This window comes from Phyllobates terribilis, unplaced genomic scaffold (genome assembly GCF_046119375.1).
Source record: "Phyllobates terribilis strain yellow unplaced genomic scaffold, ASM4611937v1 Scaffold_4__5_contigs__length_816908805, whole genome shotgun sequence".
Taxonomy (NCBI): domain Eukaryota; kingdom Metazoa; phylum Chordata; class Amphibia; order Anura; family Dendrobatidae; genus Phyllobates; species Phyllobates terribilis.
In genome coordinates this window covers 683,294,246-683,438,424 of record NW_027362764.1, presented here as the reverse complement: position 1 = coordinate 683,438,424, position 144,179 = coordinate 683,294,246, and the positions used below count along the sequence as shown (strand labels likewise).

Here is a 144,179-nt window from a genome sequence, read left to right as displayed (position 1 = left end):
TACTCCACCTCCTCCTTGTTGGCGCTGTAGCCGTGTTTGCGTGGGGTGTCCATCAACCAGCCATCCTCCACTCCATCCATCTGGACCATCGAGCGCTGCACGGCACTCATCCGTGAACAAAACAGTTTTGAAATCAGTCTTCATGTAATGTTTGGCCCACTGGAGCCGTTTCTGCTTGTGTGAAGTGGATAGAGGAGGTCGACAGGATGGCGCATGCACAGCTGCAAACCTCTGAAGGACCCTGCATCTTGTTGTTCGGGGGACGTTGGAGGCACAAGCAGCTTCAAAAACTTGTCTGCTGCTATGACAAGGCTTTTTTGCCGCTGCTCTTTCAACTATGACGTAATTGCCTGTAGGAAAGAGTCCTCAATTTGCCCTTATCAGCACGCACACATGTGTACTGTGAATCAGCTACATACTTCTTGATTGCCAAGACACTTCATCCTGATCATCGCACAATGTTGATTGTAGTCATGCCTTGACCTAAACACTCCACAATTTGTTGCTTCTCAGCAGCCGACACATCCTTTTCTTTCCCATTTTGGCAGAAAATGTAGGCTGCTTAATAATGTGAGAGAGCCTTCTTAAGTAGTCTTGCCTTTCATTGGACACACCTGCCAAACTAATTAGCACAGGTGTCTGCAATTGCTTACAGTGATATAAAGAGCCCTGACACACATCACCATCAATGAGTTTAACTGACAAACAAACAAATTCTTCCCTTATCACTCCTAAACACTTTTTGCATAATAATTTGGAACGCAGTGTACATGTGCTTTTCCACAAAACACCAATGGTTCACGTAGTGAATCTTACAGTTCTAACTTGCCAACCGTGGTCTGTATGGAGTTGTTCAATAAAGGGCCCAAAATTAAGATAACATAGATGGGAGAGGTCTCTATGAATAGGAATTCCTAAGTATTTGATACCATGTGAGGGCCAGGCAAAGGGAAAGTTGGACTGGATGGAATCCTATATGGATTTGGGGAGGGAGACATCGAGGGCCTCAGACTTCGCTGCATTGATTTTAAAATTGTACCATGTAACAAAGTGATCTATTTCAGCCATAACAGCATGGATGGATATATGTGATTGAGTGATATATACTAGGACATCATCAGCAAATAGAGAGCACTTGTACTCGGTGCCTCCCACCTCAATCCACCTAATATTGGGGTTATGGCGAATTGATGAGAGCAGGTGCTCCGTCACTAGGATGTATAAGAGAGGGGACAGAGGACATCACTGCCTTGTCCCATTGGTGATTGTGAAAGGTGATGAAAATGTTCTGACGCACCCCCTGGGCCTTGGGACACCCGGAGCCGGACCCTTTTTGGTGGATGCTGGTGGTTGTAGTCTTCGTGGCGGCGACCCGGTTCTGTGGTTCAGGGCGGTCAAACCAGTGGCGGAACTATTTATGTGGTTTTGATGTTTAAATGTCCGACTACGCCACCCGTGGATTGCGGTCAGAGTGAACCGCCGCTACAGGGCAGACCGCTGAGGCTGGTGTTGTGGGTGCAGCAGAGCGTAGCATAACTCCCCAAGGGAGGAGTATAGCCTCAGGGCAGTGTATGCGGAGGATGGGGGTGATGGTGCAGGGCAGCAGCAGTAACGACACGGAGTCAGTGATGCAGTTCAGGGCCTTTACTCACAGTTCTTATTATCCAGACCACGTCTGCAGGTAACGGCTGCCCACGTCGTACTGTGCTCACCAGGTGAGGGGCTCAGACAACTCCCAGATAACTTTGGAGCACTTCACAGGACCCCCTTTGTGTGTCCTTTGTCTGGCCTTTCTTACCAACGCTTCTGTCCGGCTGCCTCGGGCCTCCTCTTGGTAAACTTGGCGCCAGTTTCCCTGACCCTATGTGGTGCCTTCCTAGCGGGTGTAGCGAGGGGCTGCGCCACATAAAATGTCAGAGCCTCCGGTTTCTAGCTGAGGGTCGTTTCCTGCCTCCACTAGTTCGGGGACCGGTCTCCCCCTTTGGCCTGACCCCTCCACGCAGGTGGATTCGGGCGTGCGGTGGCGACTCGCCCGTCCGCACCCCTGGGATCCCTTCATTCCTCGTTCCTGGAGCCTTCTCCGCTCCTCTTCCTTCCTTCTCCCTCTTCCAGGCCTGGGCCTCTGTTACTAGGCCCGCCTCCGGAGCAGAGCTCATGCAGAGCCCCTGCTCCCTGCCACTTCTGCTCAGACTTCTCTGCACTGAACTAAGATGGTGCCCACCTTTTATACTCCCTTCTCAATGCACCCAGGAACTGCTTCCTCCCTGCTCCTGCACTACAGGGTTCCCCTTCCTCAGTGTTCCCTCCCCCCACTCCAGCCAGGGACAGGGACTGTCGTGCCCATCTCAGGGGTATATTGGTTGCCCTGCCCCACAGCAATGTGGTGTAATGCATGCAGGTGTCGGGTCCTGATCCACACTCCATCCTTACCTGAGAGTGAGATATCACACCTCTGGGTGAGGTGCAATACGTCTGTAGCAACCGAGCCCTCAGGGTGCTACAGTTCCATTTATCTTCAACCTAGGTGACGTATTGCGATACAGGGCCGTGATTTTGGCTATAAAAGGGTCCCCTAGACCCCTACCCCAAGCTTTTTAAGAGAATCATATATGGGGTGCCAGGAGACTCTATGGAATGCTTTCTCAGCATCCAACGAGAGTATCTAATTACAAATTTTTAACTGCATCTAGCCCAGGAAATACTTTGTGCCTAGTAGCAGTGTCTGCTAGTCAGCGGATTATCCCGGCTGTTAAGCAAGCTGCACCACCTGTAGTTTAGACACTTAATTTTTTCAAAGGAAATGCTTCGGGACCATGGGATACTTAGTGAAGAGCATCAGGAGGCACCCCAAGGCATAGGGGCTGGGACTGGCAGTAGGATGTCTTGCGGTGGACAGCCGAGCTCGATCCTTATAAAAGCTTTTTAACTGCAGCAGCTTTAGTGGACGCTACTGGAGCTGATATTACCGCGGCTGCTGGCATGAGACTTGCCCTCCAATAGACCCTTGTAAATGGATTTAAAGTGTATTCATTCAAATTAGAGAGACAATTTAAATTAAAAAGCTTAGAGCTGCCTCCACCACAGGGGGGCTCGCTCGACCCACCAGCGGACAGGCACCAGTATTGGGAGAGGGGGGCTGGCCGTCAGGGTTCACCGCGGCTCTGGCACAAACCCGGCGACACGGAGGTGGCACGGGCAGGAGCTGACTGGCCGTGTCGGCTTCTCACTTTTTGGATTTTAGAAGGGCATGACATGCCTATATCTGTGTCTCCCCCTCCTTTTACTTCTCCACCTCTTTTATCTTCGCATGACTATATGTACTTGTCACTTTTCCATGTGTTAGTTATGTCTTCTGAGCAGTTTGTCAGCTTTTGGACACCTTTGAAGGTGTTTTCTATGTGTTTCTATGTGTTTTTGTTTGCCTGCCGTTGGTTTTAACGGTGTTCGAAGGTGTTCGACGAACAGTTCGACGAACAGTTCGGCGAACACACGGGTGTTCGACGAACCGAACCGAACTCGAACACTACGGGGGTGGCTCAACACTAGTCAAAATCCATGCCTGTAGAAATTCAGAGACATTTGAGAGCTTCTCTGATAAGTTTGCTTTATCCAATGAGGAGAGGAATCAATTATTTAAAATATGGATTCCTGTGACTTTGTCCAGACGTTTACATTTAATGCCCTGTGAAAATGACTTTCCTAATGGATGGGAAAATGATTCGGACAGATTAAGATATTTGATTTATTGTGTCACAAAGGATTTTCCCAACATAGAAGATCTGCAGAAACTAAGGATTGGTAGGAAGGAATGTACATATACATTCATGTCCATATTTGAACGGTTGTACAAAGCTCTCATCAAAAATGGAAAAGTACAACATATGATAACAACTTTTGTACAAAAATTCAAATTCCTAAATTCAGTTTCCCAAGTTATGGCATCACAAAAAAATTCATTATTTGAATGTGCGCAGATGCTGGATTTTGTTAGAAGACATGAGAATCGTGAAAAGAAAATAAATCAAGCTAAATTTATAAAACCAGGAAAGTTAAAATCTTACCAAAAGCCAATATCAAACTCTCCTAGACTGAGTCATCCCCATAGTGAACTCTATCATATACGCAGAAGATTTCATATATGTTATAAGCCATATCAGCCAGTGCAAAGATCCATCTCTCCACAGAATGAGTTAATTCTCAGTCAGAACTGTGATTCTCTAAAAAGGAAAATGGCTGAACCTAATGGACAGAGACAGGTGAGACGACCAACTCACAGTGACGTCATGGAATGTGGACAGAAGAACAGGCAGTTCTCTGAGGTTTTGAAGGATAGAAAAATGTCTTTCCTAAATTGGGCGTTCCTGGAGATATTTGAGAGAGACAGAAGATTTGGTTTAGGGAGTGGCTAAGGAAAAACTGTAATTATAATGTTGTATCAAAATGTAATACAATGTCTCAATATTTATTTATAATCTTACACAGTAAAATTGTAGTTACATAGTTTCTAATAGTTCATATATATATATATATATATATATATATATATATATACACTTGTCTAAGTAGAGATTGCGTATAATTGTATTTATATACACATTTATAAAATATATATATATATATATTAATTAATAAATTAGAACTTCATATATATAAATTTAAGTAGCAATATTTTGAATTACATTAGAACCAACCAATATATGTATAAGATATTTAAATAATTCTGTTTCTGTATGAATTTGATATTTAATTTTATTTTCTTATATTTCCTTAGAGTTTTCATTCCAAAGCAGGATTTGATCAAAGAACTCTAAAATGGATTTATTTCTTTATTCACACAGGAAGTGAAAAAATTGCATGATTTTATGTGTATAACATTTTAAAATAATAACAATATATCTAGTTGAACTATAATATATATGTAATACTTATTGATTCTTTTGTGTTGCTAATATTTTCTGTGCATGAAGTGTTCGTACAAATTAAAGTAGCTTTACAGCATGACGTGTGACAGCTGTGGCCTTTGAACTTTGAGCTAATAGTATAGGATCCCATTCATTCTATTTTCAACTGATGTAACTTAAGACCGGGCAGCCAGTGAAAAAAGAATCTAAGACAAGAGTTTTTTCAAGTGTCTGAAATTCCAGTGACTTACTCTCATATTATATAATATGTACTTGGGGAATATTCAAAGAAATAGAATCATAGAATCATAGAATGGTAGAGTTGGAAGGGACCTCCTGGGTCATCTGGTCCAACCCCCTGCTCAAAGCAGGATTCACTAGATCATCTCAGACAGATGTCTGTCCAGCCTCTGTTTGAAGAGTCCATTGAAGGGGAACTCACCACCTCTCGTGACAGCCTGTTCCACTCATTAATGACCCTAACTGTCAAAAAGTTTTTTCTAATATCTAATCTGTGTCTCCTCCCATTTAGTTTCATCCCATTGCTTCTAGTCTTTCCTTGTGCAAATGAGAATAAAGGTGATCCTTCTACAATGTGACAGCCCTTGACATATTTGTAGACAGCTATTAAGTCTCCTCTCAGTCTTCTTTTTTGCAAGCTAAACATTCCCAAATCCTGCAACCGTTCCTCATAGGACATGGTTTGCAGACCAGTCACCATTCTGGTCGCTCTTCTCTGAACTTGCTCCAGTTTGTCTATGTCTTTTTTAAAATGTGGTGCCCAAAACTGTACACATTATTCCAGATGAGGTCTGACCAAAGAGGAGTAAAGACCAATAATGACTTCACGTGATCTAGACTGTATGCTTCTGTTAATACATCCCAGAATTGTATTTGCCTTTTTTGCTGCTGCATCACACTGTTGACTCATGTTTAGTCTATGATCTATTAGTATACCTAAGTCTTTTTCACATGTACTGTTGCTTAGCTCTATTCCTCCCATTCTGTATATGCTTTTTTCATTTTTTATTGCCCAGATGTAGTACTTTGCATTTTTCCCTGTTAAAAACCATTCTGTTGGTTGCTGCCCACTGCTCCAGTTTATTTAGGTCTTTTTGAATCCTCTCTCTCTCTTCTCTAGTATTAGCTATCCCTCCTAGCTTTGTGTCATCAGCAAATTTAATCAGTTTACCCTCAATTCCTTCATCTAAATCATTGATAAAGATGTTGAACAATACAGGTCCCAGGACGGAGCCCTGTGGTACCCCACTTGAGACATTCATCCAGCTGGATGTGAAGCCATTTACAACCACCCTTTGAGTCCGATCACTAAGCCAGTTATGAATCCACCTAACAGTTGCCTGGTCCATTGCATACTTGGTCATTTTTTCAATAAGGATGGTGTGAGATACTTTGTCAAATGCTTTGCTGAAGTCAAGATATACTATATCTACAGAATTTCCCTGATCCACCCAGTCAGTGATTCTGTCATAGAAGAAAATTAAGTTAGTCTGACATGACTTGTTAGTTACAAACCCATGCTGACTCTGGTTAATCACTTCATTCTTATCCATGTACTTACATACATGTTGTTTAATAATTTGTTCAAAGATCTTTCCTGGTATAGAAGTCAGACTCACCGGCCTATAGTTCCCTGGGTCCACCTTCTTCCCCTTTTTGAAGATAGGAACAACATTTGCTCTTCTCCAGTCTTCTGGGACTTCTCCTGTTCTCCAAGAATTTTCAAAGATTATGGAGAGTGGTTCTAAAATTTCTTCTACGATCTCCTTCAGTACTCTGGGGTGTAATTCATCTGGACCTGGAGACTTGAACTCATTTATGTTAGCTAAATATTCCCTCACAATCTTTCTGTTTACAGATAACTTGGATTCCTCTATTCCTTTAAAAGGACAGTGGAGATCAGTTGATGTTACATTTTATTTCTGAGAGAAAACAGATGCAAAATAAGAATTAAAACGTTCGGCCTTCTCAACATCCTCTCTTACCATTTCTCCATTTTCATCCTGTAAAAATCCTATAGCATCTTTGACTTTTCTTTTACTTTTGACATACCCCCAAAATCCTTTTTTATTGCATTTGACATCTTTTGCAAGCCTTAATTCATTGTCAGCTTTAGCTAACCTGATACGTGCCCTACTGGATCTGCAGACTGCATTATAATCTTCTTTAGATATGCCTCACTCTTTCCATTTAATAAACATTTCTTTCTTTCTTTTTAGCATGTGTTTAAGTTCTGTGTTCATCCATCCTGGTTTCCTTAAATGCTTCCCATTCTTCCTACTTTTCGGGATTGTTAACGATTGTGCTTTGAGAATCTCATTTTTAAAAATTTCCCATCCTTCCTGGACATTTTTGTCCTTAAGGACATCCAGCCATTGGATCCCTCCTATTCTCTTTCTGAGTCTCTTAAAATCTGCCTTTCTAAAATCTAACCTTGAAGTTTGAGTCTTCACATGTCTTCCTCCTCTAGTTATCCAAAATTCTATAATAGCATGATCGCTGCCTCCTAGGGTCCCAGCCACCTTTACCTCCTCAACCATTTCCTCCCTGTTTATAAGGATTAGATCCAAAGTAGCAGATCCACTTGTTTTCTCCCCTACCTTTTGGAAGATAAAGTTCTCAGCAAGAGAGGATAAGAATTTGCTTGACCTGTTAGTTTACTTGACAGAGATTCCCAACAAATGTCTGGATAGTTGAAATCTCCCATGACCACTACGTCATATTTTTTGGAGAACTTGGTCATTTGATACATAAAGAGTTCATCCATATCTTCAGCTTGCCCAGGTGGCCTGTAGTAAATGCCTACAATGGTGTCCTTTCCGTTGTTCTCTCCTTGTATTCTTACCCAAACAGTTTCCACAGAACTCCCAGTCTCTGAAGCTTCAATCTCTGTGCAGATATACGCTTTTCTAACATACAATGCAACACCTCCTCCTCGTTTATCAAGTCTGTTTCTTGCAAATAAGTTGTATCCTTTTAGCCTTTTATTCCAATCATGTGTATCGTCCCACCAAGTTTCAGTGATTCCAATGACATCATATTACTTTTCCTGCGTTAGTAGTTCCAATTCTCCTTGTTTGTTGCCCATGCTTTGTGCATTTGTATAAAAACATTTTAGTTTGTGATTGGTTTCTCTTCCTCCCATATTTTTATTATTTAAATTGTTTTGTCTTTGTTCTTCCTTTCCACTTCCAGTAGCAGAGATCTCAATAGTATTTGTCAGCTGTATGGCTTTTTCTGGCCTTTTGCTTCCCTTCCCACATTGTTCTAGTTTAAAGCTCTTCTGATGAGTGTAGCAAGGCGACTTCCAAATACATGTTTTCCAGTCTTCGTAAGGTGCACCCCATCTCTAGCAAGTAGTCCATCGTATAGGTAATTCATTCCGTGATCCAGAAATCCAAATCCTTGTTGACGGCACCATCGACGTAGCCAGTTGTTCACCTGTAGAATCTTATTCCACCTCATTGTTCCATGGCCATCCACTGGGAGGATGGATGAGAAGACCACCTGCGCTCCCAATTCTTTCACTTTCTTGCCTAAGTCTTCAAAGTCACTGCAGATGGTTTCCAGGTCCTTTCTTGCGGTGTCATTTGTCCCCACATGTAGTAGCAGGAATGGGTAGTGATCTGTAGGTCTGAAGAATCTTGATATCCTGTCAGACACATCTTTAATTTTTGCTCCTGGAAGACAGCACATTTCTCTTCAGGTTATGTCTGGTCTGCAGATAGCGGCCTCTGTTCCTCTTAACAGGGAATCCCCCATGACCACCACTCTCCGTTTTTTCTTCACAACATTCTTCTTTTTCCATCCAGGAGGATTCTGAGGGCTTACAAGTCTATTCATTGCTGGCAAAGTCTTATTTTGCTGTATTTCTTCATGGTTCTCCTGCGTGAGAGCCTGGTACTGGTTCTTGAGCAGTATGGGTGCTGACTGCCTCTCGATCCTCCTGCTTCTGTGGGTCACATGCTTCCATTCCTCTGTATCGTCAGGTGCAGTTCAAATTTCTTCTCTTTCTGAATCATGAAGAGATAATTCTGCTCTGTCTAAGAACTCTTCACCTTCCTTAATGATTTTCAAGGTAGTTAACCTCTCTTCTAGATTTCGCAACTTCTCCTCCAACAGGGACACAAGCTTGCATTTCTGGCATGTGAAGTTTGGCTTTTCCACTGGCAAGTCTGTGAACATGTAGCAGGATGTCCTCTTTTCAGCTCCAACAGCCAAAATCCAGTGTTCTTTGAGCTCGCGGAGACTCTTCACTTACCCCAAAATGGAGTGGGAATATGCAAATTATCTCCTCAGGACTCCTCCCCTGGTTTACCGATGTCCTCTTTTCAGCTCCAACAGCCAAAATCCAGTGTTCTTTGAGCTCGCGGAGACTCTTCACTTACCCCAAAATGCAGTGGGAATATGCAAATTATCTCCTCAGGACTCCTCCCCTGGTTTACCAATGTCCTCTTTTCAGCTCCAACAGCCAAAATCCAGTGTTCTTTGAGCTCGCGGAGACTCTTCACTTACCCCAAAATGCAGTGGGAATATGCAAATTATCTCCTCAGGAATCCTCCCCTGGTTTACCGATGTCCTCTTTTCAGCTCCAACAGCCAAAATCCAGTGTTCTTTGAGCTCGCGGAGACTCTTCACTTACCCCAAAATGCAGTGGGAATATGCAAATTATCTCCTCAGGACTCCTCCCCTGGTTTACCGATGTCCTCTTTTCAGCTCCAACAGCCAAAATCCAGTGTTCTTTGAGCTCGCGGAGACTCTTCACTTACCCCAAAATGCAGTGGGAATATGCAAATTATCTCCTCAGGACTCCTCCCCTGGTTTACCAATGTCCTCTTTTCAGCTCCAACAGCCAAAATCCAGTGTTCTTTGAGCTCGCAGAGACTCTTCACTTACCCCAAAATGCAGTGGGAATATGCAAATTATCTCCTCAGGACTCCTCCCCTGGTTTACCGATGTCCTCTTTTCAGCTCCAACAGCCAAAATCCAGTGTTCTTTGAGCTCGCGGAGACTCTTCACTTACCCCAAAATGCAGTGGGAATATGCAAATTATCTCCTCAGGACTCCTCCCCTGGTTTACCGATGTCCTCTTTTCAGCTCCAACAGCCAAAATCCAGTATATAAATATAAAGATATTCAATTGATATGGCAATGCGCATTAATAAATTGGGATACAACAATTTTGGGTTAAATATATATATATATCTAAAACTTCATATGTGGAATGTTTGAGTTGAACAGATCTGTGAATGTCAGAGTGAAGGTGACAGATGAGTAAATCAGCAGCTGCTAAGTGTGATTGATGTGACAGAGGCCTCGTATGTTTGTATGTTTGAAAAAAAAAATGTTTCTTTATGTGAAGGCACAAAAATATATTTAATTCTGAGGAAATTATAATACATAATTAGGTATTACAGTGCCTACAAGTAGTATTCAACCCCCTGCAGATTTAGGTGGTTGACACATGCGGAATTAACTTGGCATTGTGACATTTGTACTGTAGATCAGCCTGGAAGTGGGAAATGCACTGCAGCAACTTTTTTTTTGTTTTTTTGTTTTTTTAAAACGTTAAAAGTTAATTCAGAGTGTCATTTATTATTCAACCCCTCAAACCACAAGAATTCTGTTTGTTCCCCCTAAAGTATTAAGAAGTAGTTCAGGCACCAAGAATAATGAGCTTCACATGTGTGGATTAAAGATCTCTTTTGCCAGCCTTTTCTGACTATTTAAGACCCTCCCCAAACTTGTGAACAGCACTCAGACATGGTCAACATGGGAAAGACAAAAGAGCATTCCAAGGCCATCAGAGACAAGATCGTGGAGGGTCACAAGGCTGGCAAGGGGTACAAAACCCTTTCCAAGGAGTTGGGCCTACCTGTCTCCACTGTTGGGAGCATCATCCGTAAGTGGAAGGCTTATGGAACTACTGTTAGCCTTCCACGGCCTGGACAGCCTTTGAAAGTGTCCTCCCGTGACGAGGCCAGGCTTGTCCGAAGAGTCAAGGCTAACCCGAGGACAACAAGGAAGGAGCTCCGGGAAGATCTCATGGCAGTGGGGACATTGGTTTCAGTCAATACCATAAGTAACGTACGCCACCGCAATGGTCTCCGTTCCAGACGAGCCCGTAAGGTACCTTTACTTTCAAAGCGTCATGTCAAGGCTCGTCTACAGTTTGCTCATGATCACTTGGAGGACTCTGAGACAGACTGGTTCAAGGTTCTATGGTCTGATGAGACCAAGATCGAGATCTTTGGTGCCAACCACACACGTGACGTTTGGAGACTGGATGGCACTGCATATGACCCCAAGAATACCATCCCTACAGTCAAGCATGGTGGTGGCAGCATCATGCTGTGGGGCTGTTTCTCTGCCAAGGGGCCGGGCCATCTGGTCCGCATCCATGGGAAGATGGATAGCACGGCCTACCTGGAGATTTTGGCCAAGAACCTCCGCTCCTCCATCAAGGATCTTAAGATGGATCGTAATTTCATCTTCCAACAAGACAACGACCCAAAGCACACAGCCAAGAAAACCAAGGCCTGGTTCAAGAGGGAAAAAGTCAAGGTGTTAGAGAGGCCTAGTCAGTCTCCTGACCTTAACCCAATGGAAAACTTGTGGAAGGAGCTCAAGAATAAAGTCCACATGAGACACCCAAAGAACCTAGATAACTTGGAGAAGATCTGCATGGAGGAGTGGGCCAAGATAACTCCACAGACCTGTGCCGGCCTGATCAGGTCTTATAAAAGACGATTATTAGCTGTAATTGCAAACAAGGGTTATTCCACAAAATATTAAACATAGGGGTTGAATAATAATTGACCCACACTTTTATGTTTAAAATTTAATAAAATTCAACTGAGCAACATAACTTTTTGGTTTGTAAGATTTATGCTTCTGTTCATAAAACCTACTCTCGTTTGCAGTTTGAAGGCTCTAACTTATTTGCATCTTATCAAACCAGCTAAATCTGCAGGGGGTTGAATACTACTTGTAGGCACTGTATCTACATATATATATTTCTATATTTCTTTAATAATTATTATTTCTTGATTTAACTAATAGTGGATAAGGGCAACCACACATCAAAATGGTTTACAAAGCAAATTTATATTTAGAATAATTTTCCACATGATAATATTCTTGAATAACTATAATATTATTTTTAATGGTTACCTAAATAGGTACGCACCTCTCTTTAGTCAAATCTATGCTACTCATCGATATGAAATTTATGCACAATATTTCTAGAAGAATAATTATTTTTAATTTGGTTCTGATATATACATAAATTTTATAAAATAATATTTTTGGTATGAAGGGGGAAAATGTGTTTTTGATCCTGAATACATAATCACTTTTGATCAATACTTATTTTCCACACATTTTAATAAAGAAGAAATAATAATAAGGTACTATGGTATAATTAAGAAGGGTGTTACATGCAAAGTTGCATAATTTAATATTTTTTGGTGGTACAAGGTTATGACAAATATGAAATCATCCAGATAATGGAGATATAAGGGTATTTTTTATGGAGAATATAATTACTCTGCATTTGTCATTAAAATTTAAAGGCCTTATTTTTATTTTTATTCTTATTTTTACTCTTAATTTTATTTTTCATTTTTAAAATTTTATTCTTACTTTATACTTCTTATTTTTCTATTTTTTCATTTTTTAATTCTCATTTGATTTTATTTGAGTTCAATATCTCAATTGAGAAAACACATTAATATTTAATAAAGTAATGTCTAATACAAGAGTATTGCTTCATTAAATATATATTGCTAAAGAAAAAATTGTTTACATTTTCTGAGTAAACACAACAATTCATTCATTCATTTATTCATTCATTCATTCATTCATACATTCATATATTTATTCATTTTGGTTCAGGAGTATACATTCTTTGATATTATTGGTTTAATAAAGATATAAAAACTTGTTTTTTCAAAATACACTGATACCTATGGGTTGGAAAAGGTAATTACACCTATGACATAAAAATGTTCTATCATATGGAGAACTTGATTGATAATGAATTATTATCTATTATTGTTTGTTATTCCAAACATAATTTATTTTAATATTTTGATAATAATTAGATGGATATTACTGATTGCTATGGTACGCTGTGATATTATAGGTTAGGAAAAACTGCCAGATTTGGTATCAGATTAGGGAATGAAGACTTCAATCAAGACATCGCAATTATGAATTCTATTTTAATAAAGACTTTTAATTTTTATAAATCAAAGAGATTCTCAAAAGTTACAAGAAGAAGCAACTGATATCCGGACGTCTCAGAAGGTAACAGGTGTGACTGCTGAGTGTTAAAATAGACTGTGTCCATTACATACAATACAATTCACACCACTGATCACCAGGACAGCAGAGGACGATGATCCTATATGTACTGTGTTGTGTTTAAGTTTCATCACGTTCCAGTGGTTTCTTATCACCTGCAACGCTTCAATGAAAGCTGGTGAACAGGTAATACCTGGCATATGTGTCCTGTATATAAAGGACTGAGTACTGGTTATGGTGCTATATAAAGCAGGAAAGTGTCAAGTTAACCCTTGCTTTACTGACCAAAGACGTCACATCTGTTCCAAAAGTGACACGAGACCAGTGCGGACACACGGAAGATTTCAAAGACGATCCAACGTAAGTCCAGGTGACACTGCACAGATATTAAAGCTACATTTCATCCATGGACTTTGTTTTCTTATCAACTGACACACATGATCTTTCTAATAAAGAGTACAGTTTATGGACTGAACAATAATGAACACAATTATGGACTGTACAATATCTACATGCTGTAATTTATTTCAAAGGAGTTTTCATCTAAAGACTGTGTTATAAAAGAACCAAGAAGAAGACGAGACGACGACCCGATGACATCAGATGATGACGATTGAACCCGCGATTGCTTCAATTTAGATATAGGGAAGTATAATTATACATATTAAATGAATATTAGTCACGGCTTACCATAACATGAATTCACATTATTATATAACAATAATCCGATATTGATACTATTATTACTATTATTATTATGGAAATTTAATGATATTGCCAAGGAAGAAGGAAAGAAAAAATGATTGATGAATGTATCTTCTTTTGAGAAATTTCAGTTAAAGTCCTTTTATTCTCAAAAAAGGGGGAAATGTTAAATGGTTAATTATGGAAATTCATTTGGAATGTTAATCGATAATCATTTTTCTGAGTTCTATGCCTCAGCCATCGTGTCTCGTTGACATGCGCTATTTTTGTGTGTATTTTTGGTTCACTACCATATGTAGAACAGGTGTCCATACGACTGGCTATAAAAGCCGATGGTACAGAAAGGGGGGGCTCTCTTGCTGTGCCCACCCCATAAGACACAGAATCTTCATGCTGAGAAGCAGATGACATGTAGGCCTGGACACATGCTGGACAAAGACATGATTTACCAGCCAGGATCCAAGGAAAGATGGGTGAATCTCAACAATTAAGCTAATTATGGACAAATGGACAATTACTTTATAACTAATTATTGTATGTACCTGCTGCAATCTGATTCTTTTTAATGGACAATCCAAGAATAAATAGATACATTTTTTTATAAGAATATCGTGATATTGATACTTTGAGAAGTCCTCAGTAGAAAAAAATAATACAGGAAGAGTATTATTTTACAGTCTCCCATCCAAGTACTAACCAGGCCCGACCCTGCTTAGCTTCCAAGATCAGATGAGATCGGACGTGTTCAGGGTGGTGTGGCCGTAGGCAGAGACAAGCCTCTCACTTGCTGCTTTTCTACTTTGACGTCTGGCTGCCGGCTGCCCTTTCCAGTGCTCAGCAAGACCAGGTCCTTTTGTGCTTTCCCTTCTCTTCAATTTTTTTGCTGGCTTCCTTAAAAGGTCTTGTAGACACAACGCCCCACTCAGAGCCGCTGAGCTCACTGATCGGCTGCAGCGCTGTCGACGGAACGTCAGCTTCACGGCCAATGCCACAGGCCGGGAGCAGAGGCGAGACTCACCGGTAGACCCGGGTAGGGTGAGTAGAGCGCGGTTAGTTGCTTTCTAATAGGCTGCAGCCGGGGTTTAACTTTTAATGAAAGGGAACAATCCCTTTGACTGTCTGCAGCGCGCCACACCTAGGAAGCGCACTCTCACACACAAGCCAGCATGCACACGTGCTCGCACGTGACAACACCCCCTATCTGCCCCTACAACCTCTCCGTCACCATGCGTCAGACTCTCCTGCCTGTTTTATGATTTCAGGGCCCTAGCAGGAATCACCACCCCCTCCCCAATTCCTTCCGCACCTTCCTTGCCTTCCTTGCACTGAGGTTAGCTCTTTGTCAGCCGTCTGGCTTGGTTACACAAGCTTCTTTGCAGAGAAACATGTTACTTCTGCTGGCCCTCGCTAGGCGACCGGCATCCAAAACCTTCCCTGGGCACCTGCTGAAAGCCTGGCCCCTTCACGGCCCCGGGTGCTTTTAACGCCATCATTTCCACACGGCGAGCTGCGGAGTCAATAAGCACTCCTAGCCGTGGAAAGGAGCTCGGTGTCAGGCCTGCGTGAAGGCGGCGGGGTAGCGTAATTAGCTGCCTACTGGCTCAGAGGCCTTGGGGCTTCCATCATCTAAGTTACTTTGGGTCGGTGTCCGGCAAGGCGCCGTTCCATGCTAGCCGAGCTGGGCAGTAGGTAAAAACATCATCAAAATAGTCTACAGCACCCGGTATTCCCAGGAGGTCTCCCATCCAAGTACTGTCTGAGCCCAGCCCTGCTTTGCTTCTGAGATCAGATGAGATCAGGCGTATCCAAGTTGGTATGGCCAGTAGAAGCTGCTCGATCCATCGCCCGGCCAGCCTTTCTCAGGATCGCTTGGTGGCGAGCAATCTGGCCGTGACGGGGCGGGCTCCGAAGGGTCCATGCAAAGTCTGTGCCGTCCCTACAGGTGTGGTTTGTTTAGCAGTGATTCACCCGCCGCATCAGGTGTCTTCAAAAATGGCTCGGCGCAGGGTCTCCTGCAGGCTAAACCCTTCATCGCGGTAATATGACAGAAAGAGCAAGCTGGACCCATAACTTGGGGGCGGAGCGAGACGTCCAGGGGTGAATGAAGGAAGAGGGTGAGATGGTTGCCAGTGACTTTGAGCTGCTCTTCAGGGGGGAGGGTCGTGTTGCCTGCAAACGTCTTCTGCTTGGGGTTACCGGTGGTTGCCTCCAGCCACGGGGGAGACGCTGGTCCTGGTGAAAAGGAGCCTAGCATTAAAAGTAAAGAAGCAACAATGCTGGAGGCCCACGGTGATCAGAAGGATGCTGGTATTTTGCAGAGATGAAATAGCGCAAGAGAGAAAGCAAATGAAAAAAAGAAAAGAGAATGAATGTGTGCACTTGTGAAAGGGAATGGAAAAAAGGCATAGAAGAGAGTGCCCCCTGCTGGTGGAAGGAAGGAAAAAGCAAAAGCTTACAGCACCTGGTATTCCCAGGTGGTCTCCCATCCAAGTACTAACCAGGCCCAACCCTGCTTAGCTTTCGAGACCAGACAAGATTGGGCGTGTTCAGGGTGGTGTGGCCATAGGCAGAGACTAGCCTCTCATTTGCTGCTTTTCTACTTTGACGTCTGGCTGCCGGCTGCCCTTTCCAGTGCTCAGCAAGACCAGGTCCTTTTGTGCTTTCCCTTCTCTTCAATTTTTTTGCTGGCTTCCTTAAAAGGTCTTGTATACACAACGCCCCACTCAGAGCCGCTAAGCTCACTGATCGGCTGCAGCGCTGTCGACGGAACGTCAGCTTCACGGCCAATGCCACAGGCCGGGAGCAGAGGCGAGACTCACCGGTAGACCCGGGTAGGGTGAGTAGAGCGCGGTTAGTTGCTTTCTAATAGGCTGCAGCCGGGGATTAACTTTTAATGAAAGGGAACAATCCTTTTGACTGTCTGCAGCGCGCCACACCTAGGAAGCGCACTCTCACACACAAGCCAGCATGCACACGTGCTCGCACGTGACAACACCCCCTATCTGCCCCTACAACCTCTCCGTCACCATGTGTGTCACCCTGGCCTGGATGCCACAAAATGTATTAAAGCTGTGTCTGAGAGCAAGGGGTAGGTTCTCTTATCAGGGGAACATTAGCATGCAATGCCTCCTGTCTCAGGCCAGTAGGGGGAGCAGGCTGCCCCTATAAAAGCTGGTGCTGGGGGCAGGGTTAGAGAGAACTGGATTGCCTGTCTCAGCTCTGAGACGTGTCCCAGAGTGGAGCAGGGACAGAAAGTTGATTGCTCCTAAGAGGAAGTGTGGCAGGAGGAGAGCCACAAGCCAGAGACAAGAGGCGAAGAGAGCCTGTCTTGGCAGAGAAAAGACTTAATTTTACCAGACTTTGGTGTCTGAGGCTGGAAGGATTCCACATCCCCCAGCAGAGAACCAGTCCGCAAGGGACTGTACATTCCTTGGCCTAAGAAGCCTGGAGGCCCTGCCACAACCGAAGGGACCAGTAAAGCCGTACAAGGCTGGGACCAGAAAGGAACCCACGTCGCAGGCCATACAGGCGAGAATACACGGAAAGCTCGGAAACGTGGGCTGTTACCCTATCAGGAGGAGATAGCCAGAAGGAGCGCAGAAAGCACGGTAGGCCTACACCCTCACCCTGACCAGGGCCAATTTCCCCGTTGCTTTCAGACGTCCAGGTCCCCTCCTAGCCGGGACTGTTTATGGGTCAGTTTACCTGTTGTAGTAAAGACCCTGGACTGCAACTTGTTGTCTGTGTGCTCCTTGCTCCTCCCGCACTATCAGCACTGGGATTCTCACTACCATCACTCCCACCATCCATTATACTGCCCTGGGGCCGCACTCTCCCCGTGGGGAGTCACACTACCCTAGCTGCACACCTCATCAGCCCCAGCGGTCTGCATGCAGCGGCGGTTCCTAATAACCGCAATCCACGCGTGGCGTAGTCGGACATTATCAGCAGAACGTAGCAGACTACCATTGGCCTGACCACCCTGAGCGACGGAACCGGGTCACCACTACTACCCCCATCGTTTCCCTATTGCCCAGATCCGAGTGCCCCACGGCCCAGGGGGCGAGTCAGCTTTGGCGTAGTCGGCAGGATTTCGTGCCCACAACCACCGGGTACTGCGTGCCTGAAAAAGACTTTTGTAAACTTACCTGTGGCGAAGTTTCCCGCCATCCGGAGCCGATTCCCACCATCGGACGCCATCTTGGACCGTTTCCCGCCGTCTTCTGCCTTCTTCCCGCCATCCGCAGCTGCTTCCCGCCATCGGACGCCATCTTCAGGACGCCGCGCGGGAAGAAGAGGGGCGTGGACGTCAAAACCGTGCGAGATCCGAAGCTCCGCCCCACGCTCCGACGCTGCGCAAGGTCCTGGAAGGGAGAGAGAGTGACGCTGACGTCATCAGGACGCGACGCCAGGTCCTCGTCCATAGCAGCAGCAGCGGAGCCGCGGCCTACAGAAGAGGATCGCCGGAAGGTAGGCCACGCTTAACTAGGGGGGAGGAAGATGTCAGACACAGAGGCGCCCACTACCACCAACGCAGCTGCAGCAGCAGTGATGCCCTTTTCCCTGCCCTACATCCCTGGAGCGGCCTGGCTGCCCAAATACTCAGGGGAGCCCCATGCCCTAACTGACTTTAAGGAAAGGCTATACAGTTTCTTCCAGGTTTACCCCCTGACAGAGGAGCAGAAGGTCAGCATATTGACAGGGCAGTTAACTGGCGCAGCCCAAAGGGAGGTAAAATCATGGCCCACTGAGGAGAAAAGGACTGTGAAGGGTATCCTGGCCCGGCTTCGGGGAACCTTTGATACACGTACCTCCGCTGAGATTAAAATGAGGTTCTATGGATGTAGGCAGCGGGCACAGGACAGCATCAGAGACTATGCCCTAAATCTACAGGAAGCCTTGAGGGCTATTCAACAAACTGACCCTGGCAGTGTGCAGGAAACCGATAAGCTGCTAACAGAACAATTCATAGAAGGTCTGCTGTCTAGCGCCCACAGGGCCCAACTGCGCCTCATGTTCTTTCAGAACCCCGACCTGACCTTTGCCCAATTTATGGACAGGGCCATAAGGGTGCTCCGTGAATCTGCAACCAGTGGCGCTATAAACCCCCGACGCCCTGCTATCACCTACCACCAGGAGGCGGCTCCCTCCTCTATGGACTCCGTGGAGGCTGATGCACAGGCCCTGAACCAAGCCCCGTCGAAAGGCCTGCACCACCAAGTCCAGGAGCTAACCAGGAGCATCGCGGCGTTGACCAGAACCGTCTAGGCGTTGCAAGTGGACCCGTTAAGACCCATCGAGCTGGCTTCAAGTCCGGAGGATGTCCCGTGGCGTCGACAGAGGAGGATCCCGTCGTTCCGAGGGAGGCCCACAGACCGCTACGCAGAGGATGGACAGCCCATTTGCCGTCGATGCAACCAGCCCGGACACATTTCCAGGTACTGTAATTTAAACGGGTCCAACCTGGGGCAGAGGGCCGACCCCCAGGCATAAGATCACCAGGCCCTTATAATTGGCGTGATAAGTACGTTGGGGGGCACCCGGTTTTACCCGTGGTGCTGGACGGTATCCCCATGAGCGCCTTGCTGGATACTGGGTCGCAAGTAACCACAATCCCTTATGTACTTTTTAAGCAGTATTGGACTGACTCTGATATCACACGGTATCCAGACAGTAACTTGAGCATCATCGCCAGTAATGGCTTACCCGTGCCGCAGATGGGGTTCAAGGAGATGACCATTAAAATTGGTAAAGTTGAACTGCCGGCACAGGGAGTGATTATTGTGGACATTGACCGTCATGAAAGTCACCCTAAAATAACTGTGGGTACTAACATAATTGAAAATTGTCTTTCAGAGGTAATTGTAATTCTACAACAGGTGGCGGTGAATGCTAGTTCCAGCCAACAGAGGGTCCTCAACAAGGAGATAAAAGCCCTGATGAGACGGCAGCAGGTAGAACTGTCTGGTGGTGAGATCGGTAGCGTAAGACTGAGTGACCCATTCCCCATTTCCATGCCTCCCAAAAGTGAAATGATGATCTGGTGTCGGACTGCAATCGGGTTGAGAGGTAGAGACTACCAAGCCATGGTAGAACCCGTGTACTCAGACAGCAGGCCCACCATTTTGACAGCCCGGGGGGTGGTTGATGTCCGTCATGGGAGGGTGCCCGTCCGCATCCTCAACATTGGGGAGAGGGAAGTACACTTACCCAGGTACGCTACACTCGCCAAACTGTTTGTTGTCGAACACCAAGCTATCAGGGCCGTGGAACCCTTGCCTCCATCTCCTCAGGCGGAGGGTAATGGCTCCCAGAAACAAAAGGAGGACTGGTGCCAGAAACTCCATGTGGGTGCTGACTCCACTCCCCTGCACCAAAAACAAGGAGTCTACCGGGTGGTACAGGAGTACGAGAGAGTCTTTAGTTAGCACCCGCTGGACTTCGGCAGAGTAAAGGGGATAGAACACCACATCCCGACAGGGAGCCACCCACCAATAAAAGAGAGACACAGGCCTGTACCCCCTGCACATTATCAGAACGCCAAGGGCATGCTAAGAGAGATGAAGGAAGCTGGGGTCATTAGAGATAGCTGTAGCCCCTGGGCAGCCCCCTTGGTTCTGGTGAAAAAGAAAGACGGCACCATGAGAATGTGCGTGGACTATAGACAAATCAACCGTATCACCCACAAAGACGCATACCCGCTGCCTAGAATAGAGGAGTCTTTAGCCACACTAAAATCTGCTAACTTCTTTTCTACTTTGGACCTTACTAGCGGGTACTGGCAGGTTCCTGTGGCAGAGGCTGACAAGGAGAAGACCGCCTTCACCACCCCGATGGGACTGAGCGAGTTCAACTGTATGCCTTTCGGGCTCTGCAACGCACCAGGGACCTTCCAGCGGCTGATGGAATGCTGTCTAGGGCACCGAAACTTCGAGACGGTCCTCCTTTACCTGGACGACGTGATCGTCTATTCGAAGACCTACGAGGACCATCTAAAGCACCTGGCCGAGGTGTTCGAAGCCCTGGCAGGCTATGGCCTGAAGGTGAAACCATGGAAGTGTCACCTGCTGAAACCAAAGGTCCAGTACCTAGGGCACGTGGTAAGCGCGGAAGGAGTGGCCCCCGACCCTGACAAAGTCACGGCAATCAAGAGCTGGCCAAGCCCCTCGAACATCAAAGAGGTGAGACAGTTTCTCGGGTTGGTAGGCTACTACCGAAGGTTCATCCCCGGGTTCACTAAGATGGCAGCTCCTATGCAGGACCTCCTGATCGGACAGTCTAAGTCCCGAAGTCAAAAGCCACCCTTCAAGTGGGATAAACCGGAAGAGGAGTCCTTCCGCCAGCTAAAGATGGCCCTCACGGGGGATGAGATCCTGGCTTACCCTGATTACGGCCAGCCTTTCATTCTCCACACAGATGCCAGTAATGTGGGACTGGGAGCCGTACTGTCCCAAAACCAACAGGGCAGAGAACGGGTGATCGCATACGCCAGTCGGAAGCTGAGGCCCACCGAGAGGAACCCGGAGAATTACAGCTCCTTCAAGCTAGAATTCTTGGCGGCGGTGTGGGCCGTGACGGAACGCTCCAAGCATTACCTGGCCTCCGCAAAGTTCACCGTGTACACGGACAACAACCCGTTGACACACCTGGACAATGCAAGACTGGGTGCCCTGGAATAGCGGTGGATGGCCCGTCTCTCCAACTATGACTTCGTGATCAAGTACCGGGCAGGCAAAACCAACGCCAACGCGGGCGCCCTATCAAGAATGCCTCACTTACCTGAAGGTGACGAAGACCCAGAAGAGCTGGAGGAGGTAGAACTCCCCGCGTTTCACCGGTATGGAGCCGCTCAACACTCTCACCGCGTGAAGGAGGAGGATCTAACAACTGTGATGATGAATCCCCTACCTCACCACAGCTGGGCTGAGACCCAAGATAGTGACCCTGCAGTCCGACTGGTGAAAGATCTGCTGACCCGGGAAGACGCCCGCCTAGATCTAGATGCCCCAGAGGAAGCCAAGCAGCTATGGAAGGAGAAGAGCAAGCTATTCCTCTACGAAGGCAAGTTGTGCAAAAGGATTGTCAATAGAGATGAGCGTTGTTCTACTCGATCTGTTCGCCATTCTCAAATTCGAGCTGTTTTGGGCGGTGTTCGAGCCGTTCGGCGAACACGAACAATTTGAGAAAAATTCGGCTGTTCGAGGTTATGTTCGATAACTGTTCGTGCACCAAAATCATAACTGGATTTTTTCTCAGTAATGATGAAAATTAATGTTAATACGCAGTTTGAGTGTACAACGGGGTGGGGGGAGGGGCAGGGGATGGATCTCTGCAGGAACAATGAAGATCTCCATTTTTTTTTCTCTTTCCCGCATTTACAGTGGGGAGGTGCAATCTGTCAGCCTATCAGCAGCGCACACACGGAGCGAAGTGCTTTTTTTCACACAAGCAAGGGCATGTGTCATTGGCAGTGTATGTCACATGTCCTTGCCCTATAAGACCAAGCCATTTTCCCCGTTGCCACCATTTTCTCACTGCTGCAGCTGAGTGTTAGACGGCACCGCTGTTGCTGTGTGCGCTATACCTTGTTAATTTCAAGCCAATTTTTGCACAAATATACAGATAGCTTGGGAGTAGGGAATAGTTGTGATTGCAGTCCTTTTAAGGACTAGGTTACAGCATTTCCTACGACTTTTATCAGGCAGGTCTGTGCTCTTAAATAGATAGGTTGTGGGAGTAAAGACTAGAGATGAGCGGTGTTCGACTAGAACTGTTCGCCAATCTCAAATTCGAGCTGTTTTGGGCGGTGTTCGAGTTGTTCGACGAACCCGAACGATTTGCAAAAAATTCGGCTGTTCGAGGTTATGTTCGATAACTGTTCGTGCACCAAAAGCGTGTCCTGCATGTCTGGTGCTATTTAGAGCACCAATCATGCAGGGATTGTCTGCCACTCACTGTAATGCCACAGCCATGGTGGTTGTGGCATTGCAGTGATTGCCCAAATCGATGGGAACAGTGCCAACAGTGAAACATGAAAAGCCGGCAATTCAGCAGCGGCATACACCGGTACCCGACAATTTAGAACCAAAAGAATAGAGCTTCACACATAGATTAGATAGATATAAACATGTCAGCCACATATATACGAAGTACAGTGAAAGTGCTGCTTACTGTACTTGTCATTTAGCGTAAAGGATTTATCAAAAAAAATAATAGTGTTTTCATGCACCGTCTCTTTAAAAAAGCCGGCCGGCAATTCAGCAGCGGTACCCGACAATTTAGAATAGAAGGAATAGAGAATCACACATAGATTAGATAGATAGAAACATGTCAGTCACATATATATGAAGTACAGTGACAGTGTTGATTACTGTACTTGTCATTTAGTGTAAAGGATTTATCAAAAAAAATAATAGTGTTTTCATGCACCGTCTCTTTAAAAAAGCCGGCCGGCAATTCATCATCTGTACCCAACAATTTAGAATAGAAGGAATAGAGAATCACACATAGATTAGATAGATAGAAACATGTCAGTCACATATATATGAAGTACAGTGACAGTGTTGCTTACTGTACTTGTCATTTAGTGTAAAGGATTTATTAAAAAAAATAATAGTGTTTTCATGCACCGTCTCTTTAAGAAAGCCGGCCGGCAATTCAGCATCTGTACCCGACAATTTATAACAGACAGAATAGAGCTTCACACATAGATTAGATAGATAGAAACATGTCAGTCACATATATTTGAAGTACAGTGATAGTGTTGGTTACTGTACTTGTCATTTAGTATTAAAATAAAGGATTTATTATTAAAAAAATTGGCGTGGGGTTCCCCTTAATTTTAGGCTCTAGCGGAGGTTAAGCAGACAGCTGGGGCAGATGTTTGAAGCCTGGGAAGGGGGTAATACCCACGGAGCTTCCCAGGCTACTAATATCAGCCCCCAGCTGAATACATAGCCTTTACTAGCTATTAAAATGGGGAACCCCCCAAAAAAAATGATGTGGGGTCCCCCCTAATTTAATAGCTAGCAAAGGCTAGGCAGACAGATAGGGGGCTGATATTAATAGCCCAGGAAGGGAGCCATGAATATTGGCCCCCTCCCAGGCTAGAAACACCAGCCGTCAGCCGCCCCAGAAATGGCGCATTCATAGGATGCGCCAATTCTGGCACTTAGCCTCGCTCTTCCACGCTGCCCTGGTGCGGTGGCAGGGGGTAATAGGGCTGGGGTTGATGTCAGCTTATAATGCCAGCTGACATCAAGCCCAGGTTAGTAATGGAGAGGCGTCTATAAGACACCCCCATTACTAACCCCATAGTCAAAGTTAAAAAAAACAGAAACACCCAGAATAAAGTCCTTTAATTGAAATAAACACACAATTCTTTACTGTTCTAAATTAAACCATACTGACCATCACGCCCATTCCAGCTGAAGCCAACGATCTCCTGTAATAAAAATAAAATAATAAAGCAACCTCATCCTTACCTTTCCATGGTTCCCACGACAGCTTCAGCTCTGCTACATCGAGATGACAGGCTGGTCCGCAGCAGAACGCCGCCATCCAGCCTGTCATCCCGCAGACACTGAGAAGAGCAGGCTTGCTTGCGCTCCACATTGTCTCTCTGTGACGGCATAAAGGATTTAGTAAAGCTGTCTCTCAGCTTCTAGGGGAGAAAATGGAAAAAGGAACGGCGCAGATCTAAGTGCAGTATATTTTAGGATTTGTAAATAAGGGTGAGGTAACTGAAAACTGCTCACCTTTAGGTAATCTTGAGGTTAAACGTTTAGTAGTGGTGGACTCTTGTGGCTTGCAGCACGCTTTACCGGAAGGATCAGGTCCTCATGTTGGAAGATCCTGTTTGCTCAGTAGATCGGTTCGATAAATTCCGGTTTGTATATCGCGGCGCTTCCAAATAGGGCCCAGTGGATATTTTCATTCAGGATTTATTGATTAGAATATAAAATAGCAATGTACAACGCGTTTCTACTCATTACAGAGTCTTCATCAGGTACAATTTCGTAGTCATGCTTATGGAAAGTCTCTTCATTATATAAAGCACTGATCAGGTTCATCAGGGTCATGAATGTGGGATTCATACCTAATGAAATAGATCTAGACACTAAAAAGAAGATAAATACATTGTTTTTCATGTTCGAAAAAACAATGAAGATGGAAATTAGACACCAGCTCGACGCGGAATTTTTAAATATATGTTTAGATAAAAGTATTATCCCTAGGGGACTGGAGATTCATTTTGACAGTTCCTTTCCGGAAGATCCGGATTTCACAAAGGACTGGAGAAAGATTATACAGTCATGGCCAAAAGTATTGAGAATGAGACAAATAGTAATTTTTCCAAAGTTTACTGCTTCATTTTTTGTAATGGCAATTTGCATATACTCCTGAATGTCAAAGAGTGATCAGCTTAACAGCAATTACTGTACTTGCAAAGTCAATATTTGCCCAGAAAATGAACTTTAACCCCCAAAACACATTTCAACATCATTGCAGTCCTGCCTTAAAAGGAGCAGCTAACATCGTTTTAGTGATTTATCCATTAACACAGGTGTGGGTATTGATGAGGACAGGACTGGCGATCAATCAGTCATGATTAAGTAAGAATGACATCACTGGACACTTTAAAAGGAGGATGGTTCTTGGTATCATTGTTTCTCTTCAGTTAACCATGGTTATCTCTAAAGAAACACGTGCAGCCATCATTGCACTGCGCAAAAATGGCCTAACAGTAAGAGTATCGCAGCTACAAAGATTGCACCTCAGTCAACAATCTATCGCATCATCAAGAACTTCAGGGAGAGAGCTTCCATTGTTGTCAAAAAGGCTCCAGGGCACCCAAGAAAGACCAGCAAGCGCCAGGACCGTATCTTAAAACTGTTTCAGCTGCGGGATCGGACTACCAGCAGTGCCGAGCTTGCTCAGGAATGGCAGCAGGCTGGTGTGAGTGCTTCTGCACGCACTGTGAGGCGGAGACTCTTTGAGCAAGGGCTGGTTTCAAGGAGGGCAGCAAAGAAGCCACTTCTCTCCAGAAAAAAACATCAGGGACCGACTGATATTCTGAAAAAGGTACAGGGAGTGGACTGCTGAGGACTGGGGAAAAGTCATTTTGTCTGATAAATCCCCTTTTCGATTGTTTGGGACATCTGGAAAACAGCTTATTCGGAGAAGAAGAGGTGAGTGCTACCACCAGTCTTGTCTCATGCCAACTGTAAAGCATCCTGAAACCATTCATGTGTGGGGTTGCTTCTGAGCCAAGGGAATCGGCTCACTCACAGTCTTGCCTAAAAACACAGCCATGAATAAAGAATGGTACCAGAATGTCCTCCAAGAGCATCTTCTCCCAACCGTCCAAGAGCAGTTTGGCGCCCAACAATGCCTTTTCCAGCATGATGGAGCACCTTGCCATAAAGCAAAGGTGATAACTAAATGGCTCATGGAACAAAACATAGAGATTTTGGGTCCATGGCCTGGAAACTCCCCAGATCTTAATCCCATTGAGAACTTGTGGTCAATCATCAAGAGACGGGTGGACAAACAAAAACCAACAAATTCTGGCAAAATGCAAGAATTGATTATGCAAGAATGGACTGCTATCAGTCAGGATTTGGTCCAAAAGTTGATTGAGAGCATGCCAGGGAGAATTACAGAGGTCTTGAAGAAGAAGGGGCAACACTGCAAATATTGACTTGCTGCATTAACTCATTCTAACTGTCAATATAACCTATTAGTACTCATAATATGATTGCAATTATATTTCTGTATGTGATATAAACATCAGACAAACACTAATAAAAACCAGAGGCCAGCAGATCATGTGAAAAAATAATTTTGGTGTCATTCTCAAAACTTTTGGCCATGACTGTAGACAATTGTTTTTACAAATTAATGTCTTTATTGATAAAGAAAAGGAAAATGCTTGCAAAAAATGCTTCTGAAAACTGTGAAAAATTGCTGACAGAACTGAATGAATTCAATCATTCCTCCTACTTTAACATAGTAAATTCTGATATAAATGGGAATCTGCAGAGATTTGAGAACGGTCTTATCGAACATAAAACCAAAAAACTTAGGAGAGACATGTATCCCAACAATAACAATAAAAATAATCTTAGAAATAATATGGAAGCAAATTTTAAGCAAAATACAGTCGAAAATACAAATTTACGTTAAACTAATAAAGAGAAACAATTACATCAAAACACCAAAGAGAACATCACAAATGTAAACATGTTTTCAAAAAAACAGAGAGAAACTATAGACACTATTTGTACGTTTTACAATTCAAAGCATGCAAGGAATAGACAAACCTTAAATAAATATTGGGTAAATGAATCAACTCCCAATCACAATCGGATTCCAAGGAAAAATAATGCAAGCTCCTCAACTATTAAACAGTCACATTGCCAGTCTACACCTAGTAGTGGGAAAAATTTCCAACATACAGAGAAAATAAAATCTCCCTGCAACATAATTCCCACTGCTAATATCTCTCCCATTCACATAGAAGTCAATGCGGAAGTGCATAATCTTCCGGCACCCAACCCGGGTCTCCCATCCTTAAAACTATTAACAAATAAAACAACTACGACTGCTAACACATGGGTTAATCCCTGTTCAATAGAAAGCAGGGACATCGAAGAAATTACTGAATGTGAGGATCTTCTAAATATAACAAATCTAGCAAATTTAACAACACATAGTGTAGAGGACAGCTCTCAACCTTTTATAACTGTCATCCAAGCACCGTCATACTCCCCTTCATTTACAGCCTCACATATTTCTTTTTTAGAGATTGGACCCCTCCAACCCCCACCTCTATTAGAAACACTGCTTCCTCCGATAATAAGCCTCACCTCTATGGCTCCCATCATGCTACCTCCTTCACAACAGCAGATAACCCAATTTTTTCCCTTGATTCCATCTCAAACCAACAAAAAAAGAAAAGGCGGCCCAGAGGCACGAGAGCAGGTAGGAAACACCCTAAAAAAATCATTACCAAATCCTACCTCCTTAAATCTGATAGAAAAAGAAAAAATAGCCCAAACATAAAAATAAAAAGTAATAAGAAACACATAAAAAATAAAAAAGTAATGAAAAGAGATAGGAAAGAAAACTCTGATAAAATAAAAATTTTTAATTTATCTAAATACACACTAAACGAAAACGAACAAACTCTGCTTGAAAAAGGACTGAACTTCTGCCCTGACCAACGTGCAAATAATTTTGATCTGTATATTGACCTAAATCAGTTCATAAGACGTCTTACCCTTTCCAGACATTTTGCGATAAAAGAAAAAATAAAAGAAAAAACTTTTGAACCTACGGAAATACCTAAAAACCCTAAAAATAATTCTAAGTCTGAAAATAAACATGATGAAAATATACATCTTGTAGTTAAAAATAGATCTAATTTTAATCCTATCCATCATAGAGGAAGCTACATTGAGACCTTCCTCTCATTGGTAGGGGACGAATTCCGCAAAATAAATAAAAAAACAGTTTTTTAAAAAATCTTCAAAAAAGAATAATAAAAAACACCATGTGAAAGAAAACCTGAAAACAAGAGCTAACATCACAAAAAAAGAAAAATGTGCCATAAAAACCTTAAAAAATAATAATACAATTGTCATTAGAGAAGCAGATAAAGGGGGGGGATAATAATTCAAGATCGAGAAGTGTACCTCAAAGAAGCACATAGAATACTATCAGATGAAAAATATTATAGTAAACTTAATATAGATCCTTCAAAAACCATTTCTAAAGAATATCATCTAATCATAAATACTGCTTATGAAAAAGGAATTATAGATAAAAGAGAAAAGCAGTTTCTCACAAATAAAGAATACTCCCTAGCTTTTTTTTATCATTTACCTAAAATTCATAAGGATCCAATTAATCCACCAGGTCGCCCCATTATAGCTGGTATAAACTCACTCACCAGCTATCTTTCCCATTATATCGATCTCCATCTACAAAACATAGTGAAAAAACTCCCATCGTATCTACGTGATTCTACCCAACTGATAGAAGAATTACAGGATATATATTGGGAAGAAGGATATTGGTTCATATCCTTAGATGTAACAGCACTATATTCAAACATAGACCACCAATTGGGGATATCAGCAACTCGATATTACTTAGAAACATATACCAATATGCCGCAAGCACAAATACAATTCATTCTTTTAGGCCTTGAATTCATCTTAAAGAGAAATATATTTGAATTCCAAGACCAGTTATATGTCCAGAAGCTCGGTACAGCAATGGGGACTCGAGTCGCGCCTAGTTTCGCTAATTTATTCATGGGACGTTTCGAGTCCCTATCAGCTCTGACAAAAGCCATGTATACAGAAAATATTATCCTGTACCGTAGATATATCGATGATCTAGTTATCCTGTGGAAAGGAGACCAAAAAATGGCGGAACAACTTATTTATGAACTAAACCAAAACGAGTGGGGTATCAATTTCACTTTTAATATGAGTATAAATAAAATCAATTTTTTAGATTTGGAAATCAGTTTAAAAAAAAACTCATTAATAACAAAAACATACTTTAAAGTAGTAGATTCAAATGGATATTTAGAGTTCAATAGTGCACATTTTCACAAATGGAAAAAAAACATCCCTTATAGCCAGTTTTTACGTATAAGAAAAAATAACACACAACTAGAGGACTATAATATACAAGCAAAAGTCCTTATAGACCGGTTTAAAACAAAAAAGTACCCCAAAAAACTAATTTCAGCAGCATATGAAACCAACAGAAAAAAGACACAAAAGGATTGCCTTTTGGCAATGAAAAATAAGTCAAATAAGACAGAAAAAATTAAGGAAAAGAGCAAGGAACACAAATTAGAAACAGATACCACCTTAAAATTCCCTAATGACAGTACAAGGTTCACAAAAAATCCTTTACAACCTAATAAATGGAGATTTAACTTCATCACAGCCTATAATAAGGAAAATTTAAATGTCAGAAAAATACTCAGTAAATATTGGTATATTCTGCAACAAGATCCTCTTCTAAGAGAATCCCTACCTGAAAGACCAGGGATCACCTTTAGAAGAGGAAAAACCATCAGGAATTTGATAGCTCCAAGTCGACTTAAAAACATCCCCACTTTATCTGAGCGAAAAAGATTCAATACAACTAAATCAGTGGGAGTATACAAATGCAGAAAGAAACTTTGCAACTGTTGCAGATGTATATCACACGGCTGCAAAGAGATTATTTGTCATAGTACAGGTGAAAAATTTCCAATTCGCCAGTATCTCACCTGTCAAACAGATTACTTTATATATGTTATAATTTGCAAATGCGGTTTACAATACGTCGGTCGTACCATAAGAAAAGTGCAAAACCGCCTTAGTGGACACCGTCACAATGCCAAAATAGGGCTTTTAACACATAGCCTATCACGCCATCTACTGCAGAATCACGGGGGGAAATTTGAAGTTCAAATAACCCCCGTAGAATCCATACCAGTTTTCACCCGGAATAGAATTCAAACATTGAATAGAAAGGAATCCTTCTGGATTTATCGCATGCGGTGTCTACAGCCAGAGGGATTAAATGACAGAATTGAATATATTTGATAGAAAAACAAAGTTGAACAGGCAGAACCACACTGAGTTCACTTTACATTAGAGGACCTTGAATATATTAACAATAAACATATATTTATTAGTCATTAAATAGAGAAATAATAACCACACTGAAGGTCAGTAAGAACAACATAATATTATTATGAATCAGATTTTCCTCTTAAATACAATCTGTCAATAGTGAGCGATAGTGTTACTGGATCTACATGCAGGGGAGAAAAACATTCTTTTAAACATTTTAACCATAAATAGGTTTTTATTTCTTCTTAATCATTTAACAAAGTATTTAGTGTCTTTTTTTTTTTTTTTTTTTGTTGTTGTTGTTGCATTTTTATTGTAGTTGTTGTTGTATTTTTATTTGATTTTACTCTAGTAGAGACAACCTTAGATTGCATGATTAACTAATCACATGCATAAATCAACTCAATTAACATGATTAATTAACTGGGCGGTCCATGACCCTGATGAACCTGATCAGTGCTTTATATAATGAAGAGACTTTCCATAAGCATGACTACGAAATTGTACCTGATGAAGACGCTGTAATGAGTAGAAACGCGTTGTACATTGCTATTTTATATTCTAATCAATAAATCCTGAATGAAAATATCCACTGGGCCCTATTTGGAAGCGCCGCGATATACAAACCGGAATTTATCGAACCGATCTACTGTGATGGCATAAAGATGAGCCGAGGTCATGTCCAATGAACTCGGCTCACCTCATGCACGTCACTTACAGCGTGGGAAAATTCTCACGCTGAAGCGCTGAGTGCAGGAGAATTTTCCCACGCTGTCAGTGAGGTGCATGAGGTGAGCTGAGTTCTTTGGACATGAGCTCACCTCATGCACGTCACTGACAGCGTGGGACAATTCTCCTGCACTCAGCACTTCAGCGTGAGAATTTTCCCACGCTGTCAGTGACGTGCATGAGGTGAGCTGAGTTCATTGGACATGAACTCGGCTCATCTGGATGCCGTCACAGCGAGACACTGAGGAGCGCAAGCATGCCTGCTCTTCTCAGTGTCTGCGGCATGACAGGCTGGATGGCAGCGTTCTGCTGCGGTCCAGCCTGTCATCTCGATGTAGCAGAGCTGAAGCTGTCGTGGGAACCATGGAAAGGTAAGGATGAGGTTGGTTTATTATTTTTCTTTTATTGCAGGAGATCGTTGGCTTCAGCTGGAATGGGCGTGATGGTAAGTATAGTTTAATTTAGAACAATAAAGAATTGTGTGTTTATTTCAATTAAAGGACTTTATTCTGGGTGTTGTGTTTTTTTTAAATACTTTACTAGAAATTCATGGCGGTCATGTCTAATACTGGCGTGACCCCATGAATTTTGGGCTTGGGGCCAGCTGATAATACCAAGCTGGCCCTAACCCCTTTATTACCCAGTGAGCCACCGCACCAGGGCCCTGGATGAGTTGGGTACAGCGCCAGAAGAAGGCGCTTCTATGAACGCGCCATTTTCCGGGGTGGCTGCGGACTGCAATTTGCAGCGGGGGGGCCCAGAAAGCTTGGGCCTCCCTGCGCTGCAGATTCCAGCCCCCAGCTGCCTAGTTGTACCTGGCTGGACACAAAAATAGGGCGAAGCCCCACGTATTTTTTTTTTAATTATTTCATGAAATTCATGAAATAATTAAGAAAAAAAGGCCTTCCGTATATTGTTGTGTCCGGCCAGGTACAAATAGTCAGCTGGTGGTTGGGGGCAGCCCGTTCCTGCCTGCTGTACCTGGCTGGACACAAATATAGTGCGAAGCCCCACTTCAATTTTTTTTAATTATTTCATGAAATTCATGAAATAATTAAGAAAAAAAGGCCTTCCCTATATTGTTGTGTCCGGCCAGGTACAAATAGTCAGCTGGTGGTTGGGGGCAGCCTGTTCCTGCCTGCTGTACCTGGCTGGACACAAATATAGTGCGAAGCCCCACTTCAATTTTTTTTAATTATTTCATGAAATTCATGAAATAATTAAGAAAAAAAGGGCTTCCCTATATTGTTGTGTCCGGCCAGGTACAAATAGGCAGCTGGTGGTTGGGGGCAGCCCATTCCTGCCTGCTGTACCTGGCTGGACACAAATATAGTGCGAAGCCCCACTTCAATTTTTTTAAATTATTTCAGGAAATTCATGAAATAATAAAAAAAAAATTGACGTGGGGCTTCGCACTATATTTGTGTCCAGTCAGGTGCAGCAGGCAGGAACGGGCTGCCCCCAACCACCAGCTGCCTATTTGTACCTGGCCGGACACAACAATATAGGGAAGCCCTTTTTTTCTTAATTATTTCATGAAATAATTTAAAGAAAATTGACGTGGGGCCCTGATGCGGTGGCTCACTGGGTAATAAAGGGGTTAGGGCCAGCTTGGCATTATCAGCTGGCCCTAAGCCCAAAATTCATGGGGTCATGCCAATATTAGACATGACCACCATGAATTTCTAGTAAAGTATTTAAAAAAAACACAACACCCAGAAAAAAGTCCTTTAATTGAAATAAACACACAATTCTTTATTGTTCTAAATTAAACCATACTTACCATCACACCCATTCCAGCTGAAGCCAACGATCTCCTGAAATAAAAGAAAAATAATAAAGCAACATCATCCTTACCTTTCCGTGGTTCCCATGACAGCTTCAGCTCTGCTACATCGAGATGACAGGATGGACCGCAGCAGAACGCTGCCATCCAGCCTGTCATCCCGCAGACACTGAGAAGCGCAGGCTTGCTTGCGCTCCACAGTGTCTCTCTGTGAGGGCATCCAGATGAGCCGAGTTAATGTCCAATGAACTCGGCTCACCTCATGCACGTCACTGACAGCGTGGGAAAATTCTCCTGCACTCAGCGCTTCAGCGTGGGAGAATTCTCACACTGAAGCGCTGAGTGCAGGAGAATTCTCCCACGCTGTCAGTGACGTGCAGGAGGTGAGCTGAGTTCATTGGACATGAGCTCACCTTATGCACGTCACTGACAGCGTGGGAAAATTCTCCTGCACTCAGCGCTTCAGCGTGGGAGAATTCTCACGCTGAAGCGCTGAGTGCAGGAGAATTCTCCCACGCTGTCAGTGACGTGCAGGAGGTGAGCTGAGTTCATTGGACATGAGCTCACCTTATGCACGTCACTGACAGCGTGGGAAAATTATCCTGCACTCAGCGCTTCAGCGTGGGAGAATTCTCACGCTGAAGCGCTGAGTGCAGCAGAATTCTCCCACGCTGTCAGTGACGTGCAGCAGGTGAGCTGAGTTCATTGGACATGAGCTCACCTTATGCACGTCACTGACAGCGTGGGAGAATTCTCCTGCACTCAGCGCTCCAGCGTGAGAATTTTCCCACGCTGTCAGTGACGTGCATGAGGTGCGCCGAGTTCATTGGACATGAACTCGTCTCATCTTTATGCCGTCACAGCCAGACACTGCAGAGCGCAAGCATGCCTGCGCTTCTCAGTGTCTGCGGGATGACAGGCTGGATGGCGGCGTTCTGCTGCGGTCCAGCCTGTCATCTCGATGTAGCAGAGCTGAAGCTGTCGCGGGAACCATGGAAAGGTAAGGATGATGTTGCTTTATTATTTTTCTTTTATTGCAGAAGATCGTTGGCTTCAGCTGGAATGGGCGTGATGGTAAGTATGGTTTAATTTAGAACAATAAAGGATTGTGTCTTTATTTCAATTAAAGGACTTTATTCTGGGTGTTTGTGTTTTCTTTTAACTTTGACTATGGGGTTAGTAATGGGGGTGTCTTATAGACGCCTCTCCATTACTAACCTGGGCTTGATGTCAGCTGGCATTATAAGCTGACATCAACCCCAGCCCTATTACCCCCTGCCACCGCTACAGGGCAGCGTGGAAGAGCGAGGCTAAGTGCCAGAATTGGCGCATCCTATGAATGCGCCATTTCTGGGGCGGCTGACGGCTGGTGTTTCTAGCCTGGGAGGGGGCCAATATTCATGCCACCCTTCCTGGGCTATTAATATCAGCCCCCAGCTGTCTGCCTAGCCTTTGCTAGCTATTAAATTAGGGGGGGACCCCACGTCATTTTTTTGGGGGGGTCCCCCATTTTAATAGCTAGTAAAGGCTATGTATTCAGCTGGGGGCTGATATTAGTAGACTGGGAAGCTCCGTTCGTATTACCCCCTTCCCAAGCTTCAAACATCTGCCCCACCTGTCTGCTTAAGGATTTATTATTAAAAAAAATTGGCGTGGGGTTCCCCTTAAATTTAGTCTCTGAAAAAATATTTGGCCTTCTAGTAGTGTGTCGGACTTTCTCTATTAGTCCATCTATACAGACCTCCATCAGGTTGCAAATTAAAAATAATTTTTATCTGCATCTACAGTACCTCTGAAAAAATATTTGGGCTTCTAGCTGTGTGTGGGACTTGTTGTATTAGTCCATCTATACTGACCTCCATCAGGTTGCAAACTGAATATATTTTTTTCTGCATCTACCTCTGAAAAAATATTGGGCTTCTAGCTGTGTGTGGGTCTTGTTCTATTAATCCATCTATACAGACCTCCATCAGGTTGCAAACTGAATATCATTTTTTTCTGCATCTAGCTCTGAAAAAATATTTATCCTTCTAGCAGTGTGTGGGACTTGTTCTATTAGTCCACCTATACTGACCTCCATCAGGTTGCAAATTCAAAATAATTTTTTGTATGCATCTAGCTCTGAAAAAATATTTGGCCTTCTAGCAGTGTGTGGGACTTTCTCTGTTAGTCCATCTATACTGACCTCCATCAGGTTGCAAACTGAATCTAATTTTTTTCTGCATCTAGCTCTGAAAAAATATTTGGCCTTCTAGCAGTGTGTCGGACTTTCTCTATTAGTCCATCTATACTGACCTCCATCAGGTTGCAAATTAAAAATAATTTTTATCTGCATCTACAGTACCTCTGAAAAAATATTTGGGCTTCTAGCTGTGTGTGGGACTTGTTGTATTAGTCCATCTATACTGACCTCCATCAGGTTGCAAACTGAATATATTTTTTTCTGCATCTACCTCTGAAAAAATATTGGGCTTCTAGCTGTGTGTGGGTCTTGTTCTATTAATCCATCTATACTGACCTCCATCAGGTTACAAACTGAATATAATTTTTTTCTGCATCTACCTCTGAAAAAATATTGGGCTTCTAGCTGTGTGTGGGACTTGTTGTATTAGTCCATCTATACTGACCTCCATCGGGTTGCAAACTGAATATAATTTTTTTCTGCATCTAGCTCTGAAAAAATATTTGGCCTTCTAGTAGTGTGTCGGACTTTCTCTATTAGTCCATCCATACTGACCTCCATCAGGTTGCAAATTAAAAATAATTTTTATCTGCATCTACAGTACCTCTGAAAAAATATTTGGGCTTCTAGCTGTGTGTGGGACTTGTTGTATTAGTCCATCTATACTGACCTCCATCAGGTTGCAAACTGAATATAATTTTTTTCTGCATCTAGCTCTGAAAAAATATTTGGCCTTCTAGTAGTGTGTGGGACTTTCTCTGTTAGTCCATCTATACTGACCTCCATCAGGTTGCAAACTGAATATATTTTTTTCTGCATCTACCTCTGAAAAAATATTGGGCTTCTAGCTGTGTGTGGGTCTTGTTCTATTAATCCATCTATACAGACCTCCATCAGGTTGCAAACTGAATATAATTTTTTTCTGCATCTACCTCTGAAAAAATATTGGGCTTCTAGCTGTGTGTGGGACTTGTTGTATTAGTCCATCTATACTGACCTCCATTAGGTTGCAAACTGAATATATTTTTTTCTGCATCTACCTCTGAAAAAATATTGGGCTTCTAGCTGTGTGTGGGACTTGTTCTATTAATCCATCTATACAGACCTCCATCAGGATGCAAACTGAATATATTTTTTTCTGCATCTACCTCTGAAAAAATGTTGGGCTTCTAGCTGTGTGTGGGACTTGTTGTATTAGTCCAGCTATACTGACCTCCATCAGGTTGCAAACTGAATATATTTTTTTCTGCATCTACCTCTGAAAAAATATTGGGCTTCTAGCTGTGTGTGGGACTTGTTGTATTAGTCCATCTATACTGACCTCCATCAGGTTGCAAATTGAATATAATTTTTTTCTGCATCTAACCCAGCCAATAGTTTTGGCCTAATACCACAGTTTGGCCACTCAGCTCTGCTCGGTTACCATCCATTGTTTTTTGTGCAAACAACTCCAGAGTTGTGAATTAGTTAACCACCAAAATGAGTGGAAAAAGGCCTGCTGCTGGTGGAAAGGGGAATAGGCGTGTTGGGAAGGGGAAAAAAGGTTGTGTCCGTGGGGTAGGTGTTAAAGCAACAGTAACATCTGCAGAAGAAAGACCATCTTCCAGCCAAACTAAAATGTCTACTTCTTTTAGCGGACAATGTGATAAGATCCCTTTCTTACGGCCACGCCAATCGCTACAAATTCCAGATGAGGCACAAAAACAGCAGGTGCTTCAACGGATATCAAGTGCTCCTTTAAGTGGGCTCTCCTCCACATCAACTTCAACATCACAAATACTCCAGTCCTCAAAGGTGTCACCCAAATCGCACTTGCTTCCTCACAGCTCCCAAATCTCCAGCTGCCCGTCTGAGTATGAGGTAGAACAGATGGTTGAGTCTGCAGAGCTGTTTACTCATACTATAGCCTCGGAATCAGAGGTCGACTCCAGTGCTTCTGTGAATCCAGACGAGGAAATGATCTGCACTGATGCCCAGAATCTTTATGAGTCGGATCCAGGACCAGACGCAGAAGGTTCTGACCATAATGTAGACCCTCATTCCCAAACTGTAACTCCTGTTGGTGGAGACAATGAGGAAGACGATGATAAGACTTAAATACCTGATTGGAGCGACAACTTTAGTTTTTTGTCAGGGCAGGAACAGGTTGGCTCTGAGGACGACGGGTGTGATAACACACAGGGTGATGATGATGAGGTTGGAGATCCCACTTACTGTCAACCCACAGTCAGCCAAGAGATGAGGTCAGCAGAGGAGGTGGAGGAAGATGCTAGTGACGACGAGGTCAGGTTGCGCCTTCCTGGACAGAGACGTAGTACTGGAAGCACGTCAACAACTGCATCCTCAAACACAACTCTGCCTCTCACCACAAGTCGTGGTGGCTCTTCAGGTCGCATGGGTGCTAAGCCTTGCATAGCCTGGGCATTTTTTCAGATCGATAAAGATGACCCAACTCGTGTTATTTGTAACATTTGTCAGCAAAAGCTAAGTAGAGGCCAAAAAATACATAGTTTGAGTACTTCATGCATGAACCGGCACATGGACATGAAGCATAAGTTGCAGTGGGAAGCTCAGTGTGCTACAATGCGGCCTAGCCGGTCGGGCCAACCACCGTCTGCCATATCTTGTGCATCCGCGGCCTCTTCATCCTCTGTGACTGGGGGGACAGCAGTCACACCTGTTTTGGGGCGCAGACCTGCCACCTCTTTACCCGCAACAGCCAGCGTGATTGGCAGGTCATCATTTTCTTTGGAGGTGGTAACACCAGCTGGTGTTGAGCGCTGTCCGACATCGATAGCACCACCTTTGGATCAAGGCAACCTAACATGTCCGCCTGCATCTTCCTCACAGACCGGCAGTTTGCCGGGGACACCCTTATCAACCCCGTCTAAGCACAATAGCCAGCCCTCGGTCCCTCAGATGTGGACAAGTAAAAGACCATTTCCTCCTAGCCATGAGAAAGCTAAGAGGTTGAATTTCACCATCTGCAAGCTCTTGGCTACAGAAATGCTGCCTTTCCGCCTGGTGGACACAGAGGATTTTCGAGACCTTATGTCCGTCGCAGTGCCCCAGTACCAGATGCCCAGTCGGCACTACTTCTCAAAGAAAGGTGTGCCTGCGCTCCACCAGCATGTCGCACACAACATCACCGCTTCTTTGAGAAACTCTGTGTGTGACAGGGTGCATTTCACCACAGACACTTGGACGAGTAGGCATGGACAGGGGCGTTACATGTCGCTGACTGGGCACTGGGTAACTATGGTGACAGCAGGACAAGGGGCTGCTGTCCAAGTCTTGCCGTCCCCACGAGTTGTGCGTCAATCCTCTTTATGTCAAAGTTCCTCCACTGCTTCTGCCTCCTCAACCTCCTCTCGGTCTTCCACCTGCACCCAAAGCCTGTCTGGTCATGCCACAAGCTTTCTAACTGCGCAGAAGGGATCCTTCACACCTCCTTACTATGCTGACAGTAGGGCTCAACGTCATCAGGCGGTTTTTACTTTGAAATGTCTGGGAAATGTGAGTCACACAGCTGAGGAGTTGTGGTCAGCTCTGGAGAACCAATTTCATGAATGGCTGCCTCCACTGGACCTGAAACCAGGGAAGGCCGTGTGCGACAATGCTGCAAAACTGGGTGCGGCCCTTCGCCGGGGCAATGTCACACACGTGCCTTGTATGGCTCACGTGTTGAACCTGGTTGTCCAGCAATTTTTAGCCCACTATCCCAGACTAGATGGCCTTCTGCAGAGGGCACGGTCGCTGTGTGCTCACTTCCGCCGTTCGCATCCCGCAGCTCAGCGACTTACATCTCTACAGAAGTCGTTGGGCCTGCCACTTCACCGGCTAAAATGCGATGTGCCTACCCGGTGGAATTCAACTCTGTACATGTTGCAGCGACTGTGGCAGCACCGACAAGCCCTGGTGCAATACGTTCTGATGTATAGCCTGGGCCAACGAGATCCAGAGGTGGGGGAAATCACGCTGGAGGAGTGGTCTCAGATCAGGGACCTATGCACCCTTCTGCACAGTTTTGAAATGGCGACGAAGATGTTTAGTGCTGATGATGCCATTATCAGCATGACTATTCCGGTGATTTACATGCTGGAGCACATGTTAAACAGAATTCGGAGTCAGGTGGTGGCACAAGAGGAGGTGGAGGAAGTAGAGGAGGAGGAGTTGTATGCGGAAGGGCTAACATCTGCAAGGTCCAGACGGTCGGCAGCATCAAGGCGGGAGGCATGTGAAGGTGGGGGAGATGGTTTTACCAGGGCGCATGGTAGCAGCCAAACTAGTGAGGAAGGTGCAGGAGCCCAGGAAGAAGTGGAGGACGAACTGATGGAAGACTCATCAGATGAGGGAGACCTTGATCACATTTCTGTTGTGCGAGGTTGGGGGGAGAGGACAGAGGAAGGAAGCATGATTGTTACCTCGCCACCAACACAACAGGGACTTGGTGCTCCTGGATGCGCAACACACATGAGTGCCTTCTTGCTGCACTACCTGCAACATGACCCTCGAATTGTGAGAATTAGAAATAATCCTGACTACTGGGTTGCCACACTGTTAGATCCCCGGTACAAAAGTAAATTTGCCAAAATTATTCCTGCCATAGAAAGGGATGCACGCATGCAGGAGTATCAGCAGAGACTGTTGCAGAATCTTACATGTGCTTTTCCACAAAACACCAGTGGTGCACGTAGTGAATCTCACAGTTCCAACTTGCCAACCGTGGGACCGTCAAGTGTTCAGCACTCAAACCGTAACAGAACCACAGTATCTGCTGGTAACATCAATTTTGCGGAATCATTTCACCACTTTTTTAGCCCATCCTTTGCAAGGCCACAGGAGACAAGAAGTCTGACACATAGTCAACGCCTAGAGACGATGGTACAGGAGAATCTCCAAGTAAACATTGAAGCCACGACTGTGTCACTGGACCCTTGCTCTTTTTGGGCTTCCAATCTGGATAAATGGCCGGAGCTAGCCACTTACGCCTTGGAGATCTTGTCATGCCCCGCAGCCAGCGTTCTGTCTGAACGTGTGTTCAGCGCTGCTGGTGGTGTGCTGACAGATAAGCGCACGCGGCTCTCCACTGATAATGTAGACAGACTCACGTTCATAAAGATGAACAAATCATGGATCCAAAACGACTTTTCTACCCCTGTGTCATCCTGGGGAGAGTAAAAGCTTGATGATTGGTTAAAATCACCCTACCAACCGTTTTAAGCTTTCAAATTACTAATCATGTTTATCTGTATCTTGACTGGAAAATAATTTGGGCTTTGTAGCAGTGTGCAGCACTGATCCTATTAGGCCATCTATAATAAGCTCCACCAGATTTAAAATTAAAAAAAAATTTTAGCTGCATCTAGCCCGGAAAATAATTTTGGGGCTCCGAGATGCGCAAGACACATAAGTGCCTTCTTGCTGCACTACCTGCAGCATGACCCTCATATTGTCAGAATTCGAAGTAATCATGACTACTGGGTTGCCACACTCTTAGATCCCCCAAACTTTTCGATCAACCTTTTCATTTTAATAAAGACCAAAAAAATGGTCATTTTTGAAATTATAAGCATTAGCAGGTTGTTAGAAACTGAAATCAAACAGTTTTCAACTCAAAACTTTATTCTAGGTGATGTTACATTTTCACATAGGACCCCTTGTTCGAAAGGAGCTTCTGAACTCTCTCGTCCATTGAATTTGTCAGGTTTTGGATGGTTTCTGCTTCAATTGTTTTGCATGAGGACAGAATACCCTCCCAGAGCTGTTGCTTAGATGTGAACTGCCTCCCGCCATCATAGACACTCCTTTTAATGATGCTCCAAAGGTTCTGAATGGGGTAGAGGTCAGGGGAGCATGGGGGTCACACCATAAGTTTGTCCCCTTTTATGCCCATATCAGCCAGAGATGCAGATGTTTTATGTGCAGCATGAGATGGTGCATTATCATGCAGAAAAATGATCTTGCTGTGAATTACACGGTTCTTCTTCTTGAACCATGGCAGGAAGTGCTGTTTGAGAAAATCCACATACATTATGGAGTTCATCTTTAGCGCCTTCAGGGATCCTAAAGGGGCCGACAATCTCTCTCCCCATGATTCCAGCCCAAAACATTACTCCACCTCCTCCTTGTTGGCGCTGTAGCCGTGTTTGCGTGGGGTGTCCATCAAACAGCCATCCTCCACTCCATCTATCTGGACCATCGAGCGCTGCACGGCACTCATCCGTGAACAAAACAGTTTTGAAATCAGTCTTCATGTAATGTTTGGCCCACTGGAGCCGTTTCTGCTTGTGTGAAGTGGATAGAGGAGGTCGACAGGATGGCGTATGCACAGCTGCAAACCTCTGAAGGACCCTGCATCTTGTTGTTCGGGGGACGTTGGAGGCACAAGCAGCTTCAAAAACTTGTCTGCTGCTATGACAAGGCTTTTTTGCCGCTGCTCTTTCAACCTGACGTAATTGCCTGTAGGAAAGAGTCCTCAATTTGCCCTTATCAGCACGCACACGTGTGTACTGTGAATCAGCTACATACTTCTTGATTGCCAAGACACTTCATCCTGATCATCGCACAATGTTGATTGTAGTCATGCCTTGACCTAAACACTCCACAATTTGTTGCTTCTCAGCAGCCGACACATCCTTTTTCTTTCCCATTTTGGCAGAAAATGTAGGCTGCTTAATAATGTGAGAGAGCCTTCTTAAGTAGTCTTGCCTTTCATTGGACACACCTGCCAAACTAATTAGCACAGGTGTCTGCAATTGCTTACAGTGATATAAAGAGCCCTGACACACATTACCATCAATGAGTTTAACTGACAAACAAACAAATTCTTCCCTTATCACTCCTAAACACTTTTTGCATAATAATTTGGAACACAGTGTACATGTGCTTTTCCACAAAACACCAGTGGTTCACGTAGTGAATCTTACAGTTCTAACTTGCCAACCGTGGTCTGTATGGAATTGTTCAATAAAGGGCCCAAAATTAAGATAACATAGATGGGAGAGGTCTCTATGAATTGGAATTCCTAAGTATTTGATACCCTGTGAGGGCCAGGCAAAGGGAAAGTTGGACTGGATGGAATCCTATATGGATTTAGGGAGGAAGACATCGAGGGCCTCAGACTTCGCTGCATTGATTTTAAAATTTTACCATGTAACAAAGTGATCTATTTCAGCCATAACAGCAGGGATGGATATATGTGATTGAGTGATATATACTAGGACATCATCAGCAAATAGAGAGCACTTGTACTCGGTGCCTCCCACCTCAATCCACCTAATATTGGGGTTATGGCGAATTGATGAGAGCAGGTGCTCCATCACTAGGATGTATAAGAGAGGGGACAGAGGACATCCCTGCCTTGTCCCATTGGTGATTGTGAAAGGTGATGAAAATGTTCTGACGCACCCCCTGGGCCTTGGGACACCCGGAGCCGGACCCTTTTTGGTGGATGCTGGTGGTTGTAGTCTTCGTGGCGGCGACCAGGTTCCGTGGCTCAGGGCGGTCAAACCAGTGGCGGAACTATTTATGTGGTTTTGATGTTTAAATGTCCGACTACGCCACCCGTGGATTGCGGTCAGAGTGAACCGCCGCTACAGGGCAGACCGCTGAGGCTGGTGTTGTGGGTGCAGCAGAGCATAGCATAACTCCCCACGGGAGGAGTATAGCCTCAGGGCAGTGTATGCGGAGGATGGGGGTGATGGTGCAGGGCAGCAGCAGTAACGACACGGAGTCAGTGATGCAGTCCAGGGCCTTTACTCACAGTTCTTATTATCCAGACCACGTCTGCAGGTAACGGCTGCCCACGTCGTACTGTGCTCACCAGGTGAGGGGCTCAGACAAGTCCCAGATAACTTTGGAGCACTTCACAGGACCCCCTTTGTGTGTCCTTTGTCTGGCCTTTCTTACCAACATTTCTGTCCGGCTGCCTCGGGCCTCCTCTTGGTAAACTTGGCGCCAGTTTCCCTGACCCTATGTGGTGCCTTCCTAGCGGGTGTAGCGAGGGGCTGCGCCACATAAAATGTCAGAGCCTCCGGTTTCTAGCTGAGGGTCGTTTCCGGCCTCCACTAGTTCGGGGACCGGTCTCCCCCTTTGGCCTGACCCCTCCACGCAGGTGGATTCGGGCGTGCGGTGGCGACTCGCCCGTCCGCACCCCTGGGATCCCTTCATTCCTCGTTCCTGGAGCCTTCTCCGCTCCTCTTCCTTCCTTCTCCCTCTTCCAGGCCTGGGCCTCTGTTACTAGGCCCGCCTCCGGAGCAGAGCTCATGCAGAGCCCCTGCTCCCTGCCACTTCTGCTCAGACTTCTCTGCACTAAACTAAGATGGTGCCCACCTTTTATACTCCCTTCTCAATGCACCCAGGAACTGCTTCCTCCCTGCTCCTGCACTACAGGGTTCCCCTTCCCCAGTGTTCCCTCCCCCCACTCCAGCCAGGGACAGGGACTGTCGTGCCCATCTCAGGGGCATATTGGTCGCCCTGCCCCACGGCAATGTGGTGTAATGCATGCAGGTGTCGGGTCCTGATCCACACTCCATCCTTACCTGAGAGTGAGATATCACACCTCTGGGTGAGGTGCAATACGTCTGTAGCAACCGAGCCCTCAGGGTGCTACAGTTCCATTTATCTTCAGCCTAGGTGACGTATTGCGATACAGGGCCGTGATTTTGGCTATAAAAGGGTCCCCTAGACCCCTACCCCAAGCTTTTTAAGAGAATCATATATGGCGTGCCAGGAGACTCTATGGAATGCTTTCTCAGCATCCAACGAGAGTATCTAATTACAAATTTTTAACTGCATCTAGCCCAGGAAATACTTTGTGCCTAGTAGCAGTGTCTGCTAGTCAGCGGATTATCCCGGCTGTTAAGCAAGCTACACCACCTGTAGTTTAGACACTTAATTTTTTCAAAGGAAATGCTTCGGGACCATGGGATACTTAGTGAAGAGCATCAGGAGGCACCCCAAGGCATAGGGGCTGGGACTGGCAGTAGGATGCCTTGCGGTGGACAGCCGAGCTCGATCCTTATAAAAGCTTTTTAACTGCAGCAGCTTTAGTGGACGCTACTGGAGCTGGAATTACCGCGGCTGCTGGCATGAGACTTGGCCTCCAATAGATCCTTGTAAATGGATGTAAAGTGTATTCATTCAAATTAGAGAGACAATTTAAATTAAAAAGCTTAGAGCTGCCTCCACCACAGGGGGGCTCGCTCGACCCACCAGCGGACAGGCACCAGTATTGGGAGAGGGGGGCTGGCCGTCAGGGTTCACCGCGGCTCTGGCACAAACCCGGCGACACGGAGGTGGCACGGGCAGGAGCGGACTGGCCGTGTCGGCTTCTCACTTTTTGGATTTTAGAAGGGCATGACATGCCTATATCTGTGTCTCCCCCTCCTTTTACTCCTCCACCTCTTTTATTTTCGCATGACTATATGTACTTGTCACTTTTCCATGTGTTAGTTATGTCTTCTGAGCAGTTTGTCAGCTTTTGGACACCTTTGAAGGTGTTTTCTATGTGTTTCTATGTGTTTTTGTTTGCCTGCCATTGGTTTTAACGGTGTTCGAAGGTGTTCGACGAACAGTTCGACGAACAGTTCGGCGAACACACGGGTGTTCGACGATCCGAACTGAACTCGAACACTACGGGGGTGGCTCAACACTAATTGTCAACCACCGGACGCACGAGCTGACCTGGCAAGTCGTGGTCCCAAGGCGAGATGCAGCTATGGTCCTGGGGGCTTTCCATGACAGAGCGGGACACTTTGGTTGGAAGAAACTGGAGTTCCTACTAAGAGGAAGGTTCTTTTGGGTCGGCATGAGAGGAGCTGTAGAAAAATGGTGCAGAGACTGTGGCCCTTGTCACCTGAGGAGGAAGGACCGCACCAGCCAGAAGACGCCCTTGAGGCCCATCGTCACCACGCAGCCTCTTGAGCTGGTAGCTCTGGACCATGTCAAATTGGCTCCCAGCCGGTCAGGATACATCTATGCCCTGACAATCGTGGACCACTATTCCCGTTTTCTAGTGGTGGTCCCGGTAAAGGACTTGACAGCCCAAACAGCGGCCAGAGCCTTCCAGCAATACTTCTGCCGTCCACACGGGTATCCGGAACAGGTCCTGACAGACCAGGGTCCAGCGTTCGAGGCTGAAATCTTCCAGGAGTTCTGCAACCTCTATTGCTGTAAGAAAATTCGGACAACGCCTTACCATCCACAAACCAACGGGATGTGTGAGAAGATGAACAATATAGTCATTGATCTCCTGAAGACGTTGTCCCTGGAGGAACGCAGCCTGTGGCCAGAAAAACTGCCGGACCTGATAGACCTATACAACAATATCCCGGTGAATGCTACCAACTGCACCCCGGCTTACCTGATGCGAGCCAGACCGGGTAAGCTGCCCGTAGACCTGGAGATGGGAGTCCTAATACCTGAGGACACCTCCCCGGATGCGGACTGGGATACGGAAAGGCAACTGCAGTACAAGAAGGTACAGGAGAGTGTGGAGAAGAGCCTGGCCCAGGTGAGAGAGAAGCAAGAAAGACTCTTCAATCAACACGCCCCTGCTGGTCCCCTAGAACCTGGTGAGCAAGTCCTAAAGCGAAAAAGAAGGCTACATAAGTTGGACGACCAGTGGGAAAGGGAACCCTACACCGTACTGCAGTCTGACCACGACAACCCAAAGGTGTGCGTAATCACCAAGGATGGAGGAGAAACCACTAGTGTCGTCTCCAGAGACCACCTCAAAAGGTGCCCCGAGCAACTCCGTAGTGCAGAAGAGGATCAGAGTGACCTTGAACCCGCAGAGGACAAGGAAGAAATGATCAGCACCATTCTCGGAGAGTTCCCTCAGTCCTGGACTCGCATAAATGATGCCATAGTGGTACCCGTCCTGCATTTCCTGCAACCGGCCCAGCAACAACCAACACCAGAGCCGGAAGGTGAAGAGGAGCCAGCAGTTCCAGAGGCAGAAGAGCCTGTACCAGCAGCCCAGGAGAGTCAACCCTCTGCTGACAGTGAGCCTGCCATGCCTGCGGTAAGCCAAAGAACCCGCAGACAGCTGCCTGCCCTACCTGTACACCCAGCTGGTAGCTGTACCCCTAACGCTAGTGAGGAAAGCCAGGTTGGTCCACCACCAGACAGTGGGTTAAGGAGGTCAACCAGGAGCACAAAGGGGCAGATACCCGCTCGCTGGAGAATATAGAGTGTACTAAGATTGTAAATAACCCTGTTGCCAAATGTTGAAATGTTTGCCAAGTTAAATGCATGTTTATTAATAGTGTGTTTCAGTTTCTTGCAGCTACCGTAAGGACTCACAGGTTATGGACTTTTTATAACCGGGACCTTGTATGGACTGCATTCTGAGCCTAACCCAGGAATGAACTAAGACTGTGAAGGACTTGGGGTAGGACAGACCCCCACCTGGTTAAGGCTCCCGTTGTATTGGTGATATGGACACCCGGTCACAGGCCACACTGTGACCTTAAGAACTCAATTTGTGCGTCGTCTGTCTATTAATGTTTTATTGTTATGCATATTGTCTTTGTTTATTGTTTAGTCCCGGAGTACTAAATTTCACTAGGGGGGAATGTGTCACCCTGGCCTGGATGCCACAAAATGTATTAAAGCTGTGTCTGAGAGCAAGGGGGGGTTCTCTGGTCAGGGGAACATTAGCATGCAATGCCTCCTGTCTCAGGCCAGTAGGGGGAGCAGGCTGCCCCTATAAAAGCTGGTGCTGGGGGCAGGGTTAGAGAGAACTGGATTGCCTGTCTCAGCTCTGAGACGTGTCCCAGAGTGGAGCAGGGACAGAAAGTTGATTGCACCTAAGAGGAAGTGTGGCAGGAGAAGAGCCACAAGCCAGAGACAAGAGGCGAAGAGAGCCTGTCTTGGCAGAGAAAAGACTTAATTTTACCAGACTTTGGTGTCTGAGGCTGGAAGGATTCCACATCCCCCAGCAGATAACCAGTCCGCAAGGGACTGTACATTCCTTGGCCTAAGAAGCCTGGAGGCCCTGCCACAACTGAAGGGACCAGTAAAGCCGTACAAGGCTGGGAGCAGAAAGGAACCCACGTCGCAGGCCATACAGGCGAGAATACACGGAAAGCTCGGAAACGTGGGCTGTTACCCTATCAGGAGGAGATAGCCAGAAGGAGCGCAGAAAGCACGGTAGGCCTACACCCTCACCCTGACCAGGGCCAATTTCCCCGTTGGTCTCAGACGTCCAGGTCCCCTCCTAGCCGGGACTGTTTATGGGTCAGTTTACCTGTTGTAGTAAAGACCCTGGACTGCAACTTGTTGACTGTGTGCTCCTTGCTCCTCCCGCACTATCAGCACTGGGATTCTCACTACCATCACTCCCACCATCCATTATACTGCCCTGGGGCCGCACTCTTCCCGTGGGGAGTCACACTACCCTAGCTGCACACCTCATAAGCCCCAGCGGTCTGCATGCAGCAGCGGTTCCTAATAACCGCAATCCACGGGTGGCGTAGTCGGACATTATTAGCAGAACGTAGCAGACTACCATTGGCCTGACCACCCTGAGCCACGGAACCGGGTCGCCACTACTACCCCCATCGTCTCCCTATTGCCCGGATCCGAGTGCCCCACGGCCCAGGGGGCGAGTCACATGCGTCAGACTCTCCTGCCTGTTTTATGATTTCAGGGCCCTATCAGGAATCACCCCTCCCCCTCCCCAATTCCTTCCGCACCTTCCTTGCCTTCCTTGCACTGAGGTTAGCTCTTTGTCAGCCATCTGGCTTGGTTACACAAGCTTCTTTGCAGAGATACATGTTATTTCTGCTGGCCCTCGCTAGGCGGCCGGCATCCAAAACCTTTCCTGGGCACCTGCTGAAAGCCTGGCCTCTTCACGGCCCCGGGTGCTTTTAACGCCATCATTTCCACACGGCGAGCTGCGGAGTCAATAAGCACTCCTAGCCGTGACAAGGAGCTTGGTGTCAGGCCTGCGTGAAGGTGGCGGGGTAGCGTACTTAGCTGCCAACTGGCTCAGAGGCCTTAGGGCTTCCATTATCTAAGTTACTTAAGGTCGGTGTCCGGCAAGGCGCCGTTCCATGCTAGCCGAGCTGGGCAGTAGGGCAAAACGTCATCAAAATGGTCTACAGCACCCGGTGTTCCCAGGAGGTCTCCCATCCAAGTACTGTCTGAGCCCAGCCCTGCTTTGCTCCCGAGATCAGACGAGATCGGGCGTATCCAAGGTGGTATGGCCAGTAGACGCTGCTCGATCCATCGCCCGGCCAGCCTTTCTCAGGATCGCTTGGTGGCGAGCAATCTGGCCGTAACGGGGCGGGCTCCGAAGGCTCCATGCAAAGTCTGTGCCGTCCCTACAGGTGTGGTTTGTTTAGCAGTGATTCACCCGCCGCATCAGGTGTCTTCAAAAATGTCTCGGCGCAGGGTCTCCTGCAGGCTAAACCCTTCATCACGGTAATGTGACAGAAAGAGCAAGCTGGACCCGTAACTTGGGGGCGGAGCGAGACGTCCAGGGGTGAATGAAGGAAGAGGGTGAGATGGTTGCCAGTGACTTTGAGCTGCTCTTCAGGGGGGAGGGTCGTGTTGCCTGCAAAGGACTTCTGCTTGGGGTTACCGGTGGTTGCCTCCAGCCACGCGGGAGACGCTTGTTCTGGTGAAAAGGAGCCTAGTATTAAAAGTAAAGAAGCAACAATGCTGGAGGCCCACAGTGATCAGAAGGATGCTGGTATTTTGCAGAGATGAAATAGCGCAAGAGAGAAAGCAAATGAAAAAAAGAAAAGAGAATGAATGTGTGCACTTGTGAAAGGGAATGGAAAAAAGGCATAGAAGAGAGTGCCCCCTGCTGGTGGAAGGAAGGAAAAAGCAAAAGCCTACAGCACCTGGTATTCCCAGGTTATCTCCCATCCAAGTACTAACCAGACCCAACCATGCTTAGCTTCCAAGATCAGGCGTGTTCAGGGTGGTGTGGCCGTAGGCAGAAGCAAGCCTCTCACTTGCTGCTTTTCTACTTTGACATCTGGCTGCCGGCTGCCCTTTCCAGTGCTCAGCAAGACCAGGTCCTTTTGTGCTTTCCCTTTTCTTCAATTTTTTTGCTGGCTTCCTTAAAAGGTCTTGTAGACTCAACGCCCCACTCAGAGCCGCTGAGCTCACTGATCGGCTGCAGCGCTGTCGACGGAACGTCAGCTTCACGGCCAATGCCACAGGCCGGGAGCAGAGGCGAGACTCACCAGTAGACCCGGGTAGGGTGAGTAGAGCGCGCTTAGTTGCTTTCTAATAGGCTGCAACCGGGGATTAACTTTTAATGAAAGGGAACAATCCCTTTGACTGTCTGCAGTACGCCACACCTAGGAAGCGCACTCTCACACACAAGCCAGCATGCACACGTGCTCGCACGTGACAACCCCCCCTATCTGCCCCTACAACCTCTCCGTCACCATGCGTCAGACTCTCCTGCCTGTTTTATGATTTCAGGGCCCTAGCAGGAATCACCCCCCCTCCCCAATTCCTTCCACACCTTCCTTGCCTTCCTTGCACTGAGGTTAGCTCTTTGTCAGTCGTCTGGCTTGGTTACACAAGCTTCTTTGCAGAAAAACATGTCACTTCTGCTGGCCCTCGCTAGGCGGCCGGCATCCAAAACCTTCCCTGGGCACCTGCTGAAAGCCTGGCCCCTTCACGGCCCCGGGTGCTTTTAACGCCATCATTTCCACACGGCGAGCTGCGGAGTCAATAAGCACTCCTAGCCGTGGCAAGGAGCTCGGTGTCAGGCCTGCGTGGTAGCGTACTTAGCTGCCAACTGGCTCAGAGGCCTTGGGGCTTCCATCATCTAAGTTACTTAAGGTCGGTGTGCGACAAGGCGCCGTTCCATGCTAGCCGAGCTGGGCAGTAGGGCAAAACATCATCAAAATGGTCTACAGCACCCGGTGTTCCCAGGAAGTATGACATCCAAGTACTATCCGAGCCCAGCCCTGCTTTGCTTCCGAGATCAGACGAGATTAAGCGCATCCAAGGTGGTATGGCCAGTAGACGCTGCTCGATCCATTGCCCGGCCAGCCTTTCTCAGGATCGCTTGGTGGCGAGCAATCTGGCCGTGACGGGGCGGGCTCTGAAGGGTCCATGCAAAGGCTGTGCCGTCCCTACAGGTGTGGTTTGTTTAGCAGTGATTCACCCGCCGCATCAGGTGTCTTCAAAAATGGCTCGGCGCAGGGTCTCCTGCAGGCTAAACCCTTCATCGCGGTAATGTGACAGAAAGAGCAAGCTGGACCCGTAACTTTGGGGCGGAGCGAGACGTCCAGGGGTGAATGAAGGAAGAGGGTGAGATGGTTGCCAGTGACTTTGAGCTGCTCTTCAGGGGGGAGGGTCGTGTTGCCTGCAAAGGTCTTCTGCTTGGGGTTACCGGTTGTTGCCTCCAGCCACGCGGGAGACGCTGGTCCTGGTGAAAAGGAGCCTAGTATTAAAAGTAAATAAGCAACAATGCTGGAGGCCCACGATAATCAGAAGGATGCTGGTATTTTGCAGAGATGAAATAGCGCAAGAGAGAAAGCAAATGAAAAAAAGAAAAGAGAATGAATGTGTGCACTTGTGAAAGGGAATGGAAAAAAGGCATAGAAGAGAGTGCCCCCTGCTGGTGGAAAGAAGGAAAAAGCAGAAGCCTACAGCTCCTGGTATTCCCAGGTGGTCTCCCATCCAAGTACTAACCAGGCCCAACTCTGCTTAGTTTCTGAGATCAGACAAGATCAGGCGTGTTCAGGGTGGTGTGGCCGTAGGAAGAAACAAGCCTCTCACTTGCTGCTTTTCTACTTTGAAGTCTGGCTGCCGGCTGCCCTTTCCAGTGCTCAGCAAGACCAGGTCCTTTTGTGCTTTCCCTTCTCTTCAATTTTTTTGCTGGCTTCCTTAAAAGGTCTTGTAGACAGAAAGCCCCACTCAGAGCCGCTGAGCTCACTGATCGGCTGCAGCGCTGTCGACGGAACGTCAGCTTCGCGGCCAATGCCACAGGCCGGGAGCAGAGGCGAGACTCACCGGTAGACCCGGGTTGGGTGAGTAGAGCGCGGTTAGTTGCTTTCTAATAGCCTGCAGCCGGGGATTAACTTTTAATGAAAGGGAACAATCCCTTTGACTGTCTGCAGCGTGCGACACCTAGGAAGCGCACTCTCACACACAAGCCAGCATGCACACGTGCTCGCACGTGAAAACACCCCCTATCTGCCCCTACAACCTCTACGTCACCATGCGTCAGACTCTTCTGCCTGTTTTATGATTTCAGGGCCCTAGCAGGAATCACCCCCCCCTCCCCAATTCTTTCCGCACCTTCCTTGCCTTCCTTGCACTGAGATTAGCTCTTTGGCAGCCGTCTGGCTTGGTTACCAAGCTTCTTTGCAGAGAAACATGTTACTTCTGCTGGCCTACGTTAGGCGGCCGGCATCCAAAACCTTCCCTGGGCACCTGCTGAAAGCCTGGCCCCTTCACGGCCCCGGGTGCTTTTAACGCCATCATTTCCACACAGCGAGCTGCGGAGTCAATAAGCACTCCTAGCCGTGGCAAGGAGCTCGGTGTCAGACCTGCGTGAAGGCGGCGGGGTAGCGTACTTAGCTGCCAACTGGCTCAGAGGCCTTGGGGCTTCCATCATCTAAGTTACTTAAGGTCGGTGTCCGGCAAGGCGCCGTTCCATGCTAGCCGAGCTGGGCAGTAGGGCAAAACGTAATCAAAATGGTCTACAGCACCTGGTGTTCCCAGGAGGTCTCCCGTCCAAGTACTGTCCGAGCCAAGCCCTGCTTTGCTTCCGAGATCAGAGGAGATCGGGCGTATCCAAGGTGGTTTGGCCAGTAAACGCTGCTCAATCCATCGCCCGGCAAGCCTTTCTCAGGATCGCTTGGTGGCGAGCAATCTGGCCGTGACGGGGCGGGCTCCGAAGGGTCCATGCAAAGGCTGTGCCGTCCCTACAGGTGTGGTTTGTTTAGCAGTGATTCAACCACCGCATCAGGTGTCTTCAAAAATGTCTCGGCGCAGGGTTTCCTGCAGGCTAAACCCTTCATCGCGGTAATGTGACAGAAAGAGCAAGCTGGACCCGTAACTTGGGTGCGGAGCGAAACGTCCAGGGGTGAATGAAGGAAGAGGGTGAGATGGTTGCCAGTGACTTTGAGCTGCTCTTCAGGGGGGAGGGTCGTGTTGCCTGCAAAGGTCTTCTGCTTGGGGTTACCGGTGGTTGCCTCCAGCCACGCGGGAGACGCTGGTCCTGGTGAAAAGGAGCCTAGTATTAAAAGTAAAGAAGCAACAATGCTGGAGGCCCACGGTGATCAGAAGGATGCTGGTATTTTGCAGAGATGAAATAGCGCAAGAGAGAAAGCAAATGAAAAAAAGAAAAGAGAATGAATGTGTGCACTTGTGAAAGGGAATGGAAAAAAAGCATAGAAGAGAGTGCCCCCTGCTGGTGGAAGGAAGGAAAAAGCAAAAGCCTACAGCACCTGGTATTCCCAGGTGGTCTCCCATCCAAGTACTAACCAGGCCTGACTCTGCTTAGCTTCCAAGATCAGACTTGATCAGGCATGTTCAGGGTGGTGTGGCCTTATGCAGAAACAAGTCTCTCACTTGCTGCTTTTCTACTTTGACGTCTGGCTGCCGGCTGCCCTTTCCAGTGCTCAGCAAGACCAGGTCCTTTTGTGCTTTCCCTTCTCTTCAACTTTTTTGCTGGCTTCCTTAAAAGGTCTTGTAGACACAACGCCCCACTCAGAGCCGCTGAGCTCACTGTTCGGCTGTAGCGCTGTCGATGGAACGTCGGCTTCACGGCCAATGCCACAGGCCGGGAGCAGAGGCGAGACTCACCGGTAGACCCGGGTAGGGTGAGTACAGCGTGGTTAGTTGCTTTCTAATAGCCTGCAGCCGGGGATTAACTTTTAATGAAAGGGAACAATCCCTTTGACTGTCTGCAGCACGCCACACCTAGGAAGCGCACTCTCACACACAAGCCAGCATGCACACGTGCTCACACATGACAACACCCCCTATCTGCCCCTACAACCTCTCCGTCACCAAGCGTCAGACTCTCCTGCCTGTTTTATGATTTACGGGCCCTAGCAGGAATCACCCCCCCCTCCACAATTCCTTCCGCACCTTCCTTGCCTTCCTTGCACTGAGGTTAGCTCTTTGTCAGCCGTCTGGCTTGGTTACACAAGCTTCTTTGCAGAGAAACATGTAACTTCTGCTGGCCCTCGCTAGGCGGCCGGCATCCAAAACCTTCCCTGGGCACCTGCTGAAAGCCTGGCCCCTTCACGGCCCCGGGTGCTTTTAACGCCATCATTTCCACACGGAGAGCTGCGGAGTCAATAAGCACTCCTAGCCGTGGCAAGGAGCTCGGTGTCAGGCCTGCGTGAAGGCGGCGGGGTAGCGTACTTAGCTGCCAACTGGCTCAGAGGCCTTGGGGCTTCCATCATCTAAGTTACTTAAGGTCGGTGTCCGGCAAGGCGCCGTTCCATGCTAGCCGAGCTGGGCAGTAGGGCAAAACATCATCAAAATGGTCTACAGCACCCGGTGTTCCCAGGAGATCTCCCATCCAAGTACTGTCTGAGCCCAGCCCTGCTTTGCTTCCGAGATCAGACAAGATCGGGCGTATCCAAGGTGGTATGGCCAGTAGACGCTGCTCGATCCATCGCCCGGCCAGCCTTTCTCAGGATCGCTTGGTGGCGAGCAATCTGGCCGTGACGGGGCGGGCTCCGAAGGGTCCATGCAAAGGCTGTGCCGTCCCTACAGGTGTGGTTTGTTTAGCAGTGATTCACCCGCCGCATCAGGTGTCTTCAAAAATGTCTCGGCGCAGGGTCTCCTGCAGGCTAAACCCTTCATCGCGGTAATGTGACAGAAAGAGCAAGCTGGACCCGTAACTTGGGGGCGGAGCGAGACGTCCGGGGGTGAATGAAGGAAGAGGGTGAGATGGTTGCCAGTGACTTTGAGCTGCTCTTCAGGGGGGAGGGTCGTGTTGCCTGAAAAGGTCTTCTGCTTGGGGTTACCGGTGGTTGCCTCCAGCCACGCGGGAGACGCTGGTCCTGGTATTAAAAGTAAAGAAGCAACAATGCTGGAGGCCCACGGTGATCAGAAGGATGCTGGTATTTTGCAGAGATGAAATAGCGCAAGAGAGAAAGCAAATGAAAAAAAGAAAAGAGAATGAATGTGTGCACTTGTGAAAGGGAATGGAAAAAAGGCATAGAAGAGAGTGCCCCCTGCTGGTGGAAGGAAGGAAAAAGCAAAAGCCTACAGCACCTGGCATTCCCAGGCGGTCTCTGTTAAATGGTTAATTATGGAAATTCATTTGGAATGTTAATCGTTAATCATTTTTCTGAGTTCTATGCCTCAACCATCGTGTCTAGTTGACATGCGCTATTTGTGTGTGTATTTTTGGTTCACTACCATATGTAGAACAAGTGTCCATACGACTGGCTATAAAAGCCCATGGTACAGAAAGGGGGAGCTCTCTTGCTATGCCCACTCCACAAGACACAGAATCTTCATGCTGAGAAGCAGATGACATGTAGGCCTGGACACATGCTGGACAAAGACATGATTTACCAGCCAGGATCCTAGGAAAGATGGGTGAATCTCAACAATTAAGCTAATTATGGACAAATGGACAATTACTTTATAACTAATTATTGTATTTACCTGCTGCAATCTGATTCTTTTTAATGGACAATCCAAGAGTAAATAGATACATTTTTTTATAAGAATATCGTGATATTGATACTTTGAGAAGTCCTCAGTAGAAAAAAATAATACAGAAAGAGTTTTATTTTACAATGGTGAGCCAGCCAGTCCTGTTTTTTTGTTTTTTAAATTAATTAAGTGAATTTCTTCCGTGAACAAGGGGGGAGTCCTGACGAGCTGAACAGCTGTTGTTCACGTGTCAGTAAATTCACTAGTTTGTCACGAGAAGCAGAAAGGACCTGCAGACTGAGGAAAGACAGGAAGCAGAGGTACTAACAAGGAACAGAATCACACAGGAAAAGAATCAGACGAACTGAAGACAGGACGTGCTGATAAAGAGAAGCCAAGGAATCTTAAGGTAAGCAAAATATGGATATAATTTCTTCTTTTGCTAAACAAAGTAATATTAATTTCAAAGTTAATGTAGGAGATGACATAGAAGTTTTGTGGCTCAGTTTATACAAAGAATGTGAATTGCAGAATTTACAGTTAACTTGTAAATTGGTAAATAGAGACAAACAGAAATTGAGAAATATTCTACATTTGGTAGATTTTTTTCATAGTCTTGTGTTAGAGATTTCTAAGCAGGAAAATAGTGTAGAAGTGTCAGACGGTGATACTGATTCTGACTGTAATGTGGAAAATGAACAAGAAGTAAGACACGTGTCTGTAACTGAAGGTGACCTTGGGTCTGACCAAGAGACGGACATACAGAAACCTGACATGGGAGGAGACATGACTGACATACGAGAAACCGACATACTAGGTGATGTGGGAGGAGACGTGACTGACGTAGGAGGAACGGACGTACAAGAGCCACTAAAAATATCAGAGAATTCTGGAATTACCCAGGCTCAACTCCAAATTAAAATGAGGAAAAATTTGCTGAAATTATACAAAATCATGCCAAAATATGATGTCAAAATCCATGCCTGTAGAAATTCAGAGACATTTGAGAGCTTCTCTGATAAGTTTGATTTATCCAATGAGGAGAGGAATCAATTATTTAAAATATGGATTCCTGTGACATTGTCCAGACGTTTACATTTAATGCCCTGTGAAAATGACTCTCCTAATGGATGGGAAAATGATTCGGACAGATTAAGATATTTGATTTATTGTGTCACAAAGGATTTTCCCAACATAGAAGATCTGCAGAAACTAAGGATTGGTAGGAAGGAATGTACATATACATTCATGTCCATATTTGAACGGTTGTACAAAGCTCTCATCAAAAATGGAAAAGTACAATATATGATAACAACTTTTGTACAAAAATTCAAATTCCTAAATTCAGTTTCCCAAGTTATGGCATCACAAAAAAATTCATTATTTGAATGTGCGCAGATGCTGGATTTTGTTAGAAAACATGAGAATCGTGAAAAGAAAATAAATCAAGCTAAATTTATAAAACCAGGAAAGGTAAAATCTTACCAAAAGCCAATATCAAACTCTCCTAGACTGAGTCATCCCCATAGTGAACTCTATCAAATACGCAGAAGATTTCATATATGTTATAAGCCATATCAGCCAGTGCAAAGATCCATCTTTCCACAGAATGAGTTAATTCTCAGTCAGAACTGTGATTCTCTAAAAAGGAAAATGGCTGAAACTGATGGACAGAGACAGGTGAGACGACCAACTCACAGTGACGTCATGGAATGTGGACAGAAGAACAGGCAGTTCTCTGAGGTTTTGAAGGATAGAAAAATGTCTTTCCTAAATAGGGCGTTCCTGGAGATATTTGAGAGAGACAGAAGATTTGGTTTAGGGAGTGGCTAAGGAAAAACTGTAATTACAATGTTGTATCAAAATGTAATACAATGTCTCAATATTTATTTATAATCTTATACAGTAAAATTGTAGTTACATAGTTTCTAATAGTTCATATATGTATATATATATATATATATATATACACTTGTCTAAGTAGAGATTGCGTTTAATTGTATTTATATATACGTTTATAAAATATATATATATATTAATTAATAAATTAGAACTTCATATATATAAATGTAAGTAGCAATATTTTGAATTACATTAGAACCAATGAATATATGTATAAGATATTTAATAATTCTGTTTCTGTATGAATTTGATATTTAATTTTATTTTCTTATATTTCCTTAGAGTCTTCATTCCAAAGCAGGATTTGATCAAAGAACTCTAAAATGGATTTATTTCTTTATTCACACAGGAAGTGAAAAAATTGCATGATTTTATGTGTATAACATTTTAAAATAATAACAATATATCTAGTTGAACTATAATATATATGTAATACTTATTAATTCTTTTGTGTTGCTAATATTTTCTGTGCATGAAGTGTTCGTGCAAATTAAAGTAGCTTTACAGCATGACGTGTGACAGCTGTGGCCTTTGAACTTTGAGCTAATAGTATAGGATCCCACTCATTCTATTTTCAACTGATGTAACTTAAGACCGGACAGCCAGTGAAAAAAGAATCTAAGACAAGAGTTTTTTCAAGTGTCTGAAATTCCAGTGACTTACTCTCATATTATATAATATGTACTTGGGGAATATTCAAAGAAATATAAAGATATTCAATTGATATGGCAATGCGCATTAATAAATTGGGATACAACAATTTTGGGTTAAATATATATATATATATATATATATATATATCTAAAACTTCATATGTGGAATGTTTGAGTTGAACAGATCTGTGAATGTCAGAGTGAAGGTGACAGATGAGTAAATCAGCAGCTGCTAAGTGTGATTGATGTGACAGAGGCCTCGTATGTTTGTATGTTTGAAAAAAAAAAATGTTTCTTTATGTGAAGGTACAAAAATATATTTAATTCTGAGGAAATTATAATACATAATTAGGTATTATCTACATATATATATTTCTATATTTCTTTAATAATTATTATTTCTTTATTTAACTAATAGTGGATAAGGGCAACCACACATCAAAATGGTTTACAAAGCAAATTTATATTTAGAATAATTTTCCACATGATAATATTCTTGAATAACTATAATATTATTTTTGATGGTTACCTAAATAGGTACACACCTCTCTTTAGTCAAATCTATGCTAGTCATCGATATGAAATTTATGCACAATATTTCTATAAGAATAATTATTTTTAATGTGGTTCTGATATATACATAAATTTTATAAAATAATATTTTTGGTATTAAGGGGGAAAATGTGTTTTTGATCCTGATTACATAATCACTTTTGATCAATACTTATTTTCCACACATTTTAATAAAGAAGAAATAATAATAAGGTACTATGGTATAATTAAGAAGGGTATTACATGCAAAGTTGCATAATTTAATATTTTTTGGTGGTACAAGGTTATGACAAATATGAAATCATCCAGATAATGGAGATATAAGGGTATTTTTTATGGAGAATATAATTACTCTACATTTGTCATTAAAATTTAAAGGCCTTATTTTTATTTTTATTCTTATTTTTACTCTTAATTTTATTTTTCATTTTTGAAATTTTATTCTTACATTATACTTCTTATTTTTCTATTTTTTCATTTTTTAATTCTCATTTGATTTTATTTGAGTTCAATATCTCAATTGAGAAAACACATTAATATTTAATAAAGTAATGTCTAATACAAGAGTATTGCTTCATTAAATATATATTGCTAAGGAAAAAAAATGTTTACATTTTCTGATTAAACACAACAATTCATTCATTCATTTATTCATTCATTCATTCATTCATTCATACATTCATATATTTATTCATTTTGGTTCAGGAGTATACATTCTTTGATATTATTGGTTTAATAAAGATATAAAAACTTGTTTTTTCAAAATACACTGACACCTATGGGTTGGAAAAGGTAATTACACCTATGACATAAAAATGTTCTATCATATGGAGAACTTGATTGATAATGAATTATTGTCTATTATTGTTTATTATTCCAAACATAATTTATTTTAATATTTTGATAATAATTAGATGGATATTACTGATTGCTATGGTACGCTGTGATATTATAGGTTAGGAAAAACTGCCAGATTCGGTATCAGATTAGAGAATGAAGACTTCAATCAAGACATCGCAATTATGAATTCTATCTTAATAAAGACTTTTAATTTTTATAAATCAAAGAGATCCTCAAAAGTTACAAGAAGAAGCAACTGATATCCGGACGTCTCAGAAGGTAACAGGTGTGAATGCTGATTGTCATAATAGACTGTGTCCATTACATACAATACAATTCACACCACTGATCACCAGGACGGCAGAGGACGATGATCCTATATGTACTGTGTTGTGTTCAAGTTTCATCACGTTCCAGAGGTTTCTTATCACCTGCAACGCTTCAATGAAAGCTGGTGAACAGGTAATACCTGGCATATGTGTCCTGTATATAAAGGACTGAGTACTGGTTATGGTGCTATATAAAGCAGGAAAGTGTCAAGTTAGCCCTTGCTTTACTGACCAAAGACGTCACATCTGTTCCAAAAGTGACACGAGACCAGTGCGGACACACGGAAGATTCCAAAGACGATCCAACGTAAGTCCAGGTGACACTGCACAGATATTAAAGCTACATTTCATCCATGGACTTTGTTTTCTTATCAACTGACACACATGATCTTTCTAATAAAGAGTACAGTTTATGGACTGAACAATAATGAACACAATTATGGACTGTACAATATCTACATGCTGTAATTTATTTCAAAGGAGTTTTCATCTAAAGACTGTGTTATAAAAGAACCAAGAAGAAGACGAGACGACGACCCGATGACATCAGATGATGACGATTGAACCCGCGATTGCTTCAATTTAGATATAGGGAAGTATAATTATACATATTAAATGAATATTAGTCACGGCTTACCATAACATGAATTCACATCATTATATAGCAATAATCCGATATTGATACTATTATTACTATTATTATTATTATGGAAATTTAATGATATTGCCAAGGAAGAAGGAAAGAAAAAATGATTGATGAATGTATCTTCTTTTGAGGTTTTTCAGTTAAAGTCCTTTTATTCTCAAAAAAGGGGGAAATGTTAAATGGTTAATTATGGAAATTCATTTGGAATGTTAATCGATAATCATTTTTCTGAGTTCTATGCCTCAGCCATCGTGTCTAGTTGACATGCGCTATTTGTGTGTGTATTTTTGACTCACTACCATATGTAGAACAGGTGTCCATACGACTGGCTATAAAAGCCCATGGTACAGAAAGGGGGGGCTCTCTTGCTCTGCCTACCCCACAAGACACAGAATCTTCATGCTGAGAAGCAGATGACATGTAGGCCTGGACACATGCTGGACAAAGACATGATTTACCAGCGAGGATCCAAGGAAAGATTAAGCTAATTATGGACAAATGGACAATTACTTTCTAACTAATTATTGTATGTACCTGCTGCAATCTGATTCTTTTTAATGGACAATCAAAGAATAAATAGATACATTTTTTTATAAGAATATCGTGATATTGATACTTTGAGAAGTCCTCAGTAGATAAAAATAATACAGGTAGAGTATTATTTTACAGTCTCCCATCCAAGTACTAACCAGGCCCGACCCTGCTTAGCATCCAAGATCAGATGAGATCGGGCGTGTTCAGGGTGGTGTGGCCGTAGGCAGAAACAAACCTCTCACTTGCTGCTTTTCTACTTTGACGTCTGGCTGCCGGCTGCCCTTTCCAGTGCTCAGCAAGACCAGGTCCTTTTGTGCTTTCCCTTCTCTTCAATTTTTTTGCTGGCTTCCTTAAAAGGTCTTGTAGACAGAAGGCCCCACTCAGAGCCGCTGAGCTCACTGATCGGCTGCAGCGCTGTCGACGGAATGTCAGCTTCGCGGCCAATGCCACAAGCCGAGAGCAGAGGCGAGACTCACGGGTAGACCCGGGTAGGGTGAGTAGAGCGCGGTTAGTTGCTTTCTAATAGCCTGCAGCCGGGGATTAACTTTTAATGAAAGGGAACAATCCCTTTGACTGTCTGCAGCGTGCCACACCTAGGAAGTGCACTCTCACACACAAGCCAGCATGCACACGTGCTCGCACGTGACAACACCCCCTATCTGCCCCTACAACCTCTCCGTCACCATGCGTCAGACTCTCCTGCCTGTTTTATGATTTCAGGGCCCTAGCAGGAATCACCACCCCCTCTCCAATTCCTTCCGCACGTTCCTTGCCTTCCTTGCACTGAGGTTAGCTCTTTGTCAGCCGTCTGGCTTGGTTACACAAGCTTCTTTGCAGAGAAAGATGTTATTTCTGCTGGCCCTCGCTAGGCGGCCAGCATCCAAAACCTTCCCTGGGCACCTGCTGAAAGCCTGGCCCCTTCACGGCCCCGGGTGTTTTTAACGCCATCATTTCTACACGGCGAGCTGCGGAGTCAATAAGCACTCCTAGCTGTGGCAAGGAGCTGGGTGTCAAGCCTGCGTGAAGGGCGGCGGGGTAGCGTACTTAGCTGCCAACTGGCTCAGAGACCTTGGGGCTTCCATAATCTAAGTTACTTAAGGTCGGTGTCCGGCAAGGCGCCGATCCATGCTAGCCGAGCTGGGCAGTAGGGCAAAACGTCATCAAAATGGTTTACAGCTAGTGTTGAGCATTCCGATACTGTAATATCGGGTATCGGCCGATATTCGCGGTATCGGAATTCCGATACTTAATTCCGATACTTTTACAATTTCGGATACCGGAATCGGAATTTCCCATAATGCCTGCGCTCTGCAGTGTCTGTGAAGGATGACAAGTTGGATGGCAGCGCGATCCAGCCTGTCATCAGAATGCCATCCCAGCGGGGGAGAATTCTCCTGATTGTTTAAAAGCCGGCGGGCGGTATAAAGCCGCCGGCTTTTAAACAATCACACAGCCCCATACTGCTTCCCTGCAGCCTCCCACCACGATCCTCCGCTCCCCTCGCCACCTCCCATCCCGATCGTAAGTTAGGACCGGGCGGGGAGCGCAGCTCCAAGGAGCGGGGAGTGAAGGACCCGGGCGGGGAAGCCGGCAGTGAAAAGACTTCACCGCCGGCTTTCCCGTTCTGTGCTGCGCTTTCCCGCAGGTTATTTCAAATGAACAGCTGAGGTATCAGGTGATGCCGATCAGCTGTTTATTTGAAGTCGCCGCGTTGCCCTCAGAGGGTTCATGTGAGTTCATGCTTGACTGCATGAACTCACATGAACTTTCCCACGGCCGCACAAGTCAGCCTCACCTCCCAGACCATCAGCCCATCATGATTAGTGTGTGTGCGGGGTGTGTGTGCGGGGTGTCTGTGCGATGTGTGCGGGTGTGTGCGGTGTCTGTGCGGGTGTGTGCGTGCAGGCAGACATAGGCCGATGTGACACTACTACTCCCATCGGCCTATGTCTGTCCCCCGTCCACTCCTGCCAGCAGGATCAGCTCGATGGGAGCAGTAGTTCCCATCAGACTGATCCTGCTATTTAAATTGCCCTACTGTGTCCCCAATAAATGTTAGATACATGTCATTGGTGGCCAGTGGTTACCTACAATAAATTAGTTCATACATTACCTGTCCCCGCCGATCGCCACCTAAAATAAAGTAAAAAATAAAAAACTACAACTATACCCACCTAGACACCTAATTCCCCGAAGCCATCGATCTCCTGTAATAAAATATAAAATAATAAACCACAACCTTATCCTTACCCCTCCGTAGCAGTCCACGAGTGTCCCACGAAGATCTCCAGTTCAGAGCAGCCACATAGAATGTGACCGCTCTGAACCGCTGCCGCTGCTAGAAAGATGGGGCCGTAAGGGTTCACCGGAGTTCAGGCAGCGCTGCTCCGGTTAGCTCCTTTACGGCCCTGCTGTATCGTGAGAAATTCCCACGGTACAGCAGTGCCGTAAAGGAGGTCTCCGGAGCTGCGCTGCCTGAATGCACTCCGGTGACCTCAGTCAGTGTCTCCCGCTGCCGGGAGCGGACGTGTTCCCGGCAGCGTGAGCTTACAGCAGCCATGCACAGCTGTCACCATCTCCAGATGTGACAGCTGTGCATGGGAGATCAGCGCAGGAACGTGGACAGGTAACTATTATTTTTAGTAAACTAAGAATTAAATAAAATTGTGTGTTTTATTTCAAATAAATTATTTTTTTCTGGGTGTAGTGTGTTTTTTCTTTTTAACACTTTGTAGGTTAGTAATGGGGGTGTCTTATAGACGCCCATCATTACTACCCTGGGCTTCATGGCAGCTGGCGCTGACATGAACCCCACCACTATTACCCCCTGCCACCGCACCAGGGCAGCGTGGAAGAGCGAGGCTAAGTGCCAGAGTTGGCGCATCCTATGGATGCGCCATTTCTGGGGCGGCTGACGACTGGTCTTTCTAGCCTGGGAGGGGGCCAATATTCATGGCACCCTTCCTGGGCTATTAATATCAGCCCCCAGCTGTCTGCCTAGCCTTTGCTAGCTATTAAAATAGGGGGGACCCCACGTCATTTTTTTGGGGGGGTCCCCCATTTTAATAGCTAGTAAAGGCTAGGTATTCAGCTGGGGGCTGATATTAGTAGCCTGGGAAGCTCCGTGGGTTTTACCCCCTTCCCAGGCTTCAAACATCTGCCCCAGCCGTCTGCTTAACCTACGCTAGAGACTAAAATTATGGGGGATCCCACGCCATTTTTTTTTTAAATAAATCCTTTATTTTAACACTAAATGACATTTGAGGAGTTAATAAAGATGCAGTCCCTAAATTATTATTTATTTTTTAATTAATTTTTCCCAAAACTTTTGACGTGGGCTTCGCCATATTTTTGTATGCCAGCCAGGTACAGCGTCCAGCTTCTATGAACGCGCCATTTTCCGGGGCGGCTGCAGACTGCAATTTTCATCGGGGGGCAGAAAGCTTGGGCCTCCCTGCGCTGCAGATTCCATCCCCCAGCTGCCTAGTTGTACCTGGCTGGACACAAAAATAGGGAGAAGCTCCACGTTTTTTTTTTTTTAATTATTTCATGAAATTCATGGAATAATTAAGAAAAAAAGGGCTTCCCTATATTGTTGTGTCCAACCAGGTACAAATAGGCAGCTGGTGGTTGGGGGCAGCCCGTTCTTGCCTGCTGTACCTGGCTGGACCCAAATATAGTGCAAAGCCCCACGTCAATTTTTTTTTAATTATTTCCGGAAATTCATGAAATAATTAAAAAAAAATTATGTGGGGCTTCGCCCTATATTTGTGTCCAGTCAGGTACAGCAGGCAGGAACGGGCTGCCCCCAACCACCAGCTGCCTATTTGTACCTAGCCGGACACAACAATATAGGGAAGCCCTTTTTTTCTTAATTATTCCATGAATTTCATGAAATAATTTAAAAAAAAAATACGTGGGGCTTCGCCCTATTTTTGTGTCCAGCCAGGTACAACAAGGCAGCTGGGGGCTGGAATCCGCAGCGCAGGGAGGCCCAAGCTTTCTGGGCCCCACCCGCTGCAAATTGCAGTCCGCAGCCGCCCCGGAAAATGGCGCGTTCATAGAAGCGCCATCTTCTGGCGCTGTACCCAACTCATCCAGGGCCCTGGTGCGGTGGCTCACTGGGTAATAAAGGGGTTAAGGCCAGCTTGGCATTATCAGCTGGCCCTAAGCCCGAAATTCATGGGGTCACGCCAATATTAGACATGACCACCATGAATTTCTAGTAAAGTATTTAAAAAAAACACAAACACCCAGAAAAAAGTCCTTTAATTGAAATAAAGACACAATTCTTTATTGTTCTAAATTAAACCATACTTACAGTCACGCCCATTCCAGCTGAAGCCAACGATCTCCTGCAATAAAAGTAAAATAATAAAGCAACCTCATCCTTACCTTTCCATGGTTCCCAGGACAGCTTCAGCTCTGCTACATCGAGATGACAGGCTGGACCGCAGCAGAACGCTGCCATCCAGCCTGTCATCCTGCAGACACTGAGAAGCGCAGGCATGCTTGCGCTCCTCAGTGTCTCGCTGTGACGGCATCCAGATGAGCCGAGGTCATGTCCAATGAACTCAGCTCACCTCATGCACGTCACTGACAGCGTGGTAAAATTCTCCTGCACTCAGCGCTTCAGCGTGAGAATTTTCCCACGCTGTCAGTGACGTGCATGAGGTGCGCCGAGTTCATTGGACATGACCTCACCTCATGCACGTCACTGACAGCGTGGGAAAATTCTCACTCTGAAGCGCTGAGTGCAGGAGAATTCTCCCACGCTGTCAGTGACGTACATGAGGTGAGCCGAGTACATTGTCGGCTCATCTGGATGCCGTCACAGCCAGACACTGAGGAGTGGAAGTATGCCTGCGCTTCTCAGTGTCTGCGGGATGACAGGCTGGATGGCAGCGTTCTGCTGCGGTCCAGCCTGTCATCTCGATGTAGCAGAGCTGAAGCCGTCGTGGGAGCCATGGAAAGGTAAGGATGAGGTTGCTTTATTATTTTTCTTTTATTGCAGGAGATCGTTGGCTTCAGCTGGAATGGGCGTGATGGTAAGTATGGTTTAATTTAGAACAATAAAGAATTGTGTGTTTATTTCAATTAAAGGACTTTTTTCTGGGTGTTTGTGTTTTTTTTAAATACTTTACTAGAAATTCATGGTGGTCATGTCTAATATTGGCGTGACCCCATGAATTTCGGGCTTAGGGCCAGCTGATAATGCCAAGCTGGCCTTAACCCCTTTATTACCCAGTGAGCCACCGCACCAGGGCCCTGGATGAGTTGGGTACAGCGCCAGAAGATGGCGCTTCTATGAACGCGCCATTTTCCGGGGCGGCTGCGGACTGCAATTTGCAGCGGGTGGGGCCCAGAAAGCTTGGGCCTCCCTGCGCTGCAGATTCCAGCCCCCAGCTGCCTAGTTGTACCTGGCTGGACACAAAAATAGGGCGAAGCTCCACATTTTTTTTTTTTAAATTCATGAAATTCATGGAATAATTAAGAAAAAAAGGGCTTCCCTATATTGTTGTGTCCGGCTAGGTACAAATAGTCTGCTGGTGGTTGGGGGCAGCCTGTTCCTGCCTGCTGTACCTGACTGGACACAAATATAGGGCGAAGCCCCACATCAATTTTTTTTAATTATTTCATGAATTTCCTGAAATGATTTAAAAAAAATTGACGTGGGGCTTCGCACTATATTTGTGTCCAGCCAGGTACAGCAGGCAGGAACGGGCTGCCCCCAACCACCAGCTGCCTATTTGTACCTGGTTGGACACAACAATATATGGAAGCCCTTTTTTTCTTAATTATTTCATGAATTTCATGAAATAATTTAAAAAAAAAAATACGTGAAGCTTCTCCCTATTTTTGTGTCCAGCCAGGTACAACTAGGCAGCTGGGGGATGGAATCTGCAGCGCAGGGAGGCCCAAGCTTTCTGCCCCCCCCCCCCCCGCTGAAAATTGCAGTCCGCAGCCGCCCCGGAAAATGGCACGTTCATAGAAGCTGGATGCTGTACCTGGCTGGCATACAAAAATATGGCGAAGCCCACGTCAAAAGTTTTGGGAAAAATTAATTAAAAAATAAATAATAATTTAGGGACTGCATCTTTATTAGCTCCTCAAATGTCATTTAGTGTTAAAATAAAGGATTTATTAAAAAAAAAATTGACGTGGGGCTTCGCCCTATATTTGTGTCCAGCCAGGTACAGCAGGCAGGAACAGGCTGCCCCCAACCACCAGCTGCCTATTTGTACCTGGCCGGACACAACAATATAGGGAAGCCCTTTTTTAAAAAAATTATTTCATGAAATAATTAAAAAAAAATTGACGTGGGGCTTCGCACTATATTTGTGTCCAGCCAGGTACAGCAGGCAGGAATGGGCTGCCCCCAACCACCAGCTGCCTATTTGTACCTGGTTGGACACAACAATATAGGGAAGCCCTTTTTTTCTTAATTATTCCATGAATTTCATGAAATAATTAAAAAAAAAAAATGCGTGGGGCTTCGCCCTATTTTTGTGCCCAGCCAGATACAACTAGGCAGCTGGGGGCTGGAATCCGCAGCGCAGGGAGACCCAAGCTTTCTGGGCCACCCCCGCTGCAAATTGCAGTCCGCAGCCGCCCCAGAAAATGGCGCGTTCATAGAAGCGCCATCTTCTGGCGCTGTACCCAACTCATCCAGGGCCCTGGTGCGGTGGCTCACTGGGTAATAAAGGGGTTAAGGCCAGCTTGGCATTATCAGCTGGCCCTAAGCCCGAAATTCATGGGGTCACGCCAATATTCGACATGACCACCATGAATTTCTAGTAAAGTATTTAAAAAAACACAACACCCAGAAAAAAGTCCTTTAATTGAAATAAACACACAATTCTTTATTGTTCTAAATTAAACCATACTTACCATCACGCCCATTCCAACTGAAGCCAACGATCTCCTGCAATAAAAGTAAAATAATAAAGCAACATCATCCTTACCTTTCCATGGCTCCCACGACAGCTTCAGCTCTGCTACATCGAGATGACAGGCTGGACCGCAGCAGAACGCTGCCATCCATCCTGTCATCCCGCAGACACTGAGAAGCGCAGGCATACTTCCACTCCTCAGTGTCTGGCTGTGACGGCATCCAGATGAGCCGAGGTCATGTCCAATGAACTCAGCTCACCTCATGTACGTCACTGACAGCGTGGGAAAATTCTCCTGCACTCAGCACCTCAGCGTGAGAATTTTCCCACGCTGTCAGTGACGTGCATGAGGTGAGCTGAGTTCATTGGACATGACCTCACCTCATGTATGTCACTGACAGCGTGGGAGAATTCTCACGCTGAAGCGCTGAGTGCAGGAGAATTTTCCCACGCTGTCAGTGACGTGCATGAGGTGAGCTGAGTTCATTGGACATGAACTCGGCTCATCTGGATGACGTCACAGAGAGACACTGAGGAGCGCAAGCATGCCTGCGCTTCTCAGTGTCTGTGGGATGACAGGCTGGATGGCAGCGTTCTGCTGCGGTCCAGCCTGTCATCTCGATGTAGCAGAGCTGAAGCTGTCGTGGGAACCATGGAAAGGTAAGGATGAGGTTGCTTTATTATTTTACTTTTATTGCAGGAGATCGTTGGCTTCAGCTGGAATGGGCGTGATGGTAAGTATGGTTTAATTTAGAACAATAAAGAATTGTGTCTTTATTTCAATTAAAGGACTTTATTCTGGGTGTTTGTGTTTTCTTTTAACTTTGACTATGGGGTTAGTAATGGGGGTGTCTTATAGACGCCTCTCCATTACTAACCTGGGCTTGATGTCAGCTGGCATTATAAGCTGACATCAACCCCAACCCTATTACCCCACTGCCACCGCTACAGGGCAGTGGGAAGAGCGAGGCTAAGTGCCAGAATTGGCGCATCCTATGGATGCGCCATTTCTGGGGCGGCTGACGGCTGGTGTTTCTAGCCTGGGAGGGGGCCAATATTCATGGCACCCTTCCTGGGCTATTAATATCAGCCCACAGCTGTCTGCCTAGCCTGTGCTAGCTATTAAATTAGGGGGGACCCCACGTTATTTTTTTGGGGGGTTTCCCCCATTTTAATAGCTAGTAAAGGCTAGGTATTCAGCTGGGGGCTGATATTAGTAGCCTGGGAAGCTCCGTGGGTATTACCCCCTTCCCAGGCTTCAAACATCTGCCCCAGCCGTCTGCTTAACCTCCGCTAGAGCCTAAAATTAAGGGGAACCCCACGCCAATTTTTTTTTAAATAAATCCTTTATTTAAACACTAAATGACAAGTACAGTAATCAACACTGTCACTGTACTTCATATATATGTGACTGACATGTTTCTATCTATCTAATCTATGTGTGATTCTCTATTCTTTTTATTTTAAATTGTCGGGTACAGGTGCTGAATTGCCGGCCGGCTTTCTTAAAGAGACGGTGCATGAAAACACTATTATTTTTTTAAATAAATCCTTTACACTAAATGACAAGTACAGTAAGCAACACTGTCACTGTACTTCTTATATATGTGGCTGACATGTTTCTATCTATCTAATCTATGTGTGAAGCTCTATTCTTTCTGTTATAAATTGTCGGGTACCGCTGCTGAATTGCCGGCCGGCTTTTTTAAAGAGACGGTGCACGAAAACACTAATATTTTTTTTAATAAATCCTTTACACTAAATGACAAGTACAGTAAGCAACACTGTCACTGTACTTCTTATATATGTGACTGACATGTTTCTATCTAATCTATGTGTGATGCTCTATTCTGTCTGTTATAAATTGTCGGGTACCGATGCTGAATTGCCGGCCGGCTTTCTTAAAGAGACGGTGCCCGAAAACACTAATATTTTTTTTAATAAATCCTTTACACTAAATGACAAGTACAGTAAGCAACACTGTCACTGTACTTCATATATACGTGACTGACATGTTTCTATCTATCTAATCTATGTGTGAAGCTCTATTCTTTCTGTTGTAAATTGTCGGGTACCGGTGAATGCCGCTGATGAATTGCCGGCTTTTCATGTCATTCTACATTATTCTTAGTTGTTTTACTTCATGTAGAATTAACCTACAAGGAAAGAAAGGGTTTATTTTCATTCCGATATTTGTGTCCCATTGACTTGCCTTGGTTTCCGGTATCGGAATCGGAATCGGCAATATCCGATACTTTTTGGGTATCGGCCCAATCCAATCCGATACGATATTTCCTGATATCGGAAGGTATCGCTCAACACTAATTACAGCACCTCGTGTTCCCAGGAGGTCTCCCATCCAAGTACTAACCAGGCCTGACCCTGCTTAGCTTCCCAGATCAGATGTGTTAAGGGTGGTGTAGCCGTAGGCAGACACAGGCCTCTCACTTGCTGCTTTTCTACTTTGAAGTCTGGCTGCCGGCTGCCGGCTGCCCTTTCCAGTGCTCAGCAAGACCAGGTCCTTTTGTGCTTTCCCTTCTCTTCAATTTTTTTGCTGGCTTCCTTAATAGGTCTTGTAGACAGAAGGCCCCACTCAGAGCCGCTGAGCTCACTGATCGGCTGCAGTGCTGTCGACGGAACGTCAGCTTCACGGCCAATGCCACAGGCCGGGAGCAGAGGCGAGACTCACCGGTAGACCGGGGTAGGGTGATTAGAGCGCGGTTAGTTGCTATCTAATAGCCTGCAGCCAGGGATTAACTTTTAATGAAAGGGAACAATCCCTTTGACTGTCTGCAGCGCGCCACACCTAGGAAGCGCACTCTCACACACAAGCCAGCATGCCATCATCTAAGTTACTTAAGGTCGGTGTCCGGCAAGGCGCCGTTCCATGCTAGCCGAGCTGGGCAGTAGGGCAAAACGTCATCAAAATGGTCTATAGCACCCAGTGTTCCCAGGAGGTATCACATCCAAGTACAGTCCGAGCCCAGCCCTGCTTTGCTTCCGAGATCAGACGAGATCAGGCGCATCCAAGGTGGTATGGCCAGTAGACGCTGCTCGATCCATCGCCCGGCCAGCCTTTCTCAGGATCGCTTGGTGGCGAGCAATCTGGCCGTGACGGGGCGGGCTCCGAAGGGTCCATGCAAAGTCTGTGCCGTCCCTACACGTGTGGTTTGTTTAGCAGTGATTCACCCGAACGCATCAGGTGTCTTCAAAAATGGCTCGGCGCAGGGTCTCCTGCAGGCTAAACCCTTCATCACGGTAATGTGACAGAAAGAGCAAGCTGGACCCGTATCTTGGGGGCGGAGCGAGACGTCCAGGGGTGAATGAAGGAAGAGGCTGAGATGGTTGCCAGTGACTTTGAGCTGCTCTTCAGGGGGGAGGGTCGTGTTGCCTGCAAAGGTCTTCTGCTTGGGGTTACCGGTGGTTGCCTCCAGCCACGCGGGAGACGCTGGTCCTGGTGAAAAGTAGCCTAGTATTAAAAGTAAAGAAGCAACAATGCTGGAGGCCCACGGTGATCAGAAGGATGCTGGTATTTTGCAGAGATGAAATAACGCAAGAGAGAAAGCAAATGAAAAAAAGAAAAGAGAATGAATGTGTGCACTTGTGAAAGGAAATGGAAAAAAGGCATAGAAGAGAGTGCCCCCTGCTGGTGGAAGGAAGGAAAAAGCAAAAGCCTACAGCACTTGGTATTCCCAGGCAGTCTCCCATCCAAGTACTACCCATGCCCAACCCTGCTTAGCTTACAAGATCAGACAAGATCAGGCATGTTCAGGGTGGTTTGGCCATAGGCAGAGACAAGCCTCTCACTTGCTACTTTTCTACTTTGAAGGCTGGCTGCCGGATGCCCTTTCCAGTGTTCAGCAAGAACAGATCCTTTTGTCCTTTCCCTTCTCTTCAATTTTTTTGCTGGCTTCCTTAAAAGGTCTTGTAGACTCAACGCACCACTCAGAGCCGCTGAGCTCACTGATCGGCTGCAGCGCTGTCGACGGAACGTCAGCTTCACGGCCAATGCCACAGGCCGGGAGCAGAGGCGAGACTCACCCGTAGACCCGGGTAGGGTGAGTAGAGTGCGGTTAGTTGCTTTCTTATAGGCTGCAGCCGGGGATTAACTTTTAATGAAAGGGAACAATCCCTTTGACTGTCTGCAGCGCGCCACACCTAGGAAGCGCACTCTCACACACAAGCCAGCATGCACACGTGCTCGCACGTGACAACACCCCCTATCTGCCCCTACAACCTCTCCGTCACCATGCGTCAGACTCTCCTGACTGTTTTATGATTTCAGGGCCCTAGCAGGAATCACCCCTCCCCCTCCCCAATTCCTTCCACACCTTCCTTGCCTTCCTTGCACTGAGGTTAGCTCTTTGTCAGTCGTCTGGCTTGGTTACACAAGCTTCTTTGCAGAGAAACATGTTACTTCTGCTGGCCCTCGCTAGGCGGCCGGCATCCAAAGCCTTCTCTGGGCACCTGTTGAATGCCTGGCCCCTTCACGGCACCAGGTGCTTTTAACGCCAACATTTCCATGCGGCGAGCTGCGGAGTCAATAAGCACTCCTAGCCGTGGCAAGGAGCTCGGTGTCAGGCCTGCGTTAAGGCGGCGGGGTAGCGTACTTAGCTGCCAACTGGCTCAGAGGCCTTGGGGCTTCCATCATCTAAGTTACTTAAGGTCGGTGTCCAGCAAGGCGCCGTTCCATGCTAGCCGAGCTGGGCAGTAGGGCAAAACGTCATCAAAATGGTCTACAGCACCCGGTGTTCCCAGGAGGTCTCTCATCCAAGTACTGTCCAAGCCCAGCCCTGCTTTGCTTCCGAGATCAGAAGAGATCGGGCGTATCAAAGGTGGTATGGCCAGTAGACGCTGCTTGATCCATCGCCCGGCCAGCCTTTCTCAGGATCGCTTGGTGGCGAGCAATCTGGCCGTGACGGGGCGGGCTCCGAAGGGTCCATGCAAAGGCTGTGCCATCCCTACATGTGTGGTTTGTTTAGCAGTGATTCACCCGCCGCATCAGGTGTCTTCAAAAATGGCTCGGCGCAGGGACTCCTGCAGGCTAAACCCTTCATCGCGGTAATGTGACAGAAAGAGCAAGCTGGACCCGTAACTTGGGGGAGGAGCGAGACGTCCAGGGGTGAATGAAGGAAGAGGGTGAGATGGTTGCCAGTGACTTTGAGCCGTTCTTCAGGGGGAGGGTCGTGTTGCCTGCAAAAGTCTTCTGCTTGGGGTTACCGGTTGTTGCCTCCAGCCACCCGGGAGACGCTGGTCCTGGTGAAAAGGAGCCTAGAATTAAAAGTAAATAAGCAACAATGCTGGAGGCCCACGGTGATCAGAAGGATGCTGGTATTTTGCAGAGATGAAATAGCGCAAGAGAGAAAGCAAATGAAAAAAAGAAAAGAGAATGAATGTGTGCACTTGTGAAAGGGAATGGAAAAAAGGCATAGAAGAGAGTGCCCCCTGCTGGTGGAAGGAAGGAAAAAGCAAAAGCCTACAGCACCTGGCATTCCCAGGCGGTCTCTGTTAAATGGTTAGTTATGGAAATTCATTTGGAATGTTAATCGATAATCATTTTTCTGAGTTCTATGCCTCAGCCATCGTGTCTAGTTGACATGCGCTATTTGTGTGTGTATTTTTGGTTCACTACCATATGTAGAACAGGTGTCCATACGACTGGCTATAAAAGCCCATGGTACAGAATGGGGGGGCTCTCTTGCTCTGCCCACCCCACAAGACACAGAATCTTCATGCTGAGAAGCAGATGACATGTAGGCCTGGACACATGCTGGACAAAGACATGATTTACCAGCCAGGATCCAAGGAAAGATGGGTGAATCTCAACAATTAAGCTAATTATGGACAAATGGACAATTACTTTATAACTAATTATTGTATGTACCTGCTGCAATCTGATTCTTTTTAATGGACAATCCAAGAATAAATAGATACATTTTTTTATAAGAATATCGTCATATTGATACTTTGAGAAGTCCTCAGTAGAAAAAAATAATACAGGAAGAGTATTATTTTACAATGGTGAGCCAGCCAGTCCTGTTTTTTTGTTTTTTAAATTAAGTAAGTGAATTTCTTCCGTGAACAAGGGGGGAGTCCTGACGAGCTGAACAGCTGTTGTTCACATGTCAGTAAATTCACTAGTTTTTCACGAGAAGCAGAAAGGACCTACAGACTGAGGAAAGACAGGAAGCAGAGGTACTAACAAGGAACAGAATCACACAGGAAAAGAATCAGACGAACTGAAGACAGGACATGCTGATAAAGAGAAGCCAAGGAATCTTAAGGTAAGCAAAATATGGATATAATTTCTTCTTTTGCTAAACAAAGTAATATTAATTTCAAAGTTAATGTAGGAGATGACATAGAAGTTTTGTGGCTCAGTTTATACAAAGAATGTGAATGGCAGAATTTACAGTTAACTTCTAAATTGGTAAATAGAGACAAACAGAAATTGTGAAATATTCTACATTTGGTAGATTTTTTTCATAGTCTTGTGTTAGAGATTTCTAAGCAGGAAAATAGTGTAGAAGTGTCAGACGGTGATACTGATTCTGACTGTAATGTGGAAAATGAACAAGAAGTAAGACACGTGTCTGTAACTGAAGGTGACCTTGGGTCTGACCAAGAGACGGACATACAGAAACCTGACATGGGAGGAGACATGACTGACATACGAGAAACCGACATACTAGGTGATGTGGGAGGAGACGTGAGTGACGTAGGAGGAACGGACGTACAAGAGCCACTAAAAATATCAGAGAATTCTGGAATTACCCAGGCTCAACTCCAAATTAAAATGAGGAAAAATTTGCTGAAATTATACAAAATCATGCCAAAATATGATGTCAAAATCCATGCCTGGAGAAATTCAGAGACATTTGATAAATTCTCTGATAAGTTTGATTTATCCAATGAGGAGAGGAATCAATTATTTAAAATATGGATTCCTGTGACATTGTCCAGACGTTTACATTTAATGCCCTGTGAAAATGACTCTCCTAATGGATGGGAAAATGATTAGGACAGATTAAGATATTTGATTTATTGTGTCACAAAGGATTTTCCCAACATAGAAGATCTGCAGAAACTAAGGATTGGTAGGAAGGAATGTACATATACATTCATGTCCATATTTGAACGGTTGTACAAAGTTCTCATCAAAAATGGAAAAGTACAACATATGATAACAACTTTTGTACAAAAATTCAAATTCCTAAATTCAGTTTCCCAAGTTATGGCATCACAAAAAAATTCATTATTTGAATGTGCGCAGATGCTGGATTCTGTTAGAAAACATGAGAATCGTGAAAAGAAAATAAATCAAGCTAAATTTATAAAACCAGGAAAGGTAAAATCTTACCAAAAGCCCATATCAAACTCTCCTAGACTGAGTCATCCCCATAGTGAACTCTATCAAATACGCAGAAGATTTCATATATGTTATAAGCCATATCAGCCAGTGCAAAGATACATCTCTCCACAGAATGAGTTAATTCTCAGTCAGAACTGTGATTCTCTAAAAAGGAAAATGGCTGAAACTGATGGACAGAGACAGGTGAGACGACCAACTCACAGTGACGTCATGGAATGTGGACAGAAGAACAGGCAGTTCTCTGAGGTTTTGAAGGATAGAAAAATGTCTTTCCTAAATAGGGCGTTCCTGGAGATATTTGAGAGAGACAGAAGATTTGGTTTAGGGAGTGGCTAAGGAAAAACTGTAATTATAATGTTGTATCAAAATGTAATACAATGTCTCAATATTTATTTATAATCTTATACAGTAAATTGTAGTTGCATAGTTTCTAATAGTTCATATATATATATATATATATATATATATATACACTTGTCTAAATAGAGATTGCGTATAATTGTATTTATATATACGTTTATAAAATATATATATATATATATTAATTAATAAATTAGAACTTCATATATATAAATTTAAGTAGCAATATTTTGAATTACATTAGAACCAACCAATATATGTATAAGATATTTAAATAATTCTGTTTCTGTATGAATTTGATATTTAATTTTATTTTCTTATATTTCCTTAGAGTTTTCATTCCAAAGCAGGATTTGATCAAAAAACTCTAAAATGGATTTATTTCTTTATTCACACAGGAAGTGAAAAAATTGCATGATTTTATGTGTATAACATTTTAAAATAATAACAATATATCTAGTTGAACTATAATATATATGTAATACTTATTAATTCTTTTGTGTTGCTAATATTTTCTGTGCATGAAGTGTTCGTGCAAATTAAAGTAGCTTTACAGCTGCGGCCTTTGAACTTTGAGCTAATAGTATAGGATCCCATTCATACTATTTTCAAATGATGTAACTTAAGACCGGGCAGCCAGTGAAAAAAGAATCTAAGACAAGAGTTTTTTCAAGTACATATAATATGTACTTGGGGAATATTCAAAGAAATATAAAGATATTCAATTGATATGGCAATGCGCATTAATAAATTGGGATACAACAATTTTGGGTTAAATATATATGTATATATCTAAAACTTCATATGTGGAATGTTTGAGTTGAATAAATCTGTGAATGTCAGAGTGAAGGTGACAGATGAGTAAATCAGCAGCTGCTAAGTGTGATTGATGTGACAGAGGCCTCGTATGTTTGTATGTTTGAAAAAAAAAATGTTTCTTTATGTGAAGGTACAAAAATATATTTAATTCTGAGGAAATTATAATACATAATTAGGTATTACTGTATCTACATATATATATTTCTATATTTCTTTAATAATTATTATTTCTTGATTTAACTAATAGTGGATAAGGGCAACCACACATCAAAATGGTTTACAAAGCAAATTTATATTTAGAATAATTTTCCACATGATAATATTCTTGAATAACTATAATATTAGTTTTAATGGTTACCTAAATAGGTACACACCTCTCTTTAGTCAAATCTATGCTACTCATCGATATGAAATTTATGCACAATATTTCTAGAAAAATAATTATTTTTAATTTGGTTCTGATATATACATACATTTTATAAAATAATATTTTTGGTATTAAGGGGGAAAATGTGTTTTTGATCCTGATTACATAATCACTTTTGATCAATACTTATTTTCCACACATTTTAATAAAGAAGAAATAATAATAAGGTACTATGGTATAATTAAGAAGGGTATTACATGCAAAGTTGCATAATTTAATATTTTTTGGTGGTACAAGGTTATGACAAATATGAAATCATCCAGATAATGGAGATATAAGGGTATTTTTTATGGAGAATATAATTACTCTGCATTTGTCATTAAAATTTAAAGGCCTTATTTTTATTTTTATTCTTATTTTTACTCTTAATTTTATTTTTCATTTTTAAAATTTTATTCTTACTTTATACTTCTTATTTTTCTATTTTTTCATTTTTTAATTCTCATTTGATTTTATTTCAGTTCAATATCTCAATTGAGAAAACACATTAATATTTAATAAAGTAATGTCTAATACAAGAGTATTGCTTCATTAAATATATATTGCTAAGGAAAAAAATGTTTACATTTTCTGAGTAAACACAACAATTCATTCATTCATTTATTCATTCATTCATTCATTCATACATTCATATATTTATTCATTTTGGTTCAGGAGTATACATTCTTTGATATTATTGGTTTAATAAAGATATAAAAACTTGTTTTTTCAAAATACACTGACACCTATGGGTTGGAAAAGGTAATTACACCTATGACATAAAAATGTTCTATCATATGGAGAACTTTGATTGATAATGAATTATTATCTATTATTGTTTATTATTCCAAACATAATTTATTTTAATATTTTGATAATAATTAGATGGATATTACTGATTGCTATGGTACGCTGTGATATTATAGGTTAGGAAAAACTGCCAGATTTGGTATCAGATTAGGGAATGAAGACTTCAATCAAGACATCGCAATTATGAATTCTATCTTAATAAAGACTTTTAATTTTTATAAATCAAAGAGATTCTCAAAAGTTACAAGAAGAAGCAACTGATATCCGGACACCTCAGAAGGTAACAGGTGTGAATGCTGAGTGTTATAATAGACTGTGTCCATTACATACAATACAATTCACACCACTGATCACCAGGACGGCAGAGGACGATGATCCTATATGTACTGTGTTGTGTTTAAGTTTCATCACGTTCCAGTGGTTTCTTATCACCTGCAACGCTTCAATGAAAGCTGGTGAACAGGTAATACCTGGCATATGTGTCCTGTATATAAAGGACTGAGTACTGGTTATGGTGCTATATAAAGCAGGAAAGTGTCAAGTTAACCCTTGCTTTACTGACCAAAGACGTCACATCTGTTCCAAAAGTGACACCAGACCAGTGCGGACACACGGAAGATTCCAAAGACGATCCAACGTAAGTCCAGGTGACACTGCACAGATATTAAAGCTACATTTCATCCATGGACTTTGTTTTCTTATCAACTGACACACATGATCTTTGTAATAAAGAGTACAGTTTATGGACTGAACAATAATGAACACAATTATGGACTGTACAATATCTACATGCTGTAATTTATTTCAAAGGAGTTTTCATCTAAAGACTGTGTTATAAAAGAACCAAGAAGAAGACGAGACGACGACCCGATGACATCAGATGATGACGATTGAACCCGCGATTGCTTCAATTTCGATATAGGGAAGTATAATTATACATATTAAATTAATATTAGTCACGGCTTATCATAACATGAATTCACATCATTATATAACAATAATCCGATATTGATACTATTATTACTATTATTATTATTATGGAAATTTAATGATATTGCCAAGGAAGAAGGAAAGAAAAAATGATTGATGAATGTATCTTCTTTTGAGAAATTTCAGTTAAAGTCCTTTTATTCTCAAAAAAGGGGGAAATGTTAAATGGTTAATTATGGAAATTCATTTGGAATGTTAATCGATAATCATTTTTCTGAGTTCTATGCCTCAGCCATCATGTCTAGTTGACATGCGCTATTTGTGTGTGTATTTTTGGTTCACTACCATATGTAGAACAGGTGTCCATACGACTGGCTATAAAAGCCCATGGTACAGAAAGGGGGGGCTCTCTTGCTCTGCCCACCCCACAAGACACAGAATCTTCATGCTGAGAAGCAGATGACATGTAGGCCTGGACACATGCTGGACAAAAACATGATTTACCAGCCAGGATCCAAGGAAAGATGGGTGAATCTCAACAATTAAGCTAATTATGGACAAATGGACAATTACTTTATAACTAATTATTGTATGTACCTGCTGCAATCTGATTCTTTTTAATGGACAATCCAAGAATAAATAGATACATTTTTTTATAAGAATATCGTGATATTGATACTTTGAGAAGTCCTCAGTAGAAAAAAATAATACAGGAAGAGTATTATTTTACAGTCTCCCATCCAAGTACTAACCATGCCAGACCCTACTTAGCTTCCGAGATCAGATGAGATTGGGCGTGTTCAGGGTGGTGTGGCCGTAGGCAGAGACAAGCCCCCCACTTGCTGCTTTTCTACTTTGACGTCTGGCTGCCGGCTGCCCTTTCCAGTGCTCAGCAAGACCAGGTCCTTTTGTGCTTTCCCTTCTCTTCAATTTTTTTGCTGGCTTCCTTAAAAGCTCTTGTAGACACAACGCCCCACTCAGAGCCGCTGAGCTCACTGATCGGCTGCAGCGCTGTAGACGGAACGTCAGCTTCACGGCCAATGCCACAGGCCGGGAGAAGAGGCGAGACTCACCGGTAGACCCGGGTAGGGTGAGTAGAGCGCGGTAAGTTGCTTTCTAATAGGCTGCAGCCGGGGATTAACTTTTATTGAAAGGGAACAATCCCTTTGACTGTCTGCAGCACGCCACACCTAGGAAGCGCACTCTCACACACAAGCCAGCATGCGCACGTTCTCGCACGTGACAACACCCCCTATCTGCCCCTAAAACCTCTCCGTCACCATGCGTCAGACTCTCCTGCCTGTTTTATGATTTCAGGGCCCTAACAGGAATCACCACCCCCTCCCCAATTCCTTCTGCACCTTCCTTGCACTGAGGTTAGCTCTTTGGCAGCCGTCTGGCTTGGTTACACAAGCTTCTTTGCAGAGAAACATGTTACTTCTGCTGGCCCTTGCTAGGCGGCCGGCATCCAAAACCTTCCCTGGGCACCTGCTGAAAGCCTGGCCCCTTCACGGCCCCGGGTGCTTTTAACGCCATCATTTCCACACGGCGAGCTGCCGAGTCAATAAACACTCCTAGCTGTGACAAGGAGCTCGGTGTCAGGCCTGCGTGAAGGGCGGCGGGGTAGCGTACTTAGCTGCCAACTGGCTCAGAGGCCTTGGGGCTTCCATCATCTAAGTTACTTAAGGTCGGTGTCCGGCAAGGCGCCGTTCCATGCTAGCCGAGCTGGGCAGTAGGGCAAAACGTCATCAAAATGGTCTACAGCAACCGGTATTCCCAAGAGATCTCCCATTCAAGTACCCTCCGAGCCCAGCCCTGATTTGCTTCAGAGATCAGACGAGATCGGGCGTATCCAAGGTGGTATGGCCAGTAAATGCTGCTCAACCCTTCGCCCGGCCAGCCTTTCTCAGGATCGCTTGATGGCGAGCAATCTGGCCGTGACGGAGCAAGCTCCGAAGGGTCCATGCAAAGGCTGTGCCGTCCCTACAGGTGTGGTTTGTTTAGCAGTGATTCACCCGCCGCATCAGGTGTCTTCAAAAATTGCTCGGCGCAGGGTCTCCTGCAGGCTAAACCCTTCATCGCGGTAATGTGACAGAAAGAGCAAGCTGGACTCGTAACTTGGGGGCGGAGCGAGATGTCCAGGGGTGAATGAAGGAAGAGGGTGAGATGGTTGCCAGTGACTTTGAGCTGCTCTTCAGGGGGGAGGGTCGTGTTGCCTGCAAAAGTCTTCTGCTTGGGGTTATCGGTTGTTGCCTCCAGCCACCCGGGAGACGCTGGTCCAGGTGAAAAGGAGCCTAGTATTAAAAGTAAATAAGCAACAATGCTGGAGGCCCACGGTGATCAGAAGGATGCTGGTATTTTGCAGAGATGAAATAGCGCAAGAGAGAAAGCAAATGAAAAAAAGAAAAGAGAATGAATGTGTGCACTTGTGAAAGGGAATGGAAAAAAGGTTAGAAGAGAGTGCCCCCTGCTGGTGGAAGGAAGTATAAAGCAAAAGCCTACAGCACCTGGTATTCCCAGGCAGTTCACCATCCAAGTACTAACCAGGCCCAACTCTGCTTAGCTTCCGAGATCAGACGAGATCGGGCGGGTTTAGGGTGGTGTGGCAGTAGGCAGAGACAAGCCTCTCACTTGCTGCTTTTCTACTTTGAAGTCTGACTGCCGGATGCCCTTTCCAGTGCTCAGCAAGACCAGGTCCTTTTGTGCTTTCCCTTCTCTTCAATTTTTTTGCTGGCTTCCTTAAAAGGTCTTGTAGACAGAAGGCCCCACTCAGAGCCGCTGAGCTCACTGATCGGCTGCAGCGCTGTCGACGGAACGTCAGCTTCACGGCCAATGCCACAGGCCGGGAGCAGAGGCGAGACTCACCGGTAGACCCGGGTAGGGTGAGTAGAGCACGGTTAGTTGCTTTCTAATAGCCTGCAGCCGGGGATTAACTTTTAATGAAAGGGAACAATCCCTTTGACTGTCTGCAGCGCGCCACACCTAGGAAGCGCACTCTCACACACAAGCCAGCATGCACACGTGCTCGCACGTGACAACACCCCCTATCTGCCCCTACAACCTCTCCATCAGCATGCGTCAGACTCTCCTGCCTGTTTTATGATTTCAGGGCCCTAGCAGGAATCACCCCCCCCCTCCCCAATTCCTTCCGCACCTTCCCTGTCTTCCTTGCATTGAGGTTAGCTCTTTGTCAGCCGTCTGGCTTGGTTACACAAGCTTCTTTGCACAGAAACATGTTACTTCTGCTGGCCCTCGCTAGGCGGCCGGCATCCAAAACTTTCCCTGGGCACCTGCTGAAAGCCTGGCCCCTTCACGGCCCCGGGTGCTTTTAACGCCATCATTTCCACATGGCGAGCTGCGGAGTCAATAAGCACTCCTAGCCGTGGCAAGGAGCTCGGTGTCAGGACTGCGTGGTAGCGTACTTAGCTGCCAACTGGCTCAGAGGCCTTGGGGCTTCCATCATCTAAGTTACTTAAGGTCGGTGTCCGGCAAGGCGCCGTTCCATGCTAGCCGAGCTGGGCAGTAGGGCAAAACGTCATCAAAATGGTCTACAGCACCCGGTGTTCCCAGGAGGTTTCCCATTCAAGTACTGTCCTAGCCCAGCCCTGCTTTGCTTCCGAGATCAGACGAGATCGGGCGTATCCAAGGTGGTATGGCCAGTAGACGCTGCTCGATCCATCGCCCGGCCAGCCTTTCTCAGGATCGCTTGATTGCGAGCAATCTGGCCGTGACGGGGCAGGCTCCGAAGGGTCCACGCAAAGGCTGTGCCGTCCCTACAGGTGTGGTTTGTTTAGCAGTGATTCACCCGCCGCATCAGGTGTCTTCAAAAATGGCTCAGCGCAGGGTCTCCTGCAGGCTAAACCCTTCATCGCGGTAATGTGACAGAAAGAGCAAGCTGGACCCGTAACTTGGGGGCGGAGCGAGACGTCCAGGGGTGAATGTAGGAAGAGGGTGAGATGGTTGCCAGTGACTTTGAGCTGCTCTTCAGGGGGGAGGGACGTGTTGCCTGCAAAGGTCTTCTGCTTGGGGTTACCGGTGGTTGCCTCCAGCCACGCGGAAGACGCTGGTCCTGGTGAAAAGGAGCCTAGTATTAAAATTAAAGAAGCAACAATGCTGGAGGCCCACGGTGATCAGAAGGACGCTGGTATTTTGCAGAGATGAAATAGCGCAAGAGAGAAAGCAAATGAAAAAAAGAAAAGAGAATGAATGTGTGCACTTGTGAAAGGGAATGGAAAAAAGGCATAGAAGAGAGTGCCCCCTGCTGGTGGAAGGAAGGAAAAAGCAAAAGCCTACAGCACCTGGCATTCCCAGGCGATCTCTGTTAAATGGTTAATTATGGAAATTCATTTGTAATGTTAATCGATAATCATTTTTCTGAGTTCTATGCCTCAGCCATCGTGTCTAGTTGTCATGCGCTATTTGTGTGTGTATTTTTATTTCACTACCATATGTAGAACAGGTGTCCATACGACTGGCTATAAAAGCCCATGGTACAGAAAGGGGGGGGCTCTCTTGCTCTGCCCACCCCACAAGACACAGAATCTTCATGCTGAGAAGCAGATGACATGTAGGCCTGGACACATGCTGGACAAAGACATGATTTACCAGCCAGGATCCAAGGAAAGATGGGTGAATCTCAACAATTAAGCTAATTATGGACAAATTTACAATTACTTTATAACTAATTATTGTATGTACCTGCTGCAATCTGATTCTTTTTAATGGACAATCCAAGAATAAATAGATACATTTTTTTATAAGAATATCGTGATATTGATACTTTGAGAAGTCCTCAGTAGAAAAAAATAATACAGGAAGAGTATTATTTTACAATGGTGAGCCAGCCAGTCCTGTTTTTTTGTTTTTTAAATTAAGTAAGTGAATTTCTTCCGTGAACAAGGGGGGAGTCCTGACGAGCTGAACAGCTGTTGTTCACGTGTCAGTAAATTCACTAGTTTGTCACGAGAAGCAGAAAGGACCTACAGACTGAGGAAAGACAGGAAGCAGAGGTACTAACAAGGAACAGAATCACACAGGAAAAGAATCAGAGAAACTGAAGACAGTACGTGCTGATAAAGAGAAGCCAAGGAATCTTAAGGTAAGCAAAATATGGATATAATTTCTTCTTTTGCTAAACAAAGTAATATTAATTTCAAAGGTAATGTAGGAGATGACATAGAAGTTTTGTGGCTCAGTTTATACAAAGAATGTGAATTGCAGAATTTACAGTTAACTTCTAAATTGGTAAATAGAGACAAACAGAAATTGAGAAATATTCTACATTTGGTAGATTTTTTTCATAGTCTTGTGTTAGAGATTTCTAAGCAGGAAAATAGTGTAGAAGTGTCAGACGGTGATACTGATTCTGACTGTAATGTGGAAAATGAACAAGAAGTAAGACACGTGTCTGTAACTGAAGGTGACCTTGGGTCTGACCAAGAGACGGACATACAGAAACCTGACATGGGAGGAGACATGACTGACATACGAGAAACCGATATACTAGGTGATGTGGGAGGAGACGTGAGTGACGTAGGAGCAACGGACGTACAAGAGCCACTAAAAATATCAGAGAATTCTGGAATTACCCAGGCTCAACTCCAAATTAAAATGAGGAAAAATTTGCTGAAATTATACAAAATCATGCCAAAATATGATGTCAAAATCCATGCCTGTAGAAATTCAGAGACATTTGAGAGCTTCTCTGATAAGTTTGATTTATCCAATGAGGAGAGGAATCAATTATTTAAAATATGGATTCCTGTGACATTGTCCAGACGTTTACATTTAATGCCCTGTGAAAATGACTCTCCTAATGGATGGGAAAATGATTCGAACAGATCAACATATTTGATTTATTGTGTCACAAAGGATTTTCCCAACATAGAAGATCTGCAGAAACTAAGGATTGGTAGGAAGGAATGTACATATACATTTATGTCCATATTTGAACGGTTGTACAAAGCTCTCATCAAAAATGGAAAAGTACAACATATGATAACATTTTTTGTACAAAAATTCAAATTCCTAAATTCAGTTTCCCAAGTTATGGCATCACAAAAAAATTAATTATTTGAATGTGCGCAGATGCTGGATTTTGTTAGAAAACATGAGAATCGTGAAAAGAAAATAAATCAAGCTAAATTTATAAAACCAGGAAAGGTAAAATTTTACCAAAAGCCAATATCAAACTCTCCTAGACTGAGTCATCCCCATAGTGAACTCTATCAAATACGCAGAAGATTTCATATATGTTATAAGCCATATCAGCCAGTGCAAAGATCCATCTCTCCACAGAATGAGTTAATTCTCAGTCAGAACTGTGATTCTCTAAAAATGAAAATGGCTGAAACTGATGGACAGAGACAGGTGAGACGACCAACTAACAGTGACGTCATGGAATGTGGACAGAAAAACAGGCAGTTCTCTGAGGTTTTGAAGGATAGAAAAATGTCTTTCCTAAATAGGGCGTTCCTGGAGATATTTGAGAGAGACAGAAGATTTGGTTTAGGGAGTGGCTAAGGAAAAACTGTAATTGTAATGTTGTATCAAAATGTAATACAATGTCTCAATATTTATTTATAATCTTATACAGTAAATTGTAGTTGCATAGTTTCTAATAGTTCATATATATATATATATATATATATATATATATACACTTGTCTAAGTAGAGATTGCGTATAATTGTATTAATATATACGTTTATAAAATATATATATATATATTAATTAATAAATTAGAACTTCATATATATAAATTTAAGTAGCAATATTTTGAATTACATTAGAACCAACCAATATATGTATAAGATATTTAAATAATTCTGTTTCTGTATGAATTTGATATTTAATTTTATTTTCTTATATTTCCTTAGAGTTTTCATTACAAAGCAGGATTTGATCAAAGAACTCTAAAATGGATTTATTTCTTTATTCACACAGGAAGTGAAAAAATTGCATGATTTTATGTGTATAACATTTTAAAATAATAACAATATATCTAGTTGAACTATAATATATATGTAATACTTATTAATTGTTTTGTGTTGCTAATATTTTCTGTGCATGAAGTGTTCGTGCAAATTAAAGTAGCTTTACAGCATGACGTGTGACAGCTGCGGCCTTTGAACTTTGAGCTAATAGTATAGGATCCCATTCATTCTATTTTCAACTGATGTAACTTAAGACCGGGCAGCCAGTGAAAAAAGAATCTAAGACAAGAGTTTTTTCAAGTGCCTGAAATTCCAGTGACTTACTCTCATATTATATAATATGTACTTGGGGAATATTCAAAGAAATATAAAGATATTCAATTGATATGGCAATGCGCATTAATAAATTGGGATACAACAATTTTGGGTTAAATATATATATATCTAAAACTTCATATGTGAAATGTTTGAGTTGAACAGATCTGTGAATGTCAGAGTGAAGGTGACAGATGAGTAAATCAGCAGCTGCTAAGTGTGATTGATGTGACAGAGGCCTCGTATGTTTGTATGTTTGAAAAAAAAAAAATGTTTCTTTATGTGAAGGTACAAAAATATATTTAATTCTGAGGAAATTATAATACATAATTAGGTATTATCTACATATATATATTTCTATATTTCTTTAATAATTATTATTTCTTGATTTAACTAATAGTGGATAAGGGCAACCACACATCAAAATGGTTTACAAAGCAAATTTATATTTAGAATAATTTTCCACATGATAATATTCTTGAATAACTATAATATTATTTTTAATGGTTACCTAAATAGGTACACACCTCTCTTTAGTCAAATCTATGCTACTCATCGATATGAAATTTATGCACAATATTTCTAGAAGAGTAATTATTTTTAATTTGGTTCTGATATATACATAAATTTTATAAAATAATATTTTTGGTATTAAGGGGGAAAATGTGTTTTTGATCCTGATTACATAATCACTTTTGATCAATACTTATTTTCCACACATTTTAATAAAGAAGAAATAATAATAAGGTACTATGGTATAATTAAGAAGGGTATTACATGCAAAGTTGCATAATTTAATATTTTTTGGTGGTACAAGGTTATGACAAATATGAAATCATCCAGATAATGGAGATATAAGGGTATTTTTTATGGAGAATATAATTACTCTGCATTTGTCATTAAAATTTAAAGGCCTTATTTTTATTTTTATTCTTATTTTTACTCTTAATTTTATTTTTCATTTTTAAAATTTTATTCTTACTTTATACTTCTTATTTTTCTATTTTTTCATTTTTTAATTCTCATTTGATTTTATTTGAGTTCAATATCTCAATTGAGAAAACACATTAATATTTAATAAAGTAATGTCTAATACAAGAGTATTGCTTCATTTAATATATATTGCTAAGGAAAAAAATGTTTACATTTTCTGAGTAAACACAACAATTCATTCATTCATTTATTCATTCATTCATTCATTCATACATTCATATATTTATTCATTTTGGTTCAGGAGTATACATTCTTTGATATTATTGGTTTAATAAAGATATAAAAACTTGTTTTTTCAAAATACACTGACACCTATGGGTTGGAAAAGGTAATTACACCTATGACATAAAAATGTTCTATCATATGGAGAACTTAATTGATAATGAATTATTATCTATTATTGTTTATTATTCCAAACATAATTTATTTTAATATTTTGATAATAATTAGATGGATATTACTGATTGCTATTGTACGCTGTGATATTATAGGTTAGGAAAAACTGCCAGATTTGGTATCAGATTAGGGAATGAAGACTTCAATCAAGACATCGCAATTATGAATTCTATCTTAATAAAGACTTTTAATTTTTATAAATCAAAGAGATTCTCAAAAGTTACAAGAAGAAGCAACTGATATCCGGACGTCTCAGAAGGTAACAGGTGTGAATGCTGAGTGTTATAATAGACTGTGTCCATTACATACAATACAATTCACACCACTGATCACCAGGACGGCAGAGGACGATGATCCTATATGTACTGTGTTGTGTTCAAGTTTCATCACGTTCCACTGGTTTCTTATCACCTGCAACGCTTCAATGAAAGCTGGTGAACAGGTAATACCTGGCATATGTGTCCTGTATATAAAGGACTGAGTACTGGTTATGGTGCTATATAAAGCAGGAAAGTGTCAAGTTGACACTTGCTTTACTGACCAAAGATGTCACATCTGTTCCAAAAGTGACACGAGACCAGTGCGGACACACAGAAGATTCCAAAGACGATCCAACGTAAGTCCAGGTGACACTGCACAGATATTAAAGCTACATTTCATCCATGGACTTTGTTTTCTTATCAACTGACACACATGATCTTTCTAATAAAGAGTACAGTTTATGGACTGAACAATAATGAACACAATTATGGACTGTACAATATCTACATGCTGTAATTTATTTCAAAGGAGTTTTCATCTAAAGACTGTGTTATAAAAGAACCAAGAAGAAGACGAGACGACGACCCGATGACATCAGATGATGACGATTAAACCCGCGATTGCTTCAATTTAGATATAGGGAAGTATAATTATACATATTAAATGAATATTAGTCACGGCTTACCATAACATGAATTCACATCATTATATAACAATAATCCGATATTGATACTATTATTACTATTATTATTATTATGGAAATTTAATGATATTGCCAAGGAAGAAGGAAAGAAAAAAAGATTGATGAATGTATCTTCTTTTGAGAAATTTCAGTTAAAGTCCTTTTATTCTCAAAAAAGGGGGAAATGTTAAATGGTTAATTATGGAAATTCATTTGGAATGTTAATCGATAATCATTTTTCTGAGTTCTATGCCTCAGCCATCGTGTCTAGTTGACATGCGCTATTTGTGTGTGTATTTTTGGTTCACTACCATATGTAGAACAGGTGTCCATACGACTGGCTATAAAAGCCCATGGTACAGAAAGGGGGGGCTCTCTTGCTCTGCCCACCCCACAAGACACAGAATCTTCATGCTGAGAAGCAGATGACATGTAGGCCTGGACACATGCTGGACAAAGACATGATTTACCAGCCAGGATCCAAGGAAACATGGGTGAATCTCAACAATTAAGCTAATTATGGACAAATGGACAATTACTTTATAACTAATTATTGTATGTACCTGCTGCAATCTGATTCTTTTTAATGGACAATCCAAGAATAAATAGATACATTTTTTTATAAGAATATCGTGATATTGATACTTTGAGAACTCCTCAGTAGAAAAAAATAATACAGGAAGAGTATTATTTTAAAGTCTCCCATCCAAGTACTAACCAGGCCCAACCATGCTTAGCTTCCGAGATCAGATGAGATCGGGAGTATCCAAGGTGGTATGGCCTGTAGAAGCTGCTCGATCCATCGCCCGTCCAGCCTTTCTCAGGATCGCTTGGTGGCGAGCAATCTGGCCGTGACGGGGCGGGCTCCGAAGGGTCCATGCAAAGTCTGTGCCGTCCCTACAGGTGTGGTTTGTTTAACAGTGATTCACCCGCCGCATCAGGTGTCTTCAAAAATGTTTGGGCGCAGGGTCTCCTGCAGGCTAAACCCTTCATCGCGGTAATGTGACAGAAAGAGCAAGCTGGACCCGTAACTTGGGGGCGGAGCGAGACGTCCAGGGGTGAATGAAGGAAGAGGGTGAGATGGTTGCCAGTGACTTTGATCTGTTCTTCAGGGGGGAGGGTAGTGTTGCCTGCAAAGGTCTTCTGCTTGGGGTTACCGGTGGTTGCCTCCAGCCACGCGGGAGACGCTGGTCCTGGTGAAAAGGAGCCTAGTATTAAAAGTAAAGAAGCAACAATGCTGGAGGCTCACGGTGATCAGAAGGATGCTGGTATTTTGCAGAGATGAAATAGCGCAAGAGGAAAGCAAATGAAAAAAAGAAAAGAGAATGAATGTGTGCACCTGTGAAAGGGAATGGAAAAAAGGCATAGAAGAGAGTGCCCTCTGCTGGTGGAAGGAAGGAAAAAGCAAAAGCCTACAGCACCTGGTATTCCCAGGTGGTCTCCTATCCAAGTACTAACCAGGCCCGACCCTGCTTAGCTTCCGAGATCAGGCGTGTTCAGGGTGGTGTGGCCGTAGGCAGAGAAAAGCCTCTTGCTGCTTTTCTACTTTGACGTCTGGCTGCCGGCTGCCCGCCGGCTGCCCTTTCCAGTGCTCAGCAAGACCAGGTCCTTTTGTGCTTTCCCTTCTCTTCAATTTTTTTGCTGGTTTCCTTAAAAGTTCTTGTAGACACAACGCCCCACTCAGAGCCGCTGAGCTCACTGATCGGCTGCAGCGCTGTCGACGGAACGTCAGCTTCACGGCCAATGCCACAGGCTGGGAGCAGACGCGAGACTCACCAGTAGACCCGGGTAGGGTGAGTAGAGCACGGTTAGTTGCTTTCTAATAGCCTGCAGCCGGGGATTAACTTTTAATGAAAGGGAACAATCCCTTTGACTGTCTGCAGCGCGCCACACCTAGGAAGCGCACTGTCACACACAAGCCAGCATGCACACGTGCTCGCACGTAACAAAACCCCCTGTCTGCCCCTACAACCTCTCCGTCACCATGCGTCAGACTCTCCTGCCTGTTTTATGATTTCAGGGCCCTAGCAGGAATCACCCCCCCCTCCCCAATTCCTTCCTTGCCTTCCTTGCCTTCCTTGCACTGAGGTTAGCTCTTTGTCAGCCGTCTGGCTTGGTTACACAAGCTTCTTTGCAGAGAAACATGTTACTTCTGCTGGCCCTCGCTAGGCGGCCGGCATCCAAAACCTTCCCTGGGCACCTGCTGAAAGCCTGGCCCCTTCACGGTCCCGGGTGCTTTTAATGCCATCATTTCCACATGGCGAGCTGCGGAGTCAATAAGCACTCCTAGCCGTGGCAAGGAGCTCGGTGTCAGGCCTGCGTGAAGGCGGAGGGGTAGCGTACTTAGCTGCCAACTGGCTCAGAGGCCTTGGGGCTTCCATCATCTAAGTTACTTAAGGTCGGTGTCCGGCAAGGCGCCGTTTCATGCTAGTCGAGCTGGGCAGTAGGGCAAAACGTCATCAAAATGGTCTACAGCACCCGGTGTTCCCAGGAGGTCTCCCATCCAAGTACTGTCCGAGCCCAACCCTGCTTTGCTGCCGAGATCAGACGAGATCGGGCGTATCCAAGGTGGTATGGCCAGTAGACACTGCTCGATCCATCGTCCGGCCAGCCTTTCTCAGGATCGCTTGGTGGCGAGCAATCTGGCCGTGACGGGGCGGGCTCCGAAGGGTCCATGCAAAGGCTGTGCCGTCCCTACAGGTGTGGTTTGTTTAGCAGTGATTCACCCGCCACATCAGGTGTCTTCAAAAATTGCTCAGTGCAGGGTCTCCTGCAGGCTAAACCCTTCATCGCGGTAATATGACAGAAAGAGCAAGCTGGACCCATAACTTGGGGGCGGAGCGAGACGTCCAGGGGTGAATGAAGGAAGAGGGTGATATGGTTGCCAGTGACTTTGAGCTGCTCTTCAGTGGGGAGGGTCGTGTTGCCTGCAAAGGTCTTCTGCTTGGGGTTACCGGTGGTTGCCTCCAGCCACGCGGGAGACGCTGGTCCTAGTATTAAAAGTAAAGAAGCAACAATGCTGGAGGCCCACGGTGATCAGAAGGATGCTGGTATTTTGCAGAGATGAAATAGCGCAAGAGAGAAAGCAAATGAAAAAAAGAAAAGAGAATGAATGTGTGCACTTGTGAAAGGGAATGGAAAAACGGCATAGAAGAGAGTGCCCCCTGCTGGTGGAAGGAAGGAAAAAGCAAAAGCCTACAGCACCTGGCATTCCCAGGCGGTCTCTGTTAAATGGTTAATTATGGAAATTCATTTGGAATGTTAATCGATAATCATTTTTCTGAGTTCTATGCCTCAGCCATCGTGTCTAGTTGACATGCGCTATTTGTGTGTGTATTTTTGGTTCACTACCATATGTAGAACAGGTGTCCATATGACTGGCTATAAAAGCCCATGGTACAGAAAGGGGGGGCTCTCTTGCTCTGCCCACCCCACAAGACACAGAATCTTCATGCTGAGAAGCAGATGACATGTAGGCCTGGACACTTTTTTATAAGAATATCGTGATATTGATACTTTGAGAAGTCCTCAGTAGAAAAAAATAATACAGGAAGAGTATTATTTTACAATGGTGAGCCAGCCAGTCCTGTTTTTTTGTTTTTTAAATTAAGTAAGTGAATTTCTTCCGTGAACAAGGGGGGAGTCCTGACGAGCTGAACAGCTGTTGTTCACGTGTCAGTAAATTCACTAGTTTGTCACGAGAAGCAGAAAGGACCTACAGACTGAGGAAAGACAGGAAGCAGAGGTACTAACAAGGAACAGAATCACACAGGAAAAGAATCAGAAGAACTGAAGACAGGACGTGCTGATAAAGAGAAGCCAAGGAATCTTAAGGTAAGCAAAATATGGATATAATTTCTTCTTTTGCTAAACAAAGTAATATTAATTTCAAAGTTAATGTAGGAGATGACATATAAGTTTTGTGGCTCAGTTTATACAAAGAATGTGAATTGCAGAATTTACAGTTAACTTCTAAATTGGTAAATAGAGACAAACAGAAATTGAGAAATATTCTACATTTGGTAGATTTTTTTCATAGTCTTGTGTTAGAGATTTCTAAGCAGGAAAATAGTGTAGAAGTGTCAGACGGTGATACTGATTCTGACTGTAATGTGGAAAATGAACAAGAAGTAAGACACGTGTCTGTAACTGAAGGTGACCTTGGGTCTGACCAAGAGATGGACAGACAGAAACCTGACATGGGAGGAGACATGACTGAGATAGAGAAACCGACATACTAGGTGATGTGGGAGGAGACGTGAGTGATGTAGAAGGAACGGACGTACAAGAGCCACTAAAAATATCAGAGAATTCTGGAATTACCCAGGCTCAACTCCAAATTAAAATGAGGAAAAATTTGCTGAAATTATACAAAATCATGCCAAAATATGATGTCAAAATCCATGCCTGTAGAAATTCAGAGACATTTGAGAGCTTCTCTGATAAGTTTGATTTATCCAATGAGGAGAGGAATCAATTATTTAAAATATGAATTCCTGTGACATTGTCCAGACGTGTACATTTAATGCCCTGTGAAAATGACTCTCCTAATGGATGGGAAAATGATTCGGACAGATTAAGATATTTGATTTATTGTGTCACAAAGGATTTTCCCAACATAGAAGATCTGCAGAAACTAAGGATTGGTAGGAAGGAATGTACATATACATTCATGTCCGTATTTGAACGGTTGTACAAAGCTCTCATCAAAAATGGAAAAGTACAACATATGATAACAACTTTTGTACAAAAATTCAAATTCCTAAATTCAGTTTCCCAAGTTATGGCATCACAAAAAAATTCATTATTTGAATGTGCGCAGATGCTGGATTTTGTTAGAAAACATGAGAATCGTGAAAAGAAAATAAATCAAGCTAAATTTATAAAACCAGGAAAGGTAAAATCTTACCAAAAGCCAATATCAAACTCTCCTAGACTGAGTCATCCCCATAGTGAACTCTATCAAATACGCAGAAGATTTCATATATGTTATAAGCCATATCAGCCAGTGCAAAGATCCATCTCTCCACAGAATGAGTTAATTCTCAGTCAGAACTGTGATTCTCTAAAAAGGAAAATGGCTGAAACTGATGGACAGAGACAGGTGAGACGACCAACTCACAGTGACGTCATGGAATGTGGACAGAAGAACAGGCAGTTCTCTGAGGTTTTGAAGGATAGAAAAATGTCTTTCCTAAATTGGGCGTTCCTGGAGATATTTGAGAGAGACAGAAGATTTGGTTTAGGGAGTGGCTAAGGAAAAACTGTAATTATAATGTTGTATCAAAATGTAATACAATGTCTCAATATTTATTTATAATCTTATACAGTAAAATTGTAGTTACATAGTTTCTAATAGTTCATATATATATATATATATATATATATACACTTGTCTAAGTAGAGATTGCATATAATTGTATTTATATATACGTTTATAAAATATATATATATATATTAATTAATAAATTAGAACTTCATATATATAAATTTAAGTAGCAATATTTTGAATTACATTAGAACCAACCAATATATGTATAAGATATTTAAATAATTCTGTTTCTGTATGAATTTGATATTTAATTTTATTTTCTTATATTTCCTTAGAGTTTTCATTCCAAAGCAGGATTTGATCAAATAACTCTAAAAATGGATTTATTTCTTTATTCACACAGGAAGTGAAAAAAATTGCATGATTTTATGTGAATAACGTTTTAAAATAATAACAATATATCTAGTTGAACTATAATATATATGTAATACTTATTAATTCTTTTGTGTTGCTAATATTTTCTGTGCATGAAGTGTTCGTGCAAATTAAAGTAGCTTTACAGCATGACGTGTGACAGCTGCGGCCTTTGAACTTTGAGCTAATAGTATAGGATCCCATTCATTCTATTTTCAACTGATGTAACTTAAGACCGGGCAGCCAGTGAAAAAAGAATCTAAGACAAGAGTTTTTTCAAGTGTCTGAAATTCCAGTGACTTACTCTCATATTATATAATATGTACTTGGGGAATATTCAAAGAAATATAAAGATATTCAATTGATATGGCAATGCGCATTAATAAATTGGGATACAACAATTTTGGGTTAAATATATATATATATATATATAAAACTTCATATGTGGAATGTTTGAGTTGAACAGATCTGTGAATGTCAGAGTGAAGGTGACAGATGAGTAAATCAGCAGCTGCTAAGTGTGATTGATGTGACAGAGGCCTCGTATGTTTGTATGTTTGAAAAAAAAAATGTTTCTTTATGTTAAGGTACAAAAATATATTTAATTCTGAGGAAATTATAACACATAATTAGGTATTACAGTGCCTACAAGTAGTATTCAACCCCCTGCAGATTTAGGTGGTTGACACATGCGGAATTAACTTGGCATTGTGACATTTGTACTGTAGATCAGCCTGGAAGTGGGAAATACACTGCAGCAACTTTTTTTTTGTTTTTTTGTTTTTTTAAAACGTTAAAAGTTAATTCAGAGCGTCATTTATTATTCAACCCCTCAAACCACAAGAATTCTGTTTGGTCCCCCTAAAGTATTAAGAAGTAGTTCAGGCACCAAGAATAATGAGCTTCACATGTGTGGATTAAAGATCTCTTTTGCCAGCCTTTTCTGACTATTTAAGACCCTCCCCAAACTTGTGAACAGCACTCAGACATGGTCAACATGGGAAAGACAAAAGAGCATTCCAAGGCCATCAGAGACAAGATCGTGGAGGGTCACAAGGCTGGCAAGGGGTACAAAACCCTTTCTAAGGAGTTGGGCCTACCTGTCTCCACTGTTGGGAGCATCATCCGTAAGTGGAAGGCTTATGGAACTATTGGACAGCCTTTGAAAGTGTCCTCCCGTGCCGAGGCCAGGCTTGTCCGAAGAGTCAAGGCTAACCCAAGGACAACAAGGAAGGAGCTCCGGGAAGATCTCATGGCAGTGGGGACATTGGTTTCAGTCAATACCATAAGTAACGTACTCAACCGCAATGGTCTCTGTTCCAGACGAGCCCGTAAGGTACCTTTACTTTCAAAGCGTCATGTCAAGGCTCGTCTACAGTTTGCTCATGATCACTTGGAGGACTCTGAGACAGACTGGTTCAAGGTTCTATGGTCTGATGAGACCAAGATCGAGATCTTTGGTGCCAACCACACACGTGACGTTTGGAGACTGGATGGCACTGCATACGACCCCAAGAATACCATCCCTACAGTCAAGCATGGTCTTGGCAGCATCATGCTGTGGGGCTGTTTCTCTGCCAAGGGGCCTGGCCATCTGGTCCGCATCCATGGGAAGATGGATAGCACGGCCTACCTGGAGATTTTGGCCAAGAACCTCCGCTCCTCCATCAAGGATCTTAAGATGGATCGTAATTTCATCTTCCAACAAGACAACGACCCAAAGCACACAGCCAAGAAAACCAAGGACTGGTTCAAGAGGGAAAAAGTCAAGGTGTTGGAGTGGCCTAGTCAGTCTCCTGACCTTAACGCAATTGAAAACTTGTGGAAGGAGCTCAAGAATAAAGTCCACATGAGACACCCAAAGAACCTAGATAACTTGGAGAAGATTTGCATGGAGGAGTGGGCCAAGATAACTCCACAGACCTGTGCCGGCCTGATCAGGTCTTATAAAAGACGATTATTAGCTGTAATTGCAAACAAGGGTTATTCCACAAAATATTAAACATAGAGGTTGAATAATAATTGACCCACACTTTTATGTTTAAAATTTAATAAAATTCAACTGAGCAACATAACTTTTTGGTTTGTAAGATTTATGCTTCTGTTCATAAAACCTACTCTCGTTTGCAGTTTGAAGGCACTAACTTATTTGCATCTTATCAAACCAGCTAAATCTGCAGGGGGTTGAATACTACTTGTAGGCACTGTATATATGAACTATTAGAAACTATGTAACTACAATTTACTGTATAAGATTATAAATAAATATTGAGACATTGTATTACATTTTGATACAACATTATAATTACAGTTTTTCCTTAGCCACTCCCTAAACCAAATCTTCTGTCTCTCTCAAATATCTCCAGGAACGCCCTATTTAGGAAAGACATTTTTCTATCCTTAAAAACCTCAGAGAACTGCCTGTTCTTCTGTCCACATTCCATGACGTCACTGTGAGTTGGTCGTCTCACCTGTCTCTGTCCATCAGTTTCAGCCATTTTCCTTTTTAGAGAATCACAGTTCTGACTGAGAATTAACTCATTCTGTGGAGAGATTGATCTTTGCACTGGCTGATATGGCTTATAACATATATGAAATCTTCTGCGTATTTGATAGAGTTCACTATGGGGATGACTCAGTCTAGGAGAGTTTGATATTGGCTTTTGGTAAGATTTTACCTTTCCTGGTTTTATAAATTTAGCTTGATTTATTTTCTTTTCACGATTCTCATGTTTTCTAACAGAATCCAGCATCTGCGCACATTCAAATAATTTTTTTGTGATGCCATAACTTGGGAAACTGAATTTAGGAATTTGAATTTTTGTACAAAAGTTGTTATCATATGTTGTACTTTTCCATTTTTGATGAGAGCTTTGTACAACCGTTCAAATATGGACATGAATGTATATGTACATTCCTTCCTACCAATCCTTAGTTTCTGCAGATCTTCTATGTTGGGAAAATCCTTTGTGACACAATAAATCAAATATCTTAATCTGTCCGAATCATTTTCCCATCCATTAGGAGAGTCATTTTCACAGGGCATTAAATGTAAACGTCTGGACAATGTCACAGGAATCCATATTTAAAATAATTGATTCCTCTCCTCATTGGATAAATCAAACTTATCAGAGAATTTATAAAATGTCTCTGAATTTCTACAGGCATGGATTTTGACATCATATTTTGGCATGATTTTGTATAATTTCAGCAAATTTTTCCTCATTTTAATTTGGAGTTGAGCCTGGGTAATTCCAGAATTCTCTGATATTTTTAGTGGCTCTTGTACGTCCGTTCCTCCTACGTCACTCACGTCTCCTCCCACATCACCTAGTATGTCGGTTTCTCGTATGTCAGTCATGTCTCCTCCCATGTCAGGTTTCTGTATGTCCGTCTCTTGGTCAGACCCAAGGTCACCTTCAGTTATAGACACGTGTCTTACTTCTTGTTCATTTTCCACATTACAGTCAGAATCAGTATCACCGTCTGACACTTCTACACTATTTTCCTGCTTAGAAATCTCTAACACAAGACTATGAAAATAATCTACCAAATGTAGAATATTTCTCAATTTCTGTTTGTCTCTATTTACCAATTTAGAAGTTAACTGTAAATTCTGCAATTCACATTCTTTGTATAAACTGAGCCACAAAACTTCTATGTGATCTCCTACATTAACTTTGAAATTAATATTACTTTGCTTAGCAAAAGAAAAATTATATCCGTATTTTGCTTACCTTAAGATTCCTTGGCTTCTCTTTATCAGCACGTCCTGTCTTCAGTTCGTCTGATTCTTTTCCTGTGTGATTCTGTTCCTTGTTAGTACCTCTGCTTCCTGTCTTTCCTCAGTCTGTAGGTCCTTTCTGCTTCTCGTGAAAAACTAGTGAATTTACTGACACGTGAACAACAGCTGTTCAGCTCGTCAGGACTCCCCCCTTGTTCACTGAAGAAATTCACTTACTTAATTTAAAAAGCAAAAAAACAGGACTAGCTGGCTCACCATTGTAAAATAATACTCTTCCTGTATTATTTTTTTCTACTGAGGACTTCTCAAAGTATCAATATCACGATATTCTTATAAAAAAATGTATCTATTTATTCTTGGATTGTCCATTAAAAAGAATCAGATTGCAGCAGGTACATACAATAATTAGTTATAAAGTAATTGTCCATTTGTCCATAATTAGCTTAATTGTTGAGATTCACCCATCTTTCCTTGGATCCTGGCTGGTAAATCATGTCTTTGTCCAGCATGTGTCCAGGCCTACATGTCATCTGCTTCTCAGCATGAAGATCCTGTGTCTTGTGGGGTGGGCAGAGCAAAAGAGCCCCCCCTTTCTGTACCATGGGCTTTTATAGCCAGTCGTATGGACACCTGTTCTACATATGGTAGTGAACCAAAAATACACACACAAATAGCGCATGTCAACTAGACATGATGGCTGATGCATAGAACTCAGAAAAATGATTATCGATTAACATTCCAAATGAATTTCCATAACTAACCATTTAACAGAGACCGCCTGGGAATGCCAGGTGCTGTAGGCTTTTGCTTTTTCCTTCCTTCCACCAGCAGGGGGCACTCTCTTCTATGCCTTTTTTCTATTCCCTTTCACAAGTGCACACATTCATTCTCTTTTCTTTTTTTCATTTGCTTTCTCTCTTGCGCTATTTCATCTCTGCAAAATACCAGCATCCTTCAGATCACCGTCGGCCTCCAGCATTGTTGCTTCTTTACTTTTAATACTAGGCTCCTTTTCACCAGAACCAGCGTCTCCCGCGTGGCTGGAGGCAACCACCGGTAACCCCAAGCAGAAGACCTTTGCAGGCAACACGACCCTCCCCCCTGAAGAGCAGCTCAAAGTCACTGACAACCATCTCACCCTCTTCCTTCATTCAACCCTGGACGTCTCGCTCCGCCCCCAAGTTACGGGTCCAGCTTGCTCTTTCTGTCACATTACCGCAATGAAGGGTTTAGCCTGCAGGAGACCATGCGCCGAGACATTTTTGAAGACACCTGATGCGGCGGGTGAATCACTGCTAAACAAACCACACCTGTAGGGATGGCACAGCCTTTGCATGGACCCTTCGGAGCCCGCCCCGTCAAGGCCAGATTGCTCGCCACCAAGCGATCCTGAGAAAGGCTTGCCGGGCGATGGATCGAGCAGCGTCTTATGGCCATACCACCTTGGATACGCCTGATCTTGTCTGATTTTGGAAGCAAAGCAGGGCTGGGCTCAGACAGTACTTGGATGGGAGACCTCCTGGGAACACCGGGTGCTGTAGACCATTTTGATGACGTTTTGCCCTACTGCCCAGCTCGGCTAGCATGGAACGGCGCCTTGCCGGACACCGACCTTAAGTAACTTAGATGATGGAAGCCCCAAGGCCTCTGAGCCAGTTAGCAGATAAGTACGCTACCCCGCCGCCTTCACGCAGGCCTGACACCGAGCTCCTTGCCACGGCTAGGAGTGCTTATTGACTCCGCAGCTTGCCGTGTGGAAATGATGGCGTTAAAAGCACCCGGGGCCGTGAAGGGGCTAGGCATTCAGCAGGTGCCCAGGGAAGGTTTTGGATGCCGGCCGCCTAGCGAGGGCCAGCAGAAGTAACATGTTTCTCTGCAAAGAAGCTTGTGTAACCAAGCCAGACGGCTGACAAAGAGCTAACCTCAGTGCAAGGAAGGTGCGGAAGGAATTGGGGAGGGGGGGGTGATTCCTGCTAGGGCCCTGAAATCATAAAACAGGCAGGAGAGTCTGACGCATGGTGACGGAGAGGTTGTAGAGGCAGATAGGGGGTGTTGTCACGTGCGAGCACGTGTGCATGCTGGCTTGTGTGTGAGAGTGCTCTTCCTAGGTGTGGCGCGCTGTAGACAGTCAAAGGGATTGTTCCCTTTCATTAAAAGTTAATCCCCGGCTGCAGGCTATTAGAAAGCAACTAACCGCGCTCTACTCACACTACCCAGGTCTACCGGTGAGTCTCGCCTCTGCTCCCGGCCTGTGGCATTGGCCGTGAAGCTGACGTTCCGTCGACAGCGCTGCAGCCGATCAGTGAGCTCAGCGGCTCTGAGTGGGGCGTTGTGTCTACAAGACCTTTTAAGGAAGCCAGCAAAAAAATTGAAGAGAAGGGAAAGCACAAAAGGACCTGGTCTTGCTGAACACTGGAAAGGCCATCTGGCAGCCAGACTTCAAAGTAGAAAAGCAGCAAGTGAGAGGCTTGTGCCTGTCTACGGCTACACCACCCTGAGCACATGTGATCTCAGAAGCAAAGCAGGATCAAGCCTGGTTAATACTTGGATGGGAGACAGCCTGGGAATACCAGGTGCTGTAGGCTTTTGCTTTTTCCTTCCTTCCACCAGCAGGGGGCACTCTCTTCTGTGCCTTTTTTCTATTCCCTTTCACAAGTGCACACATTCATTCTCTTTTCTTTTTTCCATTTGCTTTCTCTATTGCGCTATTTCATCTCTGCAAAATACCAGCATCCTTCTGATCACCGTGGGCCTCCAGCATTGTTGCTTTTTTACTTTTAATACTAGGCTCCTTTTCACCAGGACCAGCGTCTCCCGCATGGCTGGAGGCAACCACCGGTAACCCCAAGCAGAAAACCTTTGCAGGCAACACGACCCTCCCCCCTGAAGAGCAGCTCAAAGTCACTGGCAACCATCTCACCCTCTTCCTTCATTCACCCCTGGACGTCTCGCTCCGCCCCCAAGTTACGGGTCCAGCTTGCTCTTTCTGTCACATTACCACGATGAAGGGTTTAGCCTGCAGGAGACCCTGCGCCGAGACATTTTTGAAGACACCTGATGCGGCGGGTGAATCACTGCTAAACAAACCACACCTGTAGGGACGGCACAGCCTTTGCATGGACCCTTCGGAGCCCGCCCCGTCACGGCCAGATTGCTCGCCACCAAGGGATCCTGAGAAAGGCTGGCCGGGCGATGGATCGAGCAGCGTCTGCTGGCCATACCACCTTGGATACGCCTGATCTCGTCTGATCTCGGAAGCAAAGCAGGGCTGGGCTCGGACAGTACTTGGATGGGATACCTCCTGGGAACACCAGGTGCTGTAGACGATATTGATGACGTTTTGCCCTACTGCCCAGCTCGGCTAGCATGGAACGGCGCCTTGCCGGACACCGACCTTAAGTAACTTAGATGATGGAAGCCCCAAGGCCTCTGAGACAGTTGGCAGCTAAGTACGCTACCCCGCCGCCCTTCACGCAAGCCTGACACTGAGCTCCTTGCCACGGCTAGGAGTGCTTATTGACTCCGCAGCTCACCGTGTGGAAATGATGGCGTTAAAAGCACCCGGGGCCGTGAAGGGGCCAGGATTTCAGCAGGTGCCCAGGGAAGGTTTTGGATGCCGGCCATCTAGCGAGGGCCAGCAAAAGTAACATGTTTCTCTGCAAAGAAGCTTGTGTAACCAAGCCAGACGGCTGACAAAGAGCTAACCTCAGTGCAAGGAAGGCAAGGAAGGTGCGGAAGGAATTGGGGAAGGGGGGGGTGATTCCTGCTAGGGCCCTGAAATCATAAAACAGGCAGGAGAGTCTGACGCATGGTGACGGAGAGGTTGTAGGGGCAGATAGGGGATGTTGTCACGTGCGAGCACGTGTGTATGCTGGCTTGTGTGTGAGAGTGCGCTTCCTAGGTGTGGTGCGCTGCAGACAGTCAAAGGGATTGTTCCCTTTCATTAAAAGTTAATCCCAGGCTGCAGGCTATTAGAAAGCAACTAACTGCGCTCTACTCACCCTACCCGGGTCTACCGGTGAGTCTCGCCTCTGCTCCCGGCCTGTGGCATTGGCCGTGAAGCTGACGTTCCGTCGACAAGTCTGCAGCCGATCAGTGAGCTCAGCGGCTCTGATTGGGGCGTTGTGTCTACAAGACCTTTTAAGGAAGCCAGCAAAAAAATTGAAGAGAAGGGAAAGCACAAAAGGACCTGGTCTTGCTGAGCACTGGAAAGGGCAGCCGGCAGCCAGACATCAAAGTAGAAAAGCAGCAAGTGAGAGGCTTGTCATCTTTCCTTGGATCCTGGCTGGTAAATCATGTCTTTGTCCAGCATGTGTCCAGGCCTACATGTCATCTGCTTCTGAGCATGAAGATTCTGTGTCTTGTAGGGTGGGCAGAGCAAGAGAGCCCCCCCTTTCTGTACCATGGGCTTTTATAGCCAGTCGTATGGACACCTGTTCTACATATGGTAGTGAACCAAAAATACACACACAAATAGCACATGTCAACTAGACACGATGGCTGAGGCATAGAACTCAGAAAAATGATTATCGATTAACATTCCAAATGAATTTCCATAATTAACCATTTAACATTTCCCCCTTTTTTGAGAATAAAAGGACTTTAACTGAAATTTCTCAAAAGAAGATACATTCATCAATCATTTTTTCTTTCCTTCTTCCTTGGCAATATCATTAAATTTCCATAATAATAATAATAGTATCAATATCGGATTATTGCTATATAATGATGTGAATTCATGTTATGGTAAGCCGTGACTAATAATCATTTAATATGTATAATTATACTTCCCTATATCTAAATTGAAGCAATCGCGTGTTCAATCGTCATCATCTGATGTCATCGGGTCGTCGTCTCGTCTTCTTCTTGGTTCTTTTATAACACAGTCTTTAGATGAAAACTCCTTTGAAATAAATTACAGCATGTAGATATTGTACAGTCCATAATTGTGCTCATTATTGTTCAGTCCATAAACTGTACTCTTTATTAGAAAGATCATGTGTGTCAGTTGATAAGAAAACAAAGTCCATGGATGAAATGTAGCTTTAATATCTGTGCAGTGTCACCTGGACTTACGTTGGATCGTCTTTGGAATCTTCCGTGTGTCCGCACTGGTCTCGTGTCACTTTTGGAACAGATGTGACGTCTTTGGTCAGTAAAGCAAGGGTTAACTTGACACTTTCCTGCTTTATATAGCACCATAAACAGTACTCAGTCCTTTATATACAGGACACATATGCCAGGTATTACCTGTTCACCAGCTTTCATTGAAGCGTTGCAGGTGATAAGAAACCACTGGAACGTGATGAAACTTGAACACAACACAGTACATATAGGATCATCGTCCTCTGCCGTCCTGGTGATCAGTGGTGTGAATTGTATTGTATGTAATGGACACAGTCTATTATAACACTCAGCATTCACACCTGTTACCTTCTGAGACGCCCTGATGTCAGTTGCTTCTTCTTGTAACTTTTGAGAATCTCTTTGATTTATAAAAATTAAAAGTCTTTATTAAGATAGAATTCATAATTGCGATGTCTTGATTGAAGTCTTCATTCCCTAATCTGATACCAAATCTGGCAGTTTTTCCTAACCTATAATATCACAGCGTACCATAGCAATCAGTAATATCCATCTAATTATTATCAAAATATTAAAATAAATTATGTTTGGAATAATAAACAATAATAGATAATAATTCATTATCAATCAAGTTCTCCATATGATAGAACATTTTTATGTCATAGGTGTAATTACCTTTTCCAACCCATAGGTGTCAGTGTATTTTGAAAAAACAAGTTTTTATATCTTAATTAAACCAACAATATCAAAGAATGTATACTCCTGAACCAAAATGAATAAATATATGAATGTATGAATGAATGAATGAATGAATAAATGAATGAATGAATTGTTGTGTTTACTCAGAAAATGTAAACATTTTTTTCCTTAGCAATATATATTTAATGAAGCAATACTCTTGTATTAGACATTACTTTATTAAATATTAATGTGTTTTCTCAATTGAGATATTGAACTCAAATAAAATCAAATGAGAATTAAAAAATGAAAATGAAAAAATAGAAAAATAAGAAGTATAAAGTAAGAATAAAATTTTAAAAATGAAAAATAAAATTAAGAGTAAAAATAAGAATAAAAATAAAAATAAGGCCTTTAAATTTTAATGACAAATGCAGAGTAATTATATTCTCCATAAAAAATACCCTTATATCTCCATTATCTGGATGATTTCATATTTGTCATAACCTTGTACCACCAAAAAATATTAAATTATGCAACTTTGCATGTAATACCCTTCTTAATTATACCATAGTACCTTATTATTATTTCTTCTTTATTAAAATGTGTGGAAAATAAGTATTGATCAAAAGTGATTATGTAATCAGGATCAAAAACACATTTTCCCCCTTAATACCAAAAATATTATTTTATAAAATTTATGTATATATCAGAACCAAATTAAAAATAATTATTCTTCTAGAAATATTGTGCATAAATTTCATATTGATGAGTAGCATAGATTTGACTAAAGAGAGGTGTGTACCTATTTAGGTAACCATTAAAAATAATATTATAGTTATTCAAGAATATTATCATGTGGAAAATTATTCTAAATATAAATTTGCTTTGTAAACCATTTTGATGTGTGGTTGCCCTTATCCACTATTAGTTAAATCAAGAAATAATAATTATTAAAGAAATATAGAAATATATATATGTAGATAATACCTAATTATGTATTATAATTTCCTCAGAATTAAATATATTTTTGTACCTTCATATAAAGAAACATTTTTTTTTTCAAACATACAAACATACAAGGCCTCTGTCACATCAATCACACTTAGCAGCTGCTGATTTACTCATCTGTCACCTTCACTCTGACATTCACAGATCTGTTCAACTCAAACATTCCACTTATGAAGTTTTAGATATATATATATATATTTAACCCAAAATTGTTGTATCCCAATTTATTAATGCGCATTGCCATATCAATTGAATATTTTTATATTTCTTTGAATATTCCCCAAGTACATATTATATAATATGAGAGTAAGTCACTGGAATTTCAGACACTTGAAAAAACTCTTGTCTTAGATTATTTTTTCACTGGCTGCCCGGTCTTAAGTTACATCAGTTGAAAATAGAATGAATGGGATCCTATACTATTAGCTCAAAGTTCAAAGGCCGCAGCTGTCACACGTCATGCTGTAAAGCTACTTTAATTTGCACGAACACTTATTGCACAGAAAATATTAGCAACACAAAAGAATTAATAAGTATTACATATATATTATAGTTCAACTAGATATATTGTTATTATTTTAAAATGTTATACACATAAAATCATGCAATTTTTTCACTTCCTGTGTGAATAAAGAAATAAATCCATTTTAGAGTTCTTTGATAAAATCCTGCTTTGGAATGAAAACTCTAAGGAAATATAAGAAAATAAAATTAAATATCAAATTCATACAGAAACAGAATTATTTAAATATCTTATACATATATTGGTTGATTCTAATGTAATTCAAAATATTGCTACTTAAATTTATATATATGAAGTTCTAATTTATTAATTAATATATATATATATTTTATAAAGGTATATATAATTACAATTATACGCAATCTCTACTTAGACAAGTGTATATATATATATATATATATATATATATATATATGAACTATTAGAAACTATGTAACTACAATTTTACTGTATGAGATTATAAATAAATATTGAGACATTGTATTACATTTTGATACAACATTATAATTACAGTTTTTCCTTAGCCACTCCCTAAACCAAATCTTCTGTCTCTCAAATATCTCCAGGAACGCCCTATTTAGGAAAGACATTTTTCTATCCTTCAAAACCTCAGAGAACTGCCTGTTCTTCTGTCCACATTCCATGACGTCACTGTGAGTTGGTCGTCTCACCTGTCTCTGTCCATCAGTTTCAGCCATTTTCCTTTTTAGAGAATCACAGTTCTGACTGAGAATTAACTCATTCTGTGGAGAGATGGATCTTTGCACTGGCTGATATGGCTTATAACATATATGAAATCTTCTGCGTATTTGATAGAGTTCACTATGGGGATGACTCAGTCTAGGAGAGTTTGATATTGGCTTTTGGTAAGATTTTACCTTTCCTGGTTTTATAAATTTAGCTTGATTTATTTTCTTTTCACGATTCTCATGTTTTCTAACAAAATCCAGCATCTGCGCACATTCAAATAATGAATTTTTTTGTGATGCCATAACTTGGGAAACTGAATTTAGGAATTTGAATTTTTGTACAAAAGTTGTTATCATATGTTGTACTTTTACATTTTTGATGAGAGCTTTGTACAACCGTTCAAATATGGACATGAATGTATATGTAAATTCCTTCCTACCAATCCTTAGTTTCTGCAGATCTTCTATGTTGGGAAAATCCTTTGTGACACAATAAATCAAATATCTTAATCTGTCCGAATCATTTTCCCATCCATTAGGAGAGTCATTTTCCCAGGGCATTAAATGTAAACGTCTGGACAATGTCACAGGAATCCATATTTTAAATAATTGATTCCTCTCCTCATTGGATAAATCAAACTTATCAGAGAAGCTCTCAAATGTCTCTGAATTTCTACAGGCATGGATTTTGACATCATATTTTGGCATGATTTTGTATAATTTCAGCAAATTTTTCCTCATTTTAATTTGGAGTTGAGCCTGGGTAATTCCAGAATTCTCTGATATTTTTAGTGGCTCTTGTACGTCCGTTCCTCCTACGTCACTCACGTCTCCTCCCACATCACCAAGTATGTCGGTTTCTCGTATGTCAGTCATGTCTCCTCCCATGTCAGGTTTCTGCATGTCCGTCTCTTGGTCAGACCCAAGGTCACCTTCAGTTACAAACACGTGTCTTACTTCTTGTTCATTTTCCACATTACAGTCAGAATCAGTATCACCGTCTGACACTTCTACACTATTTTCCTGCTTAGAAATCTCTAACACAAGACTATGAAAAAAATCTACCAAATGTAGAATATTTCTCAATTTCTGTTTGTCTCTATTTACCAATTTAGAAGTTAACTGTAAATTCTGCAATTCACATTCTTTGTATAAGCTGAGCCACAAAACTTCTATGTCATCTCCTACATTACCTTTGAAATTAATATTACTTTGTTTAGCAAAAGAAGAAATTATATCCATATTTTGCTTCAGTTCGTCTAATTCTTTTCCTGTGTGATTCTGTTCCTTGTTAGTACCTCTGCTTCCTGTCTTTCCTTGGTCTGTAGGTCCTTTCTGCTTCTCGTGACAAACTAGTGAATTTACTGACACGTGAACAACAGCTGTTCAGCTCGTCAGGACTCCCCCCTTGTTGACGGAAGAAATTCACTTACTTAATTTAAAAAACAAAAAAACAGGACTGGCTGGCTCACCATTGTAAAATAATACTCTTCCTGTATTATTTTTTTTCTACTGAGGACTTCTCAAAGTATCAATATCACGATATTCTTATAAAAAAATGTATCTATTTATTCTTGGATTGTCCATTAAAAAGAATCAGATTGCAGCAGGTACATACAATAATTAGTTATAAAGTAATTGTCCATTTGTCCATAATTAGCTTAATTGTTGAGATTCACCCATCTTTCCTTGGATCCTGGCTGGTAAATCATGTCTTTGTCCAGCATGTGTCCAGGCCTACATGTCATCTGCTTCTCAGCATGAAGATTCTGTGTCTTGTGGGGTGGGCAGAGCAAGAGAGCCCCCGCTTTCTGTACCATGGGCTTTTATAGCCAGTCGTATGGACACCTGTTCTACATATGGTAGTGAACCAAAAATACACACACAAATAGCGCATGTCAACTAGACACGATGGCTGAGGCATAGAACTCAGAAAAATGATTATCGATTAACATTCCATGAATTTCCAAAATTAACCATTTAACAGAGACCGCCTGGGAATGCCAGGTGCTGTAGGCTTTTGCTTTTTCCTTCCTTCCACCAGCAGGGGGCACTCTCTTCTATGCCTTTTTTCCATTCCCTTTCACAAGTGCACACATTCATTCTCTTTTCTTTTTTTCATTTGCTTTCTCTCTTGCGCTATTTCATCTCTGCAAAATACCAGCATCCTTCTGATCACCGTGGGCCTCCAGCATTGTTGCTTCTTTACTTTTAATACTAGGCTCCTTTTCACCAGGACCAGCGTCTCCCGGGTGGCTGGAGACAACCACCGGTAACCCCAAGCAGAAGGCCTTTGCAGGCAACACGACCCTCCCCCCTGAAGAGCAGCTCAAAGTCACTGGCAACCATCTCACCCTCTTCCTTCATTCACCCCTGGACGTCTCGCTCAGCCCCCAAGTTACGGGTCCAGCTTGCTCTTTCTGTCACATTACCGAGATGAAGGGTTTATCCTGCAGGAGATCCTGCGCCGAGCCATTTTTGAAGACACCTGATGCGGCGGGTGAATCACTGCTAAATAAACCACGCTTGTAGGGACGGCACAGCCTTTGCATGGACCCTTCGGAGCCCGCCTCGTCACGGCCAGATTGGTCGCCACCAAGCGATCCTGAGAAAGGCTGGCCGGGTGATGGATCAAGCAGCGTCTACTGGCCATACCACCTTGGATACGCCTGATCTCGTCTGATCTCGGAAGCAAAGCATGGCTGGGCTCGGACAGTTCTTGGATGGGATACCTCCTGGGAACACCGGGTGCTGTAGACCATTTTGATGACGTTTTGCCCTACTGCCCAGCTCGGCTAGCATGGAACGGTGCCTTACCGGACACCGACCTTAAGTAACTTAGATGATGGAAGCCCCAAGGTCTCTGAGCCAGTTGGCAGCTAAGTACGCTACCCCGCCGCCTTCACGCAGGCCTGACACCGAGCTCCTTGCCACGGCTAGGAGTGCTTATTGACTCCGCAGCTCGCCGTGTGGAAATGATGGCGTTAAAAGCACCCGGTGCCGTGAAGGGGCCAGGCTTTCAGCAGGTGCCCAGGGAAGGCTTTGGATGCCGGCCGCCTAGCGAGGGCCAGCAGAAGTAACATGTTTCTCTGCAAAGAAGCTTGTGTAACCAAGCCAGACGGCTGACAAAGAGCTAACCTCAGTTCAATGAAGGCAAGGAAGGTGTGGAAGGAATTGGGGAGGGGGGGGTGATTCCTGCTAGGGCAATGAAATCATAAAACAGGCAGGAGAGTCTGACGCATGGTGACGGAGAGGTTGTAGGGGCAGATAGGGGGTGTTGTCACGTGCGAGCACGTGTGCATGCTGGCTTGTGTGTGAGAGTGCGCATCCTAGGTGTGGCGCGCTGCAGACAGTCAAAGGGATTGTTCCCTTTCATTAAAAGTTAAACCCCGGCTGCAGGGTATTTGAAAGCAACTAGCCGCGCTCTATTCACCCTACCCGGGTCTACCGGTGAGTCTCGCCTCTGCTCCCGGCCTGTGGCATTGGCCGTGAAGCTGACGTTCCGTCGACAGCGCTGCAGCCGATCAGTGAGCTCAGCGGCTCTGAGTGGGGCGTTGTGTCTACAAGACCTTTTAAGGAAGCCAGCAAAAAAATTGAAGAGAAGGGAAAGCACAAAAGGACCTGGTCTTGCTGAGCACTGGAAGGGGCAGCCGGCAGCCAGACTTCAAAGTAGAAAAGCAGCAAGTGAGAGGCTTGTCTCTGCCTATGGCCACACCACCCTGAACACACCTGATCTCGTCTGATCTTGGAAGCTAAGTAGGGTTGAGCCTGTTTAGTACTTGGATGGGAGACCACCTGGGAATACCAGGTGCTGTAGGCTTTAGCTTTTTCCTTCCTTCCACCAGCAGGGGGCACTCTCTTCTATGCCTTTTTTCCATTCCCTTTCACAAGTGCACACATTCATTCTCTTTTCTTTTTTTCATTTGCTTTCCCTCTTGCGCTATTTCATCTCTGCAAAATACCAGCATCCTTCTGATCACCGTGGGCCTCCAGCATTGTTGCTTCTTTACTTTTAATACTAGGCTCCTTTTCACCAGGACCGGCGTCTCCCTCGTGGTTGGAGGCAACAACCGGTAACCCCAAGCAGAAGACCTTTGCAGGCAACACGACCCTCCCCCCTGAAGAGCAGCTCAAAGTCACTGGCAACCATCTCACCCTCTTCCTTCATTCACCCCTGGACGTCTCGCTCCGCCCCCAGGTTACGGATCCAGCTTGCTCTTTCTGTCACATTACCGCGATGAAGGGTTTAGCCTGCAGGAGACCCTGCACCGAGCCATTTTTGAAGACACCTGATGCGGCGGGTGAATCACTGCTAAACAAACCACACATGTAGGGACGGCACAGCCTTTGCATGGACCCTTCGGAGTCCGCCCCGTCACAGCCAGATTGCTCGCCACCAAGCGATCCTGAGAAAGGCTGGCCGGGTGATGGATCGAGCAGCGTCTACTGGCCATACCACTTTGGATATGCCCAATCTTGTCTGATCTCGGAAACAAAGCAGGGCTGGGCTTGGACAGTAATTGGATCGGAGATCTCCTGGGAACACCAGGTGCTGTAGACCATTTTGATGACGTTTTGCCCTACTGCGCAGCTCGGCTAGCATGGAACGGCGCCTTGCCGGACTCCGACCTTAAGTAACTTAGATGATGGAAGCCCCAAGGCCTCTGAGCCAGTTGGCAGCTAAGTACGCTACCCCGCCGCCTTCACGCAGGCCTGACACCGAGCTCCTTGCCACGGCTAGGAGTGCTTATTGACTCCGCAGCTCGCCGTGTGGAAATGATGGCGTTAAAAGCACCCGGGGCCGTGAAGGGGCAAGGCTTTCAGCAGGTGCCCAGGGAAGGTTTTGGATGCCGGCCGCCTAGCGAGGACCAGCAGAAGTAACATGTTTCTCTGCAAAGAAGCTTGTGTAACCAAGCCAGACGGCAGACAAAGAGCTAACCTCAGTGAAAGGAAGGCAAGGAAGGAATTGGGGAGGGGGGGTCTCATTCCTGCTAGGGCCCTGAAATCATAAAACAGGCAGAAGAGTCTGACGCATAGTGTCGGAGAGGTTGTAGGGGCAGATAGGGGGTGTTGTCACGTGCGAGCACTTGTGCATGCTTGCTTGTGTGTGAGAGTGCGCTTCCTAGGTGTGGCGCGCTGCAGACAGTCAAAGGGATTGTTCCCTTTCATTAAAAGTTAATCCCCGGCTGCAGGCTATTAGAAAGCAACTAACCGCGCTCTACTCACCCTACCCGGGTCTACCGGTGAGTCTCGCCTCTGCTCCCGTCCTGTGGCATTGGCTGTGAAGCTGACGTTCCGTCGACAGCGCTGCAGCCGATCAGTGAGCTCAGCGGCTCTGAGTGGGGCGCTGTGTCTACAAGACCTTTTAAGGAAGCCAGCAAAAAAATTGAAGAGAAGGGAAAGCACAAAAGGACCTGCTCTCGCTGAACACTGGAAAGGGCATCCGGCAGCCAGACTTCAAAGTAGAAAAGCAGCAAGTGAGAGGCTTGTCTCTGCCTACAGCCACACCACCTTGAACATGCGTGATCTCATCTGATCTTGGAAGCTAAGCACAGTTGGGACTGGTTAGTACTTGGATGGGAGACCGCCTGGGAATACCATGTGCTATAGGCTTTTGCTTTTTCTTTCCTTCCACCAGCAGGGGGTACTCTCTTCTATGCCTTTTTTCCATTCCCTTTCACAAGTGCACACATTCATTCTCTTTTCTTTTTTTCATTTGCTTTCTCTCTTGCGCTATTTCATCTCTGCAAAATACCAGCATCCTTCTGATCACCGTGGGCCTCCAGCATTGTTGCTTCTTTACTTTTAATACTAGGCTCCTTTTCACCAGGACCAGCGTCTCCCGCGTGGCTGGAGGCAACCACCGGTAACCTCAAGCAGAAGACCTTTGCAGGCAACACGACCCTCCCCCCTGAAGAGCAGCTCAAAGTCACTGGCAACCATCTCACCCTCTTCCTTCATTCACCCCTGGACGTCTCGCTCCACCCCCAAGTTACGGGTCCAGCTTGCTCTTTCTGTCACATTACCGCGATGAAGGGTTTAGCCTGCAGGAGACACAGCGCCAAGACATTTTTGAAGACACCTGATGCGGCGGGTGAATCACTGCTAAACAAACCACACCTGTAGGGACGGCACAGCCTTTGCATGGACCCTTCGGAGCCCGCCCCGTCACGGCCAGATTGCTCGCCACCATGCGATCCTGAGAAAGGCTGGCCGGGCGATGGATCAAGCAGCGTTTACTGGCCATACCACCTTGGATACGCATGATCTTGTCTGATCTCGGAAGCAAAGCAGAGCTGGGCTCGGACAGTACTTGGATGGGAGACCTCCTGGGAACACCGGGTGTTGTAGACCATTTTGATTAAGTTTTGCCCTACTGCCCAGCTCGGCTAGCATGGAACGGCGCCTTGCCGGACACCGACCTTAAGTAACTTAGATGATGGAAGCCCCAAGGCCTCTGAGCCAGTTGGCAGCTAAGTACGCTACCCCGCCGCCTGCACGCAGGCCTGACAACGAGCTCCTTTCCACGGCTAGGAGTGTTTATTGACTCCGCAGCTCGCAGTGTGGAAATGATGGCGTTAAAAGCACCCGGGGTCGTGAAGGGGCCAGGCTTTCAGCAGGTGCCCAGGGAAGGATTTGGATGCCAGCCGCCTAGCGAGGGCCAGCAGAAGTAACATGTTTCTCTGCAAAGAAGCTTGTGTAACCAAGCCAGACGGCTGACAAAGAGCTAACCTCAGTGCAAGGAAGGCAAGGAAGGAATTGGGGAGGGGGGGGGTGATTCCTGCTAGGGCCCTGAAATCATAAAACAGGCAGGAGAGTCTGACGCATGGTGACGGAGAGGTTGTAGGGGCAGATAGGGGGTGTTGTCACGTGCGAGCACGTGTGTATGCTGGCTCGTGTGTGAGAGTGCGCTTCCTAGGTGTGGCGTGCTGCAGACAGTCAAAGGGATTGTTCCCTTTCATTAGAAGCTAATCCCCCGTTGCAGGAGATTAGAAAGCAACTAACCGCGCTCTACTCACCCTACCCGGGTCTACCGGTGAGTCTCGCCTCTGCTCCCGGCCTGTGGCATTGGCCGTGAAGCTGACGTTCCGTCGACAGCGCTGCAGCCGATCAGTGAGCTCAGCGGCTCTGAGTGGGGCGTTGTGTCTACAAGACCTTTTAAGGAAGCCAGCAAAAAAATTGAAGAGAAGGGAAAGCACAAAAGGACCTGGTCTTGCTGAGCACTGGAAAGGGCAGTCGGCAGCCGGCAGCCAGACGTCAAAGTAGAAAAGCAGCAAGCGAGAGGCTTGTCTCTGCTACGGCCACACCACCCTGAGCACGCCTGATCTCGGAAGCTAAGCAGGGTCGGGCCTGGTTAGTACTTGGATAGGAGACCGCCTGGGAATACCAGGTGCTGTAGGCTTTTGCTTTTTCCTTCCTTCCACCAGCAGGGGGCATTCTCTTCTATGCCTTTTTTCCATTCCCTTTCACAAGTGCACACATTCATTCTCTTTCTTTTTTTCATTTGCTTTCTCTCTTGCGCTATTTCATCTCTGCAAAATACCAGCATCTTTCTGATTACCGTGGGCCTCCAGCATTGTTGCTTCTTTACTTTTAATACTAGGACCAGCATCTCCCGCGTGGCTGGAGGCAACCACCGGTAACCCCAAGCAGAAGACCTTTGCAGGCAACACGACCCTCCCCCCTGAATAGCAGCTCAAAGTCACTGGCAACCATCTCACCCTCTTCCTTCATTCACCCCTGGACGTCTCGCTCCGCCCCCAGGTTACGGATCCAGCTTGCTCTTTCTGTCACATTACCGCGATGAAGGGTTTAGCCTGCAGGAGACCCTGCACCGAGCCATTTTTGAAGACACCTGATGCGGCGGGTGAATCACTGCTAAACAAACCACACATGTAGGGACGGCACAGCCTTTGCATGGACCCTTCGGAGTCCGCCCCGTCACAGCCAGATTGCTCGCCACCAAGCGATCCTGAGAAAGGCTGGCCGGGTGATGGATCGAGCAGCGTCTACTGGCCATACCACTTTGGATATGCCCAATCTTGTCTGATCTCGGAAACAAAGCAGGGCTGGGCTTGGACAGTAATTGGATCGGAGATCTCCTGGGAACACCAGGTGCTGTAGACCATTTTGATGACGTTTTGCCCTACTGCGCAGCTCGGCTAGCATGGAACGGCGCCTTGCCGGACACCGACCTTAAGTAACTTAGATGATGGAAGCCCCAAGGCCTCTGAGCCAGTTGGCAGCTAAGTACGCTACCCCGCCGCCTTCACGCAGGCCTGACACCGAGCTCCTTGCCACGGCTAGGAGTGCTTATTGACTCCGCAGCTCGCCGTGTGGAAATGATGGCGTTAAAAGCACCCGGGGCCGTGAAGGGGCAAGGCTTTCAGCAGGTGCCCAGGGAAGGTTTTGGATGCCGGCCGCCTAGCGAGGACCAGCAGAAGTAACATGTTTCTCTGCAAAGAAGCTTGTGTAACCAAGCCAGACGGCAGACAAAGAGCTAACCTCAGTGAAAGGAAGGCAAGGAAGGAATTGGGGAGGGGGGGTCTCATTCCTGCTAGGGCCCTGAAATCATAAAACAGGCAGAAGAGTCTGACGCATAGTGTCGGAGAGGTTGTAGGGGCAGATAGGGGGTGTTGTCACGTGCGAGCACTTGTGCATGCTTGCTTGTGTGTGAGAGTGCGCTTCCTAGGTGTGGCGCGCTGCAGACAGTCAAAGGGATTGTTCCCTTTCATTAAAAGTTAATCCCCGGCTGCAGGCTATTAGAAAGCAACTAACCGCGCTCTACTCACCCTACCCGGGTCTACCGGTGAGTCTCGCCTCTGCTCCCGTCCTGTGGCATTGGCTGTGAAGCTGACGTTCCGTCGACAGCGCTGCGGCCGATCAGTGAGCTCAGCGGCTCTGAGTGGGGCGCTGTGTCTACAAGACCTTTTAAGGAAGCCAGCAAAAAAATTGAAGAGAAGGGAAAGCACAAAAGGACCTGCTCTCGCTGAACACTGGAAAGGGCATCCGGCAGCCAGACTTCAAAGTAGAAAAGCAGCAAGTGAGAGGCTTGTCTCTGCCTACAGCCACACCACCTTGAACATGCGTGATCTCATCTGATCTTGGAAGCTAAGCACAGTTGGGACTGGTTAGTACTTGGATGGGAGACCGCCTGGGAATACCATGTGATATAGGCTTTTGCTTTTTCTTTCCTTCCACCAGCAGGGGGTACTCTCTTCTATGCCTTTTTTCCATTCCCTTTCACAAGTGCACACATTCATTCTCTTTTCTTTTTTTCATTTGCTTTCTCTCTTGCGCTATTTCATCTCTGCAAAATACCAGCATCCTTCTGATCACCGTGGGCCTCCAGCATTGTTGCTTCTTTACTTTTAATACTAGGCTCCTTTTCACCAGGACCAGCGTCTCCCGCGTGGCTGGAGGCAACCACCGGTAACCTCAAGCAGAAGACCTTTGCAGGCAACACGACCCTCCCCCCTGAAGAGCAGCTCAAAGTCACTGGCAACCATCTCACCCTCTTCCTTCATTCACCCCTGGACGTCTCGCTCCACCCCCAAGTTACGGGTCCAGCTTGCTCTTTCTGTCACATTACCGCGATGAAGGGTTTAGCCTGCAGGAGACACAGCGCCAAGACATTTTTGAAGACACCTGATGCGGCGGGTGAATCACTGCTAAACAAACCACACCTGTAGGGACGGCACAGCCTTTGCATGGACCCTTCGGAGCCCGCCCCGTCACGGCCAGATTGCTCGCCACCATGCGATCCTGAGAAAGGCTGGCCGGGCGATGGATCAAGCAGTGTTTACTGGCCATACCACCTTGGATACGCATGATCTTGTCTGATCTCGGAAGCAAAGCAGAGCTGGGCTCGGACAGTACTTGGATGGGAGACCTCCTGGGAACACCGGGTGTTGTAGACCATTTTGATTAAGTTTTGCCCTACTGCCCAGCTCGGCTAGCATGGAACGGCGCCTTGCCGGACACCGACCTTAAGTAACTTAGATGATGGAAGCCCCAAGGCCTCTGAGCCAGTTGGCAGCTAAGTACGCTACCCCGCCGCCTGCACGCAGGCCTGACAACGAGCTCCTTTCCACGGCTAGGAGTGTTTATTGACTCCGCAGCTCGCAGTGTGGAAATGATGGCGTTAAAAGCACCCGGGGTCGTGAAGGGGCCAGGCTTTCAGCAGGTGCCCAGGGAAGGATTTCGATGCCAGCCGCCTAGCGAGGGCCAGCAGAAGTAACATGTTTCTCTGCAAAGAAGCTTGTGTAACCAAGCCAGACGGCTGACAAAGAGCTAACCTCAGTGCAAGGAAGGCAAGGAAGGAATTGGGGAGGGGGGGGGTGATTCCTGCTAGGGCCCTGAAATCATAAAACAGGCAGGAGAGTCTGACGCATGGTGACGGAGAGGTTGTAGGGGCAGATAGGGGGTGTTGTCACGTGCGAGCACGTGTGTATGCTGGCTCGTGTGTGAGAGTGCGCTTCCTAGGTGTGGCGTGCTGCAGACAGTCAAAGGGATTGTTCCCTTTCATTAGAAGCTAATCCCCCGTTGCAGGAGATTAGAAAGCAACTAACCGCGCTCTACTCACCCTACCCGGGTCTACCGGTGAGTCTCGCCTCTGCTCCCGGCCTGTGGCATTGGCCGTGAAGCTGACGTTCCGTCGACAGCGCTGCAGCCGATCAGTGAGCTCAGCGGCTCTGAGTGGGGCGTTGTGTCTACAAGACCTTTTAAGGAAGCCAGCAAAAAAATTGAAGAGAAGGGAAAGCACAAAAGGACCTGGTCTTGCTGAGCACTGGAAAGGGCAGTCGGCAGCCGGCAGCCAGACGTCAAAGTAGAAAAGCAGCAAGCGAGAGGCTTGTCTCTGCTACGGCCACACCACCCTGAGCACGCCTGATCTCGGAAGCTAAGCAGGGTCGGGCCTGGTTAGTACTTGGATTGGAGACCGCCTGGGAATACCAGGTGCTGTAGGCTTTTGCTTTTTCCTTCCTTCCACCAGCAGGGGGCATTCTCTTCTATGCCTTTTTTCCATTCCCTTTCACAAGTGCACACATTCATTCTCTTTCTTTTTTTCATTTGCTTTCTCTCTTGCGCTATTTCATCTCTGCAAAATACCAGCATCTTTCTGATCACCGTGGGCCTCCAGCATTGTTGCTTCTTTACTTTTAATACTAGGACCAGCATCTCCCGCGTGGCTGGAGGCAACCACCGGTAACCCCAAGCAGAAGACCTTTGCAGGCAACACGACCCTCCCCCCTGAATAGCAGCTCAAAGTCACTGGCAACCATCTCACCCTCTTCCTTCATTCACCCCTGGACGTCTCGCTCCGCCCCCAAGGTACCGGTCCAGCTTGCTCTTTCTGTCACATTACCGCGATGAAGGGTTTAGCCTGCAGGAGACCCTGCGCCGAGCCATTTTTGAAGACACCTGATGCGGCGGGTGAATCACTGCTAAACAAACCACACCTGTAGGGATGTCACAGCCTTTGCATGGACCCTTTGGAGCCTGCCCCGTCACGGCCAGATTGCTCGCCACCAAGCGATCCTGAGAAAGGCTGGCCGGGTGATGGATCGAGCAGCGTCTATGGCCATACCACCTTGGATACGCCCGATCTTGTCTGATTTCAGAAGCTAAGCAGGGTTGGGCCTGGTTAGTACTTGGATGGGAGACCGCCTGGGAATTCCAGGTGCAGTAGGCTTCTGCTTTTTCCTTTTTTCCACCAGCAGGGGGCACTTTCTTCTATGCCTATTTTCCATTCCCTTTCACAAGTGCACACATTCATTCTCTTTTCTTTTTTTCATTTGCTTTCTCTCTTGCGCTATTTCATCTCTGCAAAATACCAGCATCCTTCTGATCACCGTTGCCCTCCAGCATAGTTGCTTCTTTAATTTTAATACTAGGCTCCTTTTCACCAGGGCCAGCGTCTCCCGCGTGGCTGGAGGCAACCACTGGTAACACCAAGCAGAAGACCTTTGCAGGCAACACGACCCTCCCCCCTGAAGAGCAGCTCAAAGTCACTTGCAACCATCTCACCCTCTTCCTTCATTCACCCCTGGACGTCTCGCTCCGCCCCCAAGTTACGAATCCAGCTTGCTCTTTCTGTCACATTACCACGATGAAGGGTTTAGCCTGCAGGAGACCCTGCGCCGAGACATTTTTGAAGACACCTGATGCGGCGGGTGAATCACTGCTAAACCAACCACACCTGTAGGGACGGCACAGCCTTTGCATGGACCCTTCGGAGCCCGCCCCGTCACGGCCAGATTGCTCGCCACCAAGCGATCCTAAGAAAGGCAGGCCGGGCGATGGATCAAGCAGCGTCTACTGGCCATACCACCTTGGATACGCCCGATCTTGTCTGATCTCGGAAGCAAAGCAGGGCTGGGCTCGGACAGTACTTGGATGGGAGACCTCCTGGGAACACCGGGTGCTGTAGACCATTTTGATGATGTTTTGCCCTACTGCCCAGCATGGCTAGCATGGAACGGCGCCTTGCCGGACACCGACCTTAGGTAACTTAGATGATGGATGCCCCAAGGCCTCTGAGCCAGTTGGCAGCTAAGTACGCTACCCCGCCGCATTCACGCAGGCCTGACACCGAGCTCCTTGCCACGGCTAGGAGTGCTTATTGACTCCGCAGCTCGCCGTGTGGAAATGATGGCGTTAAAAGCTCCCGGGGCCGTGAAGGGGCCAGGCTTTCAGCAGGTGCCCAGGGAAGGTTTTGGATGCCGGGCGCCTAGCGAGGGCCAGCAGAAGTAACATATTTCTCTGCAAAGAAGTTTGTGTAACCAAGCCAGACGGCTGACAAAGAGCTAACCTCAGTGCAAGGAAGGGAAGGAAGGTGCGGAAGGAATTGGGGAGGGGGGGGATTCCTGCTAGCGCCCTGAAATCATAAAACAGGCAGGAGAGTCTGACACATGGTGACGGAGAGGTTGTAGGGGGAGATAGGGGGTGTTGTCACGTGCGAGCACGTGTCCATGCTGGCTTGTGTGTGAGAGTGCGCTTCCTAGGTGTGGCACGCTGCAGACAGTCAAAGGGATTGTTCCCTTTCATTAAAAGTTAATCCCCGGCTGCAGGCTATTAGAAAGCAACTAACCGCGCTCTACTCATCCTACCCGGATCTACCGGTGAGTCTCGCCTCTGCTCCCGGCCTGTGGCATTGGCCGTGAAGCTGACGTTCCGTCGACAGCGCTGCAGCCGATCAGTGAGCTCAGTGGCTCTGAGTGGGGCGTTCTGTCTACAAGACCTTTTAAGGAAGCCAGCAACAAAATTGAAGAGAAGGGAAAGCACAAAAGGACCTGGTCTTGCTGAACACTGGAAAGGGCATCCGGCAGCCAGACTTCAAAGTAGAAAAGCAGCAAGTGAGAGGCTTATCTCCGCCTACGGCCACACCACCCTGAACACGCCTGATATCGTCAGATCTTGGAAGCTAAGCAGGGTTGGGCCTGGTTAGTACTTGGATGGGAGACTGCCTTGAATACCAGGTGCTGTAGGCTTTTGCTTTTTCCTTCCTTCCACCAGCAGGGGGCACTCTCTTCTATGTCTTTTTTCCATTCCCTTTCACAAGTGCACACATTCATTCTCTTTTCTTTTTTTCATTTGCTTTCTCTCTTGCGCTATTTCATCTCTGCAAAATACCAGCATCCTTCTGATCACCGTGGGCCTCCAACATTGTTGCTTCTTTACTTTTAATACTAGGCTCCTTTTCACCAGGACCAGCGTCTCCCGCGTGGCTGGAGGCAACCACCGGTAACCCCAAGCAGAAGACCTTTGCAGGCAACACGACCCTCCCCCCTGAAGAGCAGCTCAAAGTCACTGGCAACCATCTCACCCTCTTCCTTCATTCACCCCTGGACGTCTCGCTCCGCCCCCAAGTTATGGGTCCAGCTTGCTCTTTCTCTCACATTACTGCGATGAAGGGTTTAGCCTGCAGGAGACCCTGCGCCGAGCCATTTTTGAAGACACCTGATGCGGCGGGTGAATCACTGCTAAACAAACTACACCTGTAGGGACGGCACAGCCTTTGCATGGACCCTTCGGAGCCCGCCCTGTCACAGCCAGATTGCTCGCCACCAAGCGATCCTGAGAAAGGCTGGCCGGGCGATGGATCGAGCAGCGTCTACTGGCCATACCACCTTGGATACGCCCGATCTCATCTGATCTCGGAAGCAAAGCAGGGCTGGGCTCGGACAGTACTTGGATGGTAGTTCTCCTGGGAACACCGGGTGCTGTAGACCATTTTGATGACGTTTTTACCTACTGCCCAGCTCGGCTAGCATTGAACGGCGCCTTGCCGGACACCGACCTTAAGTAACTTAGATGATGGAAGCCCCAAGGCCTCTGAGCCAGTTGGCAGCTAAGTACGCTACCCCGCCGCCTTCACGCAGGCCTGAAACCGAGCTCCTTGCCACGGCTAGGAGTGCTTATTGACTCCGCAGCTCGCCGTGTGGAAATGATGGCGTTAAAAGCACCCGGGGCCGTGAAGGGGCCAGGCTATCAGCAGGTGCCCAGGGAATGTTTTGGATGCCGGCCGCCTAGCGAGGGCCAGCAGAAGTAACATGTTTCTCTGCAAAGAAGCTTGTGTAACCAAGCCAGACGGCTGACAAAGAGCTAACCTCAGTGCAAGGAAGGTGCGGAAGGAATTGGGGAGGGGGGGGGGTGATTCCTGCTAGGGCCCTGAAATCATAAAACAGGCAGGAGAGTCTGACGCATGGTGACGGAGAGGTTGTAGGGGCAGATAGGGGGTGTTGTCACGTGCGAGCACGTGTGCATGCTGGCTTGTGTGTGAGAGTGCGCTTCCTAGGTGTGGCGCGCTGCAGACAGTCAAAGGGATTGTTCCCTTTCATTAAAAGTTAATCCCCGGCTGCAGGCTATTAGAAAGCAACTAACCGATGTCTCTACTCACCCTACCCGGGTCTACCGGTGAGTCTCGCCTCTGCTCCCGGCCTGTGGCATTGGCCGTGAAGCTGACGTTCCGTCGACAGAGCTGCAGCCGATCAGTGAGCTCAGCGGCTCTGAGTGGGGTCTTCTGTCTACAAGACCTTTTAAGGAAGCCAGCAAAAAAATTGAAGAGAAGTGAAAGCACAAAAGGACCTGGTCTTGCTGAGCACTGGAAAGGGCAGCCGGCAGCCAGACGTCAAAGTAGAAAAGCAGCAAGTGAGAGGCTTGTCTCTGCCTACGGCCACACCACCCTGAACACTTCTGATCTCGGATGCTAAGCAGGGTCAGGCCTGGTTAGTACTTGGATGGGAGACTGTAAAATAATACACTACCTGTATTATTTTTATCTACTGAGGACTTCTCAAAGTATCAATATCACGATATTCTTATAAAAAAATGTATCAATTTATTCTTGGATTGTCTATTAAAAAGAATCAGAATGCAGCAGGTACATACAATAATTAGTTAGAAAGTAATTGTCCATTTGTCCATAATTAGCTTAATTGTTGAGATTCACCCATCTTTCCTTGGATCCTGGCTGGTAAATCATGTCTTTGTCCATCATGTGTCCAGGCCTACATGTCATCTGCTTCTCAGCATGAAGATTCTGTGTCTTGTGGGGTAGGCAGAGCAAGAGAGCCCCCCCTTTCTGTACCATGGGCTTTTATAGGCAGTCGTATGGACACCTGTTCTACATATGGTAGTGAACCAAAAATACACACACAAATAGCGCATGTCAACTAGACACGATGGCTGAGGCATAGAACTCAGAAAAATGATTATCGATTAACATTCCAAATGAATTTCCATAATTAACCATTTAACATTTCCCCCTTTTTTGAGAATAAAAGGACTTTAACTGAAATTTCTCAAAAGAAGATACATTCATCAATCATTTTTTCTTTCCTTCTTCCTTGGCAATATCATTAAATTTCCATAATAATAATATTAGTAATAATAGTATCAATATCGGATTATTGCTATATAATGATGTGAATTCATGTTATGGTAAGCCGTGACTAATATTCATTTAATATGTATAATTATACTTCCCTATATCTAAATTGAAGCAATCGCGGGTTCAATCGTCATCATCTGATGTCATCGGGTCGTCGTCTCGTCTTCTTCTTGGTTCTTTTATAACACAGTCTTTAGATGAAAACTCCTTTGAAATAAATTACAGCATGTAGATATTGTACAGTCCATAATTGTGTTCATTATTGTTCAGTCCATAAACTGTACTCTTTATTAGAAAGATCATGTGTGTCAGTTGATAAGAAAACAAAGTCCATGGATGAAATGTAGCTTTAATATGTGTGCAGTGTCACCTGGACTTACGTTGGATCGTCTTTGGAATCTTCCGTGTGTCCGCACTGGTCTCGTGTCACTTTTGGAACAGATGTGATGTCTTTGGTAAGTAAAGCAAGGGTTAACTTGACACTTCCCTGCTTTATATAGCACCATAACCAGTACTCAGTCCTTTATATACAGGACACATATGCCAGGTATTACCTGTTCACCAGCTTTCATTGAAGCGTTGCAGGTGATAAGAAACCAGTGGAACGTGATGAAACTTGAACACAACACAGTACATATAGGATCATCGTCCTCTGCCGTCCTGGTGATCAGTGGTGTGAATTGTATTGTATGTAATGGACACAGTCTATTATAACACTCAGCATTCACACCTGTTACCTTCTGAGACGTCCGGATATCAGTTGCTTCTTCTTGTAACTTTTGAGAATCTCTTTGATTTATAAAAATTAAAAGTCTTTATTAAGATAGAATTCATAATTGCGATGTCTTGATTGAAGTCTTCATTCCCTAATCTGATACCAAATCTGGCAGTTTTTCCTAACCTATAATATCACAGCGTACCATAGCAATCAGTAATATCCATCTAATTATTATCAAAATATTAAAATAAATTATGTTTGGAATAATAAACAATAATAGATAATAATTCATTATCAATCAAGTTCTCCATATGATAGAACATTTTTATGTCATAGGTGTAATTACCTTTTCCAACCCATAGGTGTCAGTGTATTTTGAAAAAACAAGTTTTTATATCTTTATTAAACCAATAATATCAAAGAATGTATACTCCTGAACCAAAATGAATAAATATATGAATGTATGAATGAATGAATGAATGAATAAATGAATGAATGAATTGTTGTGTTTACTCAGAAAATGTAAACATTTTTTTCCTTAGCAATATATATTTAATGAAGCAATACTCTTGTATTAGACATTACTTTATTAAATATTAATGTGTTTTCTCAATTGAGATATTGAACTCAAATAAAATCAAATGAGAATTAAAAAATGAAAAAATAGAAAAATAAGAAGTATAAAGTAAGAATAACATTTTAAAAATGAAAAATAAAATTAAGAGTAAAAATAAGAATAAAAATAAAAATAAGGCCTTTAAATTTTAATGACAAATGCAGAGTAATTATATTCTCCATAAAAAATACCCTTATAGCTCCATTATCTGGATGATTTCATATTTGTCATAACCTTGTACCACCAAAAAATATTAAATTATGCAACTTTGCATGTAATACCCTTCTTAATTATACCATAGTACCTTATTATTATTTCTTCTTTATTAAAATGTGTGGAAAATAAGTATTGATCAAAAGTGATTATGTAATCAGGATCAAAAACACATTTTCTCAATTAATACCAAAAATATTATTTTATAAAATTTATGTATATATCAGAACCAAATTAAAAATAATTATTCTTCTAGAAATATTGTGCATAAATTTCATATCGATGAGTAGCATAGATTTGACTAAAGAGAGGTGTGTACCTATTTAGGTAACCATTAGTGTTGAGCATTCCGATACTGTAATATCTGGTATCGGCCGATATTCGCGGTATCGGAATTCCGATACTTAATTCCGATAGTTTTACAATATCGGATACCGGAATCGGAAGTTCCCATAATGCCTGCGCTCTGCAGTGTCTGTGAAGGATGACAAGTTGGATGGCAGCGCGATCCAGCCTGTCATCAGAATGCCATCCCAGCGTGGGAGAATTCTCCTGATTGTTTAAAAGCCGGCGGGCGGTAAAAAGCCGCCGGCTTTTAAACAATCACACAGCCCCATACTGCTTCCCCGCAGCCTCCCACCCCGATCCTCCGCTCCCCTCGCCACCTCCAATCCCAATCGTAAATTAGGACCAGGCTGGGAGCGCAGCACCAAGGAGCGAAGGACCCGGGCGGGGAAGCCGGCAGTGAAAAGACTTCACCGCCGGCTTTCCCGCCGGTTATTTCAAATGAACAGCTGAGGTATCAGGTGATGCCGATCAACTGTTCATTTGAAGTCGCCGCGGTGCCCTCAGAGGGTTCTTGTGAGTTCATGCTTGACTGCATGAACTCACATGAACTTTCCCACGGCCGCACAGGTCAGCCTCACCTCCCAGACCCGTCATGATTAGTGTGTGTGCGGAGTGTGTGCGCGCGGTGTCTGTGCGATGTGTGCGGGTGTGTGCGTGCAGGCAGACATAGGCCGATGTGACACTACTACTCCCATCGGCCTATGTCTGTCCCCCGTCCACTCCTGCCAGCAGGATCAGCTCGATGGGAGCAGTAGTTCCCATCAGCCTGATCCTGCTATTTAAACTGCCCTACTGTGTCCCCAATAAATGTTAGATACATGTCATTGGTGGCCAGTGGTTACCTACAATAAATTAGTTCATACATTACCTGTCCCCGCCGATCGCCACCTAAAATAAAGTAAAAAATAAAAAACTACACCTATACTCACCTAGACACCTAATTCCCCGAAGCCATCGATCTCCTGTAATAAAATATAAAATAATAAACCACAACCTTATCCTTACCCCTCCGTAGCAGTCCACGAGTGTCCCACGAAGATCTCCAGTTCAGAGCAGCCACATAGAATGTGACCGCTCTGAACCGCTGCTGCCGCTAGAATGACGGGGCCGTAAGGGTTCACCGGAGTTCAGGCAGCGCTGCTCCGGTTAGCTGCTTTACGGCCCTGCTGTATCGTGAGAAATTCCCACGGTACAGCAGTGCCGTAAAGGAGGTCTCCGGAGCTGCGCTGCCTGAATGCACTCTGGTGACCTCAGTCAGTGGCTCCCGCTGCCGGGAGCGGACGTGTTCCCGGCAGCGTGAGCTTACAGCAGCCATGACAGCTGTCACCATCTCCAGATGTGACAGCTGTGCATGGGAGATCAGCGCAGGAACGTGGACAGGTAACTATTATTTTTAGTAAACTAAGAATTAAATAAAATTGTGTGTTTTATTTCAAATAAATTATTTTTTTCTGGGTGTAGTGTGTGTTTTTTCTTTTTAACACTTTGTAGGTTAGTAATGGGGGTGTCTTATAGACGCCCATCATTACTAACCTGGGCTTCATGGCAGCTGGCGCTGACATGAACCCCACCACTAATACCCCCTACCACCGCACCAGGGCAGCGTGGAAGAGCGAGGCTAAGTGCCAGAATTGGCGCATCCTATGGATGTGCCATTTCTGGGGCGGCTGACGGCTGGTGTTTCTAGCCTGGGAGGGAGCCATTATTCATGGCACCCTTCCTGGGCTATTAATATCAGCCCCCAGCTGTCTGCCTAGCCTTTGCTAGCTATTAAAATAGGGGGGACCCCACGTAATTTTTTTTGGGGGGGTCCCCCATTTTAATAGCTAGTAAAGGCTAGGTATTCAGCTGGGGGCTGATATTAGTAGCCTGGGAAGCTCCGTGGGTTTTACCCCCTTCCCAGGCTTCAAACATTTGCCCCAGCCGTCTGCTTAACCTCCGCTAGAGACTAAAATTATGGGGGATCCCACGCCATTTTTTTTTTAAATAAATCCTTTATTTTAACACTAAATGACATTTGAGGAGTTAATAAAGATGCAGTCCCTAAATTATTATTTATTTTTTAATTAATTTTTCCCAAAACTTTTGACGTGGGCTTTGCTATATTTTTGTATGCCAGCCAGGTACAGCATCCAGCTTCTATGAACGCGCCATTTTCCGGGGCGGCTGCAGACTGCAATTTTCAGCGGGGGGGGGCAGAAAGCTTGGGCCTCCCTGCGCTGCAGATTCCATCCCCCAGCTGTCTAGTTGTACCTGGCTGGACACAAAAATAGGGCGAAGCCCCACGTTTTGTTTTTTTTAATTATTTCATGAAATTCATGGAATAATTAAGAAAAAAAGGGCTTCCCTATATTGTTGTGTCCAACCAGGTACAAATAGGCAGCTGGTGGTTGGGGGCAGCCCGTTCCTGCCTGCTGTACCTGGCTGGACACAAATATAGTGCAAAGCCCCACGTCAATTTTTTTTAAATTATTTCAGGAAATTCATGAAATAATTAAAAAAAAATTATGTGGGGCTTCGCCCTATATTTGTGTCCAGTCAGGTACAGCAGGCAGGAACGGGCTGCCCCCAACCACCAGCTGCCTATTTGTACCTAGCCGGACACAACAATATAGGGAAGCCCTTTTTTTCTTAATTATTCCATGAATTTCATGAAATAATTAAAAAAAAAAATACGTGGGGCTTCGCCCTATTTTTGTGTCCAGCCAGGTACAACAAGGCAGCTGGGGGCTGGAATCCTCAGCGCAGGGAGGCCCAAGCTTTCTGGGCCCCACCCGCTGCAAATTGCAGTCCGCAGCCGCCCCGGAAAATGGCGCGTTCATAGAAGCGCCATCTTCTGGCGCTGTACCCAACTCATCCAGGGCCCTGGTGCGGTGGCTCACTGGGTAATAAAGGGGTTAAGGCCAGCTTGGCATTATCAGCTGGCCCTAAGCCCGAAATTCATGGGGTCACGCCAATATTAGACATGACCACCATGAATTTCTAGTAAAGTATTTAAAAAAAACACAAACACCCAGAAAAAAGTCCTTTAATTGAAATAAAGACACAATTCTTTATTGTTCTAAATTAAACCATACTTACAGTCACGCCCATTCCAGCTGAAGCCAACGATCTCCTGCAATAAAAGAAAAATAATAAACCAACATCATCCTTACCTTTCCATGGTTCCCAGGACAGCTTCAGCTCTGCTACATCGAGATGACAGGCTGGACCGCAGCAGAAAGCTGCCATCCAGCCTGTCATCCCGCAGACACTGAGAAGCGCAGGCATGCTTGCGCTCCTCAGTGTCTCGCTGTGACGGCATCCAGATGAGCCGAGGTCATGTCCAATGAACTCAGCTCACCTCATGCACGTCACTGACAGCGTGGGAAAATTCTCCTGCACTCAGCGCTTCAGCGTGAGAATTCTCCCACGCTGTCAGTGACGTGCATGAGGTGCGCCGAGTTCATTGGACATGACCTCGGCTCATCTGGATGCCGTCACAGCCAGACACTGAGGAGCGCAAGTATGCCTGCGCTTCTCAGTGTCCGCGGGATGACAGGCTGGATGGCAGCGTTCTGCTGCGGTCCAGCCTGTCATCTCGATGTAGCAGAGCTGGAGCCGTCGTGGGAGCCATGGAAAGGTAAGGATGAGGTTGCTTTATTATTTTACTTTTATTGCAGGAGATCGTTGGCTTCAGCTGGAATGGGCGTGATGGTAAGTATGGTTTAATTTAGAACAATAAAGAATTGTGTGTTTATTTCAATTAAAGGACTTTATTCTGGGTGTTTGTGTTTTTTTTAAATACTTTACTAGAAATTCATGGTGGTCATGTCTAATATTGGCGTGACCCCATGAATTTCGGGCTTAGGGCCAGCTGATAATGCCAAGCTGGCCTTAACCCCTTTATTACCCAGTGAGCCACCGCACCAGGGCCCTGGATGAGTTGGGTACAGCGCCAGAAGATGGCGCTTCTATGAACGCGCCATTTTCCGGGGCGACTGCGGACTGCAATTTGCAGCGGGTGGGTCCCAGAAAGATTGGGCCTCCCTGCGCTGCGGATTCCAGCCCCCAGCTGCCTTGTTGTACCTGGCTGGACACAAAAATAGGGCGAAGCCCCACGTATTTTTTTTTTAATTATTTCATGAAATTCATGGAATAATTAAGAAAAAAAGGGCTTCCCTATATTGTTGTGTCCGGCTAGGTACAAATAGGCAGCTGGTGGTTGGGGGCAGCCCGTTCCTGCCTGCTGTACCTGACTGGACACAAATATAGGGCGAAGCCCCACATAATTTTTTTTTAATTATTTCATGAATTTCCTGAAATAATTAAAAAAAAATTGACGTGGGGCTTTGCACTATATTTGTGTCCAGCCAGGTACAGCAGGCAGGAACGGGCTGCCCCCAACCACCAGCTGCCTATTTGTACCTGGTTGGACACAACAATATAGGGAAGCCCTTTTTTTCTTAATTATTCCATGAATTTCATGAAATAATTAAAAAAAACAAAACGTGGGCTTCTCCCTATTTTTGTGTCCAGCCAGGTACAACTAGACAGCTGGGGGATGGAATCTGCAGCGCAGGGAGGCCCAAGCTTTCTGACCCCCCGCTGAAAATTGCAGTCTGCAGCCGCCCCGGAAAATGACGCGTTCATAGAAGCTGGATTCTGTACCTGGCTGGCATACAAAAATATGGCGAAGCCCACGTCAAAAGTTTTGGGAAAAATAAATTAAAAAATAAATAATAATTTAGGGACTGCATCTTTATTAACTCCTCAAATGTCATTTAGTGTTAAAATAAAGGATTTATTTTAAAAAAAATTGATGTGGGGCTTCGCCCTATATTTGTGTCCAGCCAGGTACAGCAGGCAGGAACAGGCTGCCCCCAACCACCAGCTGCCTATTTGTACCTGGCCGGACACCACAATATAGGGAAGACCTTTTTTAAAAAAAATTATTTCATGAAATAATTAAAAAAAAATTGACGTGGGGCTTCGCACTATATTTGTGTCCAGCCAGGTACAGCAGGCAGGAATGGGCTGCCCCCAACCACCAGCTGCCTATTTGTACCTGGTTGGACACAAGAATATAGGGAAGCCCTTTTTTTCTTAATTATTCCATGAATTTCATGAAATAATTAAAAAAAAAAATGCGTGGGGCTTCGCCCTATTTTTGTGCCCAGCCAGATACAACTAGGCAGCTGGGGGCTGGAATCCGCAGCGCAGGGAGACCCAAGCTTTCTGGGCCACCCCCGCTGCAAATTGCAGTCCGCAGCAGCCCCAGAAAATGGCGCGTTCATAGAAGCGCCATCTTCTGGCGCTGTACCCAACTCATCCAGGGCCCTGGTGCGGTGGCTCACTTGGTAATAAAGGGGTTAAGGCCAGCTTGGCATTATCAGCTGGCCCTAAGCCCGAAATTCATGGGGTCACGCCAATATTAGACATGACCACCATGAATTTCTAGTAAAGTATTTAAAAAAACACAACACCCAGAATAAAGTCCTTTAATTGAAAGAAACACACAATTCTTTATTGTTCTAAATTAAACCATACTTACCGTCTCGCCCATTCCAGCTGAAGCCAACGATCTTCTGCAATAAAAGTAAAATAATAAAGCAACCTCATCCTTACCTTTCCATGGCTCCCACGACAGCTTCAGCTCTGCTACATCGAGATGACAGGCTGGATCGCAGCAGAACGCTGCCATCCAGCCTGTCATCCCGCAGACACTGAGAAGCGCAGGCATACTTCCACTCCTCAGTGTCTGGCTGTGACGGCATCCAGATGAGCCGAGATCATGTCCAATGAACTCAGCTCACCTCATGTACGTCACTGACAGCGTGGGAAAATTCTCCTGCACTCAGCACTTCAGCGTGAGAATTTTCCCACACTGTCAGTGACGTGCATGAGGTGAGCTGAGTTCATTGGACATGACCTCACCTCATGTATGTCACTGACAGCGTGGGAGAATTCTCACGCTGAAGCGCTGAGTGCAGGAGAATTTTCCCACGCTGTCAGTGACGTGCATGAGGTGAGCTGAGTTCATTGGACATGAACTCGGCTCATCTGGATGACGTCACAGAGAGACACTGAGGAGCGCAAGCATGCCTGCGCTTCTCAGTGTCTGCGGGATGACAGGCTGGATGGCAGCGTTCTGCTGCGGTCCAGCCTGTCATCTCGATGTAGCAGAGCTGGAGCTGTCCTGGGAACCATTGAAAGGTAAGGATGATGTTGCTTTATTATTTTTCTTTTATTGCAGGAGATCGTTGGCTTCAGCTGGAATGGGCGTGATGGTAAGTATGGTTTAATTTAGAACAATAAAGAGTTGTGTGTTTATTTCAATTAAAGGAATTTATTCTGGGTGTTTGTGTTTTTCTTTAACTTTGACTATGGGGTTAGTAATGGGGGTGTCTTATAGACGCCTCTCCATTACTAACCTGGGCTTGATTTCATCTGGCATTATAAGCTGACATCAACCCCAACCCCATTACCCCACTGCCACCGCTACAGGGCAGTGGGAAGAGCGAGGCTAAGTGCCAGAATTGGCGCATCCTATGGATGCGCCATTTCTGGGGCGGCTGACGGCTGGTGTTTCTAGCCTGGGAGGGGGCCAATATTCATGGCACCCTTCCTGGGCTATTAATATCAGCCCCCAGCTGTCTGCCTAGCCTGTGCTAGCTATTAAATTAGGGGGGACCCCACGTTATTTTTTTGGGGGGTTCCCCCATTTTAATAGCTAGTAAAGGCTAGGTATTCAGCTGGGGGCTGATATTAGTAGCCTGGGAAGCTCCGTGGGTATTACCCCCTTCCCAGGCTTCAAACATTTGCCCCAGCTGTCTGCTTAACCTCCGCTAGAGCCTAAAATTAAGGGGAACCCCACGCCATTTTTTTTTTAAATAAATCCTTTATTTTAACACTAAATGACAAGTACAGTAATCAACACTGTCACTGTACTTCATATATATGTGACTGACATGTTTCTATCTATCTAATCTATGTGTGATTCTCTATTCCTTCTATTCTAAATTGTCGGGTACAGAAGCTGAAATGCCGGCCGGCTTTTTTAAAGAGACGGTGCACGAAAACACTAATATTTTTTTAAATAAATCCTTTACACTAAATGACAAGTACAGTAAGCAACACTGTCACAGTACTTCATATATATGTGACTGACATGTTTCTATCTATCTAATCTATGTGTGAAGCTCTATTCTGTCTATTATAAATTGTCGGGTACCGCTGCTGAATTGCCGGCCGGCTTTCTTAAAGAGACGGTGCACGAAAACACTAATATTTTTTTAAATAAATCCTTTACACTAAATGACAAGTACAGTAAGCAACACTGTCACAGTACTTCATATATATGTGAATGAGATATTTCTATCTATCTAATCTATGTGTGATGCTCTATTCTTTCTGTTGTAAATTGTCGGGTACCGCTGCTGAATTGCCGGCCGGCTTTCTTAAAGAGACGGTGCACGAAAACACTAATATTTTTTAAAATAAATCCTTTACACTAAATGACAAGTACAGTAAGCAACACTATCACAGTACTTCATATATATGTGACTGACATGTTTCTATCTATCTAATCTATGTGTGAAGCTCTATTCTTTCTGTTGTAAATTGTCGGGTACCGGTGAATGCCGCTGATGAATTGCCGGCTTTTCATGTCATTCTACATTATTCTTAGTTGTTTTACTTCATGTAGAATTAACCTACAAGGAAAGAAAGGGTTTATTTTCATTCCGATATTTGTGTCCCATTGACTTGCATTGGTTTCCGGTATCGGAATCGGCGATATCCGATACTTTTTGGGTATCGGCCCGATCCAATCCGATACGATATTTCCTGATATCGGAAGGTATCGCTCAACACTAGTAACCATTAAAAATAATATTATAGTTATTCAAGAATATTATCATGTGGAAAATTATTCTAAATATAAATTTGCTTTGTAAACCATTTTGATGTGTGGTTGCCCTTATCCACTATTAGTTAAATCAAGAAATAATAATTATTAAAGAAATATAGAAATATATATATGTAGATAATACCTAATTATGTATTATAATTTCCTCAGAATTAAATATATTTTTGTACCTTCACATAAAGAAACATTTTTTTTTTTCAAACATACAAACATACGAGGCCTCTGTCACATCAATCACACTTAGCAGCTGGTGATTTACTCATCTGTCACCTTCACTCTGACATTCACAGATCTGTTCAACTCAAACATTCCACATATGAAGTTTTAGATATATATATATATATTTAACCCAAAATTGTTGCATCCCAATTTATTAATGCGCATTGCCAAATCAATTGAATATCTTTATATTTCTTTGAATATTCCCCAAGTACATATTATATAATATGAGAGTAAGTCACTGGAATTTCAGACACTTGAAAAAACTCTTGTCTTAGATTCTTTTTTCACTGGCTGCCCGGTCTTAAGTTACATCAGTTGAAAATAGAATGAATGGGATCCTATACTATTAGCTCAAAGTTCAAAGGCCGCAGCTGTCACACGTCATGCTGTAAAGCTACTTTAATTTGCACGAACACTTCATGCACAGAAAATATTAGCAACACAAAAGAATTAATAAGTATTACATATATATTATAGTTCAACTAGATATATTGTTATTATTTTAAAATGTTATACACATAAAATCATGCAATTTTTTTTACTTCCTGTGTGAATAAAGAAATAAATCCATTTTAGAGTTCTTTGATCAAATCCTGCTTTGGAATGAAAACTCTAAGGAAATATAAGAAAATAAAATTAAATATCAAATTCATACAGAAACAGATTTATTTAAATATCTTATACATATATTGGTTGGTTCTAATGTAATTCAAAATATTGCTACTTAAATTTATATATATGAAGTTCTAATTTATTAATTAATATATATATATATTTTATAAACGTATATATAAATACAATTATACGCAATCTCTACTTAGACAAGTGTATATATATATATATATATGTATATATATATATATATATGAACTATTAGAAACTATGTAACTACAATTTTACTGTATAAGATTATAAATAAATATTGAGACATTGTATTACAATTTGATACAACATTATAATTACAGTTTTTCCTTAGCCACTCCCTAAACCAAATCTTCTGTCTCTCTCAAATATCTCCAGGAACGCCCTATTTAGGAAAGACATTTTTCTATCCTTCAAAACCTCAGAGAACTGCCTGTTCTTCTGTCCACATTCCATGACGTCATTGTGAGTTGGTCGTCTCACCTGTCTCTGTCCATCAGTTTCAGCCATTTTCCTTTATAGAGAATCACAGTTCTGACTGAGAATTAACTCATTCTGTGGAGAGATGGATCTTTGCACTGGCTGATATGGCTTATAACATATATGAAATCTTCTGTGTATTTGATAGAGTTCACTATGGGGATGACTCAGTCTAGGAGAGTTTGATATTGGCTTTTGGTAAGATTTTACCTTTCCTGGTTTTATAAATTTAGCTTGATTTATTTTCTTTTCACGATTCTCATGTTTTCTAACAAAATCCAGCATCTGCGCACATTCAAATAATGAATTTTTTTGTGATGCCATAACTTGGGAAACTGAATTTAGGAATTTGAATTTTTGTACAAAAGTTGTTATCATATGTTGTACTTTTCCATTTTTGATGAGAGCTTTGTACAACCGTTCAAATATGGACATGAATGTATATGTACATTCCTTCCTACCAATCCTTAGTTTCTGCAGATCTTCTACGTTGGGAAAATCCTTTGTGACACAATAAATCAAATATCTTAATCTGTCAGAATCATTTTCCCATCCATTAGGAGAGTCATTTTCACAGGGCATTAAATGTAAACGTCTGGACAATGTCACAGGAATCCATATTTTAAACAATTGATTCCTCTCCTCATTGGATAAATCAAACTTATCAGAGAAGCTCTCAAATGTCTCTGAATTTCTACAGGCATGGATTTTGACATCATATTTTGGCATGATTTTGTATAATTTCAGCAAATTTTTCCTCATTTTAATTTGGAGTTGAGCCTGGGTAATTCCAGAATTCTCTGATATTTTTAGTGGCTCTTGTACGTCCGTTCCTCCTACGTCACTCACGTCTCCTCCCACATCACCTAGTATATCGGTTTCTTGTATGTCAGTCATGTCTCCTCCCATGTCAGGTTTCTGTATGTCCGTCTCTTGGTCAGACCCAAGGTCACCTTCAGTTACAGACACGTGTCTTACTTCTTGTTCATTTTCCACATTACAGTCAGAATCAGTATCACCGTCTGACACTTCTACACTATTTTCCTGCTTAGAAATCTCTAACACAAGACTATGAAAAAAATCTACCAAATGTAGAATATTTCTCAATTTCTGTTTGTCTCTATTTACCAATTTAGAAGTTAACTGTACATTCTGCAATTCACATTCTTTGTATAAACTGAGCCACAAAACTTCTATGTCATCTCCTACATTAACTTTGAAATTAATATTACTTTGTTTAGCAAAAGAAGAAATTATATCCATATTTTGCTTACCTTAAGATTCCTTGGCTTCTCTTTATCAGCACGTCCTGTCTTCAGTTCATCTGATTCTTTTCCTGTGTGATTCTGTTCCTTGTTAGTACCTCTGCTTTATGTCTTTCCTCAGTCTGTAGGTCCTTTCTGCTTCTCGTGACAAACTAGTGAATTTACTGACACGTGAACAACAGCTGTTCAGCTCGTCAGGACTCCCCCCTTGTTCACGGAAGAAATTCACTTACTTAATTTAAAAAACAAAAAAACTGGACTGGCTGGCTCACCATTGTAAAATAATACTCTTCCTGTATTATTTTTTTCTACTGAGGACTTCTCAAAGTATCAATATCATGATATTCTTATAAAAAAATGTATCTATTTATTCTTGGATTGTCCATTAAAAAGAATCAGATTGCAGCAGGTACATACAATAATTAGTTATAAAGTAATTGTCCATTTGTCCATAATTAGCTTAATTGTTGAGATTCACCCATCTTTCCTTGGATCCTGGCTGGTAAATCATGTCTTTGTCCAGCATGTGTCCAGGCCTACATGTTATCTGCTTCTCAGCATGAAGATACTGTGTCTTGTGCGGTGGGCAGAGCAAGAGAGCCCCCCCTTTCTTTACCATGGGCTTTTATAGCCAGTCGTATGGACACCTGTTCTACATATGGTAGTGAACCAAAAATACACACACAAATAGCAAATGTCAACTAGACACAATGGCTGAGGCATAGAACTCAGAAAAATGATTATCGATTAACATTTCAAATGAATTTCCATAATTAACCATTTAACAGAGATCGCCTGGGAATGCCAGGTGCTGTAGGCTTTTGCTTTTTCCTTCCTTCCACCAGCAGGGGGCACTCTCTTCTATGCCTTTTTTCCATTCCCTTTCACAAGTGCACACATTCATTCTCTTTTCTTTTTTTCATTTGCTTTCTCTCTTGCGCTATTTCATCTCTGCAAAACACCAGCATCCTTCTGATCACCGTGGGCCTCCAGCATTGTTGCTTCTTTACTTTTAATACTAGGCTCCTTTTCACCAGGACCAGCGTCTCCCGCGTGGCTGGAGGCAACCACCGGTAACCCCAAGCAGAAGACCTTTGAAGGCAACACGACCCTCCAGCCTGAAGAGCAGCTCAAAGTCACTGGCAACCATCTCACCCTCTTCCTTCATTCACCCCTGGATGTCTCACTCCGCCCCCAAGTTACGGGTCCAGCTTGCTCTTTCTGTCACATTACCGCGATGAAGGGTTTAGCCTGCAGGAGACCCTGCGCCGAGACATTTTTGAAGACACCTGATTCGGCGGGTGAATCACTGCTAAACAAACCACACCTGTAGGGACGGCTCAGACTTTGCATGGACCCTTCGGAGCCCGCCCCGTCACGGCCAGATTGCTCGCCACCAAGCGATCCTGAGAAAGGCTGGCCGGGCGATGGATCGAGCAGCTTCTACTGGCCATACCACCTTGGATACGCCCAATCTCATCTGATCTCGGAAGCAAAGCAGGGCTGGGCTCGGACAGTACTTGGATGGGATACCTCCTGGGAACACCGGGTGCTGTAGACCGTTTTGATGACGTTTTGCCCTACTGCCCAGCTCGGCTAGCATGGAACGGCGCCTTGCCGGACACCGACCTTAAGTAACTTAGATGATGGAAGCCCCAAGGCCTCTGAGCCAGTTGGCAGCTAAGTACGCTACCCTGCCGCCTTCACGCAGGCCTGACACCGAGCTCCTTGCCACGGCTAGGAGTGCTTATTGACTCCGCAGCTCGCCGTGTGGAAATGATGGCGTTAAAAGCACTCAGGGCCGTGAAGGGGCCAGGCTTTCAGCAGGTGCCCAGGGAAGGTTTTGGATGCTGGCCGCCTAGCGAGGGCCAGCAGAAGTAACATGTTTCTCTGCAAAGAAGCTTGTGTAACCAAGCCAGACGGCTGCCAAAGAGCTAACCTCAGTGCAAGGAAGGCAAGGAAGGTGCGGAAGGAATTGGGAAGGGGGGGGGTGATTCCTGCTAGGCCCCTGAAATCATAAAACAGGCAGGAGAGTCTGACGCATGGTGACGGAGAGGTTGTAGGGGCAGATAGGGGGTGTTGTCACGTGCGAGCACGTGTGCATACTGGCTTGTGTGTGAGAATGCGCTTCCTAGGTGTGGCGCGCTGCAGACAGTCAAAGGGATTGTTCCCTTTCATTAAAAGTTAATCCCCGGTTGCAAGCTATTAGAAAGCAACTAACCGCGCTCTACTCACCCTACCCGGGTCTACCGGTGAGTCTCGCCTCTGCTCCCGGCCTGTGGCATTGGCCGTGAAGCTGACGTTCCGTCGACAGCGCTGCAGCCGATCAGTGTCTACAAGACCTTTTAAGGAAGCCAGCAAAAAAATTGAAGAGAAGGGAAAGCACAAAAGGACCTGGTCTTGCTGAGCACTGGAAAGGGCAGCCGGCAGCCAGACGTCAAAGTAGAAAAGCAGCAAGTGAGAGGCTTGTCTCTGTCTATGGCCACACCACCCTGAACATGCCTGATCTCTTCTGATCTTGGAAGCTAAGCAGGGTCAGGCCTGGTTATTACTTGGATGGGAGACTGTAAAATAATACTCTTCCTGTATTATTTTTTTCTACTGAGGACTTCTCAAAGTATCAATATCACGATATTCTTATAAAAAAATGTATCTATTTATTCTTGGATTGTCCATTAAAAAGAATCAGATTGCAGCAGGTACATACAATAATTAGTTATAAAGTAATTGTCCATTTGTCCATAATTAGCTTAATTGTTGAGATTCACCCATCTTTCCTTGGATCCTGGCTGGTAAATCATGTCTTTGTCCAGCATGTGTCCAGGCCTACATGTCTTCTGCTTCTCAGCATGAACATTCTGTGTCTTTTGGGGTGGGCAGAGCAAGAGAGCCCCCCCTTTCTGTACCATGGGCTTTTATAGCCAGTCGTATGGCACACCTGTTCTACATATGGTAGTTGATATGGAATAACGTCTCAGTCTCCCAAAGGATGAGTGCACACACTATCTCTGCAGATTAAAGAAAGTTTTATTGTAGCCACAAGAGCTCTGATCAATATTAGAACAGAACTGCCTCCATTGTATTGGGGCACAATTCTTATAGTATAAATTGTGGGTTTTACATAGTAGGTGGGACATAGGAAGATTATAACATAACCAATCATCTTACAATATAAACAACTAGCATCCAATCATTAGTAGTCAGGCGATTACATAAAATGCTTACCTATGTACTTATATAATTACTTGATGCAATGTACCTGTTTTGTTGGTCAATGTGCTTTCCCTAGATCAACCTGACCTCAAAAGGGCATTTTGACTAAGATAAGCAACCCCTGCAAATTCCACAGTGGCTTGGGTAAACTTTACATCTTTGCTTAGAGATTATTGATTAATCTTATTATAATTTAGTTGTTTAAGCAGCATATTTTACTACATTGGTTTATAGGAGTGTTAAAGGGTTATATTAAAAGGGATTAATTGATATGGTATACTAATTTTCCTATCATTTTCCTCTCTCTGATAATAATATTATCACTTGTCACTTACACCTCTACATCAAAGTAATAGTAACTTCTGCCCTCTCTCCGAAAAGGAGGGGGAGGAGCAAGGAGAGGTATTTCAGAATTTTCATTTGCCGGAAGGAGATGAACGTTTAAGACGTTCTTGGGTCTTCCGATTTTGTTTATGGCCCACTTATATAATTTTATGAGCAATATGATGATGAAAGCAAACAGACAAATTTGTAGGAACATGTGACCTACACCGACAATCCATCCTCCTATACCTTTAAACCAGTTAGCAGGGTTCAACCATTGTAACCAACTGCTAAAAATGGTTTCATCATCATGGGAATGTTCTTCTCTGAATCTTTCTTTTAATTCCATGGCTTTGGCGATGTGTTTATCTACTCTGACTGAAAAATTGGCATCTACATAGTTGCAACAGGCAGGACCGATTATCTGACACATACCTCCTTGACTGGCCGTTAAATAGTCTAATACTATAGTATGTTGATTTAGTACTTTTGCATGAAACCGAGTTTGATTGTTTAGTATTAGGATGGCATCGAATACTTCATCTGTGACATTATCAAACAATTCTGCTAATTGTTCAATGTTATGAGAATTGTGGATAGCCAATCCTGTAATTGTGAGAGTGAGTCCAAACTTTGTGTACCATGGAGTGTGTATCAAAGGCTGGGTTTTAGCTCTTCTCTTCTGCATCATATGTCTTGGTATCTGATCAAGGTCTATCTCATCATGGGCGATGGTCCATGTAGCTAGGGACAATCTTGCTAGGGTACATGTACCAACACCATCATAAGGTAGAAATTTGTAAGCAAAAGTTCCACAAACATAATACATATTTTCTGGAAGAATGATATGTTCTCCACCTAAATGGGATAGTAACCTATAAGAAATTTCAGATGCATACCATATGAGGGGTTGTAACCTCGGGGACGGGCACCAGGGGTGTCTTAGTATTCCTCTTACTGTTTGATTGCATGTATTCGTATCTTCATTATATCCTGAACTATTTATTAAATCATGCAACAAACCTGATGTTCCTTTGGTTAATTCGTATACTAGGCCCCCGAATAGAGTAGATCCTTCATTATTTTCTGATGTATAGGGGACATGACTTGGTAGAAATATAACCTGTAATGATTCTAGATTAACAGGTATGGATCCCAACTCATTATTTGTAATATTAATTCTATTACATCGTATGCTGGTAGATCCTGGACCACATACAGCTATGCTGTGGGGTGTAATGAGGGATAGATCTCGAATCGCTACCCACCATGGTGGAGCTGTCCATCCTGCTATTGGAAGGGACACACGAGTGTTGTTATATCGTGAAGCACTTAGATTTGTGGGGAATGTGAAAGTTTCTTCCAATGACAGGATAAGTTCCTCCATTGGTACAGGAGTAGCTAAGAAAGGCATAGATTTTGAGGATATTGGTGAATGAGTGTGTAACGGGTCTGGGAGGCGGAACCTCTGAGCTACTATACAAGGGGGCGGTCCTTGTAAGGAAGCGGGTGGCGACCAGGGTAGACGGGCAGGCAGTCACAGCAGGTGACTGGGACAGTCTCTGAATGAACGGACAGGAGGTCACGGCAAGTGACCGGGGCAGTCTCTGGATGAACGGGCAGGAGGTCACGGCAAGTGACCGGGGCAGTCTCTGGATGAACGGGCAGGAGGTCACAGCAAGTGACCGGGGCAGTCTCTGGATGAACGGGCAGGAGGTCACGGCAAGTGACCAGGGCAGTCTCTGGGTAAAGTATTGGTACGACCTGTTGCGGCAGATGATAGACGTGAGCTCCCAGGTGAGAAGGCGAGAGTCTCTGGATAATCGGGTGGTCACAACATGTGACGGCGGAGCCTCCAGGAAGACCAACAGACAGGTAGCAGATGAGCGCTCCCAGGTGAGCGGGCAGGAGTCTCTGGACAGGCGGGTGGTCACAGCACGTGACGGCAGAGCCTCCTGGTAGGCTAGCAGACAGGCAGCAGATGAGCGCTCCCAGGTGAGCGGGCAAGCTGGTCCTTAGACAGACTGACAGGAGTTGGAAGGCAGACCGTCGGACCTCAGGCTAGCAGGCAGGTAGCAGGATAACAGGCAGGAATTAGACAGCAGACTGGCAGGAATCTGGCAGGTATCTGGCAGGTAACTGGAAACGGGACCTGAGGGCTGAAGCAGAGTAGTGAACAGTGCTACAACATTGCTCGGGCACCTCCATTTTGGAGGAGGTGCCTTTTATATGGGAGGTCCTCCGGCAATTGGCCGGGGACTCCTTAGGACGGCGCGCGCGGTCCCTTTAAGAGAGGGGGAGCGCGCGCGCGCCCTAAGCACACTGCCGGGGAAGGAGCGCGTGCCGGAAGCAGCGGGGAGAGAAGCGCTGGAGGACGCCGCGCCAGGAGCGGGGAGGTGAGATGGACGGCGTCTCTGCCTAGAACGGGGCAGAGACGCCGATGCTACAGTACCCCCCCCTTTAGGCCCCCTCTTTTTTTGGTCAGAAAGAAATTTCTCAAGGAGAAGCGGGGCGTTGATGTTCTCCCTGGGTTCCCAAGTTCTCTCCTCAGGACCAAACCCCTTCCAATCTACTAGAAAAAAGGTTTTTCCTCTTACCCTCTTGGAGGCCAGAATACTCTCTACCTCAAAGATGTCATCAGCGGAAACCGGAGCAGGAGGGGCACCTGGATTTTTGGAAAAAAAGTTAAAGACAACGGGTTTGAGGAGAGATACGTGGAAGGAGTTGGGGATCCGTAGGGTGGCCGGGAGTTTTAATTTGTAGGCCACAGGGTTAATTTGCCTGAGGACTTCGAAGGGGCCGATGAATCGAGGACCCAACTTGTAGGAGGGTACTTTGAGCCGCACATGTTTGGATGAGAGCCAAACCTTGTCTCCCGGACAGAATTGGGGCGGATCCAGACGTCTCTTATCAGCATATCTCTTCATCCTCTCAGAGGAGAGAAGAAGAGCGGACCTGGTGCTCTCCCAAATAGTAGAAAATTCGCTGACAAGAGACTCCGCAGCAGGGTTGTCCACAGAAACGGAGACAGGAAGTGGAATCCGGGGATGTTAGCCACCGACTATAAAGAACGGGGATTTGGAAGAGGACTCGCTCTCATGGTTGTTATAAGAGAACTCGGCCCATGGTAGGAGATCCACCCAGTCCGAGTGGTGAGCATCAACGAAGTGCCGGAGGTAGCTGGACAAGATCTGATTGATCCGCTCCACTTGACCATTGGACTGAGGGTGGTAAGCGGAGGAGAAATCCAGTGTAATGTCCAGCAGCTTACATGTGGCTCTCCAGAAGCGAGAGGTGAACGGAACCCCACGATCCGACACGATGTGGAGGGGCAGACCATGGAGACGGAAGATGTGGCGGATAAAGTCTTTAGCCAGCTCGGGTGCAGACGGAAGACCAGGCAGGGGAATGAAGTGGGCCATCTTAGAAAAACGGTCAGCGACAACCCAAATGACAGTACAACCGGCAGAAACTGGAAGGTCGGTGATAAAGTCCATAGCGATGTGTTGCCAAGGAGCAGCAGGTAGGGGAAGGGGCAGGAGATGGCCGGCAGGTAGATGTCGGGGAACTTTGTTACGGGCACAGGATGAACAGGCCGCGACGAAGTCTACCACGTCCTTACGCAGGGTAGGCCACCAGTAATGCCGGGTAATAAGTTGGAAGGTCTTCTTTTGGCCAGCATGGCCAGCTAGTTTAGAAGAATGTCCCCAGCGAAGAACCCTCTCCCGATCTGGCACAGCTACGAACGTCTTACCGGGTGGAAGACGAGTCAGATCCAAGGGGGCCACATTCATCACCTTGGAGGAGTCGATGATGTGCGTAGGTTCCTCCTCTTGATCGGAGGACAGGAAGGACCGGGACAAGGCATCAGCTTTGACGTTCTTGTCCGCAGGACGGAAATGAAGAATGAAGTCGAAGCGGGCAAAAAACAACGACCACCGGGCCTGGCGAGGATTGAGTCTCTGGGCATTTTGGAGATATGCCAGGTTTTTGTGATCCGTGTAGATAATTACCGGGTAGAGAGCCCCTTCAAGCAGATAGCGCCACTCTCCCAGTGCCAATTTGATGGCTAGCAATTCCCGGTCTCCAATGGAGTAGTTGCGCTCCGACGAGGAGAAGATTTTGGAGAAGAAGCCGCACGTTACCATTCTCCCGGTAGAAGACTTCTGGGTGAGCACCGCTCCGGCTCCGGAGGAGGAGGCATCAACCTCCAGGTAGAATTGTTTATTACAGTCCGGACGGTGCAGGAAGGGAGCAGAGGCGAAGACTTTCTTTAGGGAAAGGAAGGCCTCCTCGGCTTCAGGCGACCATGTCCTGGGGTTAGCCCCCTTACGGGTAAGTGCAGATATGGGAGCAGTCCGAGACGAGAAGTGTGGGATGAAAAGACGATAATAATTAGCGAAGCCCAGGAATCGCTGTATCGCCTTCAAACCTTCAGGACGAGGCCATTTTAGAACGGAAGAGAGCTTCTCGGGATCCATTTGCAGACCTGTTTGGGAGATGACATAGCCCAAGAACGGAAGGGAGGTCTGATCGAAGAGGCACTTCTCGTATTTGGCGTAAAGGTGGTTCTGCCGAAGCCTAAGCAGGACCTGACGAACATCCCTCCGGTGTGTGGGGAGATCCGGAGAGAAGACCAAGATATCGTCCAGGTATACCACTACGCAGGAGTACAGGAGGTCACGGAAGATGTCGTTGACTAGTTCCTGAAAGACCGCAGGAGCATTACAGAGACCGAAGGGCATCACAAGGTACTCGTAGTGACCGTCCCGGGTATTGAATGCCGTCTTCCACTCGTCTCCTTGACGGATATGGACCAGATTATACGCTCCTCGTAGATCCAGCTTGGAGAAGATCCTGGCGCCCTTGAGACGGTCAAACAATTTGGAGATGAGTGGCAGGGGATATTTGTTTTTTACCGTGATGAGATTGAGTCCTCTGTAGTCAATACAGGGACGTAGCGAGCCGTCTTTCTTTTTGACAAAGAAGAATCCGGCTCCAGCCGGGGAGGTAGATTTTCGGATAAATCCCCTAGCCAGATTCTCTTCAATGTACTCAGACATGGCTCGGGTCTCGGCTGCAGACAACGGGTAGATACGCCCACGGGGAGGAGTGGTGCCAAGTACCAGGTCGATCGGGCAATCGTATGGCCTATGGAGTGGCAATGTCTCAGCTTCCTTCTTACCGAAGACGTCCGCATAGGGCCAGTAGGGAGCCGGGAGACCAGGTAAGTTAGCTGGAGTAGGCTGAGGGCGAAGTAGACAGACCGGGACCAGGCAGGTCCTATGGCAGTCAGGACCCCATCGGAGTACTTCACCGGACCGCCAGTTCAATACGGGTTCATGTGTCTGGAGCCAAGGTAGACCTAGCAACAGGGAGTGAGAAAGTCCGGACAGCACATGGAATGAGATCTCCTCAGAGTGCAGCATTCCCACCTGCAGGGTTATGGGTTCGGTGACGAGCAGGATGGTCTCCGAGAGAAGTCTTCCATCCACGGAGGCGACTGACAATGGTTCAGCCAGGGACTTGGTGGGAATATGGTATCTCTCTACCAGAGACTGGGAGATGAGGTTTCCAGCAGCTCCAGAATCCAGATGGGCGAGTTCAAAGAGACGGTTTTCTCCCCAAGCAATAGAGACCGGTAAGGTCAGAGACGGAGAGGGCTTACTTTTGTCTAGGACGACCTCTCCGAGTGGTCCTAGACACTGGCGTTTCCCGGCTTTTCCGGGCAGGAACGGATGAAGTGCTTCATACTGCCACAATAGAAACAGCTTCCCTCGGCTCGGCGAGATTCTTGGCGAGAACCGACCATCTTGGTCTGGTCGACCTGCATAGGCTCAGGAGAGTGTAGCTGAGGAGAGACGGAGGGAGTGACGGGTTTCTGAAAAGTAGGAGCTAGACGTGGAAACCTCCTCTCATGGGTGACCTCTTTGGCACGCTCCTGGAACCGCAGGTCCATCTGGATGGCAAGAGTTATTAGGTCATCGAGAGTGGTAGGAATGTCCCGACCGGCAAGTTCATCTTTAATACGGCCGGACAGACCCTCCCAGAAGACGGAAATCAGAGCGTCATTATCCCAGGCCAGCTCCGAGGCAAGGGTACGGAACCGTATGGCATATTGGCCCACGGTGAGACTTCCCTGACGGAGGCGTAGCAGAGATGATGCGGATGAGGTCTTCCGTCCGGGTTCGTCGAAGACTTTCCGGAAAGCCGTGAGAAAGGCAGGCAAGTCGGACACCAGGGGGTCTCCTCTCTCCCATAGAGGATTTAGCCAGGCCAGGGCCTCTCCGGTGAGATGGGACATGATGAAGTCAATTTTGGCCCTGTCGGAGTTAAACTGGTGAGACAGGAGTCCAAAGTGCAGGGTGCACTGATTTATGAAGCCCCGAGCCTGGGCGGAGACGCCTCCGAAACGAGGAGGTGCAGAAAGCCGGGGTCCGGGGTAGGATACCATGTTATTAGTGGGCAGTGGAGCTGCCGGATTGCGAGTCATGGCACTGGCGGTGGTTGCAGGCAGAGCAGTCAGAGTGTCCAGGCGAGAATTGACATTCCGCAGGTGACCCAGGATGGACTCCTGTTGGGACCTCTGACGGGACAGTTCATGACACAGGTCCGAGAGCGAGGGAGCTTGGGTGCCACCGGGTTCCGGTGCCCAAGCAAACTGTAACGGGTCTGGGAGGCGGAACCTCTGAGCTACTATACAAGGGGGCGGTCCTTGTAAGGGAGCGGGTGGCGACCAGGGTAGACGGGCAGGCAGTCACAGCAGGTGACTGGGACAGTCTCTGAATGAACGGACAGGAGGTCACGGCAAGTGGCCGGGCAGTCTCTGGGTAAAGGATTGGTACGACCTGTGGCGGCAGATGATAGACGTGAGCTCCCAGGTGAGCAGGCGAGAGTCTCTGGATAATCGGGTGGTCACAGCATGTGACGGCGGAGCCTCCAGGAAGACCAACAGACAGGTAGCAGATGAGCGCTCCCAGGTGAGCGGGCAGGAGTCTCTGGACAGGCGGGTGGTCACAGCACGTGACGGCAGAGCCTCCTGGTAGGCTAGCAGACAGGCAGTAGATGAGCGCTCCCAGGTGAGCGGGCAAGCTGGTCCTTAGACAGACTGACAGGAGTTGGAAGGCAGACCGTCGGACCTCAGGCTAGCAGGCAGGTAGCAGGATAACAGGCAGGAATTAGACAGCAGACTGGCAGGAATCTGGCAGGTATCTGGCAGGTAACTGGAAACGGGACCTGAGGGCTGAAGCAGAGTAGTGAACAGTGCTACAACATTGCTCGGGCACCTCCATTTTGGAGGAGGTGCCTTTTATATGGGAGGTCCTCCGGCAATTGGCCGGGGACTCCTTAGGACGGCGCGCGCTGTCCCTTTAAGAGAGGGGGAGCGCGCGCGCGCGCG

At 44.8% G+C, this 144,179-nt stretch overlaps 3 non-coding genes and 31 pseudogenes across 3 annotated transcripts; 17 read left to right on the top strand and 17 right to left on the bottom strand.

The window, feature by feature from the left end:
• Window positions 1-15,642: 15,642 nt before the first annotated feature.
• Window positions 15,643-15,762, bottom strand: LOC141268312 (5S ribosomal RNA; annotated as a pseudogene).
• A 621-nt stretch (window positions 15,763-16,383) lies between these two features.
• LOC141267545 (5S ribosomal RNA) lies at window positions 16,384-16,502 on the bottom strand (annotated as a pseudogene).
• Window positions 16,503-48,386: 31,884 nt separating this feature from the next.
• LOC141267772 (5S ribosomal RNA) lies at window positions 48,387-48,506 on the bottom strand (annotated as a pseudogene).
• A 621-nt stretch (window positions 48,507-49,127) lies between these two features.
• LOC141270227 (5S ribosomal RNA) lies at window positions 49,128-49,236 on the bottom strand (annotated as a pseudogene).
• A 929-nt stretch (window positions 49,237-50,165) lies between these two features.
• On the bottom strand, window positions 50,166-50,285 carry LOC141270126 (5S ribosomal RNA; annotated as a pseudogene).
• Window positions 50,286-50,906: 621 nt separating this feature from the next.
• On the bottom strand, window positions 50,907-51,025 carry LOC141267294 (5S ribosomal RNA; annotated as a pseudogene).
• A 940-nt stretch (window positions 51,026-51,965) lies between these two features.
• On the bottom strand, window positions 51,966-52,085 carry LOC141269106 (5S ribosomal RNA; annotated as a pseudogene).
• Window positions 52,086-52,706: 621 nt separating this feature from the next.
• LOC141269626 (5S ribosomal RNA) lies at window positions 52,707-52,825 on the bottom strand (annotated as a pseudogene).
• Window positions 52,826-53,766: 941 nt separating this feature from the next.
• On the bottom strand, window positions 53,767-53,886 carry LOC141268484 (5S ribosomal RNA; annotated as a pseudogene).
• Window positions 53,887-70,172: 16,286 nt separating this feature from the next.
• On the bottom strand, window positions 70,173-70,292 carry LOC141269771 (5S ribosomal RNA; annotated as a pseudogene).
• Window positions 70,293-70,914: 622 nt separating this feature from the next.
• Window positions 70,915-71,033, bottom strand: LOC141268499 (5S ribosomal RNA; annotated as a pseudogene).
• A 943-nt stretch (window positions 71,034-71,976) lies between these two features.
• On the bottom strand, window positions 71,977-72,096 carry LOC141267995 (5S ribosomal RNA; annotated as a pseudogene).
• Window positions 72,097-79,695: 7,599 nt separating this feature from the next.
• Window positions 79,696-79,815, bottom strand: LOC141270270 (5S ribosomal RNA; annotated as a pseudogene).
• A 620-nt stretch (window positions 79,816-80,435) lies between these two features.
• On the bottom strand, window positions 80,436-80,554 carry LOC141267812 (5S ribosomal RNA; annotated as a pseudogene).
• A 931-nt stretch (window positions 80,555-81,485) lies between these two features.
• On the bottom strand, window positions 81,486-81,605 carry LOC141267105 (5S ribosomal RNA). Its single transcript, XR_012321120.1, has one exon. It is a non-coding gene; the product is annotated as a 5S ribosomal RNA (ribosomal RNA).
• Window positions 81,606-88,930: 7,325 nt separating this feature from the next.
• Window positions 88,931-89,039, bottom strand: LOC141268067 (5S ribosomal RNA; annotated as a pseudogene).
• Window positions 89,040-89,987: 948 nt separating this feature from the next.
• LOC141266902 (5S ribosomal RNA) lies at window positions 89,988-90,107 on the bottom strand. Its single transcript, XR_012320921.1, has one exon. It is a non-coding gene; the product is annotated as a 5S ribosomal RNA (ribosomal RNA).
• Window positions 90,108-98,377: 8,270 nt separating this feature from the next.
• LOC141269933 (5S ribosomal RNA) lies at window positions 98,378-98,496 on the top strand (annotated as a pseudogene).
• A 1,662-nt stretch (window positions 98,497-100,158) lies between these two features.
• On the top strand, window positions 100,159-100,278 carry LOC141267875 (5S ribosomal RNA; annotated as a pseudogene).
• Window positions 100,279-107,578: 7,300 nt separating this feature from the next.
• Window positions 107,579-107,698, top strand: LOC141268340 (5S ribosomal RNA; annotated as a pseudogene).
• Window positions 107,699-108,639: 941 nt separating this feature from the next.
• Window positions 108,640-108,758, top strand: LOC141266920 (5S ribosomal RNA). Its single transcript, XR_012320939.1, has one exon. It is a non-coding gene; the product is annotated as a 5S ribosomal RNA (ribosomal RNA).
• A 621-nt stretch (window positions 108,759-109,379) lies between these two features.
• On the top strand, window positions 109,380-109,499 carry LOC141270323 (5S ribosomal RNA; annotated as a pseudogene).
• Window positions 109,500-110,432: 933 nt separating this feature from the next.
• Window positions 110,433-110,551, top strand: LOC141269785 (5S ribosomal RNA; annotated as a pseudogene).
• Window positions 110,552-111,172: 621 nt separating this feature from the next.
• LOC141269759 (5S ribosomal RNA) lies at window positions 111,173-111,292 on the top strand (annotated as a pseudogene).
• A 939-nt stretch (window positions 111,293-112,231) lies between these two features.
• LOC141269617 (5S ribosomal RNA) lies at window positions 112,232-112,340 on the top strand (annotated as a pseudogene).
• Window positions 112,341-112,945: 605 nt separating this feature from the next.
• LOC141270322 (5S ribosomal RNA) lies at window positions 112,946-113,065 on the top strand (annotated as a pseudogene).
• A 933-nt stretch (window positions 113,066-113,998) lies between these two features.
• LOC141270198 (5S ribosomal RNA) lies at window positions 113,999-114,117 on the top strand (annotated as a pseudogene).
• Window positions 114,118-114,738: 621 nt separating this feature from the next.
• On the top strand, window positions 114,739-114,858 carry LOC141269758 (5S ribosomal RNA; annotated as a pseudogene).
• Window positions 114,859-115,797: 939 nt separating this feature from the next.
• LOC141269886 (5S ribosomal RNA) lies at window positions 115,798-115,906 on the top strand (annotated as a pseudogene).
• A 605-nt stretch (window positions 115,907-116,511) lies between these two features.
• LOC141267342 (5S ribosomal RNA) lies at window positions 116,512-116,630 on the top strand (annotated as a pseudogene).
• A 621-nt stretch (window positions 116,631-117,251) lies between these two features.
• Window positions 117,252-117,371, top strand: LOC141267348 (5S ribosomal RNA; annotated as a pseudogene).
• Window positions 117,372-118,310: 939 nt separating this feature from the next.
• Window positions 118,311-118,428, top strand: LOC141268496 (5S ribosomal RNA; annotated as a pseudogene).
• A 621-nt stretch (window positions 118,429-119,049) lies between these two features.
• LOC141267832 (5S ribosomal RNA) lies at window positions 119,050-119,169 on the top strand (annotated as a pseudogene).
• Window positions 119,170-134,684: 15,515 nt separating this feature from the next.
• On the top strand, window positions 134,685-134,804 carry LOC141268078 (5S ribosomal RNA; annotated as a pseudogene).
• The last annotated feature ends 9,375 nt before the right edge of the window (window positions 134,805-144,179 follow it).